At 51.5% G+C, this 139,103-nt stretch overlaps 6 protein-coding genes and 1 non-coding gene across 15 annotated transcripts in view; 4 read left to right on the plus strand and 3 right to left on the minus strand.

Annotated features, from left to right (window-relative positions):
• Gpr4 (G protein-coupled receptor 4) overlaps positions 1-6,360 on the plus strand; it is an 8,547-nt gene extending 2,187 nt beyond the window's left edge. Inside the window, exons 2-3 of one of the 2 annotated variants that reach the window (XM_076838556.2) lie at positions 4,417-4,450; positions 4,629-6,360. In XM_076838556.2, the coding sequence (XP_076694671.1) occupies positions 5,154-6,248 (1,095 nt within the window). In that variant the 5' untranslated portion in view covers positions 4,417-4,450; positions 4,629-5,153 and the 3' untranslated portion in view covers positions 6,249-6,360. Of the gene's footprint in view, positions 1-4,416 lie in introns of both variants that reach the window. The other variant, XM_076838555.2, reaches the window with a different exon arrangement.
• A 4,033-nt stretch (positions 6,361-10,393) lies between these two features.
• On the plus strand, positions 10,394-65,957 carry Opa3 (outer mitochondrial membrane lipid metabolism regulator OPA3). 2 transcript variants are annotated; one of them, XM_076839578.2, is made up of 2 exons: positions 10,394-10,557; positions 64,103-65,957. In XM_076839578.2, exons 1-2 carry the CDS (start codon positions 10,416-10,418, stop codon positions 64,501-64,503), a joined length of 543 nt encoding a protein of 180 aa, XP_076695693.1. In that variant the 5' UTR covers positions 10,394-10,415; the 3' UTR covers positions 64,504-65,957. The 2 variants fall into 2 exon arrangements, with proteins under 2 accessions (XP_076695693.1, XP_076695692.1); XM_076839577.2 differs by lacking the exon at positions 64,103-65,957 and adding an exon at positions 44,077-48,819.
• Vasp (vasodilator stimulated phosphoprotein) lies at positions 65,129-79,940 on the minus strand. 5 transcript variants are annotated; one of them, XM_076839574.2, is made up of 13 exons: positions 78,745-79,940; positions 72,170-72,341; positions 71,923-72,088; positions 70,768-70,852; positions 69,989-70,044; positions 69,640-69,881; positions 69,425-69,522; positions 68,771-68,822; positions 68,572-68,608; positions 68,330-68,375; positions 68,087-68,177; positions 67,014-67,071; positions 65,129-66,871 (listed from the first exon to the last, which is right to left on the minus strand). In XM_076839574.2, the coding sequence occupies exons 1-13, from the start codon at positions 78,747-78,749 to the stop codon at positions 66,834-66,836; spliced, it is 1,146 nt and encodes a 381-aa protein (XP_076695689.1). In that variant the 5' UTR covers positions 78,750-79,940; the 3' UTR covers positions 65,129-66,833. The 5 variants fall into 5 exon arrangements, with proteins under 5 accessions (XP_076695689.1, XP_076695690.1, XP_076695688.1 ...); XM_076839575.2 differs by having other exon boundaries at positions 68,572-68,605; positions 78,745-79,939; XM_076839573.2 differs by having other exon boundaries at positions 68,572-68,605; positions 69,425-69,525; positions 78,745-79,939.
• A 2,420-nt stretch (positions 79,941-82,360) lies between these two features.
• Positions 82,361-88,160, minus strand: Ppm1n (protein phosphatase, Mg2+/Mn2+ dependent 1N (putative)). Its single transcript, XM_076837501.2, has 7 exons — positions 87,896-88,160; positions 87,203-87,334; positions 85,867-86,759; positions 84,692-84,809; positions 84,511-84,616; positions 84,370-84,430; positions 82,361-82,657 (listed from the first exon to the last, which is right to left on the minus strand). Exons 1-7 carry the CDS (start codon positions 88,158-88,160, stop codon positions 82,589-82,591), a joined length of 1,644 nt encoding a protein of 547 aa, XP_076693616.2. The 3' UTR covers positions 82,361-82,588.
• Positions 88,091-97,149, plus strand: Rtn2 (reticulon 2). 2 transcript variants are annotated; one of them, XM_076838113.2, is made up of 10 exons: positions 88,091-88,192; positions 89,829-89,873; positions 89,963-90,433; positions 90,532-90,786; positions 93,363-93,570; positions 93,949-94,087; positions 94,215-94,284; positions 94,409-94,455; positions 95,569-95,627; positions 95,902-97,149. In XM_076838113.2, exons 1-10 carry the CDS (start codon positions 88,159-88,161, stop codon positions 95,981-95,983), a joined length of 1,410 nt encoding a protein of 469 aa, XP_076694228.1. In that variant the 5' UTR covers positions 88,091-88,158; the 3' UTR covers positions 95,984-97,149. The 2 variants fall into 2 exon arrangements, with proteins under 2 accessions (XP_076694228.1, XP_076694229.1); XM_076838114.2 differs by lacking the exons at positions 88,091-88,192; positions 89,829-89,873; positions 89,963-90,433; positions 90,532-90,786 and adding an exon at positions 91,530-91,613.
• Positions 97,150-100,530: 3,381 nt separating this feature from the next.
• Trnastop-uca (transfer RNA opal suppressor (anticodon UCA)) lies at positions 100,531-100,617 on the plus strand. Its single transcript has one exon. It is a non-coding gene; the product is annotated as a tRNA-Sec (tRNA).
• Positions 100,618-105,158: 4,541 nt separating this feature from the next.
• Fosb (FosB proto-oncogene, AP-1 transcription factor subunit) lies at positions 105,159-109,965 on the minus strand. 2 transcript variants are annotated; one of them, XM_076838647.1, is made up of 5 exons: positions 109,310-109,965; positions 107,094-107,414; positions 106,748-106,855; positions 105,654-105,809; positions 105,440-105,513 (listed from the first exon to the last, which is right to left on the minus strand). In XM_076838647.1, exons 1-5 carry the CDS (start codon positions 109,433-109,435, stop codon positions 105,511-105,513), a joined length of 714 nt encoding a protein of 237 aa, XP_076694762.1. In that variant the 5' UTR covers positions 109,436-109,965; the 3' UTR covers positions 105,440-105,510. The 2 variants fall into 2 exon arrangements, with proteins under 2 accessions (XP_076694761.1, XP_076694762.1); XM_076838646.1 differs by having other exon boundaries at positions 105,159-105,809.
• Positions 109,966-139,103: the final 29,138 nt, after the last annotated feature.

Raw genomic sequence — 139,103 nt, forward strand, 5'->3', positions numbered from 1 at the left:
AAATCACCGAGGTTTTAATAATAGATTATGAAAGTCATAGAATGTTTTTTTTTAAAAAATCATAGAGCGTTCTAACAATAGAACTTTAGAATCTTGGAATGCGAGTGTCCTGGAATATTGGAGACTTAGAAGGGTGCGCTCACAAAGCCGCCGTGATAATAATAATCGCATAGGGAGCGCGAAGGCTCTAGAATGTTATAATAGAACTAAGCTGAGAACGGGCTGAAGATAGAACCTGAGGATCTGAGAACCGCTGGAGTCTAGAACATCAGAGGGGGACATCTGAGCATTCCAGTACCCCTGGTGGGTGCAGAGGGTACAGGGGAGGATAGAGACTGCCCCCCAGGTAGAAATGGGGAAACTGAGACCCAGCAGGGAGGTTGGGGTGGCCCGACTGTCCCCTGGTTTCCGCCAACCGGCCGCCAGGGCACCAGGTGGGGAGCGAGGCTCAGTGATCACATTTCGTCCCTAATGAGCAGACCGGAGCTGGCCAGTCCCCTGGGGCTGCTGGGGGAGGGGGGGTAAGCAGGAGCCCAGAGAGGAGGCAAAGCGGGAGCCGGCTGGTGGCGAGGTTTTGGGGACAAGGCTGGTGAGTGTTCAGGGGGTGTGTGGGGGGCCGCATCACTTCTTCCTCTTGTCCTCTCCACTCTCCAAGTCCTTGAGCTTCCTGGACAGGGGTGGCTGGCCAGCCCAGGGAGTTATTTGGCCTGAGCAGCTGGTGGTGGGGGGGAAATCCGCCTCCCCTGTCCCCCAGTATCACCCCACAGGAGTCTCTCTCTTGCTCTTCTGTAAGGAGAGGGTGGGGACCCAAGTGGGGGTGGGGGTTGTGGGAAGCCTCCTGTGGGCTTGAGATTTGGGGGTTTACCTTCCCAACAAAGCCTGAATAGGGGAGGTGACATAGATTTCAGGGTCTTGATCCTGGAACTGAGCAGGTGAGGAAGGGTCACTGAGATACTGCAGGTCACTTGCTTTTTTTGTGGTGAGAAGATCCATATTTTCCAGAAGATTCTCAAAGGGGTCAGAGACGTCTTGCCCCCAAAATGTGAAAAATGACAGAAATGCAGAAATAAGAAAAGAAAGCCATTTAGGAAGGAAAGTGCTTAACCGGCTCATTTTCTTGAGCCTCAGTTTCCCCCTCTGTCTCAGAAAGAGGTCAGAAATAGCTGTGCACCCCGGTTGTCACATACGGGCCTGTGGCATTGTGGAATTCTAAGAGTCTGACATTTTTTGCTGACTTTGGGGGGTTTCATGGTGGACAGATGTTGGGTGGAGGAGGACAGAGGGTTGACTTGGAACACCCTCCCTCTGCCCAGCACCCCCAAGACGTAGGTAGGCTGGGGAAGGAGAGGGGTGGGAAAGACTGGCTCTCTTGGAGGAAATTAGCAATGGGAAATGTATTTCCTCTGACTGCCGGAAATGTCTCCGGTCTGTCTCAGCAGAGCCCTGGGGTCTAGGGAGGGTGGGGCAGGGGGCTTCCCGCTCTAGTGGGTGTCCCCTGCCATTACCAACTGCCTCACGCCTGTCTCTGGTCTCCAGTGACTGTGGAGTAAAAACTGTTCAAACATTGCACGCTGCAGTGGCTGGCCAGTCTCCACTCAAAAACTGTGCCCGCTTTTGCAAAAGGACACACCGAGGCTCCTGAAGGAAAAGTAATTCCAATATGTCACAGGAGGAAGGAGGGAGAAATCAGGGGCAAACAGAGGGGCGACCCTGGGGTAGAGAGAGGGAGGGAAAGGGAACTGAGGAGTGACAGTATTTTGAATGACTTGGTCTGGGGGGAGGCTTCAAGAGGAGCGAGGGACTGGGTTGTACTGGTCTAGTCAGGAACAACCCCTGTCCCTGCCCATTGCGACAGGACTTAGAAGTCTCTGTCATGTGTCTAGGGTGGGGTCAGCAGCTACTAGAGGACCCCACAGGGGGCAGGAGTTACTGAGTGGGGCTCAGCACTGACCTTTCCAAGTCAATTAGGAAGCCATAGATCCTGCCTTTTCCTTCCTCCCTCCCCCCAGCCCCCACAGGGACTCCTCTGAGCCTGGGGTGCAGCCTTACAGGGGAGGATAGGGAGGTGTAGTGGGGGATGGGTCGGCCAGCACTGGGGTCCTCCTTAGGGCCTCTGAGTGTCTGGAATGGCTTCTGCGAGTACTTATTGAGCACCTACTGTATGCTGGGCTTGTCCTGGGTCCTGGCCATAGGGAGTCAACAAGACCCACAAGGTCCCCGCCCTCCTGGAAGGCCCATCCCAGACAGATGGACAGAAGCAAACAGACCAGCTGCGGGAAATGTCAGGAGAGGGTCCTGGGGTGGTGGGGACATGGTGGAGAGGGATGCCCTCAGAGTGTGAAAAGATGGGGGAGGTAGCTGGAGGAAGCACCAGGGGAGAGTAAGAAGAAAGGGTCTGAAGCTGGGAGGAGGGTCACAGAGGAGGTGGGACTGGAGGAGGGGACAAGGTGGGCTGGGCAGAACCTGGTCATCCGGGGCCAGGAGTTTGGATCTTACTGCAGGTCCATTTGGAAGGCACCGGAGGGTTTCAAGCAAGAAAGTAGCAAGCGCTGGTTTCCACGTTACAAGGTCTTTCTGGCTGCCAGGTGGGAGGTGAGCCAGGCGAATGGCAGTCAGAAAGCAGGTGGTGCAGGGCTGGCATTCGGGAATGCGCGTCAGGGTGGTCCATCTGTTCCTTTCTCTGGGCCTCAGTTTCCTCCTCTGTCCAGTGCACTCAACCAGTGTTTGTTTGTTGGTACCAGGGATTGAACCCCGAGGTGCTTAGCCACTGAGCCACATCCCCAGCCCTTTTCCTAATATTTTATTTAGAGCTGGGGTCTCGCTGAGTTGCTCAAGATCTCATGGAGTAGCTGAGGCTGGCTTTGAACTTAGATCCTCCTGCCTCAGCCTCCAGAGCTGCTGGGATTACAGATGTGTGCTACCACAGCTGGCTAACCAGCGGTTTTCTTTTCTTTTTTCTTTTTTTCTTTTTAGTACCAGGGATTGAACTCAGGTGCACTCGACCACTGAGCTACACCCCCAGCCCTATTTTGTATTTTATTTAGAGACAGACAGGGTCCCACTGAGTTGCTCAGTGCCTTGCTTTTTGCTGAGGCTGGCTTTGAACTTGTGATCCTCCTGCCTCAGCTTCCCAAACTGCTGGGATTACAGGCGGCGCCATCACACCCAGCCTAACCAGTGGTTTTCAAAGTGTGACCTGGGGATTCTTCAGAGGTGGCCTCTTGCATCCACCTCATTTCACCCAGAACACGGGCGCTTTCTTCTTTGTTGTCTTAGATTTCACTTACAATTAGGATCTTTTTTTTTCTCTTCACATTCAAAAAAATGAAACATGTGCAGACCTAGACCCTTCAAAGGAATGGCTTTCAAAGTGCCCATGACTCAGGACATCGCTGTCCTTCTCTCTGGGGCTGACGATGGTCGGGGACATGGTCCTTGACTGTCTTTTGCCTTGAATTGTGGGTCTTCTCAGAACCAAGGAGATGGTGGGCCTGTTTCTCCCTTGAGAAGGCGGGAGAAGAGACGGAGAGGAACATGCTCCCTGGGAGACAGTGGCTGGCCAGCCTCCACTCAGGACTTCCCCTTGCTCCCTCACCCTGACCTTGATCAAGTCCAGAGGAGGCTCTGTCCTTCCCTCAGCCCTCTGCTACGGTTCCCAGTCCCTTTTCTATCCAGTTATTCTGGAAATGGAACAAATTGGAAAAACTGGTCAAAGGGCTGAGAGCAGAGACCCCCATCAGGACCTTGGACAGGTCTCCAAATGACTCAGTGCCTCAGTTTGCCAAAAAGGGAGAATTACTACTTTCCTTCTGCCCTTAGGCAATTCTTCAAAATTTAAATGAAATAATGATAGAAGGGCTTGGATCAGGGCCTGTGTGTGGCTGTTCTTATACCATTGCCATCATCATCAAGAATGGGGTGCCCTTCCTGGGTCTCAGCACCAAAAAATGGGGTGCCCTGACACTGTATCCATAAATGTTTACTTATTAGGTGTCAATTAAAAGTAAAATAAAACTTAAAAAAAATAGAACAAGGCTCCTTGGTCAGGGCTAGGAGGCTGGTCCCAGGACCAGTTCCATCACTGCTTTGCTGTGCAACCTTCAGGAACTGACCATCCTCTCTGGACCCCTTCTTTTACCTATGAAGGGATAGGGTTGGACTAGTTCGGTGTTTCCTGAAGTATAATATGATACATGTGCCTAATTTTTGGCATCTTGGAGAAAGTTCTAAAATCTGAGTTGGTCTTTATTTATCTTTTTTTGGGGGGATACCTGGCTCCTCAAATCAGTGTTCTCAGTGATCTGTTGCTTAGGATGGGATCCAGGGTCTGCCTTCCGTCATGTGCAGGAGTTGGGGAGGGGGTGGGAGAAGTGGGTGGGATGTCCTCTGCCTCATCACTGTCCTCTCTCCCCACAGGCCCTACAATGTCAACTCTGCCTGGAGTCGTGAGGTAGGGCCACTTCATCCCAACCCCTCCAGGCCCCAGCTGGAGTCCCTCCTCTGATCAGCCCCTCCTCACCTCCTTCCTGTTCCTAGCAGCCCTTCCCAGTCCTGGCCTCCCTACTTGCCCACTCTTACAGGACCCTCTCCTTCTTGGTGACCATAGCGATTTCCTTATTTCCTGCCAGGATCCCGGGAGATGACAGCACTCCTGTCGGCACTGCCTCATCTTTTCAATTCTCCTGCCATCTCAACGCTGTCCCATATATTTCCTGTGCGTTCTAGAACATTTCATTCCACCAGTACTTCCATGTGGCTCCACTTAACTTCCTAGGTCCTCTATAAGCCTCATCCTCTTACCACCACCGGTGGATGCCTTCATCTCCTCCACGACTTCTTCTCCCACCCGGTTGTCCCCTAGCCCAGACTTCCTTATTTATGCCCTGCTTGGTTCTACCGACACCCCACTGATAGACCTCTATTGATCCCACCCTTCCCAGCTCTTCCTTTCGCGGTAGTTCCTCCTCCCTCCTCTCAAGCTTTCTCCTTCCCTGCCAAGCCTGCCTCAACGTCCTCTCTTCTGGGTGACAGCCTCCCACCATGTTCCCCTGAGCCTCCAAGGAGGGGCTCAGGGGGCCCGATGGCCTCCCGCCCCCCGCGGCCCGGAAGCCCCGTGGGCCAGGGGAAGCGCCTGGGAAGCCCTGGTGCCGAGGATGAGGATGGGCAACCGCACGTGGGAGGGCTGCCACGTGGACTCGCGCGTGGACCACCTCTTCCCGCCGTCCCTCTATATCTTCGTCATCGGCGTGGGGCTGCCCACCAACTGCCTGGCCCTGTGGGCCGCCTACCGCCAGGTGCGGCAGCGCAACGAGCTGGGCGTCTACCTGATGAACCTCAGCATCGCCGACCTGCTGTACATCTGCACGCTGCCGCTGTGGGTGGACTACTTCCTGCACCACGACAACTGGATCCACGGCCCCGGCTCCTGCAAGCTCTTCGGCTTCGTCTTCTACACCAACATCTACATCAGCATCGCCTTCCTCTGCTGCATCTCGGTGGACCGCTACCTGGCCGTCGCCCACCCGCTGAGGTTCGCGCGGCTGCGGCGCGTCAAGACGGCCGTGGCCGTGAGCTCGGTGGTCTGGGCCACGGAGCTGGGCGCCAACTCAGCGCCCCTGTTCCACGATGAGCTCTTCCGAGACCGCTACAACCACACCTTCTGCTTCGAGAAGTTCCCCATGGAGGGCTGGGTGGCCTGGATGAACCTCTACCGGGTCTTCGTGGGCTTCCTCTTCCCCTGGGCGCTCATGCTGCTGTCCTACCGGGGCATCCTGCGGGCGGTGAGGGGCAGCGTGTCCACCGAGCGCCAGGAGAAGGCCAAGATCAAGCGCCTGGCCCTCAGCCTCATCGCCATCGTGCTGGTCTGCTTCGCGCCCTACCACGTGCTCCTGCTGTCCCGCAGCGCCGTCTACCTGGGCCGCCCCTGGGACTGTGGCTTCGAGGAGCGCGTATTCTCCGCCTACCACAGCTCGCTGGCCTTCACCAGCCTCAACTGTGTGGCTGACCCCATCCTCTACTGCCTCGTCAACGAGGGAGCCCGCAGCGATGTGGCCAAGGCCCTGCACAACCTGCTGCGCTTCCTGGCCAGTGACAAGCCCCAGGAGATGGCCAATGCCTCTCTCACCCTGGAGACCCCACTCACCTCCAAGAGGAGCAGCGTGGCCAAAGCCATGGCGGCCACCTGGGCAGCAGTTCCGCCCTCCCAGGGGGACCAGGTGCAGCTGAAGGTGCTGCTGCCGGCACAGTGAACCTGCCTGGGCAGAGCCCCATCCTCCCGTCTTTTCCCAAACCCCTTCTCCCCTAGTTCTGGTGTATGCAAATTATATGTAAATAAGGCTGTGTTAATATTCATAAAATACAGGAAAATAGGAAAAGAATGGAGTCTGTGTGTCCCTGGTCAACCATCCTCCCACTCTATGACCCCCTAACAATTCCAGTTCACTGTCCCCAGCCCTGCGCTGGGCAGTCTGGTGAACAGCAGTGATCCTTGTCCCATGGGCTCTCAGACCCTGCCACCGGGGTCTTGGAGGCCTTCCTGGAGAAGGGGATGGGTAAATTAAGTCAAATATTTGGTTTTCAAAAGATGAAGACAAAAAGGAGAAAATTAGGATTATTTACAGCATGGAAGTAAAAATCTGTGAACAAGGGGAAGATGGAGAAATTTACTGACAATATAGTCATCACCTTTGCTCTTGGGACACTTCCTGCCCTCTGGTCATATCTGGGAGACAGTGATAGAGCAATTCTGAGATTCTAGATAAAAAGCATTCTCCAAGTCAGGAGTGAGGAAGAGGATTGTCAGAAACCAAGTGAAAGGCAATCAGGGGCAGACTGCCTGGAGGCAGTGTGAGCAGCACAGGCTTGGGCAGGAGGCTCCAAAGGAGAAGAGTACATTCATTCATTCCTCCCACAGAGATCTATGCCTGGCCCTGGGCCAAGTTGGGCTAGGGACGCAGCAATGGGAAAGCCCTGGCTCTGCCTGTCCTCACTGGGCTCAGAATAAACAAGTACAAAAACAAATACAAGCCAGGCACAGCCGCATGTTTGTAGTCGTAATTACTTGGGAGGCTGGGCCAGGAGGCTCACTGGGCCCAGAAGTTGGAGAACAGCCTAGACAACACACAAATCCCCATCTCACTGGGTGTGGTGGCATACACCTGTAATCCCAGCTGAGGCTGAGGCAGGAGGATTGTAAATTCAAAGCCAGCTTCAGCAAAGGCGAGGGACTACATGACTCAGTAAGACCCTGTCTCTAAATAAAATACAAAATAAGGCTGGAGATATGGCTCAGTGTTTGAGTGCCCTGAGTTCAATCCCTAATACCAAAAAACAAAACAAAACAAAACAAAAAAACCCATTGAAAAACACCACTACTAGTAATGAAAATAAAAATCAGCTGAGCGTGGTGGTGCAGGCCTACAATCCCAGCTACTCTGGGGGTGGAGGCAGGAAGATCTAAAGTCCAAGGTCAGACTGGGCAATTTAGCAGGACCCTGTCTCAAAATAACATTAAGGCGGGGGGTAGGGGTGTAGCTCAGTTTAGAGGCTTGCCTGGGATGCACAAGGCCCTGGATTTCTCCGTATACTGGGGGAAAAAAAAAAGTATGGAATTGCTAAGTGGAAAGGTGAAGAATAAAGCCAGTTGAAGGGATAGAGAGTGACTGGGGTCTGATCTAAACTGGTGGCAGAGGAGGGCTCACTGAGGATGCTTATTAGCAAAGACCTGAAGGAAGTGAGACCATCAGCCCTGTGGGAAGAACATTCCAGACAGAAGGAAGAGCAAGCCCTGGGCTAAGAGCATCTGGATTCTAAGGGACCATAGCTATAGCAGTGTGGCTACCGAGGGAGCAGGGCAAAAGGAGTGGAAGATGAGACTGGAGGGGCACAGGCAGTGCACGCTGGGCCAGTAAGTCTCCGCAAGGACTCATGGGGGCCATGAGGGGCTCTCAGCAGCGAACTAGTGTGACTTAAGTCAGGATCCTGCCAGCCGCCACATGGAGCATAGAATATGAGGTGGAGGTGAAGGCAGGAGCCAGGAGCCCAGGGAGGTGACTGTACACTGGAGGTAGGAGACCTCAGTGCTGGCAGGGAGGGAGGGGGGTGGGCTGAACAAGGAGCAGTGGTCACCTTTAGGATTTATTTTGAAGGAGTACTTGGATGGAGGAGGTGCAGAGGCCTGTGGGGTTATGTAATATGAGCCACTTACCCATTCCGGGAAAGAGTGTCCCGGAGACCTGAGTGGAAAGGGCCTCTGGGAATGATCCAAGGCCCCAGTCCAAGGCAGTCAGTGGGGAGGCTGGGCCAGGGGTCCAAGGTCTTGTGGATGGTGAGTCAATGCTGGGGCCACCCTGGACTCCCTCTCCCTTCCGCATCTGTGCATTTGTTCCCACGCCCCAGGGTGGCCAAAGCTGCCTGCCAGGACTGATGGTATCCCTCTTCCTCTCCTGGCCTCAGGGGTCACTAGGAATGACTGTTATTCTATAACCAGGCTGGAGAGGAGGAAGCAATGGCTTTGATAGGCTTGGTCCCTCCCAAGAGATCTCTCTCCCTCCCTCCTCCCAAAGGGTGTGTAAACAGGCTGCTGAGATGGAAGAGTCCCCTACACACACACCCTTGCCCCAGAAGTTCCAGAAGAGGTTCCTGGAAACCCTTTGAGGAGAAAGAGAGGAGTGGAGGGGAAGGAACCTAATGAGGAAATGTGGAGGGGGCTGAGGTGGAGTAGGGACGAGCAGAGTCCAGAGGGGAAGGAGTTGGGTTTTGGTGTTGGGGGTATCATGAGGAAGGGCTTTCTACCTGTCCCATCACCATGAAGCTGCTGGGATAGAACAGTCGAGGCTGGGAACTTCTTCAACACACTTCCCTAGGAGAATCTGGTGGAAGCCTCAGTACCCTCCTCTCACCAAATGCTCATTCATTCCCATTCATTCAAGAAAATGTTTTTGAGCACCTACTATGTGCCAGAAACTGTATTAACAGCTAAGAAACAGTGGATTATATATCAAAAAGTCACAAACAAGTTTCCAAACCCATCATGGGGGTCCTTGGGCTCCATGAGATCAGAAGGTGGTCCGGAATTCTTTCCATCCTCTGTCCTTGGTTGGCCAGTCTGTAAAATAGGAAAAGGGCTGGTCCCAAGTGGATGATGGGCTTTAAATAGGCCTCGGCTCCCTCAATTTGGTCCAGAGGGATGATGGCATGGGTAGTTTTTATGGAGTCCACATACTTAATTTAGGGTATCTGGTTCACACAGTGCCTCCATTACAAATGAAGGAACCCAGGTCTCTTGGAGGCAGGAACTTGACAGCACGCTCAGAGAGTCAGAGGATGCTGGGGAAAACTGGAGGGGCCCTGACCATCCTGAATGGTTTCCTTCACCGGGTCCTTCTGCCTCCCCTGCAATCACTCAACCACCCACCAGCACTCCACCACTCAGCCATGTCTTTCAACCCCTTCCTGACCTTGTTTATATGATTCTGCTCCCTGCTGGATAAGGGAGGACAGTCTGGGACATGTCCTTAAACTCCTTCCTGAGCCATCTCCCTGGGGACCCTCACCCCACAAAAGAGGAAGTGGGGCAGCTTGAGAAAGGGTTTTATTAGCCAAGATGTCGCCATTAACTCTGCAGAGGGTGAGAAATCTTGCACGCCACCCCCTGCCTCTCTCTGGGCCTCAGACTGTCAGTTGCCTGGGGAAGGGACAGTAGCTAGCTGCTTCTGGGTGTGGAATGCCCCTCGGGTTGGAGTCAGCGATATTAATGCTCATACCCCAGAGCAATAAGGGCTGCTTACTGAGTGCTTTCTATGTCACTGGCACCATTCCATGCACTTAATGGGATTCACTACTATGTTTTATATTCAAGATTCGCATAGAAGCCTCACAACAATCCAATAAGGCAAGTGCTATTGGGTCCCATTAAGTAAACAGGAACAACGATGTCCAGAAAGGTTGTCACTCCTTCATTATCACACAGCAAATAAATGCCGCTTTTCCTCTCTGAACTCCCAAGGAGGGCTCTAACTTGTGCAAGACGGTGTAATTGGGGCTCATTATACCTAATTAGGGCTAATTAAGAGCATTCTTTGGGCGTGAAAGGTTCCTCAGTACGTGACATCACGCAAGAGCGCAGTGACATCACGCCACGCGGGACTCGAGACTCCATCCACGCTCCCGCCAGGAGCCGTTTAACGGCAACACCCACAGTCGCCTCATTTCCGCCCTAATTTGCATATGCAACGAACAGACGTCGAGGCGCCACCGTTGACGCGGTGGCGTCACGGAGCGCCCCTGCAGTTATCCCCGAGCGTGCATACGCACGCACGCAAGCACGCACGGCCGAGAGGGCGGGGGAGGAGTGGAGAGGTCGGAGGCGCCCCGCCCAATCGGCAGGATTGCGCGTGCCCAGTGCGACCGCCAAGATGGTGGTAGGCGCGTTCCCCATGGCGAAGCTGCTATACCTGGGCATCCGGCAGGTCAGCAAGCCGCTTGCCAACCGCATTAAGGAGGCTGCCCGCCGAAGCGAGTTCTTCAAGACCTATATCTGCCTTCCGCCAGCTCAGCGTGAGTCCAACCCCTTGTCCCTCCAACCTTTCCATTCTCCGACCCCTCTCAGGTGGTTGCTCAGGGGATGGACTTCTCTCCATGACCAGTCACAGCCCGAACCGGCAAAGTCCTACAGCCAATAGGGAGGGCTCCTGGAAGAGGGACCTGGTGGTAACCCAATGGTGAGAACGGGCTTGGACTAAGAGGTGGGAAGGGGCGTCACCGCGCGAGATTAGAATATCAGCCAATAGAGGAAGAAGCTGTGGAGACTGACGTCAAGGCCAGCCAATAGTGTGGGGAATGGGAGCAATTTGGGCGGGGCTTTCCAGGACGGCGAGGAGCTAGGGGCGGATATAAGGGGTAACCAGTGTTGGGTCCTTTGCCTAGCCATCCTTCGGTGACTTTGCTCTCCAAGCTTCAACCCTTGCCTTAATTTCCCTTCTGCCCCGGAAGTGGGAGATACTTACATATCATTCACTTAGAACATCGGAGTGCTGTATAGTGTTACTTCGTAGAATAGTCCTAATTAAAGGCGTGGTGGTGGTGGGTTAAAAGTCTTCAGTTTGAGGGTTTGACTTGAATCTGGCAAAGGGGAATTTAAGTCAGAGTGGACATTCATCTGTGTATTCATTAATTCTCTGATGCACCGTCCATTCATTCAGTATACAGATCGACAGGTCTTTTGCCAGGCACTAGGAGATACATGTCAGCGTCATCCCAGAGTGGTAAGGGAGCAGGGAGCACTTGAGTTCATTGGACCCAAGGGCTAGAGGGGAGCTGCCTGAGCTGAGTTGGAAGGGCGTTTGAGCAAATGCCCAAAATATAAGCAACTTTAAAAAGATGATCTATGTGTCATAGGCCGATGGGGGCATAAAATAAGAGACTTTAATGTAAGTTACTGTGTTAGGGAACCAGCATTTCACCAAATATTTACCCATTACTTCATTTAGCTTGTATTTTATGATCATCTATTCTGTTCCAGAACTTGTGCTGACAGAGCTTGAAACAGCAGGGTCCAGGTGGACATGGTGGCACACACCTGTAATCCTAGAGACTCTGGAGGCTAAGGCAGGAGAATCCAGTTCGAGGCCAGCCTCAGCAATTTAGCGAGGCCCTAAATAATTTAATGAGACCCTCTCTCAAAAAAAAAAAACAAACCCGCAGGGTCCAAGATGGTCCCAGTTACTATCTTCAAGGAACTCTGGGTCCAGTGGAGCAGACCCATCCTCCAACAGTGACAACCCAGATGAGCCAAGCTGGAATGGGGGAATCTCCTTGTGTACTGACCTGGCATGAGATTCAGTGAGGGCTTCTTGGGAGAGGAAATATCTGTACTGGGACTTGAGGATTGAGGATAGTTACACCAGACAACACAAAGGCGTGGTAGTGGTGGTGGGTTGTAGTCCCTTGTTGAGGCCAAGGGTAGAGCGTGTGCCAAGGCCAAATGGTTAAGAGGAGCCTTTTTCCTCCTATAAGGTCGAGAATTTTTTTTATATATAATAATTATTTTTTAATACTTTTTATTTATTTAATTATTATTTTGTGGTGCTAAGGATCAAACCAGGGTCTCGTATGTGCTAAGCCACAACCCCAGCCCAAGGTTGAGAATTCTTGATCCTTTGGTGTTTGATGGAGCCTCTGTCAGGGCTGCAGGTCTTAGAATGGAAAAAATGTTAGGTCCCATAGTTACCAGAGTGCTTTCATCTCATCTATCCCTTTTGACCCTCACAACTAATTTGTCCTAATGTCAGGAAGTGGGGAGGACTTCCTCCATTGTATGAAGGAAAAGCTGAAGCCTGGTCGGGGGCCAGAAGTGAATGCTGAGCTCATGTGAGAGGCTTGTACCAGAGGCAGGAGTTGGACTCTGGACTCCCACACCTCATCTGTTTCCTGCCACTGCCTTTCTTCCAAATTACTATGAGATGTCTTGCATTGTGGTTTAGAAAATGACTTCTGGAGTCAAACTGACATGGATTAGAATCCTGGTCCCACCCCTTCTCAGGCTGGTGCCTTTGGGCAAGTCATTGAATTCCTCTGATCCTGTTTCTTCTTCTGTATGAAGGATATTGTATAATAGCAACATTTGTTGGGCAGTTACTTTATTTCAGGCTGAGTGCTACCAAGCACTTATGGGATTAAATCCTCACAGATCATTATGTAGTACATATACTAGAATTATTCTCAGTTTATGTACATACTAATATATATATATAAAATATATACTTTTTTGTGTTTATGCTGGGCATCGAACCCAGAGGTGCTTAACCATGGAGCCACCTCCCAGCCCTTTTTATTTTTTATTTTGAGTCAGGGTCTTGGTAAATTGCTTAAGGCCTCACTGAGTTGCTGAGGCTAGCTCTGACCTTGTAATTGTCCTCATCCTCCCAAGTCACTGGAATTACAGGCATATGCTATCATGCCCAGCTATATATGCTTTTATGTTATAAATAATAATGTGTTATTGTGAGAATTCGTGAATAAAAGTTAAGTCAGTGTTTGGCACCAAGTCAGGGCTGTGCTGTTGTGTATGTTAGAGACGTAACAGAGAGGAAAAGCACTGGGTTTGATCCTCATCACCACATAAAAATAAATAAATAAAATAAAGATGTCCATCTACAACTAAAACAAATTTTTTTTAATTAGTTGTTCAAAACATTACAAAGCTCTTGACATATCATATTTCATACATTTGATTCAAGTGGATTATGAACTCCCATTTCTACCCGGTATACAGATTGCAGAATCATATCGGTTATAAAACAAATTTTTAAAAAATAATATTGATAGCAATATTACTTAGTATGTAGGTCTTTGGTTGTTCCCAAAGTTCCCTTTTTAACAATTGTTTATTTTTATTCTTAATTTTAATCCAGGGTCTGCTCGGGGATCATGTACTACATTTGATTATCATGCCCTTTTCATATCCTTTAATCTACAATAGAGTTGGGCAGTCCAGCCCACTACTTGTCTTTGTAAATAATATTTTTATGTTACTAGTGATTGAACTTAGGGGTGCTTAATCACTGAGCTACATCCCCACCCCTTTTTATTTGAGGCAGAGTCTCACTAAGTTGTTGCCTCAGCCTCCTAAACCACTGGGATTACAGGCATGGCATGTGCCCCCATGCCAGCTATAAATACATTTTAAGTGGTAACATTGGCAGGTCTGTTTGTTTCCGTATTTGTTTGGCTTATGTAGGAATTATGGGAGCTTCCCTTCTCTCCCTCCATGGTTTGATAATTGAGCCTCTGAAAGACCCATAGATGATTAACAGAAGGTATTGGCATAAAATTGATCTGGCACTGGGGTGCAGCTCAGTGGTAAGGCATGTCCTTAGCTTGCTCAAGAGCCTGGGTTCCATCTCCAGTACCAAAACCAAACCAAACCTATTATAATGCACTGGACACCACATGAAAAATAAGTGAATTCTTATGAAGCTGGTGTAATCGAAATCCTTTCCATAAGAGAGGGCAGGCGAGCTTGAGGGCAGTCCAGGAAGAGCAAGTGCGTGTGGAAACTCAGAGGAGTAGGTGATGGCCTGCCTGGACTGGATGTGAACCTCGGAGCTCCTTGCATGGCTGCTGTACCTGGAGCATCTGCCTTCGGTCAGATGGAAGAGACTCGAGAACCCCTCCTAGCCTCTGCTGCTCCTCCTGCTCTAAGCCAGTGTGGTGTATTTTGAGATGTTAGGTCCTGGCCGCTAAGCTGTTTATCCTCTGGCCCTTTACAGAGACAGTTTGCTGACCCTGCTCTAGAACGTATCGATGCCCTTGTGTTTCATGACGCCGGGAGCCAGTTATCCGTTAGTGTGCCACTGTGGAGCTTCCTAAGTGCTTCCCCTAATGGTACTTGACTGTGCGTCTTTGGCAGGAGTACCGCGGGCGATGGCATGTCCTGAGACCAGCCTGGGTGGGGAGCGGGCTGGTGTTTGTCCCGTCATTTGTGGAGGTAACTTGGATCCCTTAGTTACAGTGTTAACAGTGAGGGGAGCCCTTCCTCTTCCTCTTTGGGGGAGCGGCCAGTAGAGGGGTTGGGTGGTGGAGTGGCAGGATGTCCTGGGGTGGTGGGAGAGAGCAGACTGCAGGGCCACTGGACAGAAAGGAGCCAGAGCTCAATTTGGGTCAGGACCAGTTGGAGATGATACTAGACACTGGAGTGCCCTGACTGATTGTAGTCACACCTTTTAAAATTATGTCCTTGTCATCTTCACACTGCAGATTGCCCTTTGCTCCGATCTCTGGCCAGGGCAGTAGCAGAGTTGGAATTTCCCAGAGTCAGTGGCAGCTATGTGTTCTGGGTCACACCCCACTCTGGACATGACCAGCACATTCAGCGCCTGCCTTTGGCTGAGGTTGCCTTGACTCCGCAGGGTAGCCCCTATGGTCTTCTCCTGGGACAGGCTAGAGCCGTGGCACTGGCTGACTGAGCTAAAGCAGGAAGCGCAGAAGGGATGGAGCCAGGGCCTCCTAGGGAAGCACTACGCTGAGCCGCACTCCAGCCCCAGATTTTACTAAACAGAGAACTCCTGGCAGAGGAGTTAAAGAGGTGGCCAAGCTGTGGTGGGGGATGTGAAGCACCTTTGTGATGTCTCCAGTGAAACTGGGTTGTCTCTGGGCAGTGAGAAACATCCAGTTCGTTTCTGCTTATTCCTTTAGAGTGCACCAGTCATTTGTCCATTTAACACACACACTAGGTAGAATAGTGGTCCCCCAAAGATGACGGTCCCTCATATCTGCCTTAGTCAACGTTTGTCTATAATGAAATACCTGAGGCAGGCCAGGGAAGGGAGGGGAACCAACTCTCCTAGAGCAAAAGAAAGCAGGGAAAAGAGCCACGAAGGGGACTGAGCACCAGAGTCATGGATGCCCGGGGGACATTTCCAGCTTCACATGGCCTGTGGGGATGGGACCCAGGCTGTGAGGAAGGTGGGCAGGAGCCTCCTCTGCACACCTGGTGTACCCCAGGCGTAGCTCCAGACGGTGGAGATTGACCCTCTATGGAGAATTCCTCCCGTGGGCTCAGCCTGAATTCTCTTGAAAGTCCTGGAATAGCAAGTTGGGAAGGAACCCAGGTTTGCTGTGCCCTGAGTGCCTGCGGTCCCATAGGCGCCAGCTCACAATGAAAAAATATGTGCCATTTCCAAAAGCAGGCACCACGAGCGAGTGGAAAGAAACCACATGCGGGTGGAGAGCTACAAATATGGTGGATCACAGAATTCTCAGATGTGGAGCTAAAATATTTACATTTATACATTTAAAAAAATAAAAGAGATAATAAAACTCAGGTTAAATAAAAAATTCCCAAATTCCCAAGGAGTTAGAAAGAGAGCCTCATAGGACTTTTAGAAATGACAAAACACAGCTCACGGGCTGGGATTGTGGCTCAGCAGTAGAGCACTTGCCTGACATGTACAAGACCCTGGGTTTGATCTTCAGCACCATATAACTATAAATAAATAAAATAAAGGTAATGTGTCCAGGGCTTGGGTTGTGACTCAGCGGTAGAGCGCTTGCCTAGCATGTGCAAGGCCCTGGGTTCGATCCTCAGCACCATATAAAAATAAGCAAAATAAAGGTATTGTGTACAACTAAGAAAATAAATATTTTTTAAAAAAAGGTATTGTGTCCAACTGTAACTAAAAAAATAAAATATTAAAAAATAACATAGCTCAGTAGGAAGGACTAGCCCCCCAGCCCTTCCTACTGAGCTATGTAGTACAGCACTTGTTTAGCACGCACAGATCCTGAGTTCCATCCCTTGCACACACACACACACACACACACACACATACCTAGCAGAGAGGAAGGACTGGACGCTAGAGTAAACATGGCTGCCAAGAGGGTGGATGAACCAAAGAGACATGATTTGAAGGAAAAAAGTGGCTTTTGTTACATATCTCTATCCCAGTGACTTGGGAGGCTGAGGCACGAGGATCACGAGTTGGAGGTCAGCCTCAGCAACTTAGCAAGACCCTATTTCAAAATAAAGAATAACAAGGGCCAGGGATGAAGCTCAGTGGCAAAACACCCATGGCTTCAATCCCCAGTACCAAAAAAAAGTGGCTTAGTGGTCTGCTTTCCTGAGATGTCCAGGAGAACACCTGTAGGTCCTGACTGTGGCTGGATGTTTTTATTTTTAACACTCTCCAGACTGGACTCTCACATGGGCCAGTGTTTGAAGATCATTTCTGTACTCTATTTATAATCTCCAGAATGTCATATCAGTTCTGTTGTGCACCAACACACACACACATACTTAGAAGGAATGACGTTAACAGTATTTTTAAATAAATATTTATTTATGACCCCCCCATATTTTTGCTCATTTGAAAAAAATTTTCCTATTCAGACTTTGATAAATGAATTTGGAAACACGTGGTGTGATTACGGCTGTCACAGCAGGCAAAGACAAAGTACTAGAAATATGCTGCCTTTTCTCTTTTTTTTTTGGCCACTGGGGTCAAACCCTGGATGCTCTACCCCTGACCCGCTACGTCCACACTCCTTTTAGTTTTTTATTTTGAGACAGGGTCTCCCTGAGTTGCCAAGGCTGGTCTTGAACTTGTGACCTCCTGCCTCAGCCTCCTGAGCAACAGGGATTACAGGCATGTGCTCTTGCGCATTTTTCAGTCCCACTTTTTTTTTTTTTTTTTAATGTGGTGCTGGGTATTGAACCTCAGTCCTACTTTTTATTATGCAGAGGTATTTGTTGGAATTTGCTCATGCACTTGATATTAAATCTTCAGTCAGTGGTATTTGAGCAGAAGTGTTTGTTTATTTGTTTATTTATTTATTTTTATTAAAAGATATTTATTCTTAAGTTTTAGGCGGACACTATATCTTACATTTATGTGGTTCTGAGGATTGAACTCAGTGCCTCGTGCATGCTAGGTGAGCACTCTATCACTGAGCCACAGCCCTAGCCCTTTATTTTATTTTTTTAATTTTTGACAGCAGAATGCATTTCAATTCATATTACACATATAGAGCACAATTTTTCATGTCTCTGGTTGTACACAAAGTAGAGTCACACCATTCGTGTCTTCATACATGTACCTAGGGTATGATGTCCATCTCATTCCTACCCCTGTGCCCCCTCCCTTCCCCTCCCTCCCCTTTGCCCTATCTAAAGTTCCTCCATTCCTCCCCATTGTGGATCAGCATCCCCATATCAGAGAAAACACTCTGCATTTGTTTTTTTTGGGATTGGCTAACTTTACTTAGCATAATATTCTCCAGCTCCATCTATTTACCTGCAAATTCCATGATTTTATTCTCTTTTAATGCTGAATAATATTTCATTGTGCATATATACATTTTTTTTATCCATCTACTGAAGGGCATCTAGGTTGCTTCCACAGTTTAGCTATTGTGAATTGTGCTGCTATAAACATTGATGTGGCTGGGTCCCTGTAGTAGCTGTTTTTAAGTCCTTTGGGTATAGACTGAGGAGAGGGATAGCTGGGTCGAATGTTACTTCCATTCTTAGTTTTCCGAGGAATCTCCATACTGCTTTCCTTATTGGCAGCACCAATTTGCAGTCCCACCAGCAATGTATGAGTGTGCCTTTTCCCCCACATCCTTGCCAACACTTATTATTGTTTGAATTCTTTTTTTTTTTTTTTTAGTTTTAGGTGGACACAGTATCTTTATTTTTATGTGGTGCTGAGAATCGAACCCTGTGCCTCACGCATGCTAGGCAAGCGCGTTACCCCTTGAGCCACATCCCCAGCCCCTGTTTGTATTCTTTTTTTTTTTTTTTTTTTTTAAAGAGAGAGTGAGAGAGGAGAGAGAGAGAGAATTTTTAATATTTATTTTTTAGTTATGGGCGGATACAACATCTCAACATCTTTGTTTGTATGTGGTGCTGAGGATCGAACCCGGGCCGCACGCATGCCAGGCGAGCGCGCTACTGCTTGAGCCACATCCCCAGCCCTGTTTGTATTCTTAATAGCTGTCATTCTGACTACTTAGTTTTGATTTGCATTTCTCTAATTGCTAGAGATGTTGAACATTTTTTCATATAAATCATCTTCTGAGAAGTTTCTGTTCAGTTCCTTGGCCCATTTATTGATTGGGTTATTTGTTTGTTTTTGTTTGTTTCTTTTTTTTTTTTTTTTTTGGTGTTAAGATTTTTGAGTTCTTTTTCTACCCTAGAGATCATAGAGATTAGTGCTCTATCTGATGTGCATGTGGTAAAAATTTGCTCCCATTCTGTAGGCTCTCTGTTTATCTCACTCTTGTTTTTGCTGAGAAGAAATTTTTTAGTTTGCATCCATCCCATTTATTGATTCTTGATTTTAATTCTTGAATTCTAGGAGCTTCATTAAGGAAGTCGGGGCCTAATCCAACATGATGTAGATTAGGGCCTACTTTTTCTTCTATTAGGCTCAGGGTCTCTGGTTTAATTCCTAGGTCCTTGATCCACTTTGAGTTGAGTTTTGTGCGTAGTGAGAGATAGGGATTTAATTTCATTTTGTGGCATATGAACTTCCATTTTTGAGCAGCAGTGTTTTTAAGAAGCCCCTTGTTTATGTGAGAGATGGTCCATTAGCAACCTGAGAATATCTGAGACTCTGCTTGCCTGGGCTGCAAGCAGTACTCTGAACAGAAGAGGGCGCCCGTCTCAACCCTTCAGCCACTGGGGCAAGCACTCTGGGGATGGCACTTGCCGGCTGAGAAGCTCCGGAGGCCACCTGTATAGTTGACCTTGGTATATCTCCATATGCATTTGTTTTGATCTGTAGTTAATTGAAAACCCAGTTGGCAATTTTTTTTTTTTGGTGGAGATTGAACCCAGGGGAGCATTACCACTGAGCTATATCCCAATCTTTCAAAACAAAATTTAATTTTTTTTTTAAACTTTAAGATGATCTCACCAAATTCTTGAGACTGGCCTTGAACTTGCAGTCCTCAGCCTCCCAGGTAATTTGAAGTCCAGGCGTGCACCTCGGTCCTGACTCCAGCGAATCTTAGACCTCAAGCCAAAGCTGTCGCTGGCTTTGCAGTAAGCTCTGTTGTGGGATGGAGGTCAGCATCGAGGGAGGAAGATTGTGGAGGAGGGACGGCTAGGTGAGAGAGCCCTCAAGCGGAAGTCATCTTCCTGAAGCCCCAAGATCCTCCCCTCACATGCCACCCTTGCTGTAGGGAGGTCATTGATGGGGTATCGGCTTCTACACTCTGAGGGAGGCGGAGGGTGGAGCTAATGAGACAGTAGAGCAGTAGGTCATGGTGCTGGTAATGGAAAGCACCAGTTCTCAAGTCTTCACGTGTACTAAGTTATTCCCACTGCAGCCCACGAGTAGATCACCGCCATCCCCACTTCCTTCCAGAGGAAGCCACTAGCTGGGCTGCTGAGTAGCCTGCCGGAGGGCACACAGGTGGTGCTAGTGGCACGAGGATTCCAGGCCAGGTAGTCTGGCCCTTTTACATAGGTAGCCAGGGTAGGCAGCACAGCCAGGACTTGGACCCAGGACTCCTTGAACTACTGAGCACACTCTGCCCTTGGCCTCTGTTAGCTGCTTCCTCTGAGCCTCCGAAGTCCCAGGTTGTCTTCTCTGCGAAGTTGAGCTGGCCTCTCCAGGTCTGGGCGAGTAGAAGCATGGCTTATTCTCTGGGTGTGTCCACGCTAAGCTGTTAAGAGCCTGTATAATTCAGGCACTGTACACACCTGTATTCGGTCACTGTTGTGTGCCAGGAGGTGTTCTTGGCGGTATGGCTGAGTCAGTGATCACCAGAACACAGAAGTCCCTGCTCTCATGGAGCTCCCGTTGACGGTGTTAATTACCTGCCCAGCAGTCCCAGGGCCACACAGGGAGATGCCACTGCCCAGCATTGCTGTCCAGTTCCTAGGCTGTTCTTGGTGGCTCAACCTGGCCTGCAGCCCCATCCTTCCCCCAATCACATGGCCCAGGGAATATAGCACTTCAGTTGACCAGACTGGTGGCTGGAGTTAGCTCCTCCTGAGTGCCTTGGACCAAGAGTGGGGAGATGGCATCCCCCAGATGCTTGGCAGGCAGACCAGTCATGTCCGTGGTGATGGTGCACCAGTGTTCCTGCTGCCTCCCGATGGAGGGTGGAATGGAGGGACTGGGCCAGGTCTGCAAGAGGAGGCTGTCAATGTGCGCTGTGACCACACCTCTGTTAACGCCTGGGATGATCTGAGGGTGATTTTCCAGCTGGCTAGAGCCCATTCAGGGACATGGAACTGACTCAAAGCTGTATTTACCCAGATGATAACATATTAACCCATAATAACAGCTCTCATTTAATATGTGGTCCATTATCTCAACAAATGATCTTAGCCATCTTATTAGGGAGTATGTGATCATTCCGGTTTTATGATTGAGGAAATACCTCAGAGAGAGAGGCGACTTCCAGGAAGAAACACTAGATAAGATATCAAGTTCCACCGACTCCCAGCCTCCTCCACTTATGTTTCATTATTAATATTTGATTTTTGTATGTATATTCTTTGTTGAGATACAATACCTATCTAATGCAAAATGAAGATCTAAAATGCAGTCTGAGGGGCTGGGGTTGTGGCTCAGTGGGCAGAGCGCTTGCCTAGCATGCATGAGGCACTGAGTTCGATCCCTGGCACCACATAAAATACACAAATAAAATAAAGGTACTGTGTCCATCTACAACTAAAAAAACAAATAAATAAATTAATTAAATGCAGTCTAAGTACTGATAAGTGCATATATTCATGCAATCAGAATCCAAGATTTAAAACATTTCCATTAAACATTACTCCAGAAAGTTCCCTCCTCCCTGCCTGGCACCCTGTCTGACCTTTCACTGTCCGTTAGTTCTGCCTGTTGTTATGCTTCATATAAATGGAGTCACACAATGTGGAATTAATGTCTGATCTTGGTTCCAATGATTCTTTTGAGCTATTTGTTTCTTCATGTATCAGTAGTTCATTGGTTGCTGTTAGCTGTGCTCTCTATGATTCTAACGTGCGCATGCCGCGTTTTGTTTAATCACTGTCCTGAGTGTGGAGATTTGGATTATTTCCTTTTTTTTTTTTTTGGTTATTATAAAAAAAAGCTCCTGGTGAATATTCATGTACAAGCCTTTTTTTTTTTTTTTTTCTTTTCTGGTGCTGAGGATTGAGCCCAGGGCCTTGTTCATGCCAGGCAGGCACTCTACCAACTGAACTATGTCCCCAGCCCCTCATGTACAAGCCTTCTTACAGAAGTTTTCATTTCTCTTGGGAGAAATTGCCTAGGAATACAGTTTCTGTGTTTACATGGTAAGAGTATGTTTAAGGGCTGGGGATATGGCTCAAGCGGTAGTGCGCTCGCCTGGCATGCATGCGGCCCGGGTTCGATCCTCAGCACGACATACAAACAAAGATGTTGTGTCCGCCGAAAACTAAAAAATAAATGTTAAAAAAAAAAAAAAAAGAGTATGTTTAATTCTATACAAAATTCCCAAAAGTGGGGCACGGTGGTACATACCTATAACCCAGTAACTTGTAAGACTGAAGCAGGAGGATCGCAAGTTTGAGGCCAACCACTTAGGGAGACCCTGTCTCAAATACAAAATAAAAAGGATGGGGGGTCGTGGAGCTCAGGGGTAAAGTGCCCTGTGTTCAATACCCAGTCCTGGGGATTAAAAAAAAAAAAGAAAGAGAGAGAGATTCTCTATCAAAGGTGTGCCTTGGGACTCCAGTGTTCCACACAGGCATGATTTCATGTTTCCACAATTTAATTTTAGCTATTCTGGTTGGTGTAAAATGGCAACTTACTTGCTTTTCTTTGATGAGTGGAGATACTGAGTACTTCTTCATGAGGTAATAAGCATCTGCAGCTCCTGAGGAGCAGGAATTGAGGAGCATCGTGGGTGGGTGGCTCTGGCTTGGGGTCTCTCAACCCAGAGGCTGCCTGGCTCTAGGCCCATTTCCAAGAGAGTCCCGCACACGGTGGCTCATAGCAGATCCCCGCTTTCTCTCCGGCTATTGGCATAGGGCTCCATTGCTCCCAGGGACCTCTCCTTGGGGTTACTGGGGACCCAGCAGCTGGCTTCCCCCAAAGAGTGAGCAATCCAGTAGTGACTGACAAACCCAGGAGGCCCGTCTTCACAGCCTGGCCTTGGAAGTGACTTGTGACCACTTCTGCCAGTTGGTGCAGAGGCAGGGCCTGCAGGGGTTGTGAATTCCAGGGCCGGGGCTGTGGGCGGCCACGCAGCTCTGACACCGCCACAAACTAGAATCCTTACTTTATCTTTAGAATATCTAGCCAATCCTGTATTCTTAGATGAGCCCTATTTGGCTTGGTAAGTTACTTTTTTTAGCATATTGCTGTCTTTGATTTGCTAATACTTTCCCTAAAGATTTTTATATCTGTGGTTATTAGTGTCTTGTCTGAAGTTTTATTTTTGGTTTGTCCTTATCAGGTTTTTGGTTGTTTCTTTTTGGGGTGCTGGAAGTTAAACTCGGGGGCTCACACGCGCCACTTGCTCTCCCGGAGCTGCACCCCCTCCATCAGGTATCAGTCAGGATTTGGTTGACTTCACAAGACAAGTTGATAAAATGCTCCCTCACCCTTTATTTTCTGCCAGATTTTGTGTAAAATTTGGATTATATTTTCCTTAAATATTTGATATAAATATCCACCTAGGCTTGTACTTTTTTCAGAGAAGTTTTTTTTAATTGTTTTTTATTTTTAAACAATACCTTTGTTTTATTTATTTTTATGTGGCGCTGAGGATCGAACCCAGGGCCCTGCACACCCTAGGCAAGAGCTCTACTGATGAGCCACAACCCCAGGCCCAGAGAAGATTGTTAACAATAAATTAAATTTCCTTAGTGTCTCAGGGCCATTCTGATCTTCTGGTTCTTCTTGTTTGGTTTTCATAAATTTTGATTTTGAAGCTTCATACCATTTCATATGTTACTCGATTTTGCTGAGGCTGGCTTTGAACTCATGATTCTCCTGTCTCAGCCTCTCGAGCTGCTGAGATTATAGGCGTGCGCCACCAGGCCCGGCACCCCCAGGTAGCTTTTTATTTTTTATTTTGAGACAGGGTCTTGCTAAATTGCTGAGGCTGACCTCAAACTTGTGATCCTCCTGCCTTAGCCTCCTGAACTGCTGGGATTATAAATGTGTCACCACACTCAGCCTCTCTGCCAGGTTTCTGTTTGCGACTGAAAGGCTCAGGGGTCACTCCAGGAAAACTGGGCTAACTGGGCTGCACAAAATAACCACACAAGAGACACAAATACCTTTTTCTTTAGGGTTGCTGTGCCGGCTCCTCTGACCTTAAAGAGTCTGCAGGAAGAGAGAGGGAGCACGCGCTGACCCCTTTTATTGAGGAGAAGCTATTCACATGAGGCATGGGGTCAGGTTTCAGGGGGCTGAGTCCACTGATGTCCACTGTCAGCAAGTTGACTGACACCTGGGTAGGCCACACCCAAGGACACAGAAGGGGACACACACAAGGCACTTCCATGAAACATTCTATCCTAAACAGGGCAAGGGGTTATGTTACAAAGGAACAGGTGAGCACAGCTTCACTCATGGGCTGTAGGAAGACACACCCACACACGAAACACGGACCCTCAACCCAAGAAGGGTGGGGAAAGCTCTGCCACATTTCTGTGACTGAGCGCCTCAGCACCCAGCCAGGGAGTGTGACTCAGTCAAGTGCAAGATTGGTCTCCCACACCTCTTGTCATTTCTTCATTGACCTATGGATTATTTAGAAGCATGTTGACTAATTTTAAAATATGGAGGCCTTCCCCCCCCCCCCCCCGTGGTGCTGGGGATTGAACCCAGGGCCTTGTGCGTGCAAGGCAAACACTCTACCAACTGAGCTATAGCCCAGCCTTGGAGGCCTCTCTAGAGTTCTTATTGTTATCAATTAATTTAACTACATCATGGTCAATAAATGATGCCTGTAGCAGAAACGTCCGTATGGGGTGGTGTGGAAGGGAACACGATAAGAGTACCTGTTCCCCAGCCCTGGCTGCCAATCCAGTTCCTACCTTTCTCCTTTGTTCAATAAGAAGTGGTTAGTGAATGCGGATCTTATATCCCCAGTGCTGGGGACACAGCTATTTTCAAAAGAGACCAGGTTCCAATTGCTTTTTTGGAGTTAAGACTCTCCTGCTAGGAGACATAAAACAAACAAGATAAGAAAGTAGCATATGTGGCACTGGGTGTGGTGGCACGTGCCTGTAATCCCAGCAGCTCAGAAGGTGGAGGCAAGTTCAAAGCCAGTCTCAGCAACTTAGTGAGGCAGTGACATGCTATCTCAAAAAATTAAAAAAGAGCTGGGGATGTGGCTCAGTGGTTAAGTGTCCCTGGGTTCAATCCCTGGTATAAAAAAGAAAAAGGAAAATTGCATATATATATAAGTATATGTGTATGTATGTATGCATGTGTGTGTGTGTATATATATATATACACACACACACATGTATATCTATATATGTATACATATATACATATGCATATACAAATACATATACATATGTATATATATATACATACACACACACACACACACACACACACACATATAAGTTGTAGATGGACACAATGCCTTTATTTTATTAACTTGTTTGTATGTGGTGCTGAGGATCGAGCCCAGTGCCTCACGTGCTAGGCAAGCGCTCTACCCTGAGCCCCAGCCCCAGCCCTGGAAAGTTGCACTTGTTAGGTGGTAATAAGTACCACGGAGGGGCTGGGATTATAGCTCAGCGGTAGAGCGCTCCCCTAGCACAGAGGGGACTCAGGTTTGATCCTCAGCACCACATAAAAATAAAGGCATTGTGTTGTGTCCATCTACACCTAAAAAATAAATATTAAAAAAAAATAAGTACCAAGGAAAAGATGATGCTGGGAAGAAGGGTTCAGTGCTGTGGGGGAAGGCTTTGCTGGAGCAGGCTGGGTGTAGGATGCTGTCTGAGGAGATTAGCATTTGATTAGAGACTGGAGTAAAGTGGGAAAGTGTGGTTCTTTGGAGAAGGGCAGTCAGGGACAGCTAGACCAGAGGCTGGTGTGGCTGGGCATGGGCGGAGGGGAGGAGAGTAAGGAGCCTGAGGTTGGAAAGGGGGCTGCCAACCAAAGGCCACAGCCAGCCACCTTCCAGAGGTGTTTTCTGTGTAATCAAGCATGGTGGCGTGGGACAGTTTGACACACACATGGTAGTATGCCACTCCCCTGTTTGGACCCTGTGCTTTGGTCTAGTGGGCACCTTGAATTCCATGTGCATCCTGTTCAGAGCTCCCACTTTTTTCACAGCAGCTGCCGTGTCCTGGATGCACCAGGCCCCTGCTGGTGGGCACTGAGGTGGGTTCTGGCCTTGCAAGCCCAGGAAATGCTGCCCTGGGCCTCCCAGCCCGCAGGGCACTTGCCAGGCAGCTGCCTGTGCTCCCTGCCCCAGGAGTTTTCAGGGGTCTTTACCTGATCTCCACTTCACCTGAATTGCCAAGGAATCCTGTAGGTTTCCCTCCCTTCCCTTCCAGTGGAATAGAAATTATAGGGGGAAAAGTTTGAAAAGCAAATCAAGGGGCTGGGGCTGAGGCTCAGGCTCAGCGGTGGAGTGCTCGCCCGGCACATGCAAGGCCCTGGGTTCGATCCTCATCACCACATAAAAGTAAATAAATAAAATAAAGGTATTGTGTCCAACTACAACTAAAAGATAAATATATTTTTAAAAAAATGAAAATCAGCCCTTGGTCCCTCTCTGGTCATACGGTAGCACATAATTTGAAATATTGGTGGCAGGAATGCCATCCCCAGCCCACCTGGTTAAGGCCTGTATTTCTGATGAAAATGTACTTTTTATGTTAATAATTGTGCATGAAATTGTGCAGTGTAGATGAGAATGGTGGCACACTCCTGTCACCCCGCCAGCTCAGGAGCCTAACGCGAGAGGATCAGCCTTAGCAGCTCTGTAAGACCCTCATCAACTTAGTGAGACCCTGACTCAAAATAAAATTTCAAAAAATTGTAAAAGGCTGGGGAATGTAGCTTAGTGGTAAAACACCCCTGGGATAAGTCCCCAGTACCACCCCTTAAAAAAATTGTGTACCATGGTGTTTGGGTCAGTGGTATATTATAATAACAATGCAATCAGATTAAAATTTTCACTAAGACCACAAATGAAAATTTTGTCTTTTGATTTATAAAAACATTTTTGTTCAGAGAAATATGATAGGACACTGAGCACAAAAATGTACTGCATGAGGGTAGGGTTTTGTAGAGAAAGCAGAATGTGGGTTGAACTTCAAAGTGAGCAAGGAACTGTGCACACACTCTTAGAGAGAGGGGGTTGATGTATTTTTAAATGGCTTTCAAGGGGGAAAGAGGAGAGGCCTCCATCTTCCTGAAGAGGGGTGCACCGTCCAGAGCTGCTGGCATGTCCTTGGCTCAGATCTTTGCCATCCCAGCCCGGGACTGGTTTGGACTGAGGCTTACAGCTGAGCAGAACCCTTCTCTGAACCTCAGTGGGAATTGTGGTTTTGCCTAGCAACCTGAGCCAGGTCACGTCAGAACAGACTCATGACCTCTGTATACTGGCCACAGCCCCAGACAGGTCTCCTTTCAGTGTGCCACTTGCCGCTCAGCTGTTCCTGGAGTTCCTGGTCACGCCTGCAGTCTCTGGTCGGCTTAGGGTGGGTCCGGGCTTAGCTCCTTTCTCAAAGCAGCATGTCTCTGGCTCAGCCTCAACCTTGGGTGCCTGGGTCTCAGACTCCTGCTGGCGGTTACCTTTAGACTCATGTTTCCTGCTCTGAGCCTGTGCAGACTCAGTCCCCTTCAGTCTGGACCCCTGGTCCCTTTGTCCTCTGGCTTTTTTGTACCCTGGGTGATTGCATGAGCCCCACAGGTTAAACAAACCACAATCCTGGGTACCTGAGTGGCTCACTTACTTTGAAAAAAGTGTTAATTTTTTTTTTAAGGCCCCAAGTTCACATGGATTAACGTTCAAGTGTATTTAGGGAGCCAGGTACAGTGGTGCACGCCTGTAATCCCAGTGGCTCAGGAGGCTGAGGCAGGAGGATCATGAGTTCAAAGCCAGCCTCAGCAACTTAGCAAGGCCCTAAGCAACTCAGTGAGACCCTGTCTCTAAATAAAATATAAAAAATGGCTGGGGATGTGGCTCAGTGGTTAAGCACCCCTGGGTTCTACACCGGTACCAAAAATATATATAGAGAGAAAGATTATGTAGGGAATCTTTCCCACCTGTGACCCTTGGCACCCTGTTCCTCTCCAGGAGGCAGCCATTGTTATTTTGTGTATTTTTCCAGAAAAACAAAAATGAAAAACAAAGCACAAACCTTGTACTTCAATCGGATGCTGATGTGTGCAGCTTCCTTTCTCCAGGACCATAGCAGACAATGCGCACGGTTCTCTGGGTGACAGTTCTGGGTGAGGTTGGCACGGGATCCTGTGAGATCCTCAGCAAGCACTCAGAGCAGCTTCTCTGCTTTTTAGTTCAGCGGCTCCCAGCAACTCCGACATTTTATAGACTGAGGGTGGTCTGGTGAGGGCTTGCCCCACCTTTTACTGCTGTGTGTTTGGAGAAGGAATCACTGGCCAGCGAGGCCATCTGCAGGAACTCCTGGGAGCAGAGGCACCGCCTGCAGGTGTGGAGAGATCCCCGCTTGCACTGGGGCTGGAGGGAGGCGGCCCTTTCCTCATGGTCTAGCCACCTGGGGGCTGGTGCTTGAGTTTAATCTTTTTTACTTGGAACCGACTTTAGACTTACAGAAAAATTACAAAAATAGTACAGAGAGTTCCTGCAGACCTTTCACCCGGCTTCCTTGATGGCAATGCCTATAACACCGGTACAATGAGAGAGAGGATCCAGGAAGTTGGCACTGAAACTTCACCATTAGCCTAAGTATACATCGTTTGGGATTCACCGTGTTCCCACTGATACCATTTGCTGTTGAGGAGCCTGTCCAGGGTCAAGAGTTTGCATTTAGTTGTCTTTCCTCAACTTGAATCAGCTGATGCTTGTATTTATTTATTTATTTATTTATTTATTTATTTATTGGTCTTTCATGACATTGACCCTTGACTGGTTCATTATTTTAAAGAAGGGCTTTCAATTTGAGTTTGTCTGATATTTTCTTATAGTTGGAAAGAGATTCTGCATTTTTGCAAGAAGACCACAGTGCCTGGTCCTTCTCGGGTCACATGACATCACCATGTCTCACTACTGGGGCTCTCGACCTTGATCCCTTGGTTAAGGAGGTGTCTGCTGGGTCTATCCACTGGAAAGTCACTGTCTTTCTCTTTGTTAATAAAAGTCTTGAGGAAGACACTTTGAGACAATACAGATAGCCTGTGTTGCCCAATAATTTTAATTTCCATCTCTGGATCTTGTCTGAACAGTTATAATTGTAATATTTGCCCAAGATTCATTTTCTCTTTCCTTCTACATACATATTTCTTTTTTTTTTAAATAAATTTTTTTTTTTTAGAGAGAGAGAGAGAATTTTTAATATTTATTTTTTTATTTTTTTAGTTCTCGGTGGACACAACATCTTTGTTTGTATGTGGTGCTGAGGATTGAACCCGGGCCGCACGCATGCCAGGCGAGCGTGCTACCGCTTGAGCCACATCCCCAGCCCCACATATTTTTTTTTTAAATATTTTTTTAGTTGCCAGTGGATATTTTACTTTATTTATTTATTTATGTGGTGCTGAGGATGGAACCCAGGGCCTCTCACATGCCAGGCAAGTGCTCTACCACTGAGCCACAACTCCAGCCCATATATACATTTATTTTCTTTCTTTTTTTAAAAATTTTTTTAGTTGTAGTTGGACACAATATCTTTATTTTATTTATTTATTTTTATGTGGTGCTGAGGATCGAACCCAGTGCCTCGCACATGCTAGGCGAGCGCTGCTCTTCCGCTGAGCCCCAGCCCCATAACATATTTCTTTTCTTTCTTTCTTTCTTTCTTTCTTTTTTTTCCCTGTGGTCCTAGAGATTGAGTCCAGACCTCTTCTCCCTCTCACGGTGAGAGCTTTCCATTTTGAGATTTAGTGGCCCCAGCCCAGGCCTAATTGTAACAGCAGCAGTGGCTGCCCATCCCCTGTGTGACCTTCAGACAGAGTAGGTGACATTCAGTCTTGTTGATCACACAGCAACCCTGTGGAAAAGGGCAGTGTTGAGCCCATTTTGTAAAGGAGGAAACTGAGGCTTAGAGTCAGAGCCTTGTGGGGACTCTAGCCTGGGAGGCCCTGGCTTCATGTCACAGGATTACCAGCAGCTTACCTTGAAGGAGCCCAAGCAGTGCTTCCCACCTTGACCTCAGGCTGCACCCGGGGGGACACAGAGACCCAATGATGCCAGAAGGTCGTGTTCGGGGAAGTGGACTGGGGATCCACCCCAGGGCCTTGCACATATGAGGCAAGTTCTCTGCTACTGAGCTACACCCCTAGCACTTTTTATTTTGTATTTTAAGACAGGGTCACCCTAAATTGCTGAGGCTGGCCTTGCACTTGTGATCCTCTTGCCTCAGCTTCCCTAGTCACTGGGATTAGTCGTGTACCACCGTGCCGGCTCTGAGGCTCCTTTTCTTGAGCCCTTGCCTCGTGTTGCCGCCAGTCCTGCCTCTGTTCCCAGAGAGGAAGACCTTCCATGGGGCTGGGAATTGAGCCAAACAAGACAGCCCCGTGAGATTCCCTGCCACATCAAGGGCCTCCTTCCACAGGTAGCCATAGAAATCCCTCCTCACCTATGGGCTCCAGCTCTTTTTAAAAAAAAGGCCAGGGAGCTGGGCACAGGAGTGTCCACCTATAATCCCAGCCATGTGGGAGGCTGAGGTGAGAGGATTGTGAGTTCAAGGCCAGCTCAAGCAATATAGTAAGACCCTATCTCAAAATTCTAAAAGTTTTAAAAACAAGAAGACAGGGGGCTGGGGCTCAGCAGTAGAGCCCTTGCCTGGCATGTGTGTGGCACTGGGTTTGAACCTCAGTGCCACATAAAAATAAATAAAGTATACAATTTGATTTTTTTTTTTAAAGAAGAAGACAGGAATTTTCTGTTCAATATTTTATTTGAAAATTTTCAAATGCAGCAACCTTGAAAGGGTTTTACATGGAGTACAGTCATGCCGGTCATGTATGTACTTGCCCTGCCCATATCTGATCATTGGGCCATCCATTAAATTAGGCAGCCAGGTGCAGTGGCGCACGCCTGTAATCCCAGTGGCTTAGGAGGCTGAGGCAGGAGGATCACGATTTCAAAACCAACCTCAGCAACTTAGCAAGGCCATGAGCAACTTGGCAAGACCCTGTCTTGAGATAGATAAAAAGGGCGGGCTGTGGCCCAGTGGTTAAGTGCCCCCCCACCCCACCCCGGGTTCAATCCCAGGAGCAAAAACCAAACAAACAAAGTGAATTAGGCAAAAGGTGATTTATTTAATGCAACAAATAAGGCCGCGCAGTTCCTGGAAAGGCTGGAACTGGCTCCGGTAGGACCTTGGGGGTGACCCGCAGGGGGCTGCTCCTCCAGGGTTGCCCAGTCAGCCTCATGCTGCCCGGAGGCCAAGCAGCTGTGACATTCCCATGTAGGTGACAGGACCCTAGAATTTGCCTTGGGAATGCCAGCGTCCCCATCCCACACTTGGCAGCACAGCCTGACAAGCTGCACTTGGGAGCCTGTGTGCCCCTTCTCCCCCAAGTCCCAGGACACGGGTCTCCTGCTATGCTCCCTCCATCCCAGGGCCTCACGGCAGGCAGGCAGGGCAGGGCCTCTCGCAGCCTCGCAGCCTCACAGGACAGGAGGGCCAGACTTGGGGCTCTCCGAGCCCACGAGGAGCTATCTGCCGCCTGCTTGCACTGCTCTCAACCACACTGTCATGGCATCCCCGAGCACCCACCCTTCCTCCCGCGGACCTGTGGCCTCCTAGGTGTGGGGAAGCCAGGAGACAGGCCTGCAGGTCAGGAGGCTTGCCAGGCGGGAGAAAGGCAGAGAGGCTCCTGGGTCACTGGGGGCTGAGCTCAGCAGCTGGGGCCTCTGGCACAGCTGTCCCCTCGCTCAATAAGATAAATGGCCCCTTCCCTCCAGCCCGCTTCTCGGGCCAGGTGGGCTTCGCAGGCGAGGAGGCCTGTTGGGGATGCAAATCAAGTCAAGATGGCGACTGGCAGTTTGCCAGGAGGAGTGGTTTGTGAAGCAATGCCAGCGAGCCACTAAGCTGATAAGGATTCTTTATTGGCTGACTGCTGTATCTAGATGATGTTAATTGAGTTAAGCTGTGTGTAATTAGTTGGGTATATGTACCTCTGCTGTCTTGCAGAGGAGCAACTCCCGCTACCTTGGGTGCACGCTACTTTGAGTTCTCGCTCAGTTCCCGGGGAGTTCACTTGCAATAAAGTAGTTCCCGTTTCAACCTTCAAGTTGCTTGTTACCTCCCGGTTATTTGCCCAGCCGGACTGCAGCAGAGGCCGAAGCATGGAAACATGAGGATGAGTACCTGAGGCCGGGCTGTGGGAACCCGTGGCCCATAATGTAGATTCTTAGAAAGGGGGCCACCTGGTGAATCCCGAGTCCTCAAAGCAGAAGGCCTGGTGGGGCAGGGAGGCTGGCGGGTCGCCTCCCGGGGCCTAGAACTTCTGGCTGTACTTCCTGCAGTCCTCTAGCTCTGACTTGGTGGCATCCTTGGGGATGACCAGGAACTTATTGACTCTGGGCGAACAGCACCTCTGGGAGTCACGGTGGTAGGGGTACCGCAGCCCACAGCAGCTCCACTTGCCGTCCTTGGGGTCCAGGGCCACACTGCCACAGCGTCTCCAAGTCTCCAAGTAGATCACCTGCATGCTGCCTGGGGGCCAGAAAGGGCTCAGCCAGGGCCTGGCAGGGCTGGGGGTGGGGCTGCCAGCCTCTGGCACCTCGCCTAGTTAAGCTGCTCTCTCTCCCTCCGGGAGCTGCCTCTACCCCCAGACTCCGCCCGCCACCTGGCCACACCTTCTCGTCCTCCCTGGTTGACCTAGTCCTATTTTATTCTCTTCCTTTTTTTTTTTTTTTTTCAATTTTCTGTGGCTTTATTGAGATGTAATTGATCACGATAAACTGCACATATTTCAGGAGTATGAAGCATTTCAGTTTTTTTGGTGTTGGAGATGGAGCCCAGGGCCTTGCAAGCGCTTGAACATTGAGCTATACCCCAGCCCAAATTTAATAAGTCTTGGTGGACAGGTACACCCGTGAAACTGCCACCCTACCCGAGCGTGTCCTCATGCCTTTGTTATCTCAGCCCCTTCCTCCCCACTCCCCACCTGCACAGCCACTGGTCTCCTGGAGATTTGTTTGCATTTTTTAGAAACCTGTACAACTGCCCTTACATAGTATATCTTTTAAAAACACTTTCTTTCAAGAAATACTGGTCATCGCCAGACCTTATGGTGCCGTCCTTGCTCATAATCCTAGCAACTTGGGAGGCTGAGGCAGGAGGATTGCAAGTTTGAGGCCAGCCTGGGCAACTTGGCGTGGCCCTAGCGACTTAGCAAGAACCTGTCTCAAAATAAAAAGGGCTGTGGATGTGGCTCAGTGGTAACATGCCTCTGGGTTCAATCCCCAGAACCCAAAGAAAGAAATGCTGTTCAGGCTACACCAAGTTGATTTTTAATTTGTAATCACAGACAGAAGACTGTCCTACCCTGCAGCCACCTCACTCCACTGCCTCCCCTCAGAAGGCCCAGCCCTCCCGCCACCTCACCCCTATATTCACCCTTGGATTCTTGTTTCCAGGAGGTCACAGTGGGCAGGAGCTGTCCCTTACAGTATGGCTGCAGCAGGAGGCCGAGGGCTGTGGAGGAGAACCAGTGCTGGGTGTGGGCTCCGCCCGACCTGGGGACCGAGGGGGACCAGGTGGGAGGGGGCTGCTACCTGAGAAGACGAGGAGCGGGGTCTTCCAGCTGGCGCGGGCCCCGGGCTGCATCACTGCTGCTGCAGGCCTGCCTCGCAGGTTCCCAGGGCGGCACAGCCCCTGCCACAGCTCGGCTTCCTGAGCAGGTCCAGAGGCCCTCGGATGCCTATTTGGGTCTTTCCTGATTAGCCTCCCAGGAGCCTGTCACTCCTGTGGAGATTAGTCAGAGTGACCCCTCAGGGTCATGGGATCCATTCTGTACCACTTCCGTGCCTCCGTCCACCACAGGCCCCACCTCGTGTGTTCCTGTGCTTCTGCAGGCCAGCCCCTGGTGTGGCCGGTGCTCAGGGACACCCACCCAGTAACTGAGGGCAGAGTGGTCCTTGGCCTGGAAGCTGAAGGAAACTCCTTCCTGAATGAACCAGGTGTGGGGGGCCAGGCAGGGGGCTTCCTCCTGCGTCTGGATCGTTCCACAGATCACAGCTTCCTCTCTGGGAGGAGAGGTGATGGGTTTCTAGAATTGGAGCTGTGCTTCCAAAGATAGGCACTTAGCATTTTTTTTCTCTTATTTTTGAAAATAGAAGAACAATTCATGAGCACTGTAGACACATTTTTTCAAAACACAAATAAGGAAAAGGGACCACTTCACCATCCCAGTATTCAGTGATCACCACAGTTACTTTGTGGCACTTCCATGAATTATTGTTTCATTCATCAAACCTTCTCTGAGTGCCCACCTGGGCTTGGCTTTGTGCTGGACAGTGCTGAGGACACGGCAGTGACTGAGACCACGCTGTGTTGCCCTGTGACGGCTCCTCCCTAGACAGCCTAGACAGGCCAGGGCTGGTCCCGGGAGTCCAGGAGGCCGGGACAGTCCAGCTAGCAGAGGGCTTCCTGAGCTAGGGCCAAGGGCGCAGGTCTGAGAGGAAACGTGTTTTCAGCACCGAAAAGAGCCCTGGGGGTAGGAAATGCCTTCATCATAGGGACCCTTGGGTCACTTTAGGAAGGCTGATCCGTGGGTCATTTTAGGGACCTGGGATTCACTCTTGAGTCAGTGTAAGCCATTGAAGGATTGTCCTCAGAACAGCACCTGGATCCTGTGTTCGTTTCAGTCTGGTGGCTCCAGGTGTGTGAGCAGGCGGAGCAGGGGGCAGTGCTGGGTGGGTCCAGGAGCGTGGGGAGGAGGATGAGCCCGGAGAGGCAGCCAGCCTTCTGGGGCTCGGATGAGTTTCAGAATGTGCCGTTAGGCAGCCAGTGGCGGCCCACACCTGCAGTCCCAGCAACTCGGGAGGCCAAGGCAGGAGGATCACAAGTTCCAGGACAGCCTGGGCAAAACTAGTGAGACCCTGTCTCAATTTTTTTTTAAACAGATGGGAGAGGCAGGAGATTTAGCTCAGTGGTAAAGTACCCTGCATTCCACCCCCACTACAAAATAGATAAAAATCAAGTACTTGTATGGGGTATGAGATTTAAAAGGAAGAAATCCCACCACCGTTTCCCCTCGATTCCTCCAGCCCACGCAGGCACTGCTTCACCAGGTCTTTTTTGGCATTTGCCAAAGAAAAAGTTTCCATGTTTTATGACTTGCTGGCTTCCTGTGGGGTTGGGCTGGGTGCTCTACTCTGCAGCAGCAGGCCCCCCTCCTGCAGGGTGCATAGCCACTTGGTGCAGCTGCTGTGTGGTGATGTCACTCCCACCATGACTCCTCTGTGCTGAGCTACGCTGGTGAGGAATTCATTTCCTCCATTTGCAAAGAAGCAGCCCTACTTGGGGAGGTGCCTGCCCTGTCTCCGTGGTTCCTAGACTCCTGAGGCCCCAGCACCCCGGGCAGGGGGAGGTGTCCTGCCCCATGTCTTAGCAACTTGCTTCCTGAGGAAGGAGTTACATCCCAGCCACCTAAAGGTCCCCATGTCCCACCTGGTACAGTTGACTGTGGCCAGAAACTTGGTTGTCCTGGACTCTGGGTGGAGATGGCCTCCTTTCCCCTGGGCCTTCCTGGCACTCGCTGGTCAGCCACAGTGCCCAAGGCCTGGAGCCCTGGGGCTGGGAACATTGGAGCCAGGAGTTTGGGCTGTTGTTGATGCCCCTGGTCAAGGGGGCAGCAGTAGAGTGAGAAGCCACTGTCCCCTGAGAAGTGCCAGTCACTGGAGCGGGGGTGGGGAGTCTCTGGTGAAGACAGAGTAGGGGCAGCCTGAGCAAGAGGGGTCTGCGGCCTAGAGGAACAGACATCTCCTGGCAGCAGGGGGTGACACATGGCATCTGTGCTGTGCCCCACCCAGGGCTGGGGACACTGTGACTGAATCAGGCCCAGGCCCTGACTTCATGGGCCTCACAGTCCAATAGGGGAGACAGACCTGTCACCATATAGTGACAACCCAGAATGTTCGGAGCAGGGTGGGAAGCCAGGGGTCTGGGAGTCGGGGGAGGCTTCCTGGAGGCAGCTGAAGTGGGGTGCTGTGGTGTGGCAGACAGATTAAGGGACAAGTCTCAGGGCAGAGAGACCCACATAACCCACGGCAGAGGTCAGACCAGGAGGCAGGATGTGTTTTCAGAAACAAAATTCCTAACAGGGCTGGGAAGAGGACGCGAGTGCACTCACCACCCGGAGCTTCCTCACCCCCCTCTCGCTGCTCTTTTTCCAGTCCTGCCAGTGGGGTTTGACCTCGTTTCCCGGGGCTCAGTTTACACACCCAGGAAGTGACAGAACCAAGACTGGGGTCTAGGTCTGCGTCTGCAAAGTCCTGTCTGCCATGTATGACGCTTGGCCTGAACCAAGGTTTGTGCAGGACCCTGGGCTCCCGGGCAGTCCCTCCGCAGTGCCATCAGGTGGGCGGGAGGACCCTCGTCCTGGAGAGGAGGAACGAGGGCTGAGAGGGGCAGTACTGTGCCCATGGCCACATGGCAACACTTAGACTTGACAGTCAGACTTTTTTCATTGGGTACACAGGCAGGAGGTGAAGGAGTGGCCATGACATGGTATGATAAAAGTCCCAGCAGAGTGACCATGACGTGGGTGAACAGCCTGGGCAGGTGTCGCGGTGTGGATGTGAGGTGAGGTGTGAGGCATGGATGTGGATGTGGATCTGAGACAATGCAAGAACGTTCAGGGGTAAATGATCAGATTATGAGAACTGTAGCCCAGCAGTGGATTAGTCCACTTGAGTGGATGCACTGGGGAACTGCCAGCAGGTAGGATGTGGCTGCAGGATGTAGGCACTGTGGGCATGTCTCTGGGGTCTAAATTTTGTCCCTCTTGAGCAGACCTTCCTCTCTGCATCCTGGATGTCATGTCCTGAGCTGTTTTCCTTCCGCACGCCCTCTGCTGTGTCTGCGTCACCTCAGGCCCAGAGCTATGGAGTCAGCCAGCCCTGGATGACCCTCTGAAACCCTGAGCCAAAATGAACTTCTGCTCCTCTGCATTATTCTTGTCAGGTCTTTTGGTCACAGTGACAAGAAAGCTAAGACAGCAGGTACTGCCGTGTGCCTTGGGAAAGCCACCTGTTAGTCCTCAGCTCCTGGGGAAAGCAGTATTCTTTCAGTCCTCAGGCAGGACAGGCATTAGGCAGTAAAGGTGTAAAATTAGTAACAGGAATGTTACACGCGATTGCAATGCTTATAATAGCATCCAATACAGCAAATTTGAAGAACGAAGGAAGTAGGAGCCATTCATTCCTTAGACGTTTCCCTAGTGCCTTCTCAGCCGGTTCCCAAGCGGGGCGTCTCTGGGAACCTGCCCTTCCTGAGCCCACAGCCCTTGTCTGGGAGCTGACGGAGGCGCTGCCTGGAGAGCAGGGAGAATTTGCCAGTGAGACCTGAGGGAACCTGAAACAGCGAAACCTGCCTCTCGGCAAATGGCAGCTCTAGCTGGAACGTTTCTATAATTATTGGAGAGGAAGACACTGGATCTGTGTTTAAAAACCAATTTAACCAGAACAGTCAGTGTCGGGATAGGGAAGCCCAGAAGCTTTGGGTGCCTTGAAGATGTGTCTGACCCAGCCAGGTTCAGGGAGGGCTGCCTGGGAGAGGGACAGTCCAGCTGGGATCTGAAAGATGAATTGGGACAAGACAGGAAAAGAGAAGTAGAGGAAGGGTGTCCTAGGCAGAGGCGGGCAGGACAGTTGGCCCAGTCCTTGCAAAGTGTGTGGCTCAGTGAGGGAGACAGAGTTGTCACCAGGGATGCCCAGGGGTAGACAGGGCTGAGGTGTAGACACAGGGCTAGGGGATCCCAGAGGGAGGTGAGGGGCAGCTTCCTGAGGGAGAAACACCTGAGCTGTGCCACTGAAGGACAGACAGGAATGAGCAGGTGTGCAGCAGAGGAAGCCGGTAAAATGAAAAGGTGTGCTCAGTGGCAGACCACCTGCCTAGCATGTGTGAGGCACCAGGTTTGATTCTCAGCACCATGTATCAATAAATTAAATAAAGGTCCATTGACAACTATAAAAAAAAATTAAAAAAGGAAAAAAGATCAATACCAATTGAGGGGGGAAAGGTAAATACAAATTTCCTAGAAAGGAATGAAAAATGAAACATCAGGACAGATCCCAACTTTAGGATAACAAGAATGTTATGAACAATTTAGCCAGTAAGTTTAGCAACGTAGAGGAAATGACCAATTACATGGAAAAACAAAGTATTGATACAAGAAGAAATAGGAATGAGCTAGGCACAGTGACGCACACCTGTGATCCCAGGGGCTTGGGAGGCTGAGACAGGAAGATCACAAATTCAAGGCCAGCCTCAGCATTTAGGGAGCCCCTAAGCAACTCAGTAAGACCCTGTCTCTAAATAAAATTCACAATAGGACTGATGTGGTTCAGTGGTTGAGTACCTCTGAGTTCAATCCCTGCTACCCCCACACACACAAAAAAAAAAAAAAAAAAAGAAAAGGAAAGAAGGAAAAAGGACGTCTCAATAGTCATATACCAGTTAGAGACATTGAATCCATAACTAAAAACCTTTCTGTAAAGACACCTAACAGGCCCAAATGGCCTCACTAGTGAATTCTTCTAAACATTTAGGAAAGAAATGATAATATTGCCCAAACTCCTTTCGGTAAAAACATCCAGTAGAATATTGATATCAAAACCTCACAAAGCCATTATAAGACAGGGAAATTTTAGGCCAAGGTCTCTCTGTCATGAATATGGGTTCTAGTATCCTAGACAAAAATATTAGCAAATAAAATCCAGCAATATAAAACAAGGGTAATCCATTATGTCCTAGTGGAATTTATTCTAAGACTGCAAGGTTGTTTTGAAGATTAATTAATACGGTTGGCTTCAGGAATAGCATAAAGGAGAAAAGCCATATTATACAGGAAAAGCGGCTGATAGAGTTTACCACCTGCTCATGGTCAACTCTTACAAACACTCTGTCCAGGGCTGGGGTAAGACAAGGGTCCCCTTCTAGTCAGTACTGTCCTGGAGGTTGTAGCCAGTGTGATTACGCAAAAAATTAATTAAGCACACAAAGATTGGAAAAGAAGTCAGTTGGTTATTGACTAATGACATGACTACGTATGTGAAGAAGCAAAAGAATCTGAAAACAAACTCAAATGATTTTAGCAAGGTTGCTGGATACAAGATCATTATATAAAAATCAATTGTATTGATATACATTGTCAGTAAGCAACTGGAAAATGAATTTTAAAGTGCCATTCACAGCATCAAAACCTCAAAATATGTAGGAATAAATTGGATAAAAGATGTGAAAGAACTCTAACTCCAATACCACAAAATACTGCCGAGAGGAACTAAGGAAGACCTGGAGAATTGGGAGTGTTACCCCATGGACTCCAAGACGCAGTAGTGTTATTAAGAATGTCCAGCCCTACAAGGTGAGGCCTGCCTATAATCCAGAGGCTCAGTCAAGAGGATGGCAGGTTCAAAGCCAGCCTCACCAGTTTAGCAAGGCCCTAAGCAACTTAGCAAGACCCTGTCTCAAAATAGAAAATAAAAGGCTTGGGATGTGGCCCCTGGGTTCAATACCTGATATCCAAAAAAAAAGGGGAAAGGACACCACAATGAGATGTCATTATATACCCATCAAAATGCTGAGGTTAAAAAGATCAACAGCACCCTGGAGGTCTCAGACACTGCCTGTGGAGAATGTCAGTGGCTGCAGTCCGTGGGGCCGGCACTGTCTACTGAGCTAGACCTGGGTTTTGTAGCAGTCCTGCTCCTAATTATGACCCAAGAGAAATGAGTGCTTGTGAAGCCAAAGACCCGTACCCACGTGTCCATGGCAGCCTTCATCAAGAACCAGAAAATTCTGGAAAGAGCCAGATGACCATCAACAGGAAACTATGGCATTCTGTAGTTGACTCCTGAGCAGCAGGAGGAAGTGCAGCCCTGTCGTCTGACTCCTCCCAGTGCCTGTGGAACTTCAAGAAGGGGCAGCACTGAGATGCAGGACTGGAGTTAGGAGTGAGGGAGTCCCCTGCCTGATGGGTAGTGACTAGCAGGGTGCCTGGGGCCTGCTGGGCACTGATCTGGGGTCACGGGGGACCAGGGTTTCAGCTCTGCCAACACTGGCAGCCAGATGATTCCTCTATTGTTTTGCCGTGTCCGAGAGGGAACTCAGCACTGCGCGTGCTGGGCACGCACTCTGCCACCTGGCCGCACCCCAGCCCCGGATGAGTCTGAGTTGTGGGGCTGCCCCAGGCAACACAAGATGTCGAGCAGTATCCCTGATCTCTCTCCACTAGATGCTGGTCGCACTTACCAAGTTTTGGCAACCAAAACTGACACTGACTTGTCAGTGTCTCCATGTGGGAGGGGACAGACAGGGAGCAAAGTCACCCTGTGGAGAACTCCTAGCTTGCACAAATGTAAAATACCATGGAGCTGACCTGACGGCCTGTGAGTTTTCTCCCTTGATACTAGTGATGCATTTGATCCAAGTGCTCTCTACCTCTCAGCTACATCCTCAGCCCTTTTTATTTTTTATTTTGAGAAAGGGTCTCAGATTTCTGAGTTTACAGGTGTGTACCATGAAGCCAGTGTGAATTTTTTATATATAGTTTCTCAGTTGAAAAGTCAGCCCTAGGTACATGTATGAATGCACGTATGGAGCGACACTACATCGTGTACAACCAGAGAAATGAAAAGTTGTGCTGCAGTTGTGTACAATGAATCAAAATCAAAATCTACTGTCATATCTACCTAATTAGAATAAATTAATTAATTAAAAAAAATTTTAAAGTTTGACAGGCATGGTAGTTCATGCTTCTAATCCCAGCTACTCAGGAGGCCAAGGCAGAAGGATTGCAAGTTCAAGGCCAGCCTGGGCAACACAGCGAAACCCTGTCTCAAAAAATAAAAAGAGCTGAGGATGTAGCTCAGTGGCAAAGCACCCCTGAGTTCAATCCCCGGTACCAAAAAAATAAAATCTAGGCCCATGCTGTCAGCCTCTGACTGTGACCTAGTTACACACACACACACGGACACACACGGACACACATAGAACAAGACCAAAAGTTCTGGGAGCTGCATCACAGAGGCCTCCTCTCTCACTTCGTCACCCACACTGAAGAGTTGATGTGTGTTATTTTCATTTTTTGGATTTGACAGAGGGACCTCGTCTTAGCCACCCCGCAGCCCATGTGGTCAAGCCTGATAATGTGTGAGGATGATCAGGCCTGGGGGCAGGCCAGGGTCTGGGATAGGGGAAGAGCTGTGGGTTTCCTTCCTGACCATGTCAGGAGCCCAGGGAGACAGTGAAAAGAATATTGAAAACTAGCTGGACACAGTGGGCACACCTGTCATCCCAGCTACTCAGGAGGCTGAGGCAGGAAGATCGCAAGTTCGAGATCAGCCTGGGCAACTTAGCAAGACCCTGCCTCAGAAATAAAAAAGGCTGGGGACATTCAGGGGTATATTGCTTTCCTAGCACGCATGAGGAGCTGGGTTCAATCTCTAGTACCAAAAAACAATAGTAATAATATTATGCTGGAATAAAACAGGTGCAAATCACCTGTAAAACAGGAGGCAGAGGAGGACAGGCTGCCTCGGGACCAAGTGCCTCTCTTTTAGAGTAGGCTGGGGGACCAAGAGGAAATGACTATGTGAATTCAAGCCGGCTTCAGGTAGAAAGACTCAGGCAAGACAAGTAGCAGGCACCTACTACCAGATGTCAGGGAGATGATGCTGGGCGCCTGTGCAGGTTAGGGCCGTGGTGCGGTAAGTCTGATGTGGGCCTAAGGATGTGGGTGGCTTCACATTGTATAGTTTGAGTACTTTGTTTTCATGTAGGGTGTCGCTTTTATTAGCAAAAAAAAAAAAAAAAATGGAGGAGGGTTTCTTTGTTTTTTAACCAGTTCTTCTTCTGCCTGCTACAGGCAGGACACTTGCAGGAGGCATGACTGGGACAGGGACCCATTTATGCATTAAGCAGAGACATAGTAAGTTAGTACCGTCCATGTGCATTCACTCAGTGACCAGCAGGGCCCCTCCCAGCCTTTTGCTCCTGGGACCTTACCTCAGCTCCAGCAGAATGTCCATCCTCCTGCTGACCTGCCCCTGTGAGGACAGGGGAGTAGCACGGACCTTCTAGTGCCTGATAAAGTTGACAGTGAAAACTCAGCCCGATGAGGCAGGAGGATCGAAAGTTCAAGGCCAGCCTGGGCAACTTAGGGAAGTCCTGTTTCAAAATAAAAAGGGCTGGAAATGTAGCTCAGTAGTAGAGTGCCCGGGTGTCCCGGCAGTCAGTCTGTCAGTGGTCTGCGCAGTGTGGAGGCGCTGTTTCTTTGTGTAACTGCTGACACCGTCAAGCAGAGCGGCTGCATCTTTCATTTGACTCTGTTGCAATCCATAGACTCTAGTGATTTGGCGCCTATCAACATCCAGTTTACAAAATAAAATGAATTTACAAAATACCATTAAAAAGAACAAGCGCCTCTTTTGCAGTTTGAAATTTTACTTTCTTTTTTGGCCCTTGAAGCTTGAATTTCCAGTTCTTATCCCCACAGAATTTCATCTAATCATATCAGCAATCAAATTGTATGCAGAAATTTACATTTTAATTTCCTATGACTATAGGTTCTAAATGCTACCATATTTTCTTCTGGACTGAGTGAATTTAATTATTACTAGTACACAGTTACTTAAAACATTCATATTGTTATACATTTTCATGAGTAATTATTAAACATCAAAAGGAAAATGTAGGGGCTGAGCTTGTGGCTCAGTGGTAGAGCGCTTGCCTACCATGTGTGAGTCACTGGGTTCAATCCTCAGCGCCACATAAAAAAAGTAAATAAATAAAGGTGTTGTGTCGTCCACCTACAACTAAAAAGAAATTTAAAAAAGGAAAATGTAGCTGGGCATGGTGGCACATGCCTGTCATCTTAGCAACTTGTGCAAAGGACCACAATTTCCAAACCAGCCTGGGTAATTTAGTGAGATCCTGTCTCAAAAAACAAAGCTTCTCGTTCTCAAGACAGCCCACATTCTCCCTTGAATGTGTATCTACTTTCTTAAATAAACCTCTGTCTGGGCCAATCAATAAATAATAAAAGGGCTGGGAATGTATCTCAGTAGAGAACCCCTGGGTTGAATCCCCAACCACAAAATAAAAATGAATGATCCCGGTGGTGTCCTCCTGTAATTCCAGTTACTTGGGAGGCTGTGGCAGGAGGATCCTGACTGAGTTCCAACAAGCCAGCTGGGCACCTTAGGGAAACCCCCATCTGCGGGGGTGGGGAAGAAGAAGAATAAAAGGTGATTGCAGTGTCAAGTTCTTGTAGTCCCAGCCACTCGGGAGACTGAGGCAGGAAGATCTATTGAGCCCAAGAAGTCAAGATCAGCTGAGGCAGCATAGCCAGACCCTGTCTCAAAAATAGAAAGGTAATATATGTTGGAAAGGAGTCTCCAGAGAAGCTAGACAGGGCGCGGTGACATCATTACCTGTACCCTTGGATGAATATTCATTATTGCAGGAGCGAGGCAAAGTCAACATCAATTCTGCTTTGGTTTTAAAAGCACAGGTGCTGAGAATGTTCTCTCCTAAAGACTCAGCCAGGCAACCCGGCGCCACTGCACCTGAGCGGTGTGTGCCGAAACCTCATGAAGAGCTCATAAGGCAGCTCCACCTTCAGGGCTGATGACAGTCTAGGACTGGAGCCACTGGCAAAAAGAACTGGTTATCCCGCAAAGGCACCTTAGCATTCACTCCCACATTTCAACTGGCCTTCCTTGGGAGTCAGGAGGTCCCCCGCGCAGCCTCAGCAGCCGCAACTCTGCATTTGGGGAAGATAAGGGAGGGGAGAAATTTCCTGGGAAATGGTGGGGCGGCAGTACCCAGAGAGAACAGCCCGGTGTCCTGCACAGCGGCTTAAGGGAAGGGCCAAGGGAGCTCAGCATCCCCCCATTGCTTGTTCTGGGTGCTTTGGGAGCTTTGGGAGCTCCGGGTGACCCTCCAGGGGCGTGGCATCTCGCTCAGAACCTCCCTCGGGGCAGGGTCTCTTTCCCTTCGGGAATCTTATTGTACTTTCAAAAGATGCCCTCGGGTCACCCCAGGCCAGGTGACTTTGCCATCCCTCAGTGACCCCGGGAAGGCGCCCGCCTAGTTTAAAGCCACCCCGTTCCCCCACAGCAGGCTTCTCTGGCTGCGGGGTCGGGGTGGCTCTAAACCCAACATCGGAGGGGCGGGGCTTGCAGGGCCCCCAGCCTCCTGACGCCTCTCTTCCCCCGCAGTGTACCACTGGGTGGAGATGCGGACCAAGATGCGCATCATGGGCTTCCGGGGCACAGTCATCAAGCCGCTGAATGAGGAGGCGGCCGCGGAGCTGGGCGCGGAGCTGCTGGGCGAAGCCACCATCTTCATCGTGGGCGGAGGCTGCCTGGTGCTGGAGTACTGGCGACACCAGATGCAGCAGCGCCACAAGGAGGAGGAGCAGCAAGCAGCCTGGAACGCGCTGCAGGACGAGGTGGGCCGCCTGGCCCTGACACTGGAGGCGCTGCAGGCGCAGGTGCAGGCGGCGCCGCCGCAGGCCGCCCTGGAAGAGCTGCGGGCCGAAGTGAGGGAGGTGCGGGCCCAGCTCGCAAGGCCGGCGACCCAGGCAGTGGCGCCCCAGGCAGTGTCTTCGTCCAAGATGTAGGAGGCTGCGGAAACCTGAACTTGGATGTGGCCATGTGTGCCCCAACGTGGCCTTCTCCCTGCACCAACTCTGCCTGAGCTGGCCCCGGGGAAACCACCGGGATCTTAATGCAACTTGGCATCCGGTCACTCCCACTGACCAGACGGTGGAACCTTCCCCTGGGACCAGCCCCCAGCGAGTGAAGCGTTCCTATGGAGCCCCTCCAGCCTTTAACACTGCTACCGTCCACACTGTTCATCCCCACTCAAACCACCCCAGCCTACACACAGGGCCTTGGCCAGCAGCGGTGGCTGTACTGTTCTGGCAAAAGAAAAAATGGAACCTGAGCTTAAGCGGAATCATCTTGTCATTATCTTATCCCCCAGGTACTTGATCAGCACTGCCTTTCCCAGGCCCATCCATCGGAGGAACCCCCTTGCCCCTTGTCAGTTGGTACCGACCACAGTGGGGAACTGCACGACTTTCTTTCCCCCCACCTAGAAGGTCAGCTACAGCTGGGCTTACCTTTCACCTCGGCTTGATCCCGAACCTTCCAACAGAACCCTCATCCATTAGTCTGTGGCACAACCCACGAGCCCACTGTCATGGCTCTGCAGGGTTTTTCTTCTCTGCAGAGTCCCCAAGATGTCCTTTCCATGGTGGAGAATGTGATCCTGGCTGGGGTTCTGCCTTTCAGTCTTAACCTGCCACCTTCCCTGTCCTTAAAGTCCCTGGCCTTGGGCTGAGTCCTGTGCCCTCCCCCATCTTCCCCTCAGGAGCCTCTCCCACCAAGGATTAGCTCTGCAGGTCCCCATCTGCTCCCGCTGTCCCTGGGCTGCTCCACAGCCCCTGTGTCAGGACCCTCCTGCCTCAGGGCCCCAGGACTCTCTGTCCTGCTGGACAAGACTGCCAGGCGGTCTCGCCTCTATTTTGAGTTTCCCAGGACACCGGAACACACTTAGGAATGTGATGGCTTTAAACCTCAGGAGCGTGTTCTGTCACAGTTCTGGAAGCTGGAAGTCAAGCTGTGGTGGAGCCATCCTCCTCCTCCTGGCTTCTGCCTCCGTGTCCTATGGCCTTCTCCTCCTAGTAAGGACACCCGTTAGCTGAATTTAGGGCCCACCCTGAATCCAGGAGGATCTTGCTTCAAGACCCTTAACTTAATCATACCTACAAAGACCCTTCTCCCTGACGGGGTCCCATCCTCAAGTTCTAGGCCATGAACTTATTTTTGGGGGGCCGTCATCTAATCAGTTATGCTTTCCCATCCCAAGATTCATGAAGAGCCTACAACCTCCTGGGTCCTATGGCCTCCCCACCGGGTGAGAGGAACAGCCCAGCAGCTTCCTTACCGCTCAGCTTCTCTTTTCCCAGTTCACACCCAGAGAGCCACCAGCATTCTGTGTGACTTCCTGGTTAGGACACCCCCACGCCCTGTGAAGGTGGCATCTTAAAGATGCATCCCAGAACCCAGATCTCCAGAATGAGCCCAAAGCTCGTTAACATTAGGAGAGAAGCTGGGAAGGTTCTGGTGGGAAGGGGACCAGGAGTTGTTGTATGAGCTTGTCCCCACCTGGGGACACTGAGGCCCAGGGGAAGCAAAGAGATTTGTCTAAGTGCCCCAACCAGGAGGAACCAGCTGCCCCAGGAGTGGGCAGAACCCAGGGAGGGAAAAGCCTCTGTGCTCTCGGGCCCAGGTCACCTGACTGCAACTGCTCCAGGTGGAGGAGGAGGACGATGATAGGCAGGTTACTGGGCAGAGGAGGGGAGACGCCTCTACCCAGAGGCACTGGGGACCTGCCATCCCCTCTCAGAGCAGCCCCAGATTACACCCAAGATCTCAGCCTCCAGTGAATAGGGCAAGTTTGCCCACTGTGCCCACTGCCACGCAGCTCCAGGGGAGGGTGCGAAGGGCGGGACTGGCCTCCCTCTTCCCACTTTGCCAGGGGAGTAGAAACCACCTGGATGCAGAGCTGCCCCAATAGAAGACCAAACCATGGGGGTTCTGAGACCAAGTTTGATTCCTTCTAGAAAAGGGGGAGCAGCTGGTGTGGAGGAAGCCGAGGAGGTAGGTCCCTTTAAAGCTGGGAGAGGCCTAGGTATGTGAACAGATGGGGAGAAGGCCAGGGTAGAGGGTGCTGCGGGGAGGGGTGGCAGTGGAGCCAGGGAAGGAGGCCGGTGCTTGCTCTCCGCAGGCCCCTGCAGGTCCACCCGCCCGACATCTTGGTGGAGGCCAGGGGCTCTGGGCAGGTGTTAGTGGGCACAGTTGTTTTCACAGCGGGTCAAGTGCGCCAAGCTCTGGGTAGATGCCAGCAGTGTTCTAAGTGCTTTGAGTGATCCCCATGTCATTGATGAGGAAACCAAGGCACAGAGGGGGAAAGTCACCTGTTCAGGTCACCCAGGCAGAGAGGAGGTGAAGGGGATGTTAATTTGGGCAGTCCAGGCCTGAGCCCCAGCTCCTGACCCTGGTTGAGCTGGAGCCTTCAAACTTGGCCTGACATGTCCCGACAGGTGGCCGGTGTGGGCAGCTTCCCTGCTGTGGTGGTGGGCCCTGTGGGGGGTAGGATCAGAGTGTGGAAGTGCACAGAACCCCCTCAAAACGCCTGAGGCCAAAAGGTGGTTCTGGGCTCTGGTTTCCTGCTGGCTGCGATCTTGAGATGTGGGGAGAAGGTTAGAATAAATATATTTATGGAGCTGGCTGGTCCTCAAGTTGATGCATCCTTATTTTATATATATTTTTTAAATCCCTGTTAACCTTTAAAAAAAAAATGTACTTCATTTATTCTCTCATTTCGGAATGTTCCCCTGAATTGCCCTCTGTATGTCCCACCCTGTCCTGCCCCACCCTGGGGTCACGGTGGTGACTGAAACAGCCCCAATCCCACCTTCACCGGGCTCAAATCCAGTGAGGGGACAGGTGCGACTTTTCTCTCCCCCTCCTGTGGATGTTTAGGAAGGGGCTGGGCTGAATCCAGACGCCCCTCCCCAGTGACTCAGGACCTCGGAGTATGAAGAACGGAAACCTATTCACACCAACTCATGTCTCATGTCCTGAGGCTCTGCCCCTCCCATTTCCTGGCAGACCCCCTTGTCCCCTGCGTTCATTTCCCTGTTCAGCAGACTCTCACCTAGAGAAGCCAAGATGGCTGAGAGCCACCCCAGGAGAAAATGGCCTTTACAAAAGCTCCAGCCAGATCCCCTGGCCCACAAGGTCCCCCTGAGCTGGCTACAGTGAGGTTGGGTGGCCAGGAATGGGACCCCAGCCCCAATGGCTTGGGAACATGGACGAAGGGAGAGAAGCACACTTAGAGGAGGAGAGGGTGTCCTTGTGCGCCTGTGAAGAGCCTGCCTGTCTGCTGAGCGTGGTGTGCACTCGCAGGGCTGCAGCCTCCATCTGGGGATCAGCCAGAGCAAGACCAGGCTGGTGCCTGCCGTCAGGGAGCCAGCTCTAGTGCAGGAGCTGAAGAGCTAATCCAGTGTTGGGCCCAGGAGCTGGGGACAGGGATGGCTTTGTGGATCAGATGGTCAGGGGGAGCAGCTTGAGAGGAGCCCTGAAGGCAGCTGCAGGGAAAGAGAGTTTACTGTGGAACAGCAGGAGATTGTGGCTGCCAAATAGAACAGAGTTGGCAGACGATGGCGGCCCCTGAGCCAGCTCAGGCTGCCTGCTGCCTGTCTTTATACATAAAGATTTATTAGAACACAGCTGTGTTCACACGTTTTCTCATTTTCTACCCTTTGTACTACCATAGCAGAGCTGAAATAGTTACTTTCTGGCCCTTTACCGAAAGACCTTACCAACCCCACAATAGGACAGGGCAGAGGGCTGGGTGAGGGGTCAGGCAACAGAAGCCGGCCCTTTGGCCTCAACAGGCTCCCCGTTGCAGGGTCACACTAGCTCCGGAGCACCCCATGGGCTCGCTGAGACCTGCAGGACACATAGCCACCCCCACCACTTCCTTCACCCCCCTGGAACTGTCCCCACCAACTGCACGTGCCTCTGAGCCTCCATCCAGATCCGCAGCAGTCAGCCATCGCAGGAGTTGGAGAAGCCAGAGCAGTGGCGCATGCCTGTGACTCGGGAGGCTGAGGCAGGAGGACCGCAACCTCAGCAACTTGAAGGCTGTAAACTCAGTGAGACCCTGTCTCCGAATAGAAAATAACAAGGGCTGGGGATGTGGCTCAGTGGTTAAGCACCCCTGGGTTCAGTCCCCAGACCATTAAAAAAAGAGAAGTTTATGTAATCCCTCAAAAACATACATATTTATTGGCAATTCTTCCTATATATGTATTATAAGTATTGTATAATTCATGCATTGTGTGACATAGTACATAATGAAATATATATTTTTATGTAACATGACACTGTATACTACTGTTGTATATACACATATGTATCTCGCTGGAATGAAGGTCTCACTAATTACCCTGCAGTGCAGTCCCATATTTCCTGTTTCACTGTATCCATTTCATGAAGAAGAACTACAGATGCACATGTATTCTGTACCTAATAATGTGAGGCAGAGGCAGGAGGATCAGTGGAGCCCACAGGTGCCAGGCCAGCCTGGGCATCGCAGCAAAACCCTGTCTCAAAAAACAAACAAGCAAGAAACAACAACAAAAATAGGGCTGGGTGTAGCTTGGAGGTAGAGCACTTCCCCAGAGTGCTGGAGGCCCTGGAGTCCATCCCCAGCACTGTAAAAACAAACAAACCCCACACACAACTCATTATATGTAATAGAGGCGCATGGGTTATATGTTACTGCCATACACAGCTTAAACCTAGTTAGAGCAAAAATGACTGTTCAAGGACAGGGCTGGCTCTGTGACAGAATACCTGTCTAGCATGCACAAGGCCCGGTTCCATCCCCAGCATAGAAAAAAAAAAAAAAAAAAGGTCGTGCGAGCTGTGCACTGTCGTCTTCTATTTTATTCTGCACGTGGAGCACATTCGAATGCGAGCATCGTGGGAACCTGCACACCGGGGGATGCCTGGGCCCAGGTGAAGACTTCAGCTTGTACCCTGGGCGAGCAGGAACCAGGGGAGGAGCACAGGAGCAGGAGCCAAAAAGAAGAAAGGGGTTGGCATCCTGTGGGGAGACCCTGGAGGTGGGCAGGAGGGGTCTGGGCCCATTCCTACTCCCCGGGGAGAGCAGGCAGGATCTGCCGAGCAGTGGGCTGTGGGCCGCTCACCCCATGGACTTCAGATTCTGGGGTGAGCACCTGGAAGGAAGGCAGTTCCACACCCTGAGGCGCGAGCTCCGGCAGATGGAGAGAGCCCTGCAACGCAGGCGCCCTCTTGTGGGCTGATGTTGCTGGCTGTGATCTGTGGCCAGTGGTGACCAAGGTGAACATCTTCAACTTCATCATTACATCACTGAGCGGTGCCCGTGCCGGGTACTGAGGTTCCTCATCTCAATGTTGACTTCTCCACCAGGCCCTCTCCTGGTGCCTCCATTTTGGACATCCTGGGGGAAGAAGGCAAATAGACAAATTGGGACCCAGGTCCAGGGATTCCCTTGACCCCAGCGTGGCAGTGGCTCCCAGAAGCACCAGCCCAGGAGAGCACCAGGGGGCACTGTGAGCTCTGTCCTGTCCAGGATGCCGTCTTGCGCGTCCATCTATGTTCTTCTACATTGTACAGACTTTTCATAAAAGTTCAGCCAATTCAAAGAAGCCAAGGTCCCCTCCCTGAGGAGTCCTGTCTGTGTTGGGGGATCCCGGCGACCCCATTCAGGAGCAGTCTGGCCTTCTGAGGCCTACTCAAGCACCGCTGCCTCGGGGGCACCAGCACTGTCCACTTCTTCCCCTCAAAACCAGCAACTGGCACGCGCCTCCCAGCAACAGCTGTGCACATTTGCTCAGGGAGAGAGCAACCCATGAAAACCGGAATATGCAGAAAACCTTCCAGAGGCTGCTCAAAGGAGGTAGAGCTGCGCTTCTGTAGGGTCAGGATTTCTAGAGCTCTGCAGAACAAAGATGCTGGTTAACAACACTGTGCACTGGAAATTTGCTGAGAGAATAGATTTCAGGTGCTTGTACCAGAAAAAGAAAAGAAAAAGGAGATTTGGGAGGTGATGGATTTGTTAATTTACTAGCCTGTGATAATCATCTCACCCTGAATATGCAAATGTTATGCATGCCTTAAATGTGTACAATTTTTTAAAAAAAGTTGGAAGCCAGCACAGTGGTGTGCCCTGTCATCCCAGCAGCTCTGGAGGCTGAGGCAGGAGGATCACAAGTTCAAAGCCAGCCTCAGCAAAAGAGAGGTGCTAAGCAACTCAGTGAGACCCTGTCTCTAAATAAAATACAAAATAGGGCTGGGGATGTGGCTCAGTGGTCGAGTGCCCCTGAGTTCAATCCTCAGTACAAAAAAAAAAAAGAGTTGGAAGCCAAAAGTAAAATAAAAAACTAAATGAAAACATTTATAGTTAATATTTGAAAAGCTAAAGGCTCTGTGGAGCAACAGAACTGTGGGCACTGGGAATTATCACACTTTAAGACTTTTCAAAGCTGAGCCCCACACGGTAGAACTTCATTCTTGTCTTGATCTGCACCTCCCTGCTCGCCTGCCGGTTGGTCCTCTTCTCAGCCACTTATTGGATATTTGTCTGCTTGTTAAAGTGCCTGTTTTCACCATCTGACCATTAATACTTCTTCTGGTGTTTTTTGCGTCACTGAGGTTTTCCATTTTAAAACAGCAAAATCACTGGGGGAGGTGACACCTGAAATCCCAGCTGCTCAGGAGGTTGAGGCTGGAGGATCACAAGTTCAAGGCCAGCCTCAGCAACTTAGCAGGACCCTGTCCCAAGTTAAAAAGTCTTAAAAGGAGTGGAGGCCTGGGCCTGGGCAGCAGCTCAGAGCTTCAGCACTTGCCTCGCAGGAGGCCCTGGCTTCCACCCCAGCACACACATTTATTCTTTCTGTCTTCATTTGACAAGGGCACCTCTGCCTCAGGGATTTATATCTTCAACCCACCTTTCTAATATTTTAATTCAAGTCTTCTTTGTACTTAAGTCATTCACTGAGAACACTTTGTTTTGTTTTCAGTACTGCAGATTGGACCCAGGGGTGCTTTACCACCAAGACACACCCCAGCCCTTTTTATTTAATTTTTTTTTAATTTTTAAAACACTTTTTGGGGGACTGGGGTTATGGCTCAGCGGTAGAGTACTTACATAGCATGTATGAGGCCCTGGGTTCGATCCTCAGCACCACATAAAAATAAATAAATAAAATATAAATAAAATAAATAAGATATTGTGTCCATCTAAAACTAAAAAATAAATATTTATTTATTTATTTTATTTTATTTTTTTGGAGACAGGGTTTTGCTAATTGCTGAGGCTGGCCTTGAACTTACCATCCTCCTGTCTCAGCCTCCAAGATTGCTGGGATTACAGGCATGCACCACTGTGCCTGGCTCTTTTCTTTGGTTTTGAGACAGGGCCTCACTCTGTTGCCCAGGCTTGCCAAGAAATACTGGGCTCAAGTGATCCTTCTGCCTCAGCCTCCCAGTAGCTGGGACTACAGGTGACACCACCACGCCCTGCAACCTTTGGGTTTTGAATGACAAGAGCTTGAATATATTTCTGATCTCTTCCAAAGTATATCTGGTCAATGCAGCCGACTCACTGTCATTGTCAAACTTAGCTAAATCACTCTCATGACGTTGTGACTTGGTGGCATCTTGTTTTTGAGGTGCTGTCACCAGCCTTGGCAACTTACGAGACCCTGTCTGAAAATAAAAAATATAAAGGGCAGGGGACGTGGCTCCATGGTTAAGCACCCGGGTTCAATCCCCAGTACTAAAAACAGAAAACAGTTAAAGATTGAGAAGAGGCAGGCTCCATGCCCGCTCCAGGTGCTGCCCCCCAGGACCTTCCCTGTGCAGCTCTGGGGACCCTGAGCCCTGACCCTTTGTGTTCTGCTGGGGCCCAGCAAGGCCTGTCTGTTCAGATTCCTCATGGGCAGGACCCTCTGGAATGAGGTGTCCTATGACCTACTGTTGCACAAGACTAGGTCAGAATGTCACAGGAAACGCGATGTCGCCAGAGAAGGACCTGAGGAGTTCCCAGAGGGAAGGGGGAACCCGACCAGAAGGCTCCTGGCCTACATGTTGGAAGAGCATCTCGGCACTCTCCAGGCAGAGGCATAGCCAGGTTTGTTGAGGAAGTAGATAAGGGAGAATGCGGCTGTCCCGGATCCGGATCCGAGGCCCTGCCTCAGCTGGGGGTCAAATATTCTTGGAAGGGCTGTAGTTAGGAGGGGAGTGGAGGTGCGGCCGGGTGGAGCTGCACAACTTCTCTTACCTTTCCCTGCACTCGGTGTTTTCTTCGTTCCACAAGGCCACGGGCGAGGGCTGTTGCCCAAGATTTACAGCTGCACTTTCTGCATCTCAGTGGCTCAGTGTATCTAGCTCAGATTCTCTCTCTCTCTATCCTAAATACCTATTTGAAGAGGATTTCTTTATGGGCAGCTAAAGACAGAAGAAGATTAGAGTTTTTTCTATGATCTACCTGGGAAAGAGAAATTCTAGTTTCTATGGCCTGCTTTCGGGTTGTAAACAGAAGCTATGGTTGAAAATATGTATCATCAGGAGGCTGAGGCAGGAGGATCACAAGTTTGAGGGCAGCCTCAGTAACTTAGCAAGGCCCTAATCAACTTAGCAAGACCCGTCTCACAATTTAAAAAAAAAAAAAAAAAAAAAAAGAAAGGGCTGGGGATGTGGCTTAGTGGTAAACACTTCTGGGTCCAATCCCCAGTTCCCACAACCCACCCCCACTGATATACAGATACACACACACACACACACACACAGACACACACGCACGTGTATATACATCACAGTGACCAGTGCAAAGCCCTGGAGAGGTGGGCGTCACCCTCAGCCAGGTGAGGGTCCATTTATGAAACCCTCTCCTGAGGTTCTGAAGCTGAAGCAGAGGGGAGGCTGTTCTAGACAGAGGACACAGCATGTGCAAAGGTCCTGCTGCCAGAGGGCATGGTCAGAATATGTGGAGAAGCAGAGGAGTGGGGTGCCACGAGGCTGAGGGCTGGCTGGTACAAAACCTAGGGTCCTGGGCTACTGGGGGCCCTGAAGTACTGGGGAGTCCTGCTAGGCTCTTCTGTGGGCTTATTATTAGTTTTGTCTACCTGGAGTCGCAGAGTGGGGGTGGGGCCTATGGGAATGAGGATGAATGCGCTCTGTGTGGGTTGTAAAAGGGGCAGGAACTTCTTCAGGAGCTCCCCTGGGGTCCACGCGCCACAAGCCTGACTCCTCCTTTCTCACCCCCGCCCCTGGCTGGGGCTCCACCTGGCAGGTGTGTGCCCTCCTCCCCTCAGCTCCGCACACCCATTCAGCTTGTTTCAAACCGCTCCACTGAGGTGCCATACACCAGGCCAGTCCCCCGTTTAAAGGAAGCAATTCAGTGGTTCTAGTATATTTTCAGATTGTGCAACCATCACAACTGATTTCAGAACATTTTCTTCATCCCAAAAGAACCCCAAGCTCATCAGCCGTCGGTCCCCATGTCCTCCCTCCCCCCAGCCCCTGGCCCCCCACCCTCCTGTCTGTCCCTGCAGCGGCACCCTGTGCGGCCCGTGTGGCTTCTCCCACGTAGCAGAAGCTTTTCCAGGGCCTCTGCCGCAGCGTGTGCCCCCGCGTCATTCCTTTGGACGGCCGAGGTGTCATCGCATGAATGTCCCGCATTTTGTGCGTCCAGGTACCAGCGATGGCTCTCGGGGTGTCTGGAGGTTGGCCGTTGGGGATGTGGCTGCTCCGGACACTCGGGTGCCGGTCTCTGTGTGGACGTGTCTGCGTGTGTCCCTGGGCGTGTGACCACTGAGTGTCGCTGTTCCAGGAACGTCCACTTTTCCACGCACAATGCCCTGGGCTGCCGGGAGGCTCAGGTGCCAGCGTCTCCACCGACCCCTGTTACTATCTGGCTTTGTGACCACGGCCATTCACTGTGGTTTTGTAGTCCCCGCGTGCATTCACCTGTCACCCAGCACCTGCGCCCACATGCTGTTCACCTTTGTCCCCAGGGCAGTCCTGGGGACATTTTGTGTAAATGCAGTCGGACCCTGTGTGGCCTGTGTGACTGGCTTCATCACAGCAATGGCATCCCCATGGTGGCAGCTTGTCCCAGAAAGAGCGACCCCATGAGAGACAGGAGGCCAGGATAGAGGGCGGGACTCTCCTGAGAACCAAGTCGGGTCCCACGAGGACCGCGTCCCCAGTGACCTCCCAGGAGACTCCACTTCTTAAAAGTCCCAGCACCTCAGCGCTGCCACCCTGAGGACCCAGCCTGCCACATGGGAACTTGGGGACAGCTGTATCTGTGCCGTAGCAGGAAGCAGGCGCCTTGGGTGCCAGCAGAGAAGCAGTGTCGCCTGCTTTGCTGGACTCGAAGACACACCTGCCCCAGGTGGGCGCAGCGTCATCTCCCTCCCGCTCCACAAGCCCTCAACCCCCGAGGGGCTTCAGAGCTGCCCCGCAGCCTCTGGGCACATGGCCAGGTAACCATTCCCCCCACTCCCCCACTCCTGCATCCCTCCCCTGCAGCCTGTCCTCAGACCTCTGAAGCAATGTCACATCCCGAGGGACCTCACAGCGGTGGCCTGCCCCGGAGGCCGCTGGGTGTTCACACTCAGCTTCCTGGAGTGGGTGCAGCGCAGGCAGCTGCTGTGGCTGAAGGGACCCAGCCAGGGGGACACTCCTGGGACTGAGAAAGGGCTGGCCCTGTCCTGACTCCTGGTCCTGGACCCCTGACCCCACAACCCACTGTGAGGCCGATCCGCAGTCTCGAGTGGCCTTGCCGTCCTTATTTTGCTATTTGTGAAATGTATACAATAGAAAATCGACTTTTGGGCTGGGGATGTGGCTCAAGCGGTAGTGCGCTCCCCTGGCATGCGTGCGGCCCGGGTTGGATCCTCAGCACCACATACAAATAAAGACGTTGTGTCCGCCAAATACTAAAAAATAAATATTAAAATTCTCTCTCTCTCTAAAAAAAAAAAAAAAACAAAACAAAACTCTTAAAAAAATAAAAAAGAAAATCAACTTTTTCTTTTGTGGTGCTAGGGATTGAACCCAGGGTCCCACACATGCCAGGCAAGTGCTCTCTTTATTTATTTATTTTATTTATTTAGACTCAGGCTCTCTCTGAGTCACCAGGCTGACCTTGAACTTGCTATCCTCCTGCCTCAGCCTCCCAAGTCGCTGGGATCACAGGCTACACCGCTGCACCCGGGAAATTGACTCTTTTCAAGTGGATAGTTCAGCAGCACTTAGTGCCTGCCCACGGCTGGCCACCACCCAGAAGGACACTCAGTATTATTGAGCCGTCATCCCCATCCCTCTCCTCCAGCCCTGGCAACCACTAATCTGTTTTTTCTCTATGGATGTGTCTACTTTGGATATTTCATATAAGTGGAATCACAGAATGTGACACCATTGGGTCTGGCTTCTTCCATTTAGCACAATTTTGAGGCTCAGCCCTGTGGCGACATGTCTCAGTGCCTCATGTACAGGGTCTTGACTATGGCTGTGGCTTCATGGCACATACCCATGATAGAACACGACAAATCATCCTGTAAAAAGTTCAGTCTAGGGCAGGGGTGTGGCTAGTGGTAGAGCTTGCCTCTCATACATGAAGCCCCAGGATGGATTCCCAGGATCACTAAAACCAAAAAAGTTAAAGGCCGGGCACACCTGTAATCCCTGCAACTCAGGAGGCTGAGACAGGAGGATCCTAAGTTCAAAGCCAGCTTCAGCTAGGACAGGCGCTAAGCAACTCAGTGAGACCCGTCTCTAAATAAAATACAAAATAGGACTGGGGATGGGACTCAGTGGTCGAGTGCCCCTGAGTTCAATTCCTGGTACCCTGCTCCCCCCCCCAAAAAAAAAAACCCAAAAAGCAAAAACGTTCAGTTTGTTGCATGTGAATTATACCTCAGAAAAGTTGGTAGAGTAGAATTTGATACCATCAAGAATGTGAGAGGACAAATCACAGAGTGGAAGGAAATATTTAGAAACCATGTCTCCAATAAAGGGAACCTGGGGATGTAGCTCATTGGAAGAGCACTTGCCTGGCGTGGGCGAGGCTGGGCACACACCACCCACAACCTCAGTTACTCCACAGCCTGAGGCAGGAGGGCCATGAGTTAGAGCCCAACCTGGGCCAAGCAGCAAGTCCCCAGCTCCCCCCAAAAACCAGAATCTGCAGACAAACTGATCTATCAACGTCACAGTGTCGGTGTTCAGAAATCGGTTTATTCCCATTGTCAGCTCAAACAAATAAAAAAAGAAATTTTAATTGGATGCCTGTAATTCTAGCTGTTCAGAAGGCTGAGGCCTATTCAGGAGATTGCAAGTTCCAGGCCAGCCTGGGCGATTTGGTGCCTCCAAGTAAAAAAAAAATATTAGAGAAAGTGGGGGGGATCTAACTCCGTGGTAGAGCAGAACTGGAAAATAAGGGAGGGGTGAAATTTTACAATGATATCATCAAACTAGCATAAAATATATCAAAATATCTAACCCATAGGAATAAACTGAACATTCACTATTTATAAACTATATTCACTATTTCTACTCTGTTATCTATAAAACATCAAGATAAAATTTAGACCACCTAAATCAAGAGAGATACCATGTTCATGGATCATGTTGGGGGGGCTACTCCATCAATTTAGCTCTGAATGATGGCGGGGGGGGGGGGCTGCAAATTAACTGCCAATAGCAGATCAACAGGAAAAAGACCAAATGTATCCCACGCAGGCCAGAGCACTGCCCCGAGTCACTGGCTGAATGGCCACAGGACAATATTTATACCAACTTAACACAAAGAGGAAAGATTCGTGGCTCCGGTGCGAAAATGGGGATGGTTCTGTTGTTGCAATGCTGTCTCTTTCCTGAATTCCACATGCTTTCAGGAGGCTTTACTTGAGTCAGATAAGAAAAGTTCTGATTTCAAACGTTTTCACTTGAATATAATTTGTATACCAAAATCTTCAGTATTCAGTATTTAATCAATATTCAATGTTGTAAAGATGTCCTGACATCCTTAAACTGATTAATGGATTCAAGATAATCCCAATTACAATGCCACAGGTGTGAACGTGTGTGTGCATGCACGCTGACAGGCTGATTCTCAAAATGATGGAGTCTGACCTATGTCCAGGCCACGGTCAGAGGAGACACCCTGCTTGCTGCAGAATGATGGCTCTGCTCCTCCTTCAGGAAGAAGCAGGGCACCTGCTGAAGACCCAGGTGCTTGTTGATCCTTGTCAAACCAGTTCCAGGCTCCTCTCCTCACCCTGCCCCTCTGGAGGGCCCCTCCCACAGGAGACCGAATGCACACATCTCACCTGTTTTGTGCCCCACAGAAGCGTGGCCTGGTGAAGAGCTGGGCTTCCCAGCAAACTGGCTTCTCCGGCCTGAATCCTGGATTAGGATCCTGCTGAGGTTCAAAGGCGGCCTCATGGGTGTAGGATAAAAGGAAGCCACATACGTGGGACATGGGTGTCTGCTGGTCATTTAAAAATTAACTAGTGCCGGACACAGTGGTGCACTCCTATAGTCCTAGTGACTCTGGAGGCTGAGGCAGGAGGATTGCAAGTTCAAAGCCAGCCTCAGCAATTCAGTGAGTCCCTAAGAAACTTTGTGAGACACTGTCTTTAAATAAAAAATAAGAAGATCTGGGGATGTGGGGGTGTGGTTACGCACCCCTGGATTCAATCTCTGGTACCTAAATAAATAAATAAAATTAAAAATTTGGTCATCCTCTCAGGGCCCCTGTGAGCCAAAGGTGTTCTGAGCAGGGAAGTCAGGGTTGGTTTAGGCTTTAGAAAGACCTCTGGCTGCTGGTGCACACACCTGTAATCCCAGTGGCTTGGGAGGCTGAGGCAGGAGGATTGTGAGTTCAAAGGCAGCCTCAGCAAAAACAAGGTGCTAAGCAACTCAATGAGACCCTGTCTCTAAATAAAATACAAAATGGGGCTCAGTGGTTGAGGCTCCCTCCCCTCAAAAAACAAAACAAAACAACAACAACAACAAAAAAAAAAACAGCTCTGTCTGTCTTCTGGGGCTGAGTGGAGGAGGCAAGAGGGTGACAGGAGGCCTGGGAGGAGCTGGGGCAGGACCTGGGTTGCAGAGGAGCAGACTTGATCAATGAAGGGACAGACAGCGGGCAAAGCAAGGAAAGAAGCCCCAAGGACCCCTCCTGGGAGCACCAGTGTCAATCCTGCCTCGATTCTGGCTCTCGCCAGGTGAGGCCGCACCTGTTCCCTCTGCAGAAATTGTAAATAATCCACATATCAAGGTGTGAATTTGATAAAGCTCAATAGACGCTGTTTAGTATGTTTGGATTTGTGTCTCTCTCTCTCTCTCTCTCTCTCTCTCTCTCTCTCTCTCTCTCTCTCTTTTGTTTGTTATTTCCAGTGCTGGGGATTGAACCCAGGGCCTTGACATGCTGGGCAAGTGCTGAGCTGCACCTCCAGCCTGTTTGGATATCTTACAATAAAAAAATACTTAAAGAAAAAAGCCTACCAAGATTGCGGGAGGGCGTGGAGATGAAGCTCTGAGAGAAGCCCGTGGGAGCTCCCGACCTGAGGAAGCGGAGAGCCGTAGGAACACAGGAAGGAAAGGTGCGCATCAGCTCAGGCCCTGGTGCCCGAGTGCTGCCACAGGGCAGAAGGAGGACCGAGAGCAGGCCACGGATGAGACACGCAGAACTGGGGGGTCTCCAAGACCACCCTCAGGCTCCATAATTTCCTGAAAGGACTTGCAAAACCCCCTGCAATCTGTCATACTCCGCACTGAAGTTTGTTCCGGGGACAGGATCCAGGTGAAAACCCATCAAGAGAAGCACGGCATAGGCAGAGTCCAGAGAGTTCCAAGAACCAGCTCCCAAGTGTCCATTCCCAGTGGAATCTGGACAGTACTGACTTCTTCCAGCAACGATGAGTGGCAAAGTATGTCAAGATGTGCTGACCAGGGGAGCTCACCAGGGCCCTGATGCACAGGGTTTTTAGGAGGATCAGATGAAGCTGACCACCCCGGGGCTGACCTTAGTTTCTAGTCCCTCCCGAGGTTGAGCCGATCCCACACGACCCAAATGCCACATCATAAATCTCCTAGTTAACATAAACTGTGGTGTGGCTGAAGGCAACCGACAAACAACACAGTCTGCTCAGACCGGACATTCCAAGGACTTACAGATCACCTCCCAGTAGTCCAGGGCAGAGGCCAGACCTCTATTTCAGCGAGGTTAATCCTTGACTATACAGAAAATAAAATTTCCCAGGACTCAAAAGAGAAACATGGTTCAAACAGAAAAATGCAAACTAAAGGAAACAAGAGAAACTTTCTCATACACCCAATTAAGTATAAAGCCAGTGAAACAGAGGTGACAAGAAACCCCTCTGTCATTACAGGTAAGAAAACAGGACTCCATATTGCCAAGGATATGATTCTGAACCAGTCATTCTGGGCCTATAAACTGTTACCTATTCTGTCATGAAAGTGGAAAAAAAAAAAAAAAAAAAAACCACTTATAATACGTAAGAATGCAAATCACTTACCTACCAGACAACCTTTCTACAAAAAGTTCTTAGGGATGTATTCCAGCAAAACTAAAATGGGATTCAACAGAGGAGCAGTGTGAAGACATTGTAAGAGGATAGTCCTGCAGCAGCCCAGGGAACAGGCAGTATATCCAAGACTATTTAATAAACCGAATAGGAGCAAAGTGCTGATTGATATTGGCCTCATGGTGAGCTAGGCATGAAGTTGCATTGTGGCAGTTTGAAAAACACCATTCTAGGAAAAATTTAAATGTTCAGTGCCTGATACAATGATGCACACCTATAATCTCAGCAGCTCAGGAGGCTGAGACAGGAGGATCACAAGTTCAAAGCCAGCCTCAGAAATTTAGGGAGGCCCTAAGCAACTGGGCAAGATCTTGTCTCTAAATAAAATACCAAAAGGACTGGGGATGTGGCTCAGTGGTTAAGCATCCCTGGGTTCAATCTCTGGTACCAAATTAAATCAACATTAAAAAATAAAACCTTCATGCAGTAAAATCAAGGTTGAAATATAAGAAAACAAAAATGTGGCCTGACAAAGTGTTTATTTATTTATTTATTTTTTGGTTTAATTAAAGTTGTATTTATTTTGTTTTTATTTTACTTTATTTTTAATCATATATATAATTATATAAATTTTTTTTTCAATTGGCACATAGTAATTGTACAGACTCATGGGGCACAGTGTGGCGTCTTTTTTTGATTTAGTCTCCCACCTCCCCCGCCCACCCTGTCTTAAAATGAGGAAGGCTTGAATTTTAGGCATTTATTGAAAACTTGTGCATGCCATGTCAATGGATTAGACCCGTTAGCCGGCATACCAACTTCCCACACAAAGCCGTCCACTGAACCAAGAGGCCCAGCAGTCTCTTGGAGAAGCTGCAGCCTGACCCGTCTTCTCCACCATCGCCCAGGAAGGATGAGACTCACAAACCCATGCTTGGGCCGGTGCTTTCCTCTTCTTCACCTTTTATTCCCATGAGTCCCAGGCCAGAGAGAGATCCATGAGGGCTAGTGGTTCCTGGCAGGAGGATGACGCAAAGGGTGCCCGGGCTCAGGCTTCGGTAGAGCCTTCCAATCTTGCGGCTCCAACGCCAGGCTGCCCTCTTTGCGTTTTCCGCCTTCAAGTTCTGCAAGGTCTCCCGCTCCGAGGGAGGAGGTCTCACTCTGAGACCTGCGGGCCTTCTTGATTCAGGGGGTGAGCCCCTAAGCCACGCGTGCAGGTGCCTGGGGGTTAGGGCCTGCCTGCCTTTCAGCTTCCAGTCCTTGCCTGTGAGGACATGGAGGGCCCTCTGGGCATTGCCAGAAGTTTTGAACTTCAGGAAACAGTATTTTTCCTGTCTTCCGCTTTGAGCATCTGGAGGCACGATCACAGCTTCCAGGCCACCAAAGAGGTTCGGTAGTTCCTGAGTATGTCCTAAGAAATCTTTACTAACTCCGGACAGGTAAATAGTGGCTCGGTTCTCAGAATCTAGTTCCAGCTCCTTAACGAGTGTGTCACAGTCGAGAGTGAGTTCTGTCACAGGTCTCTGTACCTTTATGTATACACCTTCCACCAGAACGCCATTCAAGCTCTCGATGGCCAGCTGGGCAGCTTCCAGGACTTCATACTCTATAGAGAGATGAGGCTGATGCGTTTCCAGGACAGCAGTCATTGCGTGAACTGGGCCGAAGCTCCTAAACAGCCTCTTCAGAGCACTCAGGTTGCAATCTTTGCTCAGTGGCCCAGCATAGATAGTTGACATCTCTGTCCACTTGATCCGCATCCTTTTGTCCACTTCCTCAGTGACGAGAGGTGAAAAAGGCTCCAAAGAGAACCGAATAATGCTGAAGGGGTACAGGCGCACTTGCCTTCTGGCCTGCTCAAAGACCTCTCTGTTGGAAAGGCACCTAACACTTTCACAATCTTCAGGGGAAGGGAGCTCAATATCATCTGTCTCTCGGGATACAAAAAGGAGCTTCTGATGCACCGAATCGAAACAACTTAAAGCACCTCTGTAGCTGTAACTTTGGAACTTTTCTCTGACATTTCTTGGGTCTTGGGCTCTCCACAGCGCCTCCAGATTGAGTTCTGCCGTCTTCTTTGGGCCATACTTGAGGAAGAATTGAGCCAATTCAAGGGTCGCGGTAGCGTCCTCTGTGGGATCGTGACCGTCCCTTTCCGAACGTTGAATGTCCTTTCCCAAAATAGCCTTGGCTAAGAACTTTAGCTTGAATCTTCTGCCCCGCTCCCTGGCATAAAGCAACGAGGTGTCGATAACATATGGGTGGATCATGTTCAGTGCTCGGAGATCCACGTCTAAGGAATGCCCTACCAACACCGCATCAGGAGGAAGCAGTGCTTTTAACCGCCCCTGAACGTCTTTCAGTTTCGTCGTCACCCGGCTTCAGCATCTCCTCCGTGATCCCTGAATAGCAGGTGGCGTAGTCTACAATCTCCTCATCTGGTTTCACCAACTCGTCCATAAGACACGAGCCTCCTTCGGCAACCAGTGAGATGCATGTCAGTTCTCTCCCCTTGGACGTGATGCACATTTCTCCGTCCAGCCCAAAGAGAGGGCTGTTCTCTGTCACAGACGCGTTACATCTGGTAGTTACAAAGTTCTCACAGCCGGGAGAACCTCGGGCGTCCCCATCAGCCAGTCGGGGACCCGTCTCCTCTGGCTGTTCAGCCTCCCCGTCTTCTCCTTCTCTGGCTCCATGATCCTGTACGTGAGTCCTTGTTGTGGAACGCTGTCCTTGGAAAGTAGAAAGCTGTCCCTGCCTGGATACCAATCCAGCAAGAGAAAACGTTCTTGAGAAGGAAAAAGGATGGTTTCTTGCTTGACCAGCAAGGGAGAAACAATGGTTCTCCTGACAAAGTGTTTAGACCCTACATTTAATGTTACAACTTACATGGCATTGGTTTAATGAAGTAGGATTATGTCTTCATACAGATCCACATTGATTAGCATTTACATACTTTAATATACCAGCTCTATAGTTTCACCTTCAGACTCAGTGTATGGACAAAGCACTGAAGATTTATTATAACCTGGGAAGGCACCCTGACCATGTAAAAGTGATGATAGAGGCTGAGGCTGTGGCTCAGAGGTAGAAGGCTTGTCTAGTAGGCAGGTCTTGCTTTCTGTCCCCAGCAAGGCCCATATACACACGAATCAATGTATTAAACAAAGAAATAGAAGCATTATCTTTTTATTTGGCATTACATGGTTAAAGTAATAGAAACAAATATAGAAAAGATCAAAAGTAATTAACCCTTGAGGACTAGGACTAATGGAGACGCGGAAAGGTGGTCTAACTCCGACCTTGTGCATATGTTATTATTGTAACTACATCGAAGAAATGTTAATTATTTGAAAAGTCGGCCTGGCTGCTGCGGGGGTGGGGCGGGGGGGGTGAGATGTAAGATGTTGTTAGAAATCCATCTTTGAGGGAGTAGAGGCGGCTTGCTGTTCCCCACAGTCCAGGCGCCCAGGGGTGGTTATTAATTGTCACTGGAGCTCGGTGTCGGCTCAGCTCTGGGGCTGAGGACCCCTGTCACGGGAATAAGCGACCGGGTGGGGAAGCAGTTTTCCCTAGAGCAGCCCCAAGGAAACCCCATCCAACGCGAGGGCCCCAAGCCCACGGAACGCGCTTCAGGATCGGTCCCCTCCCTTCAGGGAGGAGTGCTGGAGCCGGCTGGCTCACCCGAGGGTTGTGGGAGGTGCAGACTCAGGGGCTCTCCGTGGCTGGACTTTGTACTCTGGCACCTCCTGTGACCTCCTCACCCCACCCGGGAGTGGCCCTGGGTTGAGGATCTCCACCAGCACTAGAGCAGCCTTTTTAGTTCCTAGCTGCTCGCCAGAATCTTTTAAAAGATGCCCTCGGGTCACCCCAGGCCGGATAAAGATAATAGCATTCCTGGCAGGACTTGGGGCTGGCTCTTATCTTCTTTAAGGCATCAGCTCCCCAAAGCCAGCCCAGCGATTCTGGTCCCTAAGGTGCAGAGGGGACTTGGAGGGAAGGCGCTGGCAGGGGGCGCCCCTCTGAGACCCCCGACCCTCTCTCCCTCGCAGTGTACCACTGGGCGGAGATGCGGACTAAGATGCGCATCATGGGCTTCAACGCCGAAGCCGTGAAGCCGCTGAACGAGGGGGCAGCGGCCGAGCTGGGCGCGGAGCTGCTGGGCGAGGCCATCATCTTCGTCACGGCCTGCGGCTGCCTGCTGATGGAGTACTTGCGCCAACAGGCGCAGCGGCGCCACAAGGAAGCCGAGCGGCGCGCCGCGTGGAACGCGTTGCGGGACGAGATGGGCCACCTGGCGCTGGCGCTGGAAACGCTGCAGGGGCAGGTGCAGGCGACGCCGGCGAAGGGCGCCCTGGAGGAGCTGCGGCAAGAACTGCGGGAGGTGCGCGCCCAGCTCCACGCTGACCAGGTCCGGAACCCGGACCCGCTGCCCGATCTCCTGGAGTACTAGGGGGACGCAGGGCCTGTGCTGGACATGACTGCTGTCTGAGCTGCGAGGTCTCCGACCTGGCCACCTGGCCTGCCGTCTGCCCTGGCCCATCCTCTATCTGCCCATATGACACCACCTGATCTCTTTGGGATCAGAGGGATCCTAGGATGTGATTCAAACGGGCACCTCCCTACTAACCTGTCCAGTGGTACCTTCCGCCTAGTGTCCCCCCTCCCACTGGTGGAATGTTCCAACAGGGACCCTCCCTGTCCCCCTGACCTCGCAGGCACACACCTACCGCGCTTTGGAAAGGAAAGGCGCAGTCGTGAATGGGACCGCCTGTCCACTAGGTGGGTCAGCAGGACAAAACAAAAGTGGATTCTGCACTTGGATTTAGGCAGCCTCTCAATCGGTCATTCACACGCCCACTTACCTGAGGCGTGGCCCCTTCCCCTGGGACCCCCATCCATGGCACCGGAACACCCCCTGCCTCGTCTTCATTGGTTCAGACCATTGTTAAGAAAATGCAGAAAGTTCCAAAGGACTTTCCGACCGTGGTGCCTGCCTCTACCTCTCTGAGGGCAGAAGGGAGATGGGCCTTGCCAGCCTCAGCCCCATCGAGTCACCCTGGGGCTCTTGCCTTTAATACTCCGTGGTGCCTTCGCCGGGATTATCTTCCTGAGTGGGTCGTTCCAACCGAAACCCCTCTTCCTTTAGTCTATGGCATAACCCACTGGCACGGCTGAGCTGGATCTTCCTGGGCAGTGCCTCCCAGATCCTCCTCCCTGGTCTGTTCTAGCAGGATGTAGCCCTTAGGGGAAGGGAATGGGTGCCCACCAGGGCAAATCCACTTTTTTCAGTCTCAGCCCCTTTTAGCAGTCCCAAGTCACTGACCTATTTCTGTCCTTTCTCACAGCCCTCCCCTGTGGTCCTATTCAGTAGCCTTTTTTAAGGACCCATTTATCCTCTAAATATAAGGTCAGTGTCACATCCCTCATCTTCCATACAGACCTGCTCCTGGGAGAGCCACTGCCCTTCCTTCTTGCACCTCTTCCGTGAGAACCCCACCCCATTCAACTGGAACGACATCCCACTGAGCTTTACACACACACACACACACACACACACAACACTCACGGCCAACTCTCTGAGCACTGAAGGGGCACATATTAACTCTCTAACTTTGGAATCCTATTCTTTAAGACTGCAGAATTTTTATAATTAAAGGAGCTCTAGGGTGAAGAAATCATCTTAATGTGCTTGAGAACCATGATTCCCATCTGCCCAATGGGCACATGTCATTAAATTAGGAAAGAAGCCGGAAGTGTTCTGGAGGAGAAAGGGGGCAGTCGTCACATGGTGAGAGAGGCTCAGAGTAGGCCCCTGACTGTGCAGGGCCAGTCAGTGAGGCCCGTCCCTGGCCTTCTCCAGGATGGCCAAGCAGTTGGGGCAGCCTAAGAGGCTCAGGTAGAGGTGAGAAGGGACAGAGGGGGAGGGGCAGCACCTCATTCACCAAGGTCACCAGAACCCCTCCCGTCACTCCAGAGATCTTCACACTTATAAAAACTGCAGATTTATTCCACAAGGGCCCATTCTCAAGAAGCTGGAGGTAAAGGGGGAGGTTCCTCCCTTCTCCCTCCCTTATTCCCCAGGGGGTAAAAATGGTCAGGACCCCAAAACCTATCCAAATAAAAAAACCAAAAAACTGAGGTTTCAAAAAGTTACAGCATCTTAATTCCTCATAGAAAAGGGAAGGAGCTCCAGGGAAGGGGGGGTCCCTGGGGTGGAGGAGCACCCCAGTCTGGTGAGACGCCCACCCTAAAATAGCTGCCCCAAATGGGCTAGCCTGGGGCTATAGCATTTAAAAACTCCCAAACCCCATTTTATCAAAACCAAAAAGGAAAAAAAAATTTCCCTTTCCCCCCAAACCCAAATATATATATAATATATTTTTTCCTTTAAAAAAAAAAACAACAAAATGATTCGAAGGCATTAAGCATTAAAGTGAATCTAGAACAAGGGAATGTGAAATTCCCTCCTTCCTTCCCCCTTACTGTGGGGTTAATTGGTACATCCCCAACAGAGGAACCAGCCCCAAGGGGATGGCAGAGGGGAAGGACTAAAGGGAGCAAAGGGTGGGGGCCTCCCCAGCTCATCAATCAGCAGCCAGTAAGGGTGTGGGCATGGTGCCAGGGAAGCCACACCCCCTTGGAATTTTCCAAGTGGGATCCGGAGGGGGAAGATGCATTCCTGTGTAATCTTCAGCCAATTCCATGTCAAGTAGAGGCAGGGAAAGCAGGGTGACAGGCCGGGTGTGCAGAAAGAGAAACAGGTCATTTGGGTCCCTGTGGTCAGGGGGAACCCCGTTTCCTCAGCTCCTGGACAAAGGCTGGAAGGAAACAAGAGGCAGGGTCAGAGCCAGTCTCTTCTCTCCTCCCTGCCAAGTCAAGGCTATCTCCGAGGGACACACCGGGACACATCGCCACTGCTGCAGGGTAAGTTAAAGTTCAAACAAAACCAAACCACCTCACCTTCAATTATCTCCTCTTTGACCTTCTGTAATTCCTTCCTCACCTCTTCCAGAAGCTCCTGAAAACAATGGGGCATAACCAATCAAGAGAGGGTCCTGGAACAAACAAATCCCCTCCTTTCTTTGTGACACTAACCTAGGAACATACTACCACCAAATGGTAGTCCCGGCCACTTTTATTTTATTTTTTTCTTTTGTACCAGGGATTGAACCCAGGGGGTGTTTAAACACTGAGCCACATCTCCAGCCCTCTTTAATATTTTATTTAGAGACAGGGTCTCACTGGGTTGCTTAGGGCCTCATTAAGTTGCTGGGGCTGGCTTTGAACTTGCAATCCTCCTGCCTCAGCCTCCAGAGTTGCTGGGATTACAGGCATGCACCACCAGGCCTGGCCCCAGCCCTTTTTGAGACAGGGTCTCATTAAATTACCCAGGCTAGCCTTGAACTTGTGATTCTCCTGCCTCAGCATCCTGAGCAGCTAAGATCATAGGCTTGCACTCAGCCAGTTTCCCCTTTTCTTATTTATTTATTTGCACTGCTGAGGATGGGACTCAGCGCCCTGTGTGCTAGGTTAGTGCTCTTCTACTGAGCAACACTCCAGGACCCCTACCTACGTTCCAACTGGCTGAAGAGCCAGAGGAAACAGGTAGAGACCTACCCCCACTTCGTGACATGGCTGCCAAGGTTATGGAATGACTGGGGTATTCTATAAGAGAATTCTAGATCCTTGGAGCCAAAAGAAAAGTACTGGAGAACATCCAGTACCAGGCCTGGCAAATGCATTTCTCTGTCCTGCCAATTTGGATTGATAGATGGCTGGAGTCTCTGGGCTCAGAAGGACTCAGCAGGAATGTGTTCTGATAGATTTCCTAAGGTCTGTCACAGGCACTAGGAATGGGGTATGATGTCTGTGACATCCCTGACCCAATCCAGTCCCTCCACTTCTCAGCCTGGAGTTTCTAAGGTCTTCTCTAGAACCACATGCACATCAGTAGCAGGCTCTGGACGCAGATCTCCTTTCCTCTGGCCCCTGTCTAGTTTCCAGCCTCCACCCCAGCCTCCATCCCAAGTTACCTGCTTCACCTTCTCCAGGTCTGACTCTTCCCCAGAGCTGTGCGTAGAAGGCTGGGCCTCAGAAGCAGTGATGGAAGATGAGGACTTCATCCTGGAAAAGTTGGTGTGGTTTGGGACAGATAAGAGGCTCAAAGGAGGATCTGTCTCCCTTGCCTCCCATCCCAGGGGTTACATTGTGTTCCTCCCTATAAACCGGGCAAGTTCAACTATTTAGGGGGTGCAGCCCCAACCCTGATGGCCCACCTTGGCAAGGTTGTGCTGTTCTTCTCCCAGGGTCTCCGCACAGGTTCTGGGGATCAGGGAACAAATCAAATCAGGGACAAGGACTGACCCCAATCTTTTCCCCTCAGCCTCAACAGCCCAAAGAAGCATTTTAGGAGACTACAATCTCCAGGCTTATTCCCAGACTTTCCAAGAGGGTGCTTTGTGAGAACAGGGCATCCTGGTACTTGTAGTTTTTGTGGCTAGACAAGAGTTTCACTCACCACTCTGGGCTGGGACTCTGGCCTCTGGCTCCTCCTGCTGGTGGGAAATAAAAATATCATGAGGCAGCCCCTGTCACACCTCTGCTCATTTCCTCTTCAAGGTCCAAGGCCAGCCCAGCCCTAAGACACCCCCTCCCCAATGCCCCTACCCTCTTGGGGCATCCTAAGGTGTACAGGGCAAGAAGAGACCCTCACTCACACTGGCAGATTCTTCCTTGGGGGGTTTCTCCCCAACCTGTGTGGCTTTCCTTCTGCAGAAGGGAAAAGCAGGACAGAAGCTTCAGTCCTACCTCAGCCTCCCAACAACCCTGCTTCCTGTTGGTCTAGAAATGTGGGCTCCTAGGTTTAGCATTCTGGATTCATGAAGGCTAAGGAAACTCTAGTTTTAGAAGTTAAAAGTATTGTTCTTCTAGGGCTAGGGCTGTCGCTCAGTGGTTGAGTGCATGCGTGAGGCACTGGGTTCAATCCTCAGCACCACATAAAAAAACAAATAAATAAAAACAAAGATATTGTGTCCATCTACAACTAAAAAAAAATGTTTAAAAAATATTGCTCTTCTAGGGTTAGGGTGGTGAGCTCTCTGGTCCTCACATTTAGGAAATCATAAAATTCTAAAGGCAGGGACTCTCTCCTAGATGCTGAGGGGGTTTCCTGAGGTTCTCGAATCCAGGCTTTAGAACATTCTACCGGGTCATCAGCCACCTCAGGAGACTAAGTCTCCCGTATTAAACCCAAACCTGGATGGAGGTCAAGGGGGAACTTTCACCCAAAGAAACAAAACAGGGATCAGAGCCACCCGCCTTGCCCCAAACTGCAGTCTTGAGGGGACTCAGAGGCCGGGGCTCGGGCTCACCTCCGGGCCAGCATGGCATTCATCTCCTCCATGAGCCCCCCACCTGTGCTTCGGGTGCTCTCAGCTTTGGCGGCCAAGGGCCCTCCTGAGGCCTCCTCCTGCTGGAGAAATCAGGAAGGACAGAGGTCTTGAAGGACGGGCCTCCGGGGACTCGGCCTCCTCCCATCACTCCACCAGTGCGTTGGCCGTAGCTCCGCCCTGCCTGCTGCCCTCACCTTGCTGACTTTCCTGAGTTTGGCTCCGGCAATGGCTGCAGCCAGGCCAGGGGCTCCAGCTCCCCCACCACTGGGGCCTTGTGCTGCAGGGAGAGGGGGTGCAGGGGGCGGGCCTCCCCCTGCACCATGTCCTGCAGCCGAGACCCCTGAAGGGGGCAGGCCTGGGGGTGGGGGAGGGCCCGGAGGAGGGGGAGGTCCTGGAGGCGGGGGTGGTCCCCCCATGGGGGGAACAGGTGGGCCTCCTGAAAGAAAACAGAAAAGGAGGTACTGAGAGGAGCCTCATCATTGTCCAGCCAGCCTGCCCCTTTCTCCAGGGGGGACCCCAACTCCCACAGCCCCTTGTAGTCACCTGCGTTGGAGACCCGGCGTTCCCGCTCCATATACTCAGGCTGGCTGGGCTGCTGCCTGTGGTGAGGGGGACAGGGCCAGCGTCAGTCAAGGCCCATCACCATCACTCGTGTGGCCACCGACCTCGGGCTCTGGTGAGGGTGCTCTTAATTCCCACCCAAGCCTTCCTTCCCCAGGGGACCAAGAAAGGTAGGATAGAGAATGGGGGGCAGAAGAGATGGCAAGACCAGGATGTGAGTTCTAGCCATTAAACTACCAAGTGCACCCGAATCACAGAATGCCCTTTAACAACCAGATCCTGGGTCCTCGGAATCAGAAGCAGGGGCCTAGAAGCTTTACAATCTGAGTGTGAGTTTTCTGTCCGTTTTTATTTTGTAGTACTAGGATCACACCACTGTACCTGGAGACACAGTCCCTGACCTTTGTATGTTTTTTGTTTGTTTCTGTACCAAGGATTGAACCCAGGGGCTCTGGGTTCACGGAGCCACATCCTCAGCCCTTTTTTAAAAAAAATTAATTTTGAGATAAGATCTCACTAAGTTGCTGAAGTTGGCCTGGAACTTGGGATCCTCCTGCCTCAGCCTTCCTATTGCTGGGATTACAGGTGTGCACTAGCACACCTGGTTGGCTGTGAGGAGTTTCCTGAACCCCAGGAGATGGGGTGTCTGCAAGCTATTTACTTCTAGTCCCTTGGGAGTTGGGACTTTCTGGAAACTGAGAGATGGAGAGGTCATGGGTTCTCCAGCAGAAGAAAGGTTCCCCACCCAGAGACCAGCCCACCTTTTCTGCTGCTCCACCTCCTCCGGGGAGGGGCCGTTCTGGATGGACCAGGCTGGCGGTGCTGGGGGTGCAGGAGGCCCACCTCCTGAAAGGTAAGAGTAGAAAGGGTCATGATCCACCCTGGGAGTCTGCAGGGATCTACCCTGGCCCTTACTGCTGTCCCTTGGGTCACTCAGCAGTCCTGCCCAGAGTTGCACACTTCCTCCTTGCTTGAGACCCTGACACTTGGTGCCCAGGTGTGGTACCCTAGGAAGAGGGCCAGTTCCAGCTTCCCTTGGCAGAGCTGCCCTGAGATAGATGATGTTGGGATACCCAAGAGACAGACAGGGAAGCTTCGGCCCAAGGGGGTCAACAGCCCCAAAGCTGTGTGGTTTGGAATCTGCAGGAACAAGCTTGAATTCCAGTTGACCTGAGCATCTGGGCTCTTGAGCACAGCCAGGGCCACATGGAGCCTGCCAGGACCTGGAAAGGCTGAGGGCTTCCTGCTCATCTGCCCCAGGGCTCTGACCCCCTCACGCATACACTGCTACTGCGTTTGTCTGTGCACCCCCAGACGAGCAGGCCCTTCAGCTCTAGCACTGCAGTTGCCCCATGAGGCAAGCCCTCTGCCATGGGGGATTTCCAGCCCTGCAGCAGCAGCTCCAGACTGCGGGTGCACAGCAGCCACCCGAAGCCTGGCCCCTTAAAGCCCCATCTGGGGACCAGGAACTTGGGCTGGCCCAGCCCCCGCACCAGAGCCTGCACTTGACCCAGATCCCCAGGCAACTCAGATGTGCACGAAAGTTTAAGAAATACCAACTGGAGACTGCTTTGGTTTTGTTTCTGCAGGGCTGGAACCCAGGGCCTGCTACATGCCAAGCCAGCACTCCACTACCAGCTCCTCCTCAACCCCCATCTGGAGACTTTTAAAATATCAATGCCCCAAAACTACTAGATGGCATAAAGCAGCAGGGTCACCTGGGGAAAAGGCTGGAGGGTGGAAACCTAGACATCTTGATCTGGGCGTACTGTCCCCTGAAGAAGGTGCGCTCAGGAGCCCACCAGATCCTCCCCATACGTTTGCACAGAGCAACCAATAAGGCCCAGATGGTAGGGCAGCAGCCTCGGGCCTGCCCACTGGTCGTAGGTTCCACTGCCCCTGCTGCCCCTGCTGACCTTCCAAGGCCTCCAGGGCGCTGGCCATGCCGGCAGCAAACTGTGCTGCATCCTCCTTGCTGCCAAAGTTGAGGCCCCAGACCTGGCGGGCATCCCGCCACTGATGGAAGTTGGGGGTGGCCTGATTATACTTCACACCCCGGACGATGGCACAGTTGATGACCACCTGGCAGGAGGGGAAAGGAGGTGAGGGGCGGCGGGCTCAGGAGGGGCTCAGCCCGCAGAGAGAGGGACGAGGGAGCCACACCTGCTGGTCAGGCTGCATCTTGCGTCCGACAACCCGGAAAGAATTGGCCGTGGGGTTGTGGTAGATCTGCACACGGCTGAAGGTCTGGGGACCCGTACCGGCAGGCAGCCACCGTTTGTTGCCATCATCATAGAGCATCACCGTCGCCCGGCTCGAACAGATAACGGTCTCGCTGCCAGAGGTGGACAAAAAGGGAGAGGGGGTGGTCACCTTCTTTACCTGGGTCTCCCCAGAAGATCCGAAGGAAAAAAGAGCAAGAGGAAGAACAAGAGAGGGGGTGAGGCATCCTGCAGGAGGATGAGAGGCCAGGGACAGAGAGGGCAGATCAGAGAGGGGAAGACAAGTGAGGGGCTGGGACAGGTGGGGCAAGGGACAGAGGGGACAAAGAAACAGGAAGAGGGGACAGATGGGAGGTGAGGAAGGCAGAGTCAGGCTGGTAACACCAAGACAGGCAGATAGGGTGTGGTGGGAAAGGAGGCGACCAGGCAGAGACAGAGATAAAGACAGAGACAGACAGAGACAGAGATCAGAGAAGAGGGAGGGAGACGCAGGTGCTCACAGGTGAGCACCGGAGGCTGTGGCCCTTCCCCTGTCTCCAGCAGCCTGCAGGGACCCCTCCCTGCCTCTCAGGTCAGAGGAGGAAGCAGAGGCTCAAAGAGGGGAAGGGTGAGGGCTGCTGAGAGCTAGGCCCCTCTTCCCCCAGGTCACCTCGCTCTCACCAGCTCCCCAGGGCATCAATTGCCTCTTGAATGGCCCCAGGGCAGACACTTCCTGATTTGGGTCAGGCCCTCACTGGGTGGGGCTGGGGACAGCTACACAGCAGTGGCCCAGACAGACAACCCTGGCGCCACCCTCCCAGGGCTCACAGTCCAGTTCAGAGACAGACATCCCAGACAGTGACAACTCAGGGTCCCAGCCCAGGTCTGGGGCACTCAGAAGGAGTGGGCCAGGCAGGGCTCCCAGAGTGTGGAACAGCTGGCTTGGTCTTAGTGGAGGGATCTGTCTGAGCCCAGACCTGACTTCACAGGCCTGGGTTCAAAGCTCTGCTGAGGGCTGGCCTCCTGTGCACCAGGTCCTGGTTCACTCCCCAGCACCACAGGAAAAAAAAAAAAAAAAGCTCTGATGAACCCTTTCCACCACATGATCACAGCAAGGGACGGTAGGGAGCTAACTGTCTGCTCTTCCCTGCCCACCAACTGGAGAAAGGCAGGTGGCCTCCTCCTGAGGAAGGAGTCTAGACACCTGGGAACCTGGGGACTGTCAGCACCATGTCGCGGGCACCCTGGGCAGGCCCGCTACTGCCCTATACAGCTGCATCCCTCCAGCCCCCGGACTGGGAGGCTCAATCCCCCTCCCCCAGCGAGGAAACTCAGACTCCCAGACGGGAAGTGACTTGGCCAAGGTCACACACAGACAGGGGAAGTGTGGGGGGGAAGCACTGATCTCTACCCTACCCCACACCCACCGGTTTCTTTCCTGAAAAGAAGAAGTTGGTGGTCAGAGGTTTCCGGGGAGAGAAATTACGCCCACAAATGGGGGTGGGGGCTGGGGCTGAGCAAGCTGGTCTAGGGAAACCCTCTGTAGGCCCTGGGGACTGAGCCCATGTCCCCACTGTACATAACTGGCATCTCCTCCCCTCAGATCCTTCCGCTGGGTCAGAGCCCTGAGCTCTTCCCCAGAGCCACTGGTTTGTCCCCACTGCAGTCCCCCTGAGGACACTGTTTGGTCCTCACCTTGCAGATAAGACTGCTGATCAGGGGCTCAGAGAGGCTGAGTGACTGGGCCACTAGTGACACAGCCACATAGCTACTAAGCAGCAGAGAAATGAAACCTTTTTTCCTCCAGTGCTGGGGACGGAAACCAGGGCCTGACACGCCAGGCAAGGGCTCCACCCCTGAGCCACAGCCCAGCCCCGGAGTGAGGATTCAATCCAGGCCACCTGGCTTCCAAGTCCACAGCCTTAACCACAGGGAAGCCTGGGCCCTACCAAGCACCAGGTGTCATTTGGACAAGCACAGCCTGGGGGGCTGTTTCTGGCTCTGGTGCCTCTGGCAGGGCAGGGTTAAGGTCTTGCCCACACCTGCCACCCACACCCAGAACACTCTGGCCAGGTGCCCAAGAGCTGGAGAGCTGTCGCTGCTCCACCCTGGCTGCACTTTGCCCTCCCAGGTGGCCCTGCCTGCTAAGGCTCTGGCCTGGCCAGAGAGCTAGGCACCTGCAGGCTGACCCTGGGCTGGTCCTGCCCTCCCCAGGGGTTCTTAATGAACCCACAGTAGCTGAAGGATCCTGCTAAAACTCAAGGCGGATAGTGTCCCTGTCCTGGGATCTTTGAGGCCTAAGGGATCTGCCCTGCTCCCCGCCCCCCAGCTCCCAGCCCCGCTTCCACACTGTTCCTTCAGGGTGTCCGGAAATCCAAGGCCTGGGCCTGGCCTGCACTCTCACCTCCTAGCTGTCACCTCTTGCAAAAAGCCCTCCCTAACTTCCTGGTCTGGAGAAGCTCTCCCCTCTCCTCCTTTCCAGCACTTTTCATAGCAGCATCTGCCCAACAATCTATCCTGTCCTCCCCAAATGTCAGGTCTACTGTTAACTGCTGCTTCCCCAGAATAGTACCTAGCACTTAGCAAGGACTCAAGAGTTGTTAAATAAACACATCTGTAAAAAAGGCCAACTCCTAATAATGACAGCTGACATTTATCAGCCAGCTTGTGTCCCAGACACCATTCCAGGCACTGGGACCCAATTTCTAGCTGGCACAGTTATACAACCTCAAGAAGTAGACTCTGCAGGCACAGAGAGGTGAAGACATTTGATGCAGGTCACACAGCAAGTAAGTAGAAGGGCTCATTTGAACCCAAATCCACCTAAGTTCTTCATTTAAAGATGAGAAAATAACTAGGATGAAGTGTTTAAAAAGCAATGTACAAAGAAGAGTGGATCAGAGGTTTCAAAAAAAAAATAAAAGGTGGGGAGGATATAAATATATCCACACACAGTGATATATGCAGAGGCTTCTCAAGAGACGAACTGTGAGTCAGTGAGGGAGAAGCAGATATTTCACACCTTTTACCCTTATAGTTCTTTTTCTTTATTTTCACTTATTATGAACTGGAATTACCTGTAAAACCCTAATTCATAAGTTAAAACACACACACACACACACACACACACACACAAAAAAAAACTATAAACTAGGCAAAAGCTAGAGTGGAAAACCCCACAGTCAGAAAGTGGATTGTAGGGGTCAGACAGTTCCTGGGTGCTGGGGTCACACCCTGCCCTGAACATGAGAACTCCATAATCCCCCAGCAGAGGCCCCAGGCCTCCGAGCAAGTCACCTCCTTGTTGTGTGGCTTCACCTCTGTGCCCCTCAGTTTCCAGCTCTGGGATGGCAGTAAGGATAAAAAGAGATGACACCAAGCCCTGAACTAGGACCTGGAAAGTGGCACACATTTGTATTTTGAGTTGAGAGTCCTAACAGGAGGGAGGAGGCTTCCCCTGCTGGAGGTAATACAGCACATCAACCTTCCAGATGCGATTCTTGCCCTTCCCTTCACTGCGCCCCTCTCCAGCATGCATCCCACAAAACTCGTTGTGCACACACAGCCTTCCCCAACTCCGAGCTCTCTTTGAAGCACCCCGGGTGGGGAACCCAGCGTAGGCTCTGGGAGCTTGTGTGGTTTCACTCTGGTCCCTCCTTCCTAGTAGGCTCTCAGTTTCCCAACTGAACAGGAGGGTAAAGTTTCTGTGTGGATTTCTTTTTGATTACCTGAATGATCTTAAGTTCATGTGTGCATTTTGCTTTGTTTTTACAGTAAAAGCATGTTATTTTATAATTTTTTTAAAAATATAGGTTTTATTTCCCTCTTTTTTTCTTCAGTACTGGGCTCTGAACCCAGGAGCACTTGGCCAGGGCTACATCCCCAATCCTTTTGCATTTTTATTTTGAGACAGGGGCTTGCTAAGTTGCTGAGGCTGGCCTTGAACTTGCGGTCCTCCTACCTCATCCTCCTGTGTGGCAGGGACTGTGGGCCTGTTCCACTGTACCTAGGTTCCTTTTTCTTTCATAGCACAATAGAGACAGTCCTGGGTTCAAGCTCAATATTGGCCACTTTCCAACTATCTGACTTTAATTGGCAATTTGCTTAACTACTCTGTGTCTCAATTTTCCCCATCTTGTAAACTGAAGGTTGAGACAGGGCACAAGGCTGTCACTGTCTTGATCTTAAAATCATCATGAGGGCTAAATTGAATCAGATGTCTAGTACAGTGCCTATCATGAAGTAGAGGTCTGACTAAATGATCTCATCACTTTTTAAAAAAATAAAACAAGAACAATAACTTCTATTATTGTAAGAGGAAAGAAAGAAACCAAATTCTTCCTAAGTCCCTTCTGCTGGGGTTCCCTGCTTTCCCAGAAGCCCAGCTCCCGGATGCAGACACTCAACAAATATTTGTCAAATTGTGAGAAAAAGAAGTATATCTTGTAATTTTCCATCTTAACATCTCTCTTCCAACTGCCCCAGGACTGTCCCCAGTCAAACCATCCAGAAATCAGCCCATTCCGGCCTCCTCCCCTCGCGGAAAACTGCCTAAGAATTCCTGAGGATCTGCGCCAGGCCTCTCTCATTTTGAGCCTCAGTTTCCCCACCTGGAAATAGGGGCATAGGTCATTTTGAATCCTAGCTGTCCTTGGAGAAGGAACACTGCCCAGGAAGTTCTGTGTGACCACCGGCAAGGGAGACCCCTCAGAAGGTGGGAGGAATATTGGTGGGACAAGCACCCTCAACTTCTGCCCACCCCGCGGAGTCGGGAGGTTCGGCCTCCTCGGCCAAGGAAGAGGGGGCCCTGTGGAGGGCCAGGGCCTCCGGGCTGGGGGGAGGGCAGGAGGCCGGCCCAGACACTGCTCCTGCCCTTTTACGGTCTCGCAGTGAGTGAGGCAGCACTAACTCGGACATCCGCCATCCGCCTTCCACGGAGCCTGGGACCGGAAACGGGCGGGGCTGGGGGCGGTGGGAGAGAAGAGTCCCCCGGGAGAGAGTGAAGGAAGAGGGCCTATCTCCTGCAAACTGCCCCTCTCCTGGATGTTGCTCTACTGGGGAAAGGCTATGCAGGGAGGTGGAGGGTGCTGAGGGTGTCGCCTTGCTCCAGATCTTCCAACAATTCCTTTCACTACAGAATCCCCCGCCCCACAGCAGGGGGGGTTCTGTAAGGATTCTAAAAAGGAATGTCACCCTGATGTCAGAGGGCAGGGGTGTGGGGAATAAGGAGGAAGTGGAGGATGTGGGCATCAGGGGGTTAATCTCAGCTGTCCCCAGGGGCCTCCCCCTCAGGCCGGGGGGCTTTGGTGCAGGAAGTCCCAGAGAGAGTGGAGGAAGGGAGATAGTATTGTCAGACTCTGGCCCCAAGGGAGAGATTATGGGGGGTCATGGGAGGGAAGAAGAGGGGCCCGAGGTCAGCACTGGCCCCGCCCTCAGGTGAGCCCAGGAGTTTGGGGGAGGCCCGGGTAATACAAAATCCAAAGTGCCTTGGGGCCCCTCACCCCAGGATTATATTACTGGGAAGAGAGCTGGAACTATCTGCTAAGCCTGGGTCCCTGGGGGAGAAGGCTGTGACCTTGAAGCCTCCTAGCGCCCCCTCCTCCAATCCCAAGGCTCGGAAGGCTGGCGGGGGGCAGTGAGCCCAGGGGGAGGGGCTGTGATGCCCAAAGCGGCTGGCCCCAGTGCTCCCGCCGGCCCGCCACACCAGCTGTCTCGACAGGTGAGTCAGGAAGACAAAGGCCCCCCTCCCCCAGCTGCCGCGCCCCCTCTCTCCCCAGGGCCCGCAGGTGGGGGTGAGGGCCGCCCTTCTGGCCCCAGGCCGGGGGAGCCGCCCTCGGCGAGGAGCGCTCGCTCGGTCCTAGGCACGGCCGGTTTGAGGCAGATCATGGATGAGGAGCGACGGGGGAGGGGAGTCCCAACCAGACCCTCGGGGCTGCGCTTGGTCCATGGGTTATGGGTCAGTCCACAAACACCCTCCAACAGGAAGATTTAGGTGTCCCCCAAATTTAGGGGATCCAGAAGTAGCCCCGAAGTTAAGGAGCGCGGTCCCACTCGGGGAGACTTTCCAGCGCTTCAAAAGCGGGGACCCTGCAAATCCCGGGTCTGCAAATCCAACAATCCTGCTTCTCGGTTGTCTTTCTAGGTCCCAGGGTCTCCCAACCCGACCCCCCCCCCACAATCCCTCCAGACCTCGATATGAGGATTCGGGAAGGTTTGACCTCAGTTTAAATTCTAGCATCGCTTCGAGCAGGATCTGCCAACTTGGAGGAGCTCTGAAAAAAGTCTTGAAAATTAGGGAGTCCTCGGGGCTCCCCCAAATCTGAGGACTCTCAGAAGGACCTCATCGGCACCGCCCTGAGCCTTAGGAGTCACGGAAAGGTGGTTAATAATGATAGTCCGTCTAAGGGGTCTTGGCCCAAAGCTGAGGTTCCCAAAGCCCTGTCCCCAAATTCCAGCGGGGCGACTGGGGGAGGGGGACAAAGGCGGGGCGGAGAGGCTGTGCGGCGGGGAAGGGTCCCGAGGCAGTTCCGGGCTCACCTCATGGTTGCTTGGCGGGCGGGCGGCGCGCCCACGGGCTGGCTGCTCCCGGGGCGCCCCTGGCGCAAGCTTCAGGGGTTCGGGCTGGCTCCAGGTTCTGCTCAGTCGCCCCCAGGGTCCCGCCCCATAGAGTCCGGCTTCCTGGGGGAACGTGGATCGGGCCGGGGCGGATCCTCGGGCTCCTCTTCCCGCCGATAGTTTGATGGGGGGGTCCCAGCGACGGAAAGGGGGTGCGGCGCTGCCTCCCGGCGCGCCCCCTCGGCCGGCGGCGGCTACAGCGTTACTCTTACTACTGTACTTCTCTTCGCTACATTTCGTTCCAAAATTCCACTCCCCGCACCCACAATTCCCTGCGCCTTAAAGGGGCCGCGGAAACCACTAGGCGGGGGATGGAGGGCGCTTAAAAGGGCAACGCGGAACCCTCGACTTCCGCAATTTCCCTTTCCCCATCGTTATTGCACAGAGTTTGCTCCCCGGGCCTTTCGCCCAAGTTGGGGGACAAGCTTGGTGGGGGAGAAGGGAGCCTTCCTTGACTTCGAGTCCTCTCACTGGGACTTCTGGGGGGAATCTCGGCGGAGCCAGTTTCTCCCGTCCCACTCTCCCCCGCGACTTCTTCATTTCTTAATGTTATGCTCAATTTTCGGAGGCAAGGAAGATCCTCTGGTTAGGGAAGGGGTCTGTTAAATTTTCTCCCTTAGAGCCCACTTTTGGAGACCCCTGTCCTTCCAAACTTCTCAGCCAATTTCTGAGGGGTGACTAAGAGATGAGCGCCCTCGCCCGCACAGGAGGGTGACGGCTGGCAAGGCCCCCGCCTCATTGCCCCCCGCCCGCCCAGGGAAGGTGAGGAGGAAGTGGGCCGAGGGGGCGCGGCCGGCCGCTGACTCACCGCCGCAGGGTCGGGGGTGGGGTGGGGTGGGGTGGGGGCGGGGGTAAAGGTGGGGATCGGCGGGGAGTGCGGAGGATGGGGGTGCTGCGCTGGTCCGGGTTCGGGATGGGACGCTAGGTTCGGTGTGGAGAAAGACCCCCTCGCTACACGCCCCGTTATGACTTAGTTTCGCCCACGGAGGACAAGCAGGATCATCCCAGGGACCGGATGGGCACGGGGGCGAAGAAACCCTCCTAGGGGCCGACTCCCGGGAGCCCCCTCCTCTCGGCGCAGCCCTGGCGTGAGCCCATACTCCCTCCAGGGCTTCCGCACCAGGCCCCGCCCCGAATGACGTCACGGGAGGCCACGCCCCCAGTAGAGCGCCACCTGGGCAGGATGAGGTGCTCTAGCCCTGGAGAACCACTGCTTCCCCTTTTACAAATCGGTAAACTGAGACGTGGAGACAGAGAATGAATCTGGCACATGGGCCTCTTGCCTGAGTCCCCGGAACCCCGAAAGCCACGGTATGGATTAAAACCAATTCTCTGGGCCCAGTTGAAGAAGTGCACTCCTTTTTCTGGACACTCTCCTGCCTCCTTTCCCTTGGGGAACACCTCAGCTTTCTAGGTCAAGCTCTATTATTAATTCTTCTCCACAGAACCCCTAGCCCTCTCCCTTCCCTGCCGAACTCCGGGAGACCTTGACCCTGTACCCCTAGGTTATGATTGTATTTCCTCTAGTCTTGAGTTCTCTGGCGGCAAGCGCGGGCTTGATCTGTTTTGGGGCCTCACCCAATCCAGCCAGGCCCAGAATAACAGCTCAACATTTATCCAACTGAATGAGAACCCCTGTTCTGTGTGGCCTTGGCCAAGTCCTTTCTCCTCTGGGTCTCAGCTTTCACATCTATGCAATGGGAGGGCTGCTACTTCCGAGTGCCACCTGCACTATAATAGGAATCAGCACTTTCTCTATAAAAGTTCAAATAGTAAACACTTGAGGCATATTAGACAAAGGTCTGGTTCACATATTTTTTTTCCTTTTTTTTTTTTTTTTATGGTGCTGGGGACAGAAAGAGGGGCTTTTTAAATGCTAGGCAAGTGTTGGATTACACCCCATCCCCAGTATCTTCTCTCTCTCTCTTTTTTTTTTTACAAAATAAAACTTCGGAATTTCCTTTCTTTTAAAAACGTAAAAACCATTCTTAGCTCTAATGCTGTACCAAACAGATAGCAAGACCCCTGCACTAGAGAACTCCTGGATGCGTACATGAGGAGTCTGATAGAGAATCTTATGTCGTCAGTGATGTGAGAGGAAGAAATTAGAAGCAGAATCATTGACCATTGAGAAGACAGAATAATGAAACTCTCCCATGTCTCTTGTTTGAGGCGCTAGGCAGCAGCTTAAAAGAATGAGTCGTGTAAATGACTTGATGAAATCTTAATGTCACTGAGTGAATTAAGTGAGTTGCTGAATGACATATAGGGTAGGGAAAATCAAGAAAACCTAAGGTGACATATACATATTTGTACCTGCAGAGTAAAGGGTCCTGAAAAATTTACTCCAAACTAATTGCCATGGTTACTGATGGGATGGAGGGTGACACTATAAAGAGTCCTATGGTCACAGAGGCCTGAAACCTCATCTAGAAAATGCCAATTCAACCCTGCTCCTAGGCCTTCACACTGGCTGTTCCCTCTGCTGTGGGACACTCTTCTTCACATGGCTGGTTCCTGTGTCAAGTCTCTGCTCAGCTGTCCCCTTCTCAGAGACTTTACCTGCCCCTGTTGAAGCAGCTACCCCAGCTGGAAAACTGAATGGCTGAAGGATGAGGGGATGGAGAAAGCCTTTTCACTTCACCTTTGAACTTGAAACTAGGTGAATTTATTACCCATTCAAAACTAAAATAATCGGCCAGGCATGGCAGTGCACACCCATATCCCAGCAGGTCAGGAGGCTGAGGCAGCTGAGGCAGGAGGATTGTAAGTTCAAAGCCAGCTTCAGCAACTGAGCGAAGCCCTAAGCAACTTAGCAAGACCCTGTCTCAAAATAAAAAAATAAAAAGCCTGGGGATGTGGCTCAGTGGCTAAGTACCCTTGGGTTCTATCCCTGGTACCTCCTCCAATCTAAATGAATTAAATTAAAATTTAAAAAGTAAAATAAAGGCCGACCAAGCTGGCACACACCTATAACCCCAGTGATTGGGGAGGCTGATGCAGGGAGACTGCAAGTCTTGAGGCCAGCCTCAGCAATTTAGGGAGACCCTCTTTCAAAATAAAATAATTATAATAAAGACTGAGGATGTAGTTCAGTGATAAAGCACTCCTGAGTTCAGTCCCCAGTACCAAAAATAAAATAAAATTTAAAAATCAAAATGGCTCCCCTCATCATTTTCTTATCATGTCTTGTTTTATTTTCCCTATGACACTTGTCGGTGTCTGAGATGACCTTATCTATTGGTTCCCTTGTTTTCTGTCTCCCCAAGCTTGGAGGTGAGCTTCATGAGAGCAAGGGTCTTGGTGACTGGCCTGGTTCATAACTGTGAACATGTCCTGGAACACAGCAGGTGTCCACTACATATTTGCTGATAGACAAATAATTTTTTTAATATGAAAATGATTTGGAATTACTAATGTAATTAAAATTTAGTGATTGAAACTTTATCCATCTCCACTCAAAAACAGATGGAAAATAGGATGGAAAAAGAAGATCATCGAACCTGGTGATCTCTCAGGATCTGTTCAGCTCTAAGTATTTCAAACATTTGGTTTTAGGTTATTTTTGGTCTAGAAGGTGGTGGAATTTCCCCTCATAAGTCAGTCTCTTCTGTGAGGGAGAAGTAGGAGAAGGGGAAATAAGTATTCTGGGGTTCCTCCATCAGCTTGCTTCCTTCCGCTGGTTCACATAGCTGGGGAAGGGGCAGGTTTTTCTGAGTTCTGATGGGGTCCCAGTTGAGCTGAGGTCCCCAAAGGTCAACTGCTGTCAGGCCTCCAAGTTCAAGGCAGAGTTCAAATGGGTACTGCTGGGCTTCCCAGCCCCATCCTGCCCCTTCTGCAACACAAAGTGTGGGAGCAGGTAAATATCAGTGCCATGCTGCTTCTCAGCATTTACTGTCTTCTGGAAATACCCACCCTATTTTCTTGTTAGGGACCATCTCCCCCATCTCCATCCCACCCCAGCCCCAAACTGGGGATCAAACCCAGGGCCTTGCACAAACTGGGCAAGTGCTCTAACTCAATCCATCAGGTTTAAGTGGAGTGGACCCCAACCCCAACTTCAGCTTATGACCCCAGTCTTGCCAATCGGAGACACCATGACTGGTCAGGCTGTGACCCAGTGTGGACAAGAGAACTAGTCTTGGGACCAGCTACAACTATAGGGGAATTGGCAAGGTCTCTCCACTGGGGACAGTTAGGACAGTGGCATCTGAGCCTGGAACTGCCACTCTCTGCTACCTCACGAGGTGACCCGGCATGGGAATGAAGCCAGTTCTGAGAAAATAAAATGAAGAGATGGTTCCTAATGACTTCATCTGACAACTGAAAGCAGCCATGCCTGAAGCCCCTGAACTCTTCAATTACATGGCCCAATAAATTCCCCGCTTGGCTTTCCCAGGGTGAATTGGGTTTCTGTCACTCACAACTCAAAGAATCTTGGCAAATACCTTCTCCTGCTGCTGAAAAATTATCAACAACCATTGCTCATTCTCATAATAATAACCAAACTCCCTCTTTGCCATGCCTTGGGGCAATCCCCCCTCAGATTTCCTCCCTTGATCCCCACCCCAAGCCTTAGTCCAATCCCCATGTCTCCAAATTCTCAGCTATCTGGGCAAGACCTGGGCCATCCTTAGATAACTTGGTGGTATCTGAAGAGCATTTAAGCCTTGAAATTGGTCATTAGTATTCCCTGAAATTTCTGCCTTATTCCTGGAGGGAGAAGGTGGTGCTTAGGTTGATGGGGCTTTACAAGCACCACAGGAGCTACATTTCTTGGCAGGGAATCAGAGCTCTTCTCTGCATGCGCATCCCCCATTTATCCCCCCTTCAGGGCCAGGAGTGAGCATGTGTTAATGTATCAGGCAAGTTCCTGCCCTCACTGGCTTCAAAATGCCCATCACCACTGGGCGCAGTGGTGCACACCTATAATCTCAGTGATTTGGGAGGCTGACTCAGGAGGTTCAGAAGTTCAAAGCCAGCTGCAGCAACTTAGAGAGTCCCTGTCCCAAATTAATAGAAAGGGCTGGGGATGTAGCTCATTGGTAAAGTGTCCCTGGGTGAAATCCCTAGTTCCAGCCAGGCATGGTGGTGCACATTTATAATCCCAGTGGCTCAGGAGACTGAGGCAGGGGGATCATGAGTTCAAAGCCAGCCTCAGCAACTTAGTGAGGCTCTAAACAACTCAGGGAGACCTTGTCTTTAAATAAAATATTTAAAAAGGGCTAGGAATATGACTCAGTAGTTAAGTGCCTCTGGGTTTAATTCTTGGTAAAAAAACAAACAAACAAACAAAAAAAAAACCTAGTACCTCCCCCAACAAAACAACAGTAACATCACTCAGACAGACAGACAGACACACGCACACACACACAGATTCCCCATCACTAGGAAGTTTATGTGTTCCTGGATTATGTGTCCCCAATAAAAACCTTTAAGAACACAGGCTGGGGGTGTAGCAGAGTGGTAGAGTGCTTGCCTAGTATGCAGAAGGCCTTGGGTTCAAGCCCCAGCATAATATAAATAAACAACCCAGAGGGTCCTTACCTCCCAACATTCTTCTGAGGCCTGGAAGAGCTGAGAATAAGCTTCAGCAATGACTGCAGCCCTAAAGAGCAGAGGGAGGCTCTCAGGAGATCCTCCTCTGATGACCCCTCCCCCACCCCACCACACCCCACCACAACTCACTTGCAGTGCAGTCCTCCCCCAGGAGGCAAATCCAGGATGTCCTCCGAGGCCAGAGTTCTGAAAACTGTGTTCAGACTGGGGGGCTCCTGAGCAGAGGCACACAGCTCTGAAAAGAGCTAAGGGTTATGGAGAGCCCCTGCTTGCCAATAGCCCTCCCATGGGGCGCTGGGTGCCTGCTCACCAGCTACTCTGCGGCCCAGGGCTGTATCCAGCGTATGCTCCCTCCTGATGGCCTCCTCACAAGCCCTGGGAGCCCCTGGGAAGCAAACCACGATGCAGGTCATGTTGTCCAGGCTGCCCTGGATAAAGTGGAGAAAAGGACACCAGTAGCATAGGGTTGAAGGCTACTGTGCAGGGTTTCAAGTCTTCAGAAGCATACCAACAACCCCAAAGTTGAAGTCCTCCCCAGTCTAGTTATGCCTATGCCTCTCAAGTCTCACCCATCTGCCAGTCAAAACCAAGCCTTCTCCCACATCCCACTTACACCAATCTCTCCCTGTCCTAGCCCCACCCTTCTAAAAGAGAACCACACCTTTTATATGAAGTTCTTCAATCTTTTTTTCTTAATATTCATCTTTTTAGTTTTAGGTGGACACAATATCTTTATTTTATTTTTATGTGGTGCTTAGAATTGAACCCTGTGCCTCAGGCATGCTAGGTGAGCTTGCTACCACTTGAGCCACATCCCCAGCCCCACGTGATCCTTAACTCCCTCCCACTTACCTGTCTAGCACTACTTTCCCTTTGTGCCGTTTTTTTTTTTTTTTTTTTTTTTTTTTTTGTTTGTTTGTTTTGTTTGTTGTATTGGTATTGGGGATTAGAGGCGCCAAACCACTGAGCCACATCCCCAACTCTTTTTATTTTTTATTTAGAGACAGGGCTTAGTTGCTTAGGGCTGGATAAATTGCGAGACTGTCTTGGAACTTGTGATCCTTCTGCCTCAACTTCCTAAGCATTTGGGATTACAGGTTTGTGCCACCATCCTGGGCTCCCTTTGTATCTTAAACCATACCACAGGCTCTCCCCTCTCTGTATTTTGGCCCTGCGCATTCCAGCATACACGCCCTCTAGTTGTTCCCCAACCCCTGGTCTATTAAAATCCCGGGCTGGGGATGTGGCTCTTGCGTGCGGCCGGGGTTCAATTCTCAGCACCACATACAAACAAAGATGTTGTGTGTCTGCCGAAAACTAAAAAATAAATATTAAAATTCCCTCTCTCTCTCTCTCTCTCTCTCTCTCTCTCTCTCTCTCCCTCCCTCCCTCCCTCTCTCTTAAAAAAAAATCCCTTCTCCCACAAATGCTGCAGATCTCCCCCATGTTCTAAGCCTCACTGATACTATGCCCCGCCCCCAGGACCTTGCACAGACACGTGTCCAACAGCTGCGCGCAGAGAAGCTCTGGGGCCAGGTCCAAACGGAGGCGCGATGCCACCAGTCCCACCAGGGCAGCACCAGACATAACGTCCCACACTCCGTCAGAGGCCAGGAGCACGAATTCGTCCTCAGTCTGGCGTGCCAGGGCAGCCACTTCAGGCTCCGCGGAAATTAGCTGCAGTTCGGGGGGCCTCCCCGGAGCCGCTTTGTAAGCAAAATCGCCTAGTGCTCGAGACACTGCCAGAGAGCCCTCGACGCGACGGCGACGGATGGTGCCGCCCGCGTTGTAGATGCGCTCGCGTTCCCGCGGCTGGAGAGGCCGGTGGTCTTGGGTGCTGAAGGCCACGGCGCCGGCGCGGCTCAGCACCGCGCGCGAGTCACCGCAGTGCGCCAGGTATAGAAAGCGCGGGGAGACCAGCAACACGATCGCAGTGGAGCCGCCGGGTTCGCCACCGGGCCAGAGCGAGCGGAGCCGCTCGTCGGCATTCAAGAAGGCTCGGCGCAGCGCCTGGCTCACGCCCTCGGGTTCGCTAGGCGCTGGGCCTAGCTCCTCGAGCACGTGGCCTGGCAGGTGGCGCGCGCCGAAGCGGGCAACTCGCGCCCCTCCGTGGCCGTCGAGGATAGCGAAGAAAGCCCAGCCAGGCGGCAGCCCAGGTAAGGAGAGCCAAGCGCAGTGCGCGTCCTCCATATGCGTTCGCCAACCCTGCGCTGCGCTGGCTCCGAAGCGCAGGCCGGACGATGCTGCCACACCCCCGTGTGGCCTCTGGGAGCATCGCGGCGCAGCCAGGAGAGACTGAGGCCCTTGGGCGCCAGCTTCCTCTTCCTTCTCTGCCTCTTCATCCTTGCGAGCCGGCCAGAGGAGACACTCCAGCAGACCTGCAAGGGCCGCCATCTCATCAGGAAGGCTTCACCCTCAGCACCTGACCCGCCCCCCCAACACACTGTTAATCCCTCGCTGTGAGATTTTAAACCAAGTAAATCTCTTTCCTACCCCTTGACCTGCACTCAAGCCGCATCACTAAAAGAAATTCCATTCCTGGGACTACTTTCTCCCGCACCTCCAAAGTGGGGTTTGGGTTCTGGATCAGAAAAAAAAAAAAATGATAGCACACTATTACACAGCACCTGCCATATTCGTTACACTATTATACGTCAAGAAGAGGAAACTGAATCAGAAAATGTTCATCGGTGTCACAGAGAAATTAGCTCTAGAATCTGTGTTTTCGTGGGCTTCAAATCCCAGCCCGGTTCAATCCAAGCTCCGCCCACTTCAGTGGTCCCGCCTCCAGCAAAATCTTTAAGTACAATATTTTACGGACTGCTTCCCTTCTGGACCCTTATCCAGGGGTCCAGTTGCTTTAACTTCCAGGTTCTGCCATCAATTCCAGCCCACAGCCTGAGTCTTCCAATTTTCGCAGTCCTGCCCCAAGACCTGTGTTCAATCCCCAGTACTGGAAGAAAAAAAGAGAGAGAAATTAATTTTCGCAGTCCTGGCATCGCCTCTAGCTCCTCAACTTCAGCCCACCCCTAAACTCCCGCTAGTCGAAACTGGCCCCTTCTCTCCAGGTTATGGCCACTCTCTGGTGCCTAATCCCTCTAGGCCACGCCTCTATCTGTGACCCCGCCCAATTTTTTGAATAAACCTACAGGCTTTTGAGCTCCACCCGTTGCCTCGAAAGTTTCAGAGTACTTTCTTCCCGCCCTCTTTCTCATTCCCTCTGCAAACCTAGGTTCGGAGCATATCTCCAAGCGCTAGATTCTTTCTTCCCATTCTTCAGTGCCACCTCTAGACCCGCTCCAACCAACTCTGGGATCCACGCCCCGTCCTTTTCGCTTGAGCATTCTTTCTGGCCCCTCAGCCTATCCCAGGCTCTGTCCTCTTCCTCCGAAGGCTGAGCCCACTTCCAGTAGACCCCGCCCCTTAGGCCTGCCATCCAACCTCCTAAGCCCGCCCCTCTAGTAAAAAGGCCTCGCCCTCTCCCGTGTTCGTCGGTGTCTCCCCGCCCCCTCGCCCTCCCTCCGGTTCCGCCCCGCGGGTCCTCTGGCCCCGCCCCCGGTCCCGCGCTGCAGTGCCTTCCCCGCCGCGGCTCCGCCCGCCCTCGCCAAGCCGAGCAGAGGGCGGCGGCGGCAGCGGCTGCTCAAGCAGCCCGGGAGGAGGAGGCGGCGAGGATGGCGGCGGTGGCGTGGGCGCGGCGGAGATGAGCGCCCGCGGCCCCGGGCCCAGGGCGGCGCGGCCGGAGTGGGCTGGGGTCCCGATGCAGGCCCGAGGGGGGCCATGGGGCAGGTCCTGCCGGTCTTCGCCCACTGCAGTGAGTAGGGAGGCTGTGGCCTGTTGTGGGTCTCAGAGGCCCGAGTGGGGTCCTCCTGATATCCCCTGGGCGCTGAGCCGCAGGAGAGCCAGGATGGAGGGAGGAGACGAAGGAGACAAAGGAAGCTCTCCCCTCCCCCCCTGCGCTCTGGCAGCCGCGGGGGCAGCCTGACCTGGAGAACCCGGGTGAAAGAGGGAGGAGATGGGGACACTGGACCCCGGCACGCAGGGCGCTGGGATGTGTCGCCCCGCCCAACCCCGGGATGAGGAGGTGCGCGGGGAGCTGTCCCCGGGCTCTGGTGCTGGCCGCAGCTGGCGGGGTGGGGGTTGAATAGAGGGGCAGAGCCAGGATGGAGAAGAGAGGTATGACTTCCCATTACCCACCCTCGTAGTCTACCCGAGAAGCAGCCCTAATCTAGCCCAAATTGTCCAATCCCCTGTCTCCGGAAAAGCCATCCCTGGGTTAGTGCTAGGACTCTTGGGTGTTCGGCAGGCTTTTCCACTCATTAGTGGTAATCCTGGGGAAGACCCACTCAGCTCCAGGCCTCTGATTCTCCAGCCGAAATCGGGGGGGGGGGGGGCAGGGGACGTCCTGTTTCAATTTCCAAACCTTATGTGCAGACATCACCTGTGTGCAGAGCCCCAACCGAGTTCTTAGGGGCTGGATTCCCAATTGAAAATGCTTGGTCTGATCTTCCTGATCTCTGAGTTCAGAGCTCCAGCAGTCCGTGTTTACCATCCTCTGTCCCACTCAGAGAAGTTCTGACAGCTGGGGACGGCAACATTCTCAGACCTAGCCACTTGCATGTCTGGAGTGTCCAGATGCCCAAATTCTAAGAATTTCAGAGTCTCATCCCAACATTCTAAGATCTTGTTCTTATCTCGCATTATAAAGTGACTGCCTGCTGGTTGGTCTGTTCCCCACCCCACCCCTGCTAGTCTTCCTGTCATCTCCTGCCCTTTCTCCCACTGATTTTGCTCCAGGCACACTGCTCCACTCACCATATATGCTAAGCATAGCGCCTGCCTCAGGGACTTTGCACTAGCTTTCCCCTCTGCCTGGAAAGCTCTTCCTAGAGGTCCTCATAGCTTCCTTACTTCATTCAGGCCTCTGTTCAAATATCATCTTAACAGAGAAGGTTTCGGGACCATCTTATCTGAAACAGCACCACCTCTCCTTCTCTCCTATCACCCTGATTATTTTTCTTCACACACTTATTAAGACCCTGTGTCGTATATTTACTTATGTATTGTCTGCCTCTCCCATAGGATGTAACCTCTATGAGGGCAGGACTTTTATTTTGCTCATAGATGTATTCCCAGGGCCTAGAAGAGTGCCTGGCACATAGTAGGCACTCAATAAATGGTTGTTTAAAGAGTAAATTGAAACCTCCCAAGATCCTGAAGTTGAAGATTCTAAGATTAAGATTCCTGGATAGGAACTTACTTGTTAGACTCTGAGCCTCTGATAGCAGTGATGCTAAGATTTTGCAGTCTATATGCAGAATGTCCTGATCCTGTGGCTCAAAATATTTTAAGATTCCTTAATTCAGATCATCCTAGATTCCAGGACTGGCACTTCTGTGATTCAGAGTTTATAAGCTTCTTAAGAGTCTTGATTTCTTTTCTTCTTGCAGAAGAAGCTCCATCTACAGCCTCTTCTACCCCTGATTCCACAGAAGGTAAGTGGATGGGGGGATACGAGGGTGGGAATTGAAAGGGGCACCTGTGTAGGTCAGGATTCTGCTCACAGCCCTTCTTTGCCCAACAGGAGGAAACGACGACTCGGATTTTCGAGAGCTGCACACAGCCCGGGAATTCTCAGAGGATGAGGAGGAAGAGACCACGTCCCAGGACTGGGGTACCCCCCGGGAGCTGACCTTCTCCTACATCGCCTTCGATGGTGTGGTGGGCTCTGGGGGCCGTAGAGATTCAGCTGCCCGCCGACCGCGGCCCCAGGGCCGGTCAGTCTCAGAACCCCGAGACCTGCCCCCTCAGCCCGGCCTAGGAGACAGCTTAGAGAGCATCCCCAGCCTGAGCCAGTCCCCAGAGCCTGGACGCCGGGGTGATCCTGACACCGTACCTCCTGCTGAACACCCACTGGAGGACCTGAGGCTCCGGCTGGACCAGCTGGGCTGGGCTGCCAGGGGAGTGGGATCTGGGGAGGACTCTGCCACCAGCAGTTCCACCCCTCTGGAAGACGAGGAACCTGATGGATTGGAGGAGGGAGCGGCTAAGGAAGGTGAGATGTCCAAGTTGGACCTAAGCCAAGAGGGGTGGGTGGTCTCTTGGGGCACCTCCAAGGAGAATACTCACCACCTTCTCTCTCTACTGCGCCAGAACTGGACCTACAACGCGGATTTTCTCAGTCCTCGCCACCTGAGGTCTTGACCCCCCAGCCCAGCCCCAGCTGTAGGACACCTGAGGCTGGTACTCCATCCCAGCCAGGAGCCCCAGATTCCAACTCTGGGCCTGATGAGCCCTCGCTGGCCGAGGAAGAGGAGCCATGGGGACCACTGGAGCCGGAGCCAATCTTGGGACAGTGTCTCCATAGCAGAGATCAATCAGAATTCACACTGCAGCCACACATTCTAGGTAAGCAGTGTGTGAGCAGATGCTCCTTGGACTACAGCAGGCTAAATGTGGGAGGGCTGGAAGTTAAAGGGGCCAACCTGGCAAAGGAACACAGGACAGTGGGGAAATTAGCATAATTTCCCCTTAGCTGAGATTACCATTGGCTCCTTTTATGTAGTTACCCGCCCATTCCAGAAGTTAGCCCTCCTTCAAGCATTAGGACTGACTGCTAAAAATGAATCCTCCCTCTTTTGGACTCCCTACATGCTGATTGTGGACATGCCAAATCTCTGAAAATATAGGCTTTCTCCTGTATGCAATTATAGGATTTTTTTTTTTTTCAAACCAGGGATTGAACCCAGAGGTGCTTAACACTGAGCCACATCTCCAGCCCGTTTAATTTTTTATTTTGAAACAGGGTATTGCCAAGTTGCTCAGGGATTTGCTAAAGTACTTGCGATCCTCCTGCCTCAGCCTCCCAAGCCGCTGAGATTACAGGCAGGTGCCACGGCGCCCGGCTGTGATATTTTTATAAGTAAATTCTACTCCTTTTAAAACTCTTCTCTTCCCTGACCACGTCTATAGACCACTTGTAAATAGACCCAGCCTTACTTTTAAATGTACTCTGCCTCCAGGAACCGCCACAGGTTGGTTGTAGACATCACTGTTCTAGGCTGTTTACAGAGTTCCAATTTTGGAATTGGCCACACCTCTATGGACAGCCATTGGCTGCGTACACAGGGGCTCCGCCCCTCTACTCCCTCCCTGCGGGTTCCACAAGTGGGCAAAATTTCTGAGAAGCAGTGGTGTCTGCAGCCTCTCCCTTAGAGTCAAGATGGGGAGTAAAGGTGGGTTTATGGGGCAGCCTGGGACTGGGGTTGGGGGGACAGCGGAAAGGGTACAGATGTGCCCTGGTCTCGCCCCAATCTGGGGCAAGTTTCCTATTGGTCCGGGATTCCCCGGCACTGCAAGCTGGGGCTGGGGGGAGTCAGGGGGAGTCTAGGGAGTGCTTGGAGGGCTTATGGGGTCCCCTCTTCTCCAAGCCAGGGCTTTGAGGCTGGGGAGCAACAAGGTCCCCTCCCCCAGCTTCAGGCCCAGGCGGTGCTGTCACTCAGGGATTGGACAAGCCAGCACAGCTGCGAGTGCGAGGCCCCCTCCCCCCAGCATGCCTAAACTTAGGCCCCGCCTCAGGCGACCCGGCCCCTCCCCCACCTACTGGCCTGGACTTTGGGGAACCTGCCTGGAAGGGCTTTGCCCTTGGGAGTGGGGGTCCTTTCCTATTTAGAGGTAAATGCCAGGATGGGTATAGGGAGAATACCGAAGTGAGAGGGCTGGTATGGGTGTGGGATGGGTCAGTTTGATTTGGAGTGAGGATAGGAGGATGGGCAGGGTCTGGAAGGAAATAGAAGACCACTGATCTCACAATTTGGGGCTGAAGTGAGACTAGGTTATTGGGAGGATGGTTGATGACAGTTGAAACCTTGGAGCCTGGAAGTCACCGATCAAGGCTCAGGCAAGGCTTGAGAGGTGAGTTAGCATTTCTGAAAGGGGTCAGAAATTTGAGTTAGTGCTTAGAAAGGAGCATGGTATTATGAATATATTGAAGACTTAGGAAAACGTGTTGGTAAGACTGTCAAGGAGTTATCACTACACTGTCAGGCTGGCAAAAAAACAGGTTGTTGAAAAAGAACAACCTCCATTGCAGGGCAGGATGTTGGGAAAAGATCACTCTTATGTTGCTCTTGGAAATAAGACTTGTGAGTCTTGCTGGTAAGCCACTTGACAAAATTCATGACATTAAAAAATACACAGCTGGTCCACACAGCAATGCCACCCCTGGGAGTCTATCTCAGAAATAGAAGCTCCAGGAGGTAAGAATATCTGTAGAAGAAGGGTACTCGCCTCACTGTTGGGGTCAGGGGAGGAGGGGTTAGGAACCAGAGTGAAAGACCCTGGGATAAGTATAGGATTCAGTAGAATGAAATGACTGAGGCGTTGAGATGGAGGTGCTTGCATGCAATCCTGGCCACAGGGAGGCTGGAGCAGGATAGTGAGTTCTGGGTCAGCCTGAACAATTTAGCCAGACCCAAAATAAAAAGGGCTGGGGGTATAGCTCAGTGGTAGAACGCCTGCCCCTGGGATTAATCCCCAGTACCTGGAAGGAAGGAAGAAGAAAAAAAAAAAAAAAAGAGAAGCCACACTAGGGAAAGTCCCTTAGCTCTTAAAAACAATGAATTAAAGCTGGGCCCATTGGCGGATGCCTATAATCCCAGTGACTTCAGAGGCTGAGGCAGGAGGATCACAAGTTCAAGGCTAGCCTCAGCAATTTAAGCAGACTCTCAGTAACTTAGCAAGACCCTGTCTCAAAAATGATTAATTTATTAACTTAAAAGGGCTGGGGGGTGTAACTCAGTGGTAAATTGACCACAGGTTAAATCCTCATTATCTGCCCCCCCCCCAAAAAAAAAAAGGAAATCCGGTTAGGACTCAGACAGGTGCACTGTTAGAAGGCATGGTGCGGGTGTGGGACAGAAATGGGGATCAAGAGGTCAGACAGGCCAGATTCGAGCCCCAGCCTGATGCCTCCCCCTCCACAGTGGCGGACCTGCTGTACTGGAAGGACACGAGGACGTCAGGCGTGGTCTTCACTGGCCTCATGGTCTCCCTCCTCTGCCTCCTGCACTTTAGCATCGTGTCGGTGGCCGCCCACGTGGCTCTGTTGCTGCTCTGCGGCACCATCTCTCTCAGGGTTTACCGCAAAGTGCTGCAGGCTGTGCACCGGGGGGATGGCGCCAACCCCTTTCAGTGAGAGCCCCTGACCCCGACTCCATCAGGCCCCAGCACTGGCCCTAAACCATGACCCATGACTCAAGTCAGGCACTAACTGGCATCTGGTACTGGCCCCGCCCCTTCTCATTCTAACTTTCTAGTCTGACCTGACTTTAAATCGGGTTCTGACCCACAATACTACTCTCTGGTCTTAACCTGGATCCCTTAATTCCTGATTCCTTCTTATGACTCCCATGTTGACCCCAGCCCTCTTCATGTGGTTCCTTTGATTTGTCCTTTAGTCCTAACTGGTGTTGTCCCCAACCCTCATTATTGCCCTTGTTTGAGCCCCACTCCTCCCACTCTGAGCCCCATGCACCCACTAACTCACTCCACACCCCTTTGTCCCATCAGGGCCTACCTGGATGTGGATCTGACCTTGACTCGGGAGCAGACAGAACGTTTGTCCCAGCAGATCGCCTCCCACGTGGTTTCCACAGCCACCCAGCTGCGGCACTTCTTCCTTGTCGAAGACCTGGTGGATTCCCTCAAGGTGTCCTGAAGCCCCTGCCCACAGCCCTCCTGGGTTCCCAGCACTCACTTCTGGGAGGGGGATGGGAGGACCATGGCTGGGTAAGTTCCCAGCCCATAGACCCTGATGACCCTGACCTCACCCCCAGCTGGCTCTCCTCTTCTACATCTTGACCTTCGTGGGTGCCGTCTTCAACGGCTTGACTCTTCTCATTCTGGGTGAGCTGGGGTGTCTGTGGAGGGAAATGTGGGGAGGTGGGTTGTGGAGTTTGGTGGAGGATGAAGCTCCAGTTGGGGCTGTTGATCTCCCGAGAGACTCCTGATCCCCGTCTCTGTCCTGCAGGAGTGATTGCTTTATTCACCGTTCCTCTGCTGTATCGGCAGCACCAGGTGCGTGTGGCAAGCTCCAGGGCCAAACACAGGTGGTATGACAAACCTCCCTTCCAGAACCAGGTCCCACTTACAGATGTCCCAGCCAGACCTAGGTTTCTGGCTGCTGCCCTTCATCAGAACTAGAGTCTAATATGTCTAATAGCCAGAGACAGGCATTTTAGTTGATAGAACCAGGATCCAACGGACATGCCCCAACGCAGGGCAGATGGACTAACTCATCCTCTGATGGTAGATCCAAAGTCTGATGGTAGCTGATGGCAGTTCCAAGGTCCAACTGGCATGTCCTAGCCAGAGAGGGCCAGCCTAGCTGCCTCCTCTCTCTGCCACACCCTGGGGCTGAATAGCACTCATCCAGGCAGATAGATGGGAGCATGCTGCCTCCCCCCAACTCCCCCATTCCACTGAGACCAAAATACAGAGGCAGACAGATCAATGCCATGTAGCCTACCAATAGCTGGGTCTAACTGACACCCATCCCAGCCAAAGTCAGGCACCCTGATAAATGCCTTCATTACCTGAAACAGTCAGGGTTTGACTCTCATGTCAGTCATAATTGAGAGAGGTGATTGTTATCCCAGCCACTGGAATGTCCAGGACCAACTGACATCCATCCTATCCAGAGTCAGGCAGGTGGACTGACACTTCCTTCTCAGCCCAGCTGAGAGCCAAATGATACGTGTCCTGCCAGAGAGGTGGACCTAACTCACAGACTGGAGTCACCGAGACACACAGAGTCAGCTAACATTGTGAATTAAACTAATATTAAATCAGTTTACTCAGGGACTCATTACTCTCCAAGGCTTTTCATACCTCATAGCACACGCAGGCGAACACACAAACTCAAGGATCAACCAAGGTGCTCAGGGGCAGAGGCTCACTTGGCAGATAGATACTTGCAGGTCTGACATCTCTGTCCCATGGGGAACATGGCCCAGCCACTGACCTTACACTTGAACCTCTGTCATCCAAGGGGACTTTATTAGAGTTGAAGAAATGGAGTGGTGGGCCACTCCCCTCAGCTTCTGATTTAGAGGTGGGTCAGAAGGCACCTCCTTCATGAATTGAAGAGAACTCCTTCCAATTCTTTCTTTTCCTCCTTGGTTTCCCCAGGCCCAGATCGACCAGTATGTGGGATTGGTGACCAACCAGTTGAGCCACATCAAAGCTAAGTAAGGGCCTGAGGCGGAGAGGGATGGGAGGGGAAATGGGGAGCATGGGAACTTTTTCCTTTTATCTTCCCAGACACTTGCATGGGTCGCTAAATCTCTTGGGCTACATGCCCCCTTCTCAGAGCAGGATGAGAGATGACTCCAATGCAGGCCATTAGGTGGAGGCAGGAGCTGGTTTGGGGTACTCGACTAGTTCCCCAGTTCAGTTTTCCCAATCTCCATGGCCTTTGGCATCTCTGACCACACCTGGTGACCCCAAGCGGTTCTCCCTCAGGATCCGAGCTAAAATCCCAGGGACTGGAGCCCTTGCCTCAGCAGCAGCTGCAGCCTCCGGATCCAAAGCCAAAGCCGAATGAGAGGGGTGTCTCTGCCGAGGGACGCCTTCCCCCAACCCCAGCAGCTCTCTGTCCCAGTCCATCTCCTGGCTACCCCCACCCTCACCGCTCTTTGGCGTGAGCCATTTCCCAGTGGGTATCAGGATCACTCCCACTAGGGAAAGAGCTCAAATTGAGCGGCCAGGACTACATTTCCCAAGTGGCTCTGCTCTAGGAGTTTAGGGAAGACAAGGCACCTTGGCCGCGGGTCCTGCTGGGACTTGTAGTTGACTAGACAGGGCGCCGCCCTGCACTTCCGCGGTCCCGCTGCTGGAAGCGCTGTGAGGGGTTGGTGTACCGCCGCTGGAAGCGCTGTGAGGGGTTGGTGTCTCCAGGACACCGGTAGCCCCAAAGCAGGGGCTTTGCATGGGGCCCAAAGGAGGCCTGCGCTTGGATTTACACTGTAATAAAGACTCCTGTGGAAAACCAACGCCTCCTGTGCTTCAAGTCCCCTTCAGCTTTCACCTTCCTGCACTGGAAAGCACTTAAGTGACACTGCAGGAGAACATCACCCACCTCTGCGGAAGAAGCCCCCTGCTACCATCTGTTTAGAGTATTAAATGATCCAGGGAAGATGCTGAGAGACCGCCCATTTCAGGGCTGACCGAGCCTTGGCAGCCACTTTCCGTGCACATGCTGCAGGCAGACGTCGCTAATGGAGCCCACACTGCCTACTGTGCAGCCATCTCACCTGGGACCCAGGCCACTGTCCACTGACCTTGTGGAAGACTCCCTCACCCCACACACATACCCAAACCTCTTCCTCATCCTACCCGACTTCCAACTCAGGGACTTGCCCACGTCGTTGCATCCCAGACCCCAGCCTCCCTCCAATAACTAATCAGTCAGGAGGTCGTGTCTAGGCTACCTCCCAAATGTCTTTCACCCACTGCTCTCCGTCCCCATCGTCTTGGAACTACATCCCTCATGACATCTGTGAGCTGCGGGTTCCAAAACTAAACTGGGGGAGGAGGAGGAAGTCTAAAAATCCATGGATTTAGGATTGAATCTCAACTCCTCTACATCTTGGCTGTATGACCTCGACCATACATACTTTCACCCCAGTGGAAAACTGTCGCCCTAACTATACCTACATGTAAAGCCCTTGGTACCAGGCCTGGCATATAATAAATGCTCAGTAAACAGAACCTGCCATTGTTAGTCATGACATGGTTTCCCAAACTTTCAGCCCCTCTTGTCTTTCATGTCCCTTAAACCAACTGTTCTGCAATTTACCTGATATTTTTCTTTAAGTTGATTAAGAAATAAAGCTGGGGCTGGGAAAGCGGGGGGTGCATACCTGTAATCCCAGCAACTTGGGAGGATGAGGCAGGAGGATCACAAGTTGGAGACCAGCTTCAGCAACTTAGACTCTCTCTCAAAAAATAAAAAGGACTGGGGAGGTAGCTCAGTGGTAGCACTTACCTAGCTATTCATGACCCTGGGCTCCATCCCCAGCACCACACAAAACTAAATAGAACAGAAATACTTTATAAAGAAATGTTATTTTGGGAGGCTGGGATTGTGGCTCAGTGGTAGAGCACTTGCCTAGCAAATGTGAGGCATTGGGTCCGATTCTCAGCACCACATATAAATAAATGAATAAAATAGAGGTCCATCAACAACTTAAAAAAAGAAAGAAAAAGAAATGTTATTTCCTAATCAGCATAATACAGTGACATGGCTACATCAATGTTTATAGCAGCTCACTTTAAAATAGCTAAACTATGCAACCAACTTTGATGCCCTTCAACAGACAAATGGATAAAGAAAATGTGGTATATATACACAATGGAATATTACTCAGCCATAAAGAAGAATGAAATCATGACATTTGCCAGTAAATGGATGGACTAGAAGACTATCATACCAAGTGAAATAAGCCAAATACGAAAAACTAAAGGGCAAATATTCTCTCTGATATGTGGATGCTAACATAATAAGGAAGGGAGAGGGAAGAAGAGAAGTTCACTGAATTAATCAAAGAGGAATGAAGGGAAGGGAGGGAGATGGAAATAAGAAAGACAGTAGAATGAATCAGACTTCACTTTCCTATGTTCGTATATGAAAACATGACAATTAACTCCACATCATGTACAACCACAAGAATGGGATCCTAATTAGAATAAGTTACACTGTGTGTATGTATAATATGTCAAAATACACTCTGCTGTCGTGTATATCTAAAAAGAAGCAAAAAAAAAAAAAAGTTATTTCCCCACCTTGAAAGGAAGTCAATATTACTTGCCAGAAATAGAAGATAAGAGTAAAGATAAACCCCAAAATAATAACATTTAAAATATCCATTCATGCATCACATAAATTCATATCACTTGCCACTAGATGATGTGCCATTTTAGGAGACAGATAATGATATTCTAAGTACTAGTACAGGCACTGATTTTGTTTACAGGATATGCCCAACTGTAGCTATCTAAAACAAAGTTTAGGGCCGGAGTTGTAGCTCAGCCGTAGAGCGCTTGCCTGCATAGCATGTGGGAGGCACTGGGATCCATTCTCAGCACCAACTATGAATAAGTAAATTAAATAAAGGTCCCTCAACAACTAAAAAATAATTAAGACAAAGGGGGCTCAGGGGGCTTTTCTTGAATCTGCATTTTCCAAGCAGGCACAATATTTTAAATTTCCAAGTTAAAAAGAATAGCAACATTTCCGAGATGCTTTTATTCTTAGTTGTCCTAAGGCAAAGTGTTTTTTTCTTCTGTCAGAGAGCAGGGGAAGCCCCATGCGTGGCAGAGAGGACACACCTGTAATCCCAGGGATCCAGAGACTAAAACAGGAGGATCATAAGTTCAAGGCCAGCTCAGCAATTTAAAGTGCGCCTCAACCATTTAGTGAGGCCCTGTCTCAAATTAAAAATGAAAAGGACTTGGAATGTATCTCAGTGGTGAAGAGTGGGTTTAGTTCCCAGTATTAAATAATAATAATAATAATAATAATAATAATAATAATAATAATAAAGTCCCGGAAGAGCGGCTGGTTGAATTTTGGGTCCAGGAATAGCTAAAGCCACAAGCCCATCCTTGGCACTCCACTAAAAAAAAAAAAAAAAAAAAAAAAAAAAAAAAAGTTGAGGATGGAAATAAATTTTCTTGAGAGCCTCCCAATTGCCTGACTCAATACCAGACGTGCATACTCATGGATTCAGAATGATTCATCCGTGAGATCAGTGTATTAGAGCTCTACAGAGATGAGGAGACTGAGGCTCAGAGAAAAATAGTAAGAACGTTCTTTCATTCATCCTTTCAACGTTTCCTGAACATCTCCTACATGGTGAAGCACTCCTAAGGACTAGGGTTACATCAATGAACAAAAAGTCCCTAGTTGCATGGAGCTGATATTGTACCGGGAACAGACAGACAACAGGCATATACACACGGAGCAAGCGGTGATGGAGGTGATGGAGGTGATGGAGGGGAAGGGGAGAGAGTGACAGGGCTTGCTATTTTAAACTGGGCAGTTGGTGTTAATATTTGAGCAGAAGCCAGAGTGGAAGGAGGCGGCAAGAACATGGAGAAAAAGAAATCGAGGCTGGGGGACCCGGAAACAAAAGGAGAAGGCGCGACTGGTGTGAGCAGCAGGACAGCTGCATGCCAGGAGCCAAGTGTAGGGGGGGGGGAATAGGAGACGGGGTTAGAGGGCAGAAAGGGGTTACATCGTAGGGATTTGTAAACCAGGGAGAGAACTTTGACTTTTACTCTGAGCTGGAAGTCATGGGAGAATTTCATGCGAGCGAATAATATTGCTGTCAAGGAATCACTGATTTGTTTTCTAAAAGAATCACCTTTTTTGTACTAATAATTATAATGGCATGGGTTCAGTTCTCCCAGGTGCATGGGCTGCGTGAACTGGGATGTGGTATTATTCGTCTCTGAGCCTCAGTTTCCTTTACCATAACACGCAGGTGTAGAAATTGATGATCTCTAATGTCTCCATGCAATGGGACAATATGTCTATCATTCCCAAAAGTTAGCACAGAGCCTGGAAGGCAGTAGAAGCTCAATAAAGTCCACGAAGAGCTCTGAAATCCCCCCGCAGTTACACAACAGAACAGCAGGCGTCGCACTAACCCCATAGCTGCCTGCATGGCGTCTCTGGGGTTGGGCTAAATCATGCTATGTCAGGAACTCACTCACTTTTCTGCAGAAAAATTGGGATTTTTCCGGGAATAGAGCTTCTGGGCTCCGAATTTTGAGTTTGTTCTCTTTATAACACTGACTTTTCACTTTGGAAAAAGGAACTCCTGTCCCTTTAATAACTGGCCGGGTCCCGGGGAGCTGATTCCCAGGATGCAAGGCGCCATGTAAATTAGGCAGTTTCCATTATGAGTACTATTCATGCCATAACTGTAGAAAAAACTTTTCAAAAGACCTCCATGTGATAAACAGATCCACATAATTGATGGGTCTTGTAATTCATTGTCCACTCCATGGCGGAGTTAAATAACCATGAGTCTAAAATGTAGACATTTTAGTACTTTATATAGTTTCGGGGGAGTAAGGTTTCCTGCCCGGATGATCCTCAGTGGTCTGGGGTGCAGGCTTCAAACCTGTAGCTGTCTAGCGACAGAGTGGTTCAATTCCACCTTTCGGGCGTGTGGTTGCTAGTTGTTCTTTTTCAATTCCTCTAAATTAATCTCCAGCCAGTGTTTTATTCTAAAGGACTCTCCTTCTGCCAGCACCTAGATGTCGCTGCAGTTTTCTACTTCGCAATTTATTCTCTTTCCACCCGCGTCTCTCTGTTTACTTTTCCCCGGGAACATAAAACATGATTCTAGAAGATGAAGAACATTTCATCTACATAGTTCTAGAATATTTGCAATTTGGGATTTACTTTGGATTGTTCTCCTTCACTGGCTCATTCATTTAGTCGTTTGCTCACTTATTTATTGAATCGTTCACGCACTTATTAGTCAAATGTTTACTCATTTGTTCATTCTTTCACTCACTCATTCAAAAAGCTTTCCTTGAGTAGCTGCTTGAGTTCAGCCTTGTATCCGGGTGGTGCTGGGGACAGGATGGTGATGACAACCCTAGCCCTGACTTCGCGGTGCAGCCAGTCCAGAGGGGGCAGACAAAGGTAGAGAAAGAGGGCACCTAACAGGGAGACCTCACCTGGTGAGGCGGCAGGGGAACATTCCAATAGATACGTGAAGGACGGGAGGGGTGAGCTACAGCATGGGAAATGGTCTAGGTCGTGGCATGCACAAGCCCCCTGACTGAGCAGGACAGCCCCATTCTGCAGATAAGGACATTAAGTCTCAGGCAGTTGAAGCATATTTTCCAAGGTCAGGTCACCACACCCAGCTTTGGTAGACCCCTGGGCTATTTACTACTGCCCCATGTTGTCCTTGGAAAGCCAGCCACTCCACAAATCCTGCCTGTTCTGCCTTCTAAATATCTCTTGAATGCTTCCTCTTCTCTCTATGCCACTGCCCTGGGCCTCTTCCAAGCCCTTCCTCACAGCCCTGGCCGCCTCCTCCCCAGGCTTCCTCCTCTCTTCTAGTCACTCTTTTTTTTTTTTTTTTTTTGTACCAGATGTTGAACCCAGGAGTGCTTAACCACTCAGCCACATCCCCAACCCCCGCCCTTTTTTTTTTTTTTTCTCTCTTTTATTTAGAGACAGGGTCTCAATAAGTTGCTTAGGACCTTACTAAATTGCTGAGGCTGGTTTTGAACTTGTGATCCTCCTGCCTCAGCCTTCTGAGCCACTGGATTTACAGGTGTGCACTACTCGGGCCACTCTTAATCTGATGACTAGAGAAATCAACCTAGAGCACAAATCTGCCCCAACCTAAATCTCAAAACCTGCCATGGCTCTCTAATGTCCCCAGGATCTAAATTCCACAGCCTAAAATTTAATTGCATGAAGAAACTGGCACCTGCTGACCTCTTGCTCCACACCCTTGGCTGTAGTCACCAGGAACACCCAGATCCCTCAATGGAAATGTGAAGTATGTATGAAGGCTTCCCCCTCCCCAAGCAGATCTGTGCACCTGCTATTTTGTTGGCCTCAGTCTTTTCCCATCATTTTCTGTACTCTCCATTTGTCCTCTAGAACTTGGCTCTGCTGTCCACTCCTCCAAGAAGTCTTGCTGATCTCCCTTAGACCCATAGATCCCCCCAGCTCTGTTTACTTGTGTTGTCCCTGACTGGGGACTAGTCTGTATCCCCCACTGGACCATGAGTCTTAGGCGGGCAGGGCCTGGGGCTTGGTCTTTGCAGTATTCCTAGTGAAGGTGCTTATCACATTTTTTTTTTACATTTTTTAAATTAATTAAAATTAATTCCAGTCTGGTGCAGGGGTACACACCTGTAATCCCAGCTACATAGGAGGCTGAGGCAGGAGGATTGCAAGTTCCAGGTTAACCTGGGCAATTTAGCAAAACTGTATCTCAAAAAATAAAAAGGACTGGGATGTAGGGGTATACCTCAGGGATACAGCACCCCTGGGTTCAAGCCTCAGTAATTAAAAATAAATAAATATTCTCCTGTTTATTAATTTACTAAGAAATTTAAGCCTGACGCAGGGGCACAAGAGGATTGCAAGTTCAAAGCTAGCCCCAGTAACTTAGGGAGAATTTCCACAACTTAGTGTCTCAAAATAAAAACTAAAAAGGGCTGGAGATGTGGCTGGGTAGTTAAGCACCCCTGGGTTCAAAAGAAACAACAACAAAAAATTCAAGTGACCTGCCAGCCCCTCCATTCCCAGATTGCTTGTTGCCATGCAGTAAAAGAGGGCTAGGATTTTGCAGTGGGGAATCTCCACTGTATATTTGAAAAGAGAAAATGGCAATTTTTAATTTTTATTTATTTATGTATTTATTTATGTATTTATTTATTTTTATTTAACTCTGGATCCAGCTCTAACCCAAAAGCAATGGTCACACAGAAACAAAGGAAACTCATCTTGAATGCAAGAGATCCAAGATTTTGTAGCTCATATAATCCTGGGATCTCTGTTCGAAGCCTGAATGGTCTTCGTTTGTGGGAGGTTGGGATTTCTAAAACCTCTCCTACAGAAGGTTTTACCTGCTCAACTTTTGCTTAAGCCATCAGGCATCCAAGTTTCTAGTTTCCATGTAAATTCCTCCCCCACCAGGACACCTCTGAAACCCATCAGCACATCAGTTTCTCACAGCTAATATTCTGCCTCCTTACTTTTCCTAATAGGAGGCACAGTCTGTGTGCATGGGAAGTCTTCCTCACTGTCCAGCCTCCTTTCATCCTGCTGTAGGAGCTCCTGTGTGTGTGTGCGTGTGTGTGGTCTTCGGATGCCAAGAGAAAATAGACACAGAGGCCTGGTGCATGCATTTTTAAGAGATTTTTATTGGCGACAGTGCAGAACCAAAGGGGGAGGGGAGCAGTCCAGTGCCAGCCTGCCCCAGCCCCCCGGGTCAGGTGCAAAATACAAAAGATCCACAAATACAGCATGGAGTGGGGGTTGGGGAGTCAATAAATTGTGATTGTCAGGGGCAGGCCCCGCACAAAGTCTCACACTTGCACCCAGAATTCTCAATGATATAGATCGTACAAATCTACCATCCCTCAGCTCACTCACAAAAATTAAATCTCATGTCCCCAACAAACCCAGAGTCAGCAGACAACTGGAGGATCAGGGACAGTCAGGAAGAAGACAGGTGGACATGGCCAGAGAGAGAAGACACTGTGGAAGGCCGTCAGGGACTGTCAGCACAGCCAGAGGGGCCTAGACAAGAAGGGAGACGTCTGATAGACAGCCAGACAGACCGGTTCAAAGTTTCCAGAAGCAGATCCAACTCCACGGCACGCTGGTAAATGCAGAAGCGCTCACACACTCGCACGCGCGCACACACACACCCATATATAATATATTTATTTATACATAATAGATATAAGTGCCTTTCGGAAACCAGGAAAGGGATAAATAGCTCGGGAGGGTCTGGGCCAGGGCCGGACTCGGCCATGGAATGTGTGGTCCATGCAGCACGGAGGGGGCGGGGCCACCCCCCATATTAAAAAATAGAAATTTGCCTCACGATGAAATTCCCGTGAGGTGAAGCACAAGGACAGGCGGGAGGGAGAGCCGGACCCAGATGGGCTGCAGGGGCCCGGGGAGGGGAGGGTGGCAGCCCGGCCCCTCCAAGTTGACCAGTCCCAAAATATTGGGGGTCGGGGGCCAAAGCCTCAGCCCTTAAAACTTCTCCCGAGAATGCCGAGCCCCTCGCTCCCCTTCCAGAGAGGGAGGACGTGGGGCGCCCAGGGCAGGGAGAAGTTGGCGTCCTAGGCTGGGGAAGGAGGCAGGGCCTTCAAGAAGAAGGCCAGGGCTCGGCCCAGGGTCCTGAGGAGAGAGGCCAAGGGCACGGATCACTGTCAGCCCCCCTCGAATCTGTCACCCCTTTGGATCTAACTCATTGTCCCGGGGAGAAGGAGGCGGTGGGGCAGGGGAGACCCAAGGAAGGCTCTGGGGGGCCGGGCTTCTGCCCGCCCGGCCTGCCCCCCATGGCCGGCTCATTCACAGTATACAGCAGTCCAGCAGGACGGCGGCGCAGCGCCCCCTGCTGCCGGAAACCAGAAAGGCCCAACAAGGACGGCGGGGCGGCTGGAGGAGGGGCTGGGCACAACACTGCAATCGCAAAGGGGGCTGGCCACCGACCGGGCCGGGGCCTGGGCTGGGTCCCAGGAGGCCGGAAAGTTCCATCCTGGCCAGTTTTACTGGGAGGGAGCGGCCGGACGGTCAAGAAGAAGTTCACATTTCAGATTAGGTCTGGGGGAAGCGGGTTTTCAAAGGGGCCATCGGCTTCCCCCTAGGGGGACTCAAATCTGCCCAGAGGAGGCTCTACCCTCGTGGAAACGTGGGGTGGATAAGCCAAGGCCGGGGTGCTGGGGGAGCAGACTGGCCAGCCCCCTCAAGGGTGGGCGTGGAAGGGCCAGGGGGAGTGTGGCGATTCCTTGTTGGGCCTCCCTGCGCGCTCCAGCCCCGCCCCGCAGCCCTCCGCCCTCCCGCAGCGCCCTTCTCTGTCCCACGCCGGAAGTGGGCGTCCCCCCCACCCACCCATCCCCAGAGGTTGGATTGAAGTGACAGGACCAACAGGTATCTGGGGGTATCCATTCCCTCCCCACCCCCTGTCCCCAAAGTCACCAGCTCTCCCGCCGGCCTCGCCGGGGCACAGAAACAAGAGGCCCGCACAAAACACAAGGAGGTCCTCCTGTCCGACGGCAGTGGCGGCAGAGGGTCAGACAGAAGAGTCAGGGAGGCCACACGCCCTCTATGTCTCTTCCCCTCTCTCCTCCTCGTCCAAATCTCTCTCCCTTGTGGGACTGTTTGTTTTGTTTGTCTAAAGAGTTCACAGAGCAAGAAGGGAGGGCGAGTTCAGGGGGTCGGAAGGCTGGTCACTGCCGCTGGTGCGTTGGGCGCTGGCGAACGCGGAGACCTCCGGGCAGGTGAGGACAAACGAGGAAGTGTACGAAGGGTTAACAACGGGGAAAGGGTCGCCGAGGACTTGAACTTCACTGTGTGTAAAGAGAGAAGCCGTCAGGTTGGGGGGTGCGTCTTGGCTGGTCTGGAAGGGCAGGGGCGGTGGTGGCGGGGGCGGCAGCAGCCAGCTGTAACCATCTTCCTTAGCGGATGCTGACCCCGGCAAATCTCTCACCTCCGCCAGCGGGCCGGGCCCGGGCCCCTCTTCGTAGGGGATCTTGCAGCCCGGTTTGTGGGCCACCAGCACAAACTCCAGACGTTCCTTCTCCTTTTGGAGCTCGGCGATCTCGGACTCCAGTTCTGCCTTTTCTTCCTCCAGCTGATCTGTCTCCTGAGGCCCCGAGGCCAGGTCAGAGGAGAGAGGGAGGAAAGAGCAAAGGTATGTCAGTGACTAGAGAAGGTGGCTCCAGGCTCCCCCTAGACTTGATGCTGAGCCTGAAGCTGCAGCTCCCGACAGAAAGGAAACCCCCTGAGACTGGAGTCCTAGTGTCCTTCAGCATAGTCTCCGTTTCCTCTTGCAAGTCTCAGTTTCCCCATGTGCCCAATGGATGGCTGGGAAAGAGGCCAGGTGCACAGGGAAGTCTCTGATGAGCAGGAAGCACTCAGAGGTTTGTTGAGTGAATAAACAATTGTTATGGGGTTTTTAATGTCATCCCTGCTGTTACCCCTTCCTCCCCAACTCCCAGGGAAGAGATCCAGTAGGAAAGTAGAGAATTTCCCTGGATTTCTCAAGGGGTAGCAGAGCACTCTGTAAGCAAGCATAAAGTAGGGAATTCTCAGGCTGAGATTGGGCATAGAAAGGAGTGGGTTTGGGTGAATGCCACCAGCCCAAGTTCTGGAGAACTGTAGGTAGCTGGAGCAAGAGATGGGCATTTGACATTCAGTAAAATAATTAATTTCACCGATTCTCCATAATGTTCAAAGTAAAAGGGGCCTGGAACATTTGTTAAGGGGTTGAAGAGAGGGAGAAACTGAGGCAAAAATGTTTTGCATGCCCATGATCAAATGCAGAAATGACTGGAGCTCCCCTCCAGGTGGGAAGGAGGCCAGGAGAGGGGTGCATGGGGTCATAAATCACAGAAGCGAGGGAGTGGCCAAGAGTGGACACAAGTAGGTAGGGAACTCTGTGGCCAGGGCCACCCCATCTGGCCTCACTGTCCCTAGACCCATGTGTTTTCATGCCAGGATGAGGCACAGCTGGAGGCAGGGGACATAGAATGGGGAGAGAGCCCTCAGCACACCCTCACCGCACCCAGGTACCATCCTTACCGCCTGCAGCCGGTCAGTCAGCTCCCTCCTCCGGTTCCTACATTTAGCTGCTGCCAACTTGTTCCGTTCCCGGCGAACCCTTCGCTTCTCCTCTTCCTCTGGGGTAAGCTGAGTAGGGGAAATACAGGCCATGAGGTTTGGGGACCCAGCACATGTTCTAAATCCATGCCAAACCCCCTCTTCTTCCAGAACCCCCAAGAACCCAAACAGGACCCTCTACTAAAGCAAGAATGACAGGGTTGCTGCAGCCTTGAGGCCTTAGCAGACCACCACCCCAACAGTGACAAAGTTCCTGCATCTCTTGCTTTCTCCCCCATCAGGCCAACTCCTGATGCCCCATGCTCACCGTTTCCTCTCGGGGTCTCCTAGGCCGGGCTCGGGCTGGACGGACAGGCCCAGGTCCGCTTGTAGTTCCGCTGGTTGAAGGCCCGCCACTGCCACTAGCTCCGCCACTGCTGTAGCCACTTATGCCTGGTGTGGAGTAGCTGGTTCCTGGCATGTCGTAGGGGTCTACTGCCGGGGGCTGGGAAGCCAGTGGCTGTCCCTGGGACTGGGCCATGGAAGAGATGAGGGTGGGTTGCACAAGCCACTGGAGGTCCTGGCTGGTTGTGATCGCGGTGACCGTGGGCACGAAGGAACCGGGCATTTCCCCCAGACCGGCGCACTCCTACGGGGTGACACATACATACACAGGCGTAGACACACAAACAAAGACACCGACACACACACACCCAACACACATAACACACACCGACCCCGTGAGTGAGCACAGGGTGAGCGGGTGTGGATGTGTGTGTCACAGGCAAAAAGCCACAACACCCACCCTTCCACTACACCGTGACGCAGTGGTTAATGAGAGGATTTCTGCTCAACTGGCTTCTACCTCCTCCTTCTTCCTCGGGGAAAGGTTGCACGGTTCCAGCGGGTGGTGAATCACACCCCGGGTTGGTGACTCTTAGGTGTGGGGGGTGGGGAGGAGGCTGGACACAGCCGGGTGACAGAACCCCGGGACGGAGGCACAGCCACACACACAGCCACAACACCCCACCCCCACCCCAGAGGCAAGGGGAGGGAGAGGGAGAGGCCTTAGACCAAGCCTTCCTCTACACACACACACATACACACACCCCTCAGTGAGAGGTCTCGGGCAGGGGTGGGGATCCCAGTTAAAACGGTGGTGGGGGACAGGCCTAGGAGTTGAGAGCATCGTTTCAAGTAACTGCCTCTCCCTAGTGAGACCGTGATAGACAGGTTAAGGTAGACGGACAGGTACAGAAAAGTGACAATCGGGCTCCCTCAGACTTTTGCGGAGAGGGAAGGGTGTAGGACCCGAGCCCCCAAGCCCTAGCAGCGCTCATCGCCCACCCACCCGCAAGTGGAATCCTAGAATTGCTGTTTAGGCTGAACTACTCTCCCGGGGGGCGTGGTGAGGGACGGGCTGGCTCCTCGGCCAATCAGCGCCCTGGGAACTCAGGGGGGGCGGAGCTCCTGGAGACCACCTGCCTGGTTCCCCTCCTGCTAGCGGTTCTAGTTTTGTCTTCAGACACACTAGATGAGCCGGGTGTCCAGAGCAGAAGGAATAAAAGAGTTTCTCTGTGTGCCTGGAGACGAAGGTGACAAGCACCATATCTCCCGAAAAAACGCCGGCACACAAACAGACACCTCCTGCTTCTGAGAGCCGAGAGGCCAGATCCCCGCAAGGTCCTCTCAGACCCATTGGATCGCAGAGAAGTCGCTCTAGTCGCAACACGAGTCTCTTCGCTGTCTCCCTAGAGTTCTGTAAGAGACCCTAGCGCCAAGGAACCACGGGTTCCGGGGACACAGAGGGGGAAGGGAACTGAGCCCTACAAATAGGAAGGGAAAGTTGATTGGCCAAAGCTTGCGCTGCGGCGACCAATCGGAATGCCAGGCTGCCCCCTCCCTTAGCAACGTGGCCTCGGCGTTCCAAAATAGAACGCTCCCGGGACGTCAGGGGCGGGGCGGACGAAGGGGGCGCTGCGCGCCGTGCGTGCCCCGCGTCAGACGGAGGATTCCAGCGCGTCAGCCGTTACGCACGGGTCCCCCGTTACGTATCCGCGCAGGAGGCGGAGGCAGCGTAGCTGAGGGTTCGAGACCCGCTTTCCCGACTGGATGGAGGGCGATCGGGTGTTAGAATCAGCGCTCCGAAGGAGGAGAAAAGAAGAGGAAGCTACTGGTAGCTTCCCCGGGTTTTCTCCTCTAGCGTAACTGCGCTAGCTTCAGGTTGGGGATCTTAGCCGGGGACTGTCCGGAGCCGGCTAAAAGTTCTGAGCTCTGCTACGGCATACACGTTGCACTGACTGGAGTACACCCTCCCCCCCGCCAACACACGCCTCAAAGCTTGCCCAGCTGCATTCCCTCCCCGCGCTCCGCGCACAGGACCAGTTGCAAACATCTCCCGATTCTTTGCAGTTTGCAAAGTGCACAGTAAGCCAACTCAGATCCTGGGTTTTGGCGCGGCTTTGATGGGTGGCGGGTGTTCGCGGCACCCTAGACTTAAAGTATAAGACCTACAAAGCAGTACCTCTATCGTCTAGGACTTACCTGGGAGGCGGCGGCGGTGGGTGGACTGCCGAAGGAATCCACTGAAGACAGATACTGAGATTCGGCGGAGGGTGAAGAGCTGCACCGGGAGCCGGAGTCGTAGTCTCCGGGAAAAGCCTGAAACATTTCCCTGGGCACAGGGGGGGCCCTGTGACCACGCTGAGGTCGCCGGGAAGCCAAGGCTATGGCCGGGTGGGTAAGTAAGGTGCGATTCCGGGGTGAGCCGAGGCCGTCCCCAAAGTACGCTGTTCGGTGAAGCTCGGGAGGGCCTTCGTCCTGCTCCAACAGTGGCAAAGTTTCTGTGCAGTCCTTCTTAAGTGTACAGACCCCTACAGGATGCCGCTGCACCTCCTGAAAGTCCAGGTTCCGTAGGACCCAGGAGCAAGCGGGGATCGCTCCCCCAGAGGCCGAAAGCGCTGCCCGCTGTACAGAACTTGCTTCAGGTGCGGTCTCTTCCACGCGTCCAGCGGGTCTCACGGGGGAGGGGAGAAATAAAGAAGACGAAAAAAGTCGCTCCTCCAAAATAAACGAAGAAATATCTAGAAGAATTCTTCCAAAAACTTTCTTTCCGGAGAAAAATAAATTTCACGATCCTCAAGAAGAACCACAATAATCAACTCCCCAAGTCCAGGCTCCGCGTGTCCCTGCCGTGGCGGTAGCTCTCAGTCTTATGAATGAAGCCCAGAGCCGCCAGCCTGTATTTATATGCCCGAGACCCGCCCCCTTGCTTACGTCACTAGCTCCGCGCTTCGCAAACTTCCCAAAATTTCAGTCCGGGTTAAACAGAACCTCGCGCTGTCCATCAAGGGGTCTTTCTTAGCTTCGACCTGCTCACCTGTATGACCTTTGGAACCTCTGGGGTCTCGGGGGCTGCGTTCCGGACCCCTCGGCGGGAGGGGATCCCGGCCCCGCCTCCCCGGAGTTCCTGTGACGCAATTAGCCATATAAGGAGCTCGGCCGCCGCGGCCGAGTGTTTGTTTGGTATCCTAGCAATGACGTCAGAGGGAATCCCTCGCTCGTTCTCGGCGCGCACCCTGTGTGCCTGCGGAACCCGCCCGCGCCTGCGCAGTGCTAAGCCGCCCCGGGGGCTGGTATTAATAGGCGCTTAAATTGTCCCGGGAAGGCCGGTGCAGACCCTGGTGTGGGAGGGCCCCCAACTTAAGGGTCTTCTTTACTTCTGGCTCCCCCACCCTCCCGTCTGCCGCTGATGCAGCGCCCCCACTCGATAGGAAGAGCAGATCTCCAAAAGGAGACCCTAATTAGTGTGGTGTAGCCACGTAGGCGGGGAAACTGAGTCCCAAGCTGGATTGGAAGGGCTGCGATGCTCCAGGTGAAAGTGGAAGTGGGGTTCAAGTCCCGGGGCTAGTCTCAGCTTCTGCCCTGACTCGCTGAGCTTGGGAAATGTTTCCCCTCTCTTGACCTTCAGCTGCGCTTTTCCCTGCTCAGCGAAGGGTGTGTGTTTGGGGTCCCGCTTTTGGAAGGCATGCAGGTTTGGAGTAAATAGGGACGAAACTGGGTGAAGCCTCTGGCCGATGGTGTTGGTGGCTTCTCCTTCCTGCTTTATAGACTTATCGGGAGACAGCCAAAATGAGTGGGTGTGAAAATAATGATGATGATGATAATAATAATAATAACAATAATAATATATTTAGCGCTTAGCAAGAACCAGAACCCCAACTAAGTCTTCCAATACTAGACGTATAATCCTTAAAACAACTTTGGAAGTTAAGGGAGAAAAAAAATCTTCATTTTATAAGACAGGAAAATGATACTTAGAGAGATTAAGATCTCATTGTGGGGCTGGGGATGTGGCTCAAGCGGTGGTGTGCGGCCCCGGGTTCCATCCTCAGCACCACGTACAAACAAAGATGTTGTTGTGTCCGCCGATAACTAAAAAATAAATATTAAAAAAATTCTCTCTCTCTCTCTCTCTCTCTCTCTCTCTCTCTCTCTCTTTAAAAAAAAAAAAAAAAGATCTCATTGTAAGAAATTTATTTATTTAGGTACCAGGGATTGAACCCAGGAGTGCTTAATCACTGAGCCACATGCTCCAACCTTTTCATTTTTTTATTTTGAGACAGGGTCTGGCTAAATTGCTTAGGGCCTGGTTAAGTTGCTGAGGCTGTCTTTGATCTTGCCATCTTCCTGCCTCAGCCTCCTGAGTCACTAAGATTACAGGCCTATTCCACCGCACCTGGCTCCATTACAAGAAATTTAAACCTAGAATTATCAAATTCTGGACCACCTACTCTTGTTTTTGAGACAGGGTCTCTGCTATGTTGCCCAGGCTGGCCTTAAACTCCTGTGCTCAAGAGATCTTCCTGCCATACTCTCCTCAGTAGTGGGATTATAGGTGTAAACGTAGCTCAGAGGCAGGCTGAGCATTCCAACTCTGTTTCCTCCCTGCCTGGGAGGATTTTTGCCACCTGCCTGGCTGAGTGAAATATCCTGAAAACCCTCTCTCTGGGGTGATGTAAATGATACTGCTGTCATTGTAGCTTCCATCTGTGGGGCATTTATAAACTTTGCAATCAGCCAGAACCGCTCACAGTGCATAACTTGGGCTCAGAGGCAACTTACCTGAGGCAACCTGGTTAACAAATAGGGTTCAAGAGTCTAACTAAAGTATTTCTGATGCCAGAGTCCCCAACTCTGAGGCACCACTAAGAAAGGTGCCACCAGCTGCTGTATGAGCCCCAGAGACCCTGGCACTCCCAGTGCACTGCCTGGCCCGATCCTGGGCACCGATGGAGAGGCACCTTAAATATGTTGACTCTCATAGTCTCAGAGAGGAGAAATGCCTGGCTCAGGGCCACACAGCTTTTTTTTTTTTTTTTTGGTACCGGGGATTGAACTCAGGGGCACTTGACCACTGAGCCACATCCCCAGCCCTATTTTATATTTTATTTAGAGACAGGGTCTCACTGATTTGCTTAGCGCCTCGCTGTTGCTGAGGCTGAGTTTGAACATGCAATCCTCCTGCCTCAGCCTCCCCAGCTGCTAGGATTACAGGCATGCACCACTGTGCCTGGCCACACAACAGTTCTGATGCCAAACAGGAGGAAGGAGTGGTTCCTAATTCCCAGGAGAGTCTTAATTCCTGGGAGAGGAGACTCGGAGCTATAGAAGGCTAGAAGGACATGGGGTGGTGATAAGGGTGGTTGGGATTTCCAGACTAAAGCCTAGTCTCACCTGGTTCCCCCACGCCCCCTCTGTCTGCTACCAGTCCGGAAGGGGAGACTGGGACTAGGAGATGACACAGCAGCCACCAGCAGGCAATGACTCGGCACTGGCATCAGACAGGGAGTGACCCCTTAGGCTCCTGTCCCAAGCCCCTTATCTTCTCTTCCATGGAATAAAGGAGATGCAAATCCTTACTATGGCTGCCCAAGACCTTCACACCCGGCACAGGCAGCGTGTAACTTCCACGAAGCCATTGCTGTGTGTACTCACAGTCCACAGGGCCACAAGGGTACTCGGACATCTGCCCACAAGCAGCCACACACATGATCACAGATACTGCTTCACAGGCACACCCACATGTAGAACACACCATCACGTGGCGAGGAATACCCGACACGTGTCCAAACACACAGGAGACAAATTCAGATGTACAGATGACAGGGACAGGGATGGACCCCAAAACACCTGGGGACTGCTAAACCCTACTACAGATGCACAGGGATACATATGTTCACACACACCACAAGCACCACCTGCAAGAGCCGAGATCATGGCGACATACAAACATTCAGGCCAAGTGCTACGCATCCTGAGCAGGGTGCAATGTCCCACACCTGTAATCCCAGACTTGGGAGGCTGAGACAGAAGGATCTCAAGTTCAAGGTCAAAATGAAAAATAAAAAGGGCTGGGGATGGGGCTCAGTGGTTAAATGACCCCAGGTCAATCCTCAGTCCCCCCTTCCCAAAATAATACACATCCGGCAGAAGCACCCACACAAATGGTTTAACAATCACAAGAGCCAATTCTTCCCAAGTGCTTTTATTCACCCTCTGAATTCTCATAACACTGAGGGAAGCAAGGAAACAGAAGCTCAGAGAGGTGAGGTCACTGACCTGCAGTCACAAAGCAAGTGCCTGACAGAGCTGGGCTAAGCATGCAGGGTGTGGGGCTCCAGAGTCTGTGCTTTGCACTATTGTTCACACTAAGATGTGGAAACGGAGGGGTTTGCATGCCTCACACTCACACACTCACACAGACACTGGGCATTTACTTCTGCCCCTCAAAAACCTGGAAGCCAGGTGGCCTCAGCTCACATTTTGGCTTTACCACTTCACAGCTGGGTGAACTTGAGCTTGTGACATCTGTAGCCTGTTTTCCTGTCTGGGAAAGGAAGACAGAAATAGTCCCCAGTTTATGGGGCTGGTGGGGGATTCCATGAGGTTTCTGGCATAGTGCGTGTGCTTATTTTGTTATTAAGATGAAGTCATCCTGGCCAGCATAGTGGCCTATAATCCCAGTGACTCAGGAGGCTGAGGCAGGAGGATCAGAAGCTTGAGGCCAGCCTCAGCAATTTTGTGAGACACTGGTTCAGAGCTTAAAAAAAAAAAAAAAAGTCATCCTGACTTTAAAACAATTGAGGGGTGGTAGATACTGGGGATTTAACCAGGAGTGCTTTACCATTGAGCTATATCCCCGTCCCTTTTAATTTTTTATTCTGAGACAGGATCTCACTAAGTTGCCTAGGGTCTCACTAAGTTGCTGAGGTTGGCCTTGAACTTGCAGTCCTCCTGTCTCAGCCTCCTGAGTTGCCACTGCACCCAGCTCATTCTGATTTTTACACACGTGAACCCTGTCCATTTTTGTGGGCCACTTATGTCGGTATGGGCCCTAGGCACTGTGCCATATCCAAGGGAAAAGGCGGCTCTGAAGACTTAACACACAGCTTCACTCAAAAGCCCACGCAAATGCACACACCACAGCATACACATCTGCCCTCCAGAGTGAGAAGCAGAAAAGTCAAGTTCAATTCCACGGGCTCAGTCCTAGGAAGTTTCCAGGAGAAGGAAGACTTGAGTGAGCAGAGAGGCAGGATCCCTGTGAGGCTTGACCCCACGACAGCCCCATGAGTAGCTTATTGTCATCCTCTTTGTACAGAGGCACAGGGACATCAAGCCTGGGGGCAGCACTTCAGGACTCCTCTTGCCATCATGAATCGCCTGGAGATCTGGAGCGGCCATCTTCCCCAAGCCCCTGCGGTGCCCAAGCTTTGCGACAGGGCCGCTCTTGTGGGGAGCAAGACTGTGGACCTTTCTGGGGCTTGAGAAGAGCCATGTGCCCAGGCATGCATGTGTGGCCTGTCTTCTATGCCCTGCCTGCCCCTGGGCCGATTTCCTACCTACGGCCTCCTCAGGGCCCAGGGTCCAATAGAGGATGGTGCTGGCTGGGCAGCTCCCCTGGGCCTGGAAGCTTCCCGGAGCGGGTGTTGGTGGAGCTTCAAGGGAAGCAGAATGGCCCTGTTTGGGGACTCCTAGGTGGACCCTCCGTAGCCCATCATTCTGCATTTGGACTCCTCACGGCCGCCCAGGAAGCCTGGCGAGAGCCGCAGGTGCCGGCCGCCCAGCTTCACGTCTCCTGCTCCACTTCCCGTGCCAGTCTGCCAGTCGCCCTGGTCTTTGGCCTCTTCCCAGGGCGCCCATCCGTCCTCTGCCTCCTCTGGCTCTCTGCTCCTCCAGCCCACCCTCCAGGAAGCCCTCCTGATCCTGCTGGTTCAGGACCCCTCTTCCCAGACGCTCGCTCACAGCTCCTTGGGGGTCATAACCAGAGACAGACCTGGATTTCGAGCCCTGTACAGGCTGGACTGACACCTACCTGGTCCCTGCCTGCTCCCAGCCCAGTGCAGGGAATGCTGTGGGTGCTTAAGAAGTATTTGTGGAGTCAGTGAACCCTGACCGTTCATGTACCTACTCATATGCCCTGACAGGCCGTCTCCATGGAACCTCCCGGCCTCTCTTGCTTTGCCTTTGCTCTGATCCACAGGGGAAGATGTGGCTGAGCAGGTGCCAGCAGGGGGCTGAGTCCAGGTGGAACCATCCACTGTGCCCCACGAGGAGCTGAGCTGGAGTCTGGAGTCTTCCTGGCTGGGTGGGAGGAAGGGGGTTTGGTTTACAGAGTCCAAACCATGGATATGGAAGGTGCCCACGGGTACCAACTTACAGATATGGACTGTGCCCAGGCACAGGACATTTCGAGGTGTAAGAAGAGTGTAGACACCCAAGTGGCTGTGCACACACCTATCACACACACACACACACACACACACACACACACACACTAAACACACACTGTGCATGCACTCAGAGGTGTTCAAACCCCAATCCACATACCTCTACCTGTCCACACACACCGAGTGACACCTCAGAGCTGCAGACACACAGAGTTTCTGCAGGCTTCACACAAGACGCTTGTGCAGAGGTCCTGTCAAGGAGTACTGAGAGCCCCTAAATGCCCTCTGACTTGCTGTGTGCCATAAACCCTACAGAGGCAGGCACCCCTAGACCCTGGGATACTCTGAATCACACACCTGGCTTCCACCATGGCTCATCCTCTTTTCCACACACAACCATGCACACAGTTCCACACGTGGATACACAGGCAGGGCAGGGCTGACATGCCCAGAGAGCTGCACCAACCCAGACACAGATGGTGTGATCACTGGCTGCAGCCACTCCGGGCATTGGCTGGTGGGAGTGCTAGGTGAGGCTAGAGCAAGCCTGGAGGACTTCCTGGTGGGGGTGAGGCTAGGCAACCATTGCCTAATTCTGATCTCTGGGTGAGGAGGTCATCCCCCGGAAACACTTTCTCCCAACTATGAACATGTGAGTCCAAAGAAGTAGCAACCAGTGTGGTGGCACATGTCTGAAACCCCAGTGGCTCTCAAAATAAAAAAATAAATAAATAAAAAGTGCTATGGATGTGGCTCAGTGGCATCCCAGCGAAAGGACTATGGGAGCTAAAAAATAGGGCCAGAGCACAGTGGTGAAGGTGTTTTGGAATTCTTTCCACCTGGACTTAATGAAAATTATATGACAATTAACGAGAAAAGAGTCAATCAAGAAAACTAACCTTGTACCAGGCACTACATCAGGTACACTACACTACAGGTCCGCTGTATTCTTGTTTAACCCTCCCAATAATAGCAGAAGGAGGGCACAAGCTGTGTGACATTGGACAAGTGATTCAACTTCTCTGAGCCACAGTTCACCCATCTCTACAGTGAGGAAAATAGCACCCAGCTCCCAGCAATTTTTTTTTGGGGGGGGTGTTGCAGGGGATGGAACCCGGTGCATAAGTAAGTGTGTTAAGCAAGTGCTCTACCACTGAACGACATCCCCAGTGACATGTCAAGTGCCCAAGACAGTGCCTTGCAGAAAGTATGATCCACATAGTTATTAATAATCATAATGATATAATCAGATATTATGATTAGTAAGCATAACAGTGATTATTTTTAGTGCTACTAACTGATAAGGAAACTGGGTGCTTGGGACTTGCCCGACCTATAGACTGTGTGTCTGTGTCGTTGCGCTCCAGAGCCTGGGTGTGTGGAGGCTGGGCCTCCCTACACTGGGTCACCTACGTGCGCGGTGCTGCGTCCTCTGCCGATTCCATTGCTCTCTTATAAGTTTTCCATTCTCTGCGCAAACACCCAGACCCCATCCCACAGCCCCTCCACAGGTCACCCAGCCCCTGCCCACAAGCCACAGTCTCTCTGTCACGCCCGCCCGGGCTTTCTCCTCACCGGCCCGGGCCTCCCCACCGCCTTCCTCCCTTAACTTTCTCTTCCTGCTCCACGGGGATGCCTGCGGCTGGGTGGTCTCTGGCTTGAGCCACCCTGTCCCTGACTCAGGCCCCATGCCCCCTCACTGACCCTCCTGTGGCCCGCGAGCCCCCGCAGCCAGACGGCCACGCGGGGGTGTCCTGAGGGTCACAGCTGGCCACGTGCCTCTGCCCAGGGTGGCTGAATTCTGTCTGTGATTCAGTCCGCTTGTCTAGGCCACCAGGGGTGCCCTGGCCCAGTGATGTCAGCGGCCAGGTATGCGGCCGGGGTTTCTCCGAGGTGACTCAGGCTGGGAGCTACCCTCTCTTCGGCAGACACTCTGGGCAGTTCTCCAGCGGGCTGCTACCGGCCGCCGCGACACTCCCTTCCTGGCCCCCTCCACACCCTCCACGACCCAGAGCTGTGGGAACTGCAGGGCTGGGCCGGCCTGAGGGGTCTCAGAGGCCAGGGCCCAGCAACAGCCCTGGCCAAGCATGCCCCACCCTCCCCCAGGCCCGGACTGTAGTCCTCCCAGTGGCTGGCGATGACATTCATTCATTCATTCATTCATTCAATCATTCAGACCTAACCAGGGGCTGGGGGTGGAGCACAAGGGTAGAGCCCTGGCCTGGTGAATATGAGACCCAGGGCTCAATACAGCACTGGGCAAGGGGACAAACATTTAATCAGCACCCACCCTGCCCCCCTAGAAGAGTCTGCACGTTATGCCTTCATTTTATTGCTATTGGTATTTCCTCCAATTTGCAAGATTCAGACTGGTTTCAGTTCCCCCACCAAACTTTCCAAACAGCTCCAGATTCTTGGTTCCCAAACAGTCCTCAGAAGAAGTCCTTTCTGGAGTCTACCTTTCAAACAACCTGCTTCAGCAGGTGCACTTTCTAGTCTCTTTGACCTTCCACATTCCCAGTCCCATTGGGTGATATGAACCTTTATCCCACCTCCCCAAATTCCACCCTAATCCTTATCTGCCTTCCCCAGCAAGTGCACCCCACAGTGATGATCAGAACTGGGCCTTGTGGGTGCTGAGTGCTCACTGCTCACTTACTCTGGGGTCAAGACTTCCAGACACAGATTCATTTGGTCACTGCTGCCCTTAGAGTTGGTCCATGAACATGCCCATCGTATAGAAGAGAACTGACAGAATTTAATACTGGCTAACGGAGAACCACAAAGCTAGCTGAAGGTTCTGGACATATGTGTTCAAGGGCACTCAATACTGATGGCAAAGACTGATGGGATCTTGTAGGTGTTTGTTTTGTGCCAAGCACTTTCTAAATACTTTCTGTGTGAATTTACTCCCAACAGTCCACTGGGAGAACCACTCATAGTGCACAGGGGGGTTCACTGGACATGGACACATGAGACCTTAATTCATAATTAGAAATTGTGATAGATGCTGGGGAGGGAAATGGGGGGATTGTGTGAACACAAAAGCGGGCCCCCAACAGTTGCACACAGCACAGAGATACACATAGAGTGCCAGAAATGTACAGCATGAGGTAAAACCATAGATATCCTTACACACTCATTGTTTCACAAAAATGCCCACGTGCAAAGACTCACTACAACTGTACACACACACACACACACACACACACACACACCTACACAGCCAGTAGGGCTGCTAATGCCCACACATCCTGAGACACAAAAGCACATGCAGGAAACTGCTGGCTCAGTGGGGCAGTTACTGTCACTCAGTGGATGCCTCAGGGGCAGTTCTGGTGCAGGGACCCCAGATGTAGGTGAGGTCCCCATCCCACATTCACCTACTGTCACATCCATTCACACTATCACACACCCAACTTCTCTGTGCTGAGATTCGGCCCAGCCCTGGTCACATGAAGCTGCTGGATGGGGCTTGCTGGGGGTGTGTGTTGGGGATGAGTTATTAGGACCTTGTGCTGTGGACAGCTTCCCGGACACAGGACGGCATGACTGAGAGCTGACTGCCTGCTGAGAGAGGCTGGGAGAGGCAGGCAAGGACCAGCGAGGGGACGGGGAGAGAGCGCTCCGCGGCTGAGTGCCCGCGACAGGTGGGTCCCGTGCATCCGTCTCCATGGATTGGGACCCTAATGGCAATAGTGCTCCCGGAGACCTTGGAGGCTGAGGCCAAAGCTTCAGGCCGGAGAGGTGGTTTGTCCCTCTTTGGGTTGTTATTGTTTAGGGGGAAGGAGACGATCACCGCGCGGGAGGCGCTGGACAGACAGACGTGCCGAGGAGGAGGGGGCGCAGACGGACAGACACCCACACGGAGGCGGTCCCGGGGCGGACGGGCGGAGCGGGCGCAGCAGACGGCGGCTGTCTACAGGGAAACCCTCAATTTGGGGGCCCGGTTCTCCCCCGCTCCCACCACCGCAGCCTCCCCCTCCCGGGCTCCGGTCGGCTCGTCGTCCGCCCCGGCCCGTCCTGGCTGCGAGCGGTGCGGCCGCGCCGGCGGCCGGGGACAAACAACCCTCACGTCGCTAGGCGACGGCGTTCCACAGTCGGTCGCGTCACCGCGTCTGCGCGGGCGAGGGGGGAGCGCGGGGAGACGGCGGCCGCGGGTGGTTTGTTGACGTTGCCTGGCAACCGCCGCCGCGCTGCCGGGCAACGCCGGCCGACTGTTCGCGTTCTTAAAGGGGCAGGTGCACTTGACTAGTGGCTCTTGGGAGACCCAGCTTTTCAGGGAGAGTAGAGGGTTCCTTCCAGGCATCGGGAGGCTGAGTGGATTAGGAGGCTGGTTTAGACACTTCGAGGCAGAGAAAGAACACGAGGCGAGAGCTGTTGTTATTTCAACTAAAGGGTGTGAGGTGATAGTGTGATACTGATTGCCAGAGTGCACAGGTACACGTGTGGGCAGATGTGCATGGAAGTAGGTGGCAGAGATATACGGATAGAGAAAACTGGATTTGAATATCCGCTTTGTGACCTTGACCTGTGACTTCCTATGAGTCGCTTTCCTTCCTGAAGAGGGACTGAAAACATGACACACCTCCAGAATTGTGACTTTATGAAAGTCTGAGGCACTACATAGTAAGTGCTCTGTACATAATAGGCTTAATTAATTTTGGAATAAATGAAGTGGTTGTTAAATACTAATGGAGCACTGTGCAATCAATAATGGGGGTGTTGCCTATTAGTAATTTTTTTTTAAATTATTTTCTCCACTTAGTAAAGATGTGCATTATAGGATCCTGGCAGATGCAGTTGGAATCCTTGTCCTGTTAAATCCTGGCTGAGTGACCCCAAGCAAGTATCTTGCCCTCTCTTATTCTCTATTTACTTCTCAATGAAACCAGGGAATCCCTCACATTTCTTAGAGTCACTCAAGGGTAACGGTCCTGGGGGGGGGGGTCCCCTGTCATTGGGCGTGTCAGGTCAGTGCCCCATGTCTATGGCATGACTCATGGCGCTATGTTATGTAAAACTCCTAGATTCTGCACAGAGGGCAGGTTATATAAATGAATTTAATGTGCATCCTACATAGCAGGCCCGGGGAGGGGACCTGGCTTGAGTAAGCCTGAGATTGCCCAACTACTGACTGCTTCTAGGAAGGAGGGCCTGTGAGGCATATGGGCCACGTGTATACTGTCTCATTCAAAAGAATGTATACCTATGCTGGAGGCGGGGGGCGGGGTTCTCTCCAGACCCCTATGTAGTTTTTTGTCTTTCTCAGTCTCTGACTTAATGGGTCTCATCTCTCTGCAGCTTTCTGACTCCTGTCTCTCTGATGTGTCTCTCACCATCTCTGTCTCTCTCACTGTTTGCTTCTAACCCCCTGAATCCCATTCTATCCCCCTTCTCTCTTATTTTGTTATTTAACTTTCCACTGATTTGTTCCCAGAGAGAGTCTAAGGAGGAGCTGAGCAGCACGGGTCCCTTTATGGGTGACTGCTCTGTGATCTTGCGGTGGGCCCTCTATTCTCTGGGCCTCTGCTTTTCCCTATCTGCAAAATTACATGGAGCAATAGTGCAGGTGGGCAGGGGTCCTGATCACCCAAAGGACATTGTAAAAGTGGATTTCTCTGATCCCACATTGACAAGCTGTGGGTGAGAATTTCAAAGAAAGAGGCCAAGGGTTGATATGTGAGAGAGATACTTCCTGGGTGATTCTGAGCAGCAAGCTGGAATTGATGACCTGGGGCCTCCACACACTTGTTCCAATGCCAAGTTCTGATGCCACATAATAGGTGAGCCTCTAGGGAGCTACGCGGCCATGGATAAAGTCATTCCCCTGCAGGCAGAGGATCCTGAGTGTGGAGGGGCAAAGGAGATAGAGCGGGGGTTGAGGTGGGATCAGAGACAAAAGGCAGAGATAGAGTCAAAAGGGAGAGAGATAGAGAAGGAGAGAGATAAGGGGGGTAAATTTATAGAGAAAAATTTTGTGTCTTCTGCACACCTCCTGAAAATTCACCCTCAAGAGCAGAGGGCCACATCTCCGTGGGCAGGTGTGACACTGCTTAACAGGTCTCTGCAGGCAACACAGGGGTGTGCCAGGACTAATGCTGTGATTTGGTGTGGGAAGCAGATGCCAGGGTGGGAGGTTCTGGGTGCACCCTCTAGGCATGTGACTGCCTGCCCCTAAGCCAGTGTCCTGGCCCAGCATGGGTAACTACTTGACAACTGAGCACCAGTCAGGCAGCATTCTCCCTGTTGGGTCCAGACAACACCCTGCTGGGTGTGGCCGATGAGGGTACTGCCCCAGGAGTCCTTGGACCCACACAGGCAAGTAGAGGGTTGGGATAGCTGAGGGCACTGAGGATGTTATGTCTGGGTGTGTGAACTTGGACTTGTCCATCTTTGCAGTCCGACTGAGCCTGGAGTTCTTGGGCAAGCTGAATGACCTCCTTGGGTCTCAGTTTCTGCATCTGAAAATGGGGAAAGTAATGACTTCTATGAGAATGGTGACTAACATAATGGTAACTGTTGCCATCTGCTGAGGGCTTGCCAGAAATGTGCTTGTTGGCCAACTCTGCAGCTCCAAGTTCAAACACCTCCTGACTCAGATTCCTACTACGCCCTAGTCTTGGTCACCTCTCACCAGGACCATTGTGGCTGCCTCCTGCCTCCGCCCTGTCCTCAGAAGTCTATTCCCCACATACAGCCCACAGGGATCCTGTTGGAATCCATATCAGCTCATGCCCCTCTTTTGTTCCCAGGGTTCCGAATTCAGTACAAGTCAAAGGGCTCCTCACACCACGCACAGTGGTCCCTTAATCTCTCTGACCTCATCTGCTGTCACAACCCATCCCTTGTTCTCTATGCCACTCTGGCCTCCTCCTCCTGTTCCTCCAGCCCACCAGACATGTTCCCACCTTAGGGTCTTTGCACTTGCTGTTTCTTCTGATCAGGATGCTCAGCCCAGATATCAGTATGGCCTCTTCCTCACCAGCTTCCGGTCTTTGCTCAAATATCTCACTTAGGCCTTGCTTGACCACCTCATTTACAGTGACAGCCCTCAACCCTCCCTCTCTGCATCCCCAGCATTTCTTACTATCCAGAGTACTATATGATTTGCTTTTTCATAGTTATTTATTGTATATTTGTGTGTAGGTAGTCCCCCTCCCGACTCCCAAAGAGTAAGCGCCCCTAGGGACAGAGATCCTTGTCTTGCCCACTCTACTTGCCAGTGCCTGGCATACAGCAGATGCAGAATCTATTTGAATGAATGAAGAATAGTATGCGCCAGGAGTGGTGCTACCAGCTCTAGGTCTGACAATTCACTAAATCGTCACAACAGTCCTATTTGCTAAGTGCTGCGTATTAATGTCCTCAATTTTATAGAAATGAAACTGAGAGTCGGAGAGGGGAAGTCCCTGGGACAGAGTGCGAAGGCCCTGGAGATCAGAGATAGATTATCCCGTCACCAGGGGCGTCCCTGTGGGTCTGAGGGTGCCTATCTTTAATCGCACCACCTCTGTTCATTTCTGGGGCCCATCCTAGCTCCATTGTTGATGGTGGTCTCTCCTTATTTCTGTGCCTCTGAACAGCTCCCGGTGGCCAAAGTCTCCACGTGCGTCCCCAAGTTTTGGGCTCCGGGGTCCTGTCTGTTTTTGAGTTGCTGCCTGGGTGCTGGGGGGTCTCTGTGTGCTCCAGGCCTCTGGAGGCGAAGGCCGCGGTAGAGGGTGCGGGGGGGGGGGTCTGTGCTCTGCTAGGCTCCGCTGGCTGTCCCGGGCCGGCGCTGTGCAGTCTGCCCTGCCCCCGCGCGGCCGGGCTCGCAGCGCGCAGCCCCGGGGCGGGGCGGGGCCTGTTGCCTGGAGACCGATGTTTTGCCTCTGCAAACTGGGTCTCTGGGCCACCGCCGGGAGAGCTGCAAGGGAACGGGCGCCCGTCGTGGGAGCTGGCCGGGAGGGGCGCGGGCAGCCCGGGGCCAAGGAAGGGCCCTGGGGAGCCACGTTGGGGAAGGGAAGGAAAGGAATTGGGGAACGAGGTAGGGGTATGGGACAAATTTCTGGGACACGGAAGAGGACTGGGAGGCTCGGATTCGGGGACGAGAAAGATGATTAGGGGTCAGTTTCAGGAAAGGGGAAGGAGTTTGGTGAAGACCGAGCGATCCCAGGGGGAATATGCGCGGAGCCACGAGAAGGGGTTGGAAGGACAGGGACAGAGTAGTGGGGATAGTCTGAGGGAGCGGAAGAGAGACCCAGGGTGGGTGAGCGAAGGAAGGGTGTGGGAAACTGGAAGTTTAGGGAATCACAAGTGGGGGTGTAGGTAAGGGCAAGGAGTTTGGGAGGCCTTGAACATCCTGGGGGGGGGGGTGCGGGTGTAGAGGATAGATAGGTGCGGGGTCGGGAAAGTATTGTAGGGAGTGCAGGGAGGTCGGTGGAGTTTAGGGGGACAAAGATCCCTGAGAAGGCCGAAACCCGCCGGAAACAGGGGTGAATCAGAGCCGGGAGGCTCGCCACTGCCAGACTCCTGGCGGGAGGAGCGGGAGGGGCCCTCCCCGCCCATTGTCCCCGGCTTGGCCAGGACGTCCGGCGACGTCCCTGGGGACGCGCGACGGGTTATGTAACCTTGCCAGGCACGCCTGCTCCCGGAGAAGGGACTGGAGTCGGACTCTCGGGTTCCTCTCCCCCCCCATCCCGAGGGCGGGGCCTGGGTTGGGATCCCGGAGCGTCTCGTGACGTCACGAGGGGCGGGTCCACCCGAGGCGCGAACTCGTTTTCTTGCTCCTTCACCTCCCGATTGAGAAAGGAGGTTTGGATTTGAGACTGGGGTGGGAGGCTGGTAGGCTTAGCGACGCCCCTGTTGGAGAAGCCCAGTTACCACGGCTTTTAGCCGCGAGGGTAAACTGAGTCCCAGAGAGTGCTGACTCCTTTCATTTGATTTGTTCATTTAACAAAGATGCACTGAGCACCTGTTCTGTCCCGGTTACTGTCGAGGTGCGGGGTCAGTTTCAGGAAAGGGGAAGGAGTTTGGTGAAAACTGGAGTCCTGGATCCCTAAAGTCCCTGGGATGACTCCTTTCCAAACTGTGACTGGTCCCAGCCGCACCTCCTTGAAGCCTTCCTCCTTAGTGCACAGGACAGAAAGCGTCCTTCAGCTCCACAGTCCCTATTCTCTGCGTGACTTCAGTCCCCACCCCCCCGCACTTCCTCTCATTCTCATCCCCCCCACAGGGCATGACTAGAGATGCTGGTCGTAACAGCCTGTTGGAGAATCACTCAGACGTCATACACAGCTGGCTGTGCTGTCACCGAGGTGTGTCCCTGCGATGTCATCAAGCATCCTCATTCTCCCATAAACACCTCTGGGGGCCTTTTGAGGGGGCATTGCCCTGCTGATGATGGTACCTTAACCTCGCAGAGGGAGTGATCTACTTCTATCCAGACCCTCCTTCAGAAGGGGATGAAGGGCCTTCCCAGCCACCATCGCTCCTCCTCCAGCCAGCCTTCCTAGAATCCTCACTCCTCTCCCCAGGCCCTTGGCATCTGCCCTGGCCTTTCTGATCTCATCCATGTCTCTAGTTTTGAGAAACCTTCAGAGTCAGTCCCTGGGAAGGACACAGACCTGTGCCTCTCCAAACCCATTTCCCCCTTTCTAAAATAGGCATGGCATTGGTGTCTGGCTCACACAGGGATGGTGACTCCAGGGGGTTCACTGCTATGAGGGACTTAGCACAGGTGGGAGACCTTGTGAGAGCAAAATTAACCCTATTGGCCACACATAAGAAAGAGTTAGCATTGGGAAGCTAGGATCAGAGGGAGGAGGGAAATTTATTTATTCTCCTGTTGGGGGATGGAACTTAGAGGCACTCTATCACTGAGCTATATCCCTGGTCCTTTTTATTATTTTGAGACAGGATCTTGCTAAGTTGCTGAAACTGGCCTCAAATTTGTAATCCTCCTGTATTGGCCTCCAGAGTTGCTGAGATTACAGGTATGTGCCATGTCACCTGGTGAAATGTACTTTTTCAAGGTACATCCTTTTGCATTTATTAAAACAGTAAAGAGCAGGTACCATCTAGGCTTGGTGGAGCATGCCTGTAATCCCAGTGATGCAGGAGGCTGAGGCAGGAGGACCACAGTTTGAGGCCATCTTCAGCAACTTAGCAAGACCCTAAGCAACTGAGATCCTGTCTCAAAATAAAAAATAAAAAGGCCTGGGGAGGTGGCCCAGTGATTAAGCACCCCTGGGTTCATTTCCCAGTACCAAAAAAAAAAAAAAAAAACATAAAATAAAAATTAAAAACTAGGGGCTGGGGTTGTAGCTCAGTGGTTGAGGGCTTGCCTCACATATGTGAGGCACTGGGTTCAATCCTCAGCACCACATAAATAAATAAATAAAGCAAGGATATTTTAATAAATTAAAAAGTAGATACCATAAAGAAATAATAAGGGCTGGGGATGTGGCTCAAGCGGTAACGCGCTCGCCTGGCATGCATGCGGCCTGGGTTCTATCCTCAGCACCACATACAAACAAAGATGTTGTGTCCACCGAAAACTGAAAAATAAATATTAAAAAAATTTAAAAAAGAAATAATAAAAAAAGTTTAAGGTGGTGGACATGCTAGTTACCCTTATTTTATCACTACCCAATATATACATGAACTGAACCATTACATTGCACCTCATTTATACAAATGTTATGTAAGAATTAAGTAAACAAATTACTGGGTGCAGTAGCACACACCTGTAATCCCAGCAGCTAAGAGGCTGAGGCAGGAGGATTGAAAGTTCAAAGCCAGCCTCAGCAATGGCCAGGTGCTAAGAAACTCAGTGAGACCCTGTCTCTAAATAAAATACAAAAAAGGGCTGGGGATGTGACTCAGTGGTTAAGCGCCCCCTGGGTTCCATGCCCCTTACCACTCTCCCCCAAAAGTAAACAAACAAAAATAGAAATTTAAAAATGACCATCTCTGGACTGACTTTGAAACTAGCCTGGAGCCCTTCCACTCACGCTAGCTCCCTCCAGACCTCATCTGAGAGGATCCCACTAACCACCCTCCATCTGGGTGGGACCTGGGCCTCATTCCAGCATGTCTCCTCTCCCCAGCCACTTAGCCACTTCTGGCCCTTCTTGCCTCCTGACAGTCTCTCAAATCTGCCTTCTCCTTCTGGGGCTGCAGCTCAGTGACAGAGGGTTTCCCACACATGGAAGCCCTGGGTTGATCCCCAGCACAATAAGAACAAAAACCAGCCAAACAAAAATAACAACCCTGCTCCCTTCTCCTTCCCACCTCCCACACTCCCCACTCCCACTAAGGTTCAGGCCCCTCTGCTCAGTCTACCTCCACTGGCAACCAGGAGTCTTACCAAAGCAAACCTGCTGTGCTCACACCTCGCCCTGGCTCCCCAGGGCCGTTAGGGCCTCCTCACTCTGACCCACCAGGCCGGTATGGTCTGGTCCGCCTTGTAATTCCTGATCCTAACAACGTGATTCCTCTAGCCTTACAGGATTAATTAATTAATTAATTAATCCTTCTGCCAGGCCAGTGTGTGTGTGTGTGTCTCCCCATCCAGACAGCACAGCAATTGGATACCTGGCTAAAGCTTGGTGTCCCCCAGAGACAGGGACCTTATCACCCCTTGAGGCTGCCTCCCATCCATTGCCAAGCTGTTGGGCCTAAATTGTCATTGAACTAACATCTGTCTGGTATAGCCCCCTTCCTGGGCCACACAGGGCAGGGCAATTCTCTTTCAGAGACCTGAAGTGGCAGTGACAGGTGGAAACTGCAGCACAGATCCTTGAGGCTGACCCCTGCATAGGCACTCATGGCCACTGAAAGTCACAGGATTTGGTAGAGGAAGGGTCTCCGAGGGTTTAATGCCAGGGAGATCTGGCAGGGTTCTGTCTGTCCCCCGTCTAGAGCTGTTGTGTCCAATCACTGACTTGGAAGGGAGGTTAGAATCTTAGTGGAATTAGGATTGGTCACCAAAGCACTGGGTCTCAGGCTGAGCCCTGACTCTGGTGACACAAAGATCCTAAACTCAGCCACAAAAAACCTGCATCTATCCTCCAGCCTAAGCCGCAATTCTGGTCACACAGGATGAACCCTGATGCGAGGGCACCCTTTACCCAGATCCTGCGAAGAGTCCCCATACCCAAACCTAAGCCTAGCTGCTCTCTGTAGAAACAAACCAAGAAGTCAGACCCTCACTAGAGCATCCCATCCCCACCCCAGCCCCCCGCGCTCAGACTTCCTGTGACCTTCCACCCCCAGGGAAGTTGGGTTTGAGGACTGGGATGGGGGAGCACAAGATTGGTGACACGGGTGGGAAGGAGAACAGGGCCAGGAGTAGGGTCGGTGGGGGATGGGGATACCATCTGGGGACATAGTTGAGGGACAGGGATTGAGAATGAAAATTAGGATCGGCGGGGGAAGGGGAATTATGGTCTGGGATGAGGATGGAGGTGAGGCTGAGGCGGGGGCACAGGACCAGGGACACGGCCAGGCTGGCGGCGGCAGGGGGGCTGGGGTCGCAGCTGGAGGCGAGCGTGGCCGCGGGATGGAGTGGGGGCGCGCTGGGGACAGCACCGCTCCCCCTCCGCGGCCTCCCTTCCGCTCCCCGGAAGCGCTGAGTCGTCCTGCCTTATCTGGGGGCCGCTATTTCGGGCTCCGCTCCCAGCGCAGCCACTATTTTTAGCGGCGCTGGGGTAAAAATGGACGCTGCGCCGCGCGGGCTCCCGAGGCCGTGCGCGCCCCCCGCGAGCCCCGCGGCCGGGGGCGCGCCTGAGTTCCCGCTCCAGGCGGGTCCGCCGCCCGGCCGCCCGCGCCGCGCACGCCGCTCGCTCCCAGGAGCCGGAGCCTGGCCGCCGCTGCGCCGCGCGGAACATTCCAGGGACTTCGGGACGCGTCGGCCCGGCACCGGCTGCGCGCTGTGGCGGCGGCGCTGCGCCCCCTGGCGGCGCCCGTGGGGACGGCGGGCAGGAGCGGGGCCCCACGCGCCCCTGAGGAACTTGAGGGTGAATTAATTCGAATGCGTTGCAAGGGACGATCATTCCGCGAGAGCTTGGATGCCCCCCGGAGTGGGGAGCTCTCAGAAAACTGGGCGGTTTGTTTTTTTCGTGCCGTTGAGGTGGAACCCAGGGCTGCCCTACCACTGAGCTGCAGCCCCAGCCCTTTTATTTACTCATTTTTTTGTTTGTTTGTTTGGTTCAGGGTCCGGCCAAGTTGCGTAGATTGACCCAGAACTTGAGATCCTCCTGCCTCAGCCTCCCGAGCCGCAGGGATTACAGACGTGTGACCGGGCACTATTTGGCTTTATTGGTAATATTTGTCCAGCCATTCGAGATCTATTTGTCAAGGGCCTGCTGGTGTGTGGCTCCGTGCTGTGGGGACAAGAGCAAGTAGTGGACAAGACCAAGATCCCTGCGCTCATGGGGCAGATGTTCCACTGCCCAGGGCAAGGGCAGAAAGTAAGTCACTATGACTTCAGATTGTTTTAAGCACCGTAGAGCAAGTAAAATAAGATGACGTTAAAATAAAGGGGAAGAACGGACTGTGGCTGGGTGCAGAGCGCTTGCCTAGCCTGGTGACACTCCAGTCCATCTCTTGCTCCTGGAGGTAGGAGCCTGGAGAGGGACCAGCTGGGGGCTGAGCTTGCAGAATGTAGATGAGCTCCCACCCGCGGCTCTTCCCTTCACTTTGGTCCACTCCTGTGCCTGTGAGCGCTTTACCTCTCTCCCAGGATACAGACGCCACTTATTTTTATTAGATGTTGATGGACATTTAAGGAATAATGGCTGCCGTCTGTTCAGCACCTACTCATCACCCAGCCATGGGAATTGCCACCGTGGCCTGTTCGTTGGATGCTGACCCTTTCCGCGTTCCCAGAACCCCTAGCCCAGGAGGAAACTGTTTCCCCATCTCTCTCATCTCCTACCTGCACTGGTGCCTGTGACATTTCCAACCCTCTGCCGATACCATCCAGCCTGTCCTTTGGGAAACTCCCCCATTCTAAACTTCAGCTCACCTGGTTGTCCCGGGACTCCCCATTTTCCCTGTCCAGGGAGGGCTATGTGACCCAGGCCCAACCAATCAGCGCATTCTGGTTTGTCTGCCCTCTGACCACAGTGATTGGATCAGGGTTGGGCGAGTGACCCAACAGTGCCCAGGTAATGATGGCTGTGGGACCATTAGGCAGGAGACCTCTTGGTTTGCCAAGAAGGTGGGTTGTGAGCCTAGAGCTTCTGAGACCATCTTTGCTATCTGAAGGAGAGCCTGCCCAGGTGGGAAAAACGTACTGAGAAATAGGGACAGTGACTTCATATCATCAGGTGGGACCCTGGATCCAGCTGTGACTGAAGCTGGTTACTATTTTATTGATTGATTGATTGATTGTACTGGGGATTTACCCAGGGATGTTTTACCACTGAACTACGTGCCCAGGGGGCTGGGGATGTGGCTCAAGTGGTAGTGCGCTCCCCTTGCATGCATGCGGCCTAGGTTCAACCTCAGCACCATATACAAACAAAGATATTGTGTCCGCTGAAAACTAAAAAATAAATATTAAAAAATTCTCTCTCAAAAAAAAAAAAAAAAAAAAAAAAACTCACCTGAACTACATGCCCAGCCCTTTCCAATTTTTTTTTTTTTTTTTTTAATTTTGAGACAGGGTCTGTCTAAGTTGCTTAGGGCCTTCCTAAATTGCTGGGGCTGGCCTCAAATTTGCAATCCTTCTATCTCAGCCTCCTGATTGGCTGGGATTACAGGCATGGGCCACCACACCCAGCACTACTTTGGAGAGTCAATACATTTTCCTAAACTAGTTTGCATCTGAGGATGAGAGATCCCTGATTAATTCACTGTCCCTCTCCATGATCCACAAGAACCGATTCTGGGGCTGTGTAGCTCAGTGGTAGAGCGCTTGCCTAGAATGTGTGAGGCACTGGGTTCCATCCTCAGCACCACATAAAAATAAATAAATAAAACAAACCCATGCCGTCCATACACAACTACAAAAAAACAAAACAAAACAAAACAGTGGTCCTGACACTCCTCACTACCCCTGCTCCTTGGGTATGCAAGATTGTGCCCAGAGGCAGTGACCCTGTGAGGCCTGGGCTGGTTGGGACTTTTCAGGTCTCCTGAGGGGATGCATCTGGGCTCTTTCAGGATCAGGCATTTCCATGTCCCCAGGTGTCCTCTTGCCTGAGAACCTCTGAGGACACATCCACAGTCATGGCTGGCTAATGGTAGCAGCTTAGCTGGGTCGGTCGGCTGCAACCAAGTACCATAGATGGGATGGCTTCAAAATGACAGGAATTCCTCAGGGGGGCCAGCACAGGGAGAGCGCATCCGGGTCAAGGTCTGCCCTTGTCTCATCCATAGGAGCTAAGGCTGGAATCTCTACAGAAGTGGTGGCAGGGGACCTCCTACCAGGAAATACCCCCACCACCCTGAAATGGGACTCATTAGGATTTCAAAGACAGGCTAAAGCACAGGGTGAATCATCCAAAGCATTTCTTTGGGGACTTGCAGAGTGGCCTGCAGCGGGTCCTGGTGATGGACATCGAGAGCCAGAGGCTCTGGGTGGGTGAGTGTGTCCACGGCTAGGGCTCAGGGCTGGCTGACATGAGGGCCTGAGGCTGGCTCAGGTGGGGGCCAGTTTCTTTCAGTGTTTTTGAGGCAACAACATCAAAGCCCTTATGAGCACCTGGGAATGTTCCAGGCTTCTGCTGGGGACCCGGGTGCTGGGAAAAACCAGCTGATGGAAGGTCACAGAGGTCAAGGATTTCTGTGATTTTTCAGTCAGGACACAGGAAGAAAGCAAGGGGAGGTGTGGGGACTGCATAAGCCCTCTGGTGACCACCTCTGTGTGGTGGCATGAGAGCTCTCTGTGGTTCATTTTATGAGGGCACTAATCCCTTTTGTGGGGGCCCGACCCTCAAGATTCAGCCACCTTCCAAAGGCCTCCGCCTCTAAGAGCATCACATGGGGTTGGGGTTTCCACAATGAACCTGGGGGACATAATCATTTGGCCCTGCAGTGAAGGTGGCCCAGCACACCTTCCACCTCTCCTGGTCAGGACCCCAGCTCCACCTGAGCATGGGGCGTCTGGCTGCACCTGGACCCCGGGTCTAACCACATCCTGAATGCCTCCCCCTGGGAGTCACACAAGGTTTCACCCTGTGCCTTTGCCCCGCCCCACGATTCCCATGGAGGCCTGGATCTCTTCCTGCCTCTGGTCTTCCACGGCTCATCACTCATCTCCATTCTGACATTTAAGGATTTCATGTGTCCCCCTATCCCACCTCACCCTTCCCAGCCTCCTTCCTGATCTCCCTCCCCAATCCTGCCCACTCCTGTCCAGAGGGAACTTGGACCCCGTCAGGTCCCTCTCCTGCTCAGAGCCTGCTGTGGCTCCCTAGTCTCCATTCTTCTGACTCACAGGACCCTAAGTGGCCTGAATGAGGCCACCTTCTTTGATCCCATCTCTCCCTCCACCCTCACTCCACACCAACACTGTCAACTCTGCCCTCAAACCATTTCCAAACTGTGTGCCTTTCCCAAGTGTGCCTCTGCCTCTGAGCCCTGGGCCTTTCCTGTTCTTCCCCACATACTGGGCACTTCCTCACTTTTCAAGGCTCAGCTCAACATCGCCCCCTTCAAGAACCCTGCAGAGCCTGGGTTGGTGAGCAACCATAATCCCAGTGGCCCTGGAGGCTGAGGCAGAAGATCCGAGCTCAAAGCCAGTTTCAGCAATTTAAGGAGGTGCTAAGCAATTTAGCAAGACCTTGTCTCTAGGGGCTGGGGTGTGGCTCAGTGGAAGAGCCCTTGCCTGGATGTGTGAGGCAACGGGTTTGATTCTCGGCACCGCATATAGATAAATGAATAAAATAAAGGTCCATCAACATCTAAAAAATAAAAAAAATAAAAGACCCTGTCTCTAAATAAAGCACAAAAAGGACTGGTTTAGTGGTTAAGGGCCCCTGGGTTCAATCCCTGGCACAGACAAAAACAAACAAACAAACAACAACAACCATCCCCCCACTCCAGCCCCCCACACTGGGCCCCATTGAGCGGGGCTTGTTCCCTAGTGGACCACGCACAAGCCCTCAGCACAGATGACCCCATTCAGTTCCCCTAACGTCCTGAGAACAGGAACAAACACTTTTGGTTCCTAGATGAAGAATGAGGGTCCGAGTCGGCAGGGCTCATCAGTGCACCTGTAAGGGGGGGGAGCACTGGAACTCAGGACCTCCCGCAGCCTGGATCTTCTGGCTGGGGAGATTGTCCATCTCAGCATTGGGAGTTTGTTTGCTTTTGTTATTTGTGGTGCTGGGGATGGATTCCAGGGCCTCATGCATGAAGGGCAAGTGCTCTACCACTGAGCTACACCTGTGCTCTTAGCTTTGTAGACTTCAGCAATGTTGTCCGCAGAGGCACGTGTTTGCACTGTCTGAGTAAAAAATTAAACCCCATATCCAGGGTGGCCACAGAGTCCTGCCTGTGACTCTGTGGTCTTTCTCAGTTAAGTAGCCTCTTCTCCAGGTGTGGAAGAGTCAGGGACTGCAGAGCATCCTGCACAGGCCGCATTGGACCTGAGCATCAGTCACTCTGCCTGCACACACTGTGTCTAGATTGTTCCAGAAGCTCCCAGTGCATCTGCGGATTCACAAATGGCTCCCTAGTACCCCATGTCCTCCCAAATGAAGAACACAAATCCTGTGAGCCAGTGCTCTCCATGAGAAATAGAATGCGGGCCACAAGTACAATTGCATTTATTGATTTTTGGAGATGGGGTGTCTCACTGTGTTGCCCAGGTTGAACTTGAGCTCCTGGGCTCAAGTGATCCTCCTGCCTCAGCCTCCTGAGCTGCTGGGATTACAGGTGTACCCACCGAGTCTGGCTTTCATTCTACTTTTTATTTATTTATTTAAATTTTGAGACAGGGTGGAGCATATTGGTGCACACCTGTGATCCCGGCACTCAGACGCTGAGGCAATTGGATTGAAAGTTCAAAGCCAGCCTCAGCAACTCAGCAAGGCCCTAAGCAACTCAGTGAGACTCTGTCTCCAAATATCTTTTCTTTCTTTCTTTTTTGAGCCGCAGTCTCCCTAAGTGTCCAGAGCTGACCTTGAATTTGTAATCCACCTGCCTCAACCTCCTGAGTAGCTGGGACTACAAGTTTATGTCACCTTGCCCAGTGAACAAGTATGGTTTTATTTTAAAAACAAATGTTAAAGAAAAAAGGACAGGTGGAAATAATCTTGTTGTGTTATATAAAACTGGATAAAACCAAAATACTAATATTTCAACATGTACTATGAGGAAGTATTTTTTATTTTTTAAAATTTTTGTACTCATGGATGGACAGAATGCCTTTATTTCTTTTTACATGGTGCTAAGGATAGAACCCAGTGCTTCACACATGCCAGGCAAGTGTTTGGCCGCTGAGCTACAGCCCCAGCCGAGCAAGTTGTCTTTTTTTTTTTTTTTTTTTTTTAATTGGAGCTTAGCTTTATAGTTCTTCATAGTGATTGGGTTCAGCCCAGCAAACTCATGCATGCTTGGAAATTGATTTCAGTTCATGATCCTTCCCTATTCCTTACCATCCTCCCTCCCCTCTCCCCTTCCCTTTTCTCTGCCAGACTTCCTTCTGCTCATCTATTGATTTATATTTGGTTGATTCCTCATGCTTTCCCATCCTTCTCCCCTTCCTATATTTCACTCTATCTTCCACATGAGAGAAAACATTCGGCCTTTGTTTTTTGTGATTGGCATATTTCACGTAGCATGGTAGTCTCCATTTCCATCCATTTACCAGAACTGCCATGATTTCATTCTTTCTTATGGCTGAGTAGAACCCCACCATATACACACACCACAGTCTCTTCATCCATCCATCCACTGACGGGCGTCTGGGTTGATGCCGTAGTTTAGCTGTTGTGAGTTGTGCTGCTCCGAACATCGAGGTGGCCGTGCCACTGCAGTGTGCTGAGTTCAGACCTTTTGGGAAAATGCCAAGGAGTGGGGTATCTGGGTCACATGGTGACTCCACCCCTAGTTTTTTGAGGAATCCCATACTGCTTTCCAGAGTCCTTGTAGAGCCTACAGTCCCACCAACAATGTGCAAGAGGACTTGCCCCCAACCTCACAGGCATGCATCATCATTAGTATTCTTGATCATTGCCATTTGGAGGGAGGTGGAATCTTGGTCTAGTTTTGCTCTGCAATTCCCTGGTTGCTAGAGATGTTGAACACTTTTTCATGTGTTTGTTGGCCATTTGTGTTTCTTCTTTTGAGAAGTTTTTGTTTAGTTTTTTTTTTTTTTCAATTTATAGATTGGGTTATTATTATGTCTTTGGTGTTGAGTTTTTTGAGTCCTCCATAGATTCTGGATATTAATCCCCTATTGGAGGAGCAGGTGGCCAAGATTTTCTCCCATTCTGTATACTTTCTCTTCACACTCTTGTTTCCTTAGCTCTGCAGAAAATTTTTAGTTTAATGGCACTCTCAGCTATTATTATTATTATTATTATTATTATTATTATTATTATTTTTATTCTTTCTTTCTTTCTTTTTTTTTTTTTTTTTTTGGTACTGGAAATTGAACACAGGGGCACTCCACCACTGAGCCACATCCCAGCCCTATTTTGTATTTTATTTAGAAACAGGATCTCACTGAGTTGCTTAGTGCCTCACCTTTGCTGAGACTGACTTTGAAGTCAGGATCCTCCTCTGCAGCCTCCTGAGTCGCTGGGATTACATTATTAAGGTGATTTTTTTTTTTTTTACATGCGTTTCTTGCACTAAATCTTTAAAATCAATGTGGATCTAAACTCTCAGCGTCTCTCATTTTGAACCAGTCACATTTCAAGGTCTCAAGAACCACATGTGAGCCGGGCGTGGTCACACACACCTGTAATCCCAGTGACTCAGGAGGCTGAGGCAGGAGGATGCAAGTTCAAAGCCAGTCTTAGCAACTTAGTGAGGCCCTAAGCAACTCAGTGAGACCCTGTCTCAAAATAAAATATAAAAAAGGGCTGGGGATGTGGCTCAGTGGTTAAGTGCCCCTGGGTTCAATCCTGATACAAAAAAAAGAAAAGAAAAGAGAAAGAAAGAGAGAAAAGAAAAAAAGCTTTGAGTGGAGCCCTGATTTGGTTGCTTACATTGTATGTCCTTGAACAAAAACCTAACCTCTCTGTGCCTTAGTTTCCTCTCTATGAAATGTATTTAACCAGATAAGTCATCTCAGAAGGTTGTGTTGTAGACTAAATGAGGCTCAATTAACTTTACTATTTAACATTTTAACATAAGACTGGAAGTCTTTGCAAATTCTCTAAGACAAGAAAAATAAACGGATGAATCCAGGGGTGCTCTACCACTGAGCTGCATTCCTGCCCCTTTTTAATTTGTTTTTCTTTTCTTTCTTTTTTTCCTTTTCCTTTTTTTTTTTTTTTTTTTTAGTACTTGGAATTGAACCCAGGGAGTCTTAACCACTGAGCCACATCCCCAGCCCTTTTTTGTATTTTATTTAGATGCAGGGTCTCACTGAGTTGCTAAGCTCCCCAAGTTGCTAAGGCTGGCTTTGAACTCCCAATCCTCCTGTCTCGGCCTCCTAAATGGCTGGGATGACAGGCTGCAGTCCTACTAACACTTCTTATGCATGTAGTTAATTCCTCCTGAGGCCTGTCCGGTGCTGTGCTAGGGACATGGTGATGACATGGTGGTCCTGGCTCAGCCCTCCTGGGGTTCCCAGGTGGATTTTTTATTTGTGAGGGACTGCCCTCAGCTCCTGGTGCTCAAGGATGTATGAGTTCTCAAAGGCTGAGAAGGTAGGGAAAGGCAGTTTAGGGAGTGGGAACAGCATGCAGAGTCATGAGGAATAGAGGAGACATGCTCTGGAATGCCCAGGGTCCTTTACCTCCAAAGCGCCTCAAGTCAGTTGGTGAGAAACCGGGGTGCATCTCTGGTTTAACTTCTCTCTTTCCCAACCACTCTTTTTTTGTTTAAAGACTTCCTCAACTCTGGGCTCTTTGGTGAAAGTCCCACCTCTGAGCCAACCTCACTGTCTCATGCTGCAGTCCTTCGCTTTTACTGCATATCCACCCACGTCCTATTCACTTAGGATGTCCCAGCAAAAAAAGGCATCCAGGAGGGCGCAGGGTCGGGTCCAGGCGCCTCCACTGTCCCCATCCGGGGGCCTCCACTTGGGCCCGGGTGAGTCAGCCCCTGGCGGCTCCCGCGTCATACCGGCCGCTCCGCTCCGCGCTATTTCGGGCGCGGGGCGCTATAAATAGAGGCTCGCGGAGCCGCGCCGCCCCCCTCCGCTCGGGCCCCCTGCGTCCCCGGCCCCGCCGCGATGGCCGGGCCGCGCGTCACCGCGGCTAAGTTTAGAGGCGGCGGGGACACCGGCCTGGTCACCGTGCCCCGGCCGCGCCTCCGCCCCCAGGGCCGCGGCTCCCCAGCCCTTCCGGGGCGCAGAGGGGACCCGGGCAGGGACCTGGCGGCCCGCGGGGGACCCGGGCGGCTGGACCTCGGATTTGGGGTCTGGAACGAGGACGCGGCTCCGCGCTGGGGGCGCGGGAATCGGAGCTGGTCCCGCGGGGACCCGGCGACGCACCCGGCTTCCCCGGCCGGAGTCCCGCGTCGAGCGCCAGGTGGCACCGCCAGAGCCGCCCGCCCGCCCCTAGCCCGCCGCTGACAGTGACGCTAACCCGGGCGGCGGACTTTGCAGCTCCCGTGTGGCGGGAAACCCGAGTGGCGGGAAGCCCTCGGGGCGGGACAGGGCGGGACCGGGCGGGGACCGCCGCCCTCACCGTGTGGTCCCGGCGCTTCTGCCCGCCCCCGGGAGCCCGCGGGCAAAGCCTCTCGTGGGGCGCCGGCGCCCCCTGGCGCCAGCGGCAGGAGATGCGCCGCAGGGTTGGCAATGCCATTCCCAGCCCCCGGGGACCGAGTCCTGCCCGCTTACCCTGGGGGCCCCCAAGGACCCTGATTCGTAGTACTTCTTTAGACCACTCGGGGCTTAGTTCTCTCGTCTCTCCAATGGACTAATGATGCCAGGGCCGGGTGGCCACAGGAAGTGGGCTGCACAGCTGTCCCAGTGCCTGTCGCAGCGCAGGGCACCCCGGTGCTCAGTACTTAGAATCAAGAGGTGAGCGAACCGGGCCATCGCAAGACCGGACTCTGGTCTTACTGAATCCTCAGTAACTGCAGATGGCAAGCTGAGGCTGCGGTGGAGAAGTGGCTTTCTGTGGGGCTCGGCCTCTGCAGGGTTCATTCACACAACACTGGGTTCAGAAGTGCCTTGTGAGGGACTGTGATGCAATGGTAGCTCCAGCTGCCACCTCCCAGGACCAGGTCAAAGGCTACTTATTTATTTGAAAAATCCTAACAATAATCCCTCTACTGCAGATCAAGTCCAGTTCTAAGCACTTTCACGTGCTAATTCTTCACGTGTTAATTCCTCTTAACACTTGTATTGTTGTTACACCCATTTCAGAGATGAACAGACTGACAAAGAAATGAGTTGCTGGCTCAAGGTCATGCTGCTAATTAGTGATCCTGGAGAAAATGACACCTATGGATGAGACTGTGAAGGAAGGAGAATCAGATGGGTCAAAACTCTTCTCAGAGGCCACCCAGAAGTCAGAGAGAAAGAAGAGCAATTACTTCTAACTTTGCAAGGAAAAGAACTAAGAACCCAGAATTCCAGATTCCAATCGTGAGAATAAAAGAACAAAAGGGATTTTCAAATGAGCACAACTCAGAAAATTGCTATTTACAGATACACTCTCCAAGAATTAGTAGGAAGTAGGTCGGGGGTGTGGCTCAGTGGTAGAACATTTATCTAGCATGTGTGAAGCCCTGAATTTGATTTCCAGCACTGCAAACACACACACACACACACACACACACACACACACACACTCATACACACATTAGTAATAAAGATACTCTAACAAGAAATAAAATGAGCTGGGGAAGAAGAGCACATCTGTAATCCTACTTATTGAGGAAGCTGAGGCAGGACAAACCCAATGTAAGGCCAGCCTCAGTAACTCAGTAAGACCCTGTCTCAAAAGGTAAAAACGAGGGCTGGGGCTGTGCCTCAGTGGTAGAGCACTTGCCTAGCACATGAGAGGCACTGGGTTCGATCCTTAGCACCACATAAAAATAAACTAATAAACTAAACATAAGGTGTCCATCTACAAATATATATATATATATATATATATATATATATATATATATATATATATATTTTTTTTTTTTTTTTTTTTAATTTTTTTAAGTGCTCCTGGGTTCAATCCTCAATATCAAGGAGGGAAGGATTGTCATGTCCACAAAAGAAATGCTTAAGTCTTAATCCTGGTATCTTGGGAAGCAACCTTATTCAGAAACAGGGTCTTTCCAGAGGTACCCAAGTTAAAATGTGATATTGGGGTGGGAGGGTGGGCCCTAATTCAATATAAATGGTGTCCTTATAAAATGGGAAAATTTGGACAGAGGGCCCGACCCACAGTTGAAAGGCTGACCTGGGGGTGGGGTGGGGTGGGGTGGTCATCTGCGAGGAGGCATGGAGCAGAGAGAGACCAATGAGCTCAACAGAAATGTCCAAA

Source organism: Callospermophilus lateralis, chromosome 18 (genome assembly GCF_048772815.1).
Source record: "Callospermophilus lateralis isolate mCalLat2 chromosome 18, mCalLat2.hap1, whole genome shotgun sequence".
Lineage (NCBI taxonomy): Eukaryota > Metazoa > Chordata > Mammalia > Rodentia > Sciuridae > Callospermophilus > Callospermophilus lateralis.

Coding starts and splice junctions, on each gene's coding strand:
- Opa3 (XM_076839577.2), top strand. CDS start 10,416: ATGGTGGTAGGCGCGTTCCCCATGGCGAAGCTGCTATACCTGGGCATC. Junction 10,558..44,076: donor CTGCCTTCCGCCAGCTCAGC/GTGAGTCCAACC, acceptor CTTCCCCCGCAG/TGTACCACTGGGTGGAGATG.
- Vasp (XM_076839572.2), bottom strand. Junction 70,853..71,922: donor CGCCCTGGAGGCCTTGGAAG/GTCAGCAGGGGC, acceptor CTTACCTTTCAG/GAGGTGGGCCTCCTGCACCC. Junction 69,882..69,988: donor ACGCCGGGTCTCCAACGCAG/GTGACTACAAGG, acceptor GTTTTCTTTCAG/GAGGCCCACCTGTTCCCCCC.
- Rtn2 (XM_076838113.2), top strand. CDS start 88,159: ATGGGGCAGGTCCTGCCGGTCTTCGCCCACTGCA. Junction 90,434..90,531: donor GGAGGGAGCGGCTAAGGAAG/GTGAGATGTCCA, acceptor CTACTGCGCCAG/AACTGGACCTACAACGCGGA. Junction 94,285..94,408: donor CTTGACTCTTCTCATTCTGG/GTGAGCTGGGGT, acceptor TCTGTCCTGCAG/GAGTGATTGCTTTATTCACC.
- Ppm1n (XM_076837501.2), bottom strand. CDS start 88,160: ATGGCCCCCCTCGGGCCTGCATCGGGACCCCAGCCCACTCCGGCCGCG. Junction 86,760..87,202: donor AAGGGTCCAGAAGGGAAGCA/GTCCGTAAAATA, acceptor CGGCCCTTGCAG/GTCTGCTGGAGTGTCTCCTC. Junction 82,658..84,369: donor CCTCAGAAGAATGTTGGGAG/GTAAGGACCCTC, acceptor TTTGTGTTGCAG/AAGGGGCAGGATGGGGCTGG.
- Fosb (XM_076838646.1), bottom strand. CDS start 109,435: ATGTTTCAGGCTTTTCCCGGAGACTACGACTCCGGCTCCCGGTGCAGC. Junction 106,856..107,093: donor GGAGACCCCGAGAGGAAACG/GTGAGCATGGGG, acceptor TCCCCTACTCAG/CTTACCCCAGAGGAAGAGGA. Junction 105,810..106,747: donor TGACTGACCGGCTGCAGGCG/GTAAGGATGGTA, acceptor TCGGGGCCTCAG/GAGACAGATCAGCTGGAGGA.